This window comes from Spermophilus citellus, assembly GCF_964194105.1.
Source record: "Spermophilus citellus genome assembly, chromosome: 10".
NCBI classification, from domain to species: Eukaryota; Metazoa; Chordata; class Mammalia; order Rodentia; family Sciuridae; genus Spermophilus; species Spermophilus citellus.
Genome location: NC_138197.1, coordinates 46,645,185 through 46,757,928, shown reverse-complemented (window position 1 = coordinate 46,757,928; position 112,744 = coordinate 46,645,185). Strand labels below are relative to the sequence as shown.

General features: G+C 34.3%; 1 protein-coding gene across 1 annotated transcript; it reads right to left on the bottom strand.

Annotated features, from left to right (window-relative positions):
• Positions 1–32,037: 32,037 nt before the first annotated feature.
• LOC308658952 (solute carrier organic anion transporter family member 1B3-like) lies at positions 32,038–110,915 on the bottom strand (the record flags this gene model as incomplete). Its single annotated transcript, XM_081311907.1, has 14 exons — positions 32,038–32,248; positions 39,013–39,130; positions 41,146–41,210; positions 47,086–47,270; positions 49,401–49,566; positions 51,871–52,066; positions 53,334–53,498; positions 62,686–62,928; positions 74,391–74,489; positions 74,685–74,828; positions 75,938–76,050; positions 79,970–80,102; positions 83,009–83,150; positions 110,832–110,915. The coding sequence occupies 14 exons, from the start codon at positions 110,913–110,915 to the stop codon at positions 32,038–32,040; spliced, it is 2,064 nt and encodes a 687-aa protein (XP_081168033.1).
• Positions 110,916–112,744: the final 1,829 nt, after the last annotated feature.

The window sequence follows — 112,744 nt, the reverse complement described above, 5'->3', positions numbered from 1 at the left end:
ATATAGGGCTCTGGTTCAAAACAGTAAATGAACATATTTGTCTACTCCTCATTCTGCCTCAATTTTAAATGAAAGTCAAAATCCCTAATGGTAGAGAGATTGTAGGAAAGAAGGGTGGGAGAAGTGAGTGTCAATACACTGTGATCATTTGTGTTGAATATAAAGGAAATGAGAGTGTCCATAAGGAATAGAGTGGAAGAAGGTATAGGAATGTTAAATGTACTTAGAAGGAAACTGGAACTTAGGTAGAAGATTCTGAGTTGGTAACTGGACAGTGTGTTATTATAAGAAATATATAGGTGCCTGTTACTATAACAAATATCTAGGATAAACCAACTTAAAAGGTTGGAAAATTTGATTCACAGAATCAGGAGTTTCAGTCCATGGTCAACTGATGCTATTGTTATGGGCCTGTGGCAAGGGAACACCTCAGGAACCATGTTGAAAAGAAGCTACTTACCTTGTGTTATCTAGGAAACAAAGAGACAGGAAAGGTTTAGGGTCCTAATAGCTCCTCCAAGGGCACAACTCCAATGACCTAACTTCCTCCCACTAGGCCCCACTTCTTGAAGGTTCTACCACTTCATATTATCAAACTCAGAACCAAGTTTTTAACACATGGGTCTTTGGGGGACACTCCAGATCCAAACTACAGCAGAAAACAAGCCTCTTAATTGAAGGGTTTTCAACAGAATTTTGTAGACCAATATGACTTCTTAAATGAGTGTGTCCTTTAAAAAGAAAGAAACTGAGATGACAAAGACTAGGTAGAACAGGTTAAAAGTTATATTTTAAGCTTGTGATTTTTTTCAGACTTCACACACCTGATGTATTAAAAGTATCTGAGATTCAAGACAGAAATAGTGTTGAAATATGAGAGAGGATCTAAAATCTATGGATAAGAAGTGTATAATTTTGGAGTTTGTATGACTACAGAAGTGAAGTGTACTATTACAGGCTTATGACATAAATGGCTTTTTTTTTTGTATGTGGGAAAAATAGTCTGGAAGCTGAAATGAAGAGCAAGGACTTTTACCCTGTATCTAGATAGTTGTGAGAAAAAGTAAATAGTGCTTGCATGAGAAGTTTTTGAGGGGAGCAAATTTTTCTTAGATGTACACTGGTGAAGAGAATGTTCATTCAGGAGTTTGAGTATAAACAGGACTGTGAGATCCTGAGAACACAGTGTAACAAGTGAGTGAGTACTTAGAATTCTGGGGTTTCTTAGTTGAGTTACATGAACAGGAACAAAGAATAAAAATGAGATTAGTTCTGATGGATTCAAGGCAGATAGTGTTGATGACAATGTGAGGGTCAAAATTAGGAGGAGTGGCACCTAGGTCCCTTCATGACCCTTCATCATGGAGGCAAACTAAAGAAAAAGAAATTTATTGGGAACACCTTGATCCCTATTGAGAGGTTTGACATGATCAAAGAAAGCTGAGTCTTACTCTTCTCAGAGTTTACCCATTTGAATTTCTTCACTGGAGCATTATAGCTCAGAGAGACATGGATCTAGACCTAGTGCTTTGGGTTCACTCCTAACCCACATTGGGGGAGATAGTATTTCATGAGGGAGATAGCGCAGGGTCCTCCCTTGACACTCGTTTGACATTTCTCCCTTGATGGGAGCAAGCAGACCAGAGAGAGTGGGTGTTGGAGTGCTTGGGGATCTCTCACGACCTTTGTTGTGGCATCTCTGAGGCCTCAGAAGTTCTTGTCCTGAAAACTGGCATTATCCCATAAGAACAGAGATTATGTCACAGCAGACATATTTGTAGGAAAGCTACAAGAGAACAGGCCATGAGAAGTCTAGGGCTATAATTTTCTTATCTAATATTGTAGAGAAATCTAAAGTTAAATAGTATTAGAAGTAGTACTTTATCTATCTATCATCTTTCTATTATCTGTTGGTACTAAGGACTGAATTTAGGGCTGCTTTATCACTGGGCTATATCCCTAGCCCTTTTCATTTTTTAAAATTTTATTTTGGGGGAAGTGTCTCACTAAATTGCTGAGGCTAACCTTGAACTGGCAATCCTCCTGCTCAGCCTCCCATGTCTCTGAGATTATAGGTATGTTTGACCGTGCCTGACTAATGTATGATATATAATTCTAAATGTAACCAATATTTACAGGATCTTAAAAAATTAACTTTGAAAATCAAAAGTTGGGGAAAGAAATACAAAAGGAAGAAGAAGGGATAACCATTCCTCATAGTTATACCATAGATTTAAATGTTTCTTGACAAATTAAAATTTAATGGGTACACATATTAACATTATGAAGCTCACTAGCAGAGGAATTAAAAACAAGACTACTTAAAAGAGATGTCTCTGGGGCATTGGACTCATTATGAGGAGGGTCAAAGAATAAGGCATTTATCTTTCAATTTTAGTTTCCTATATGTTCTTTGAGGTTTTGAAATAATATTTCATAAAAAGTACACATAGTTAAACAATAATAATAAAATGAAACTGGGTTTCCAAATTATTAGATTTTGAGGATCTCCAATGAGTGTTTATGGAACAATTACTTTCTCATTTCTCTACATGGATATATAGAGGATGTGTGTTTTAATGGTGTATACCTGAGGAAGGTAGTAACCAAGTTATAGGCAATAAAGTTCAAGTACAATTCAAGTTGGTGTCATTTCATTAGTCAATAAATATACAATGAAAACAGTTACAAAAAAACGTACTAGGTAATTTCATACACTATGGATATGTGGTGATTTCCTGCTTTTGCATAAGCTACCAATGCAAGTGTTGATGGGAGATGATGGAGAGAAAGAAAAAACTCCAATTCTTATTGAGGGAATAACAGAACCAAATACAACAATGTTTTCTTTGCTAGTGACTGTAGTTGTAGTGAGTATAGTTTAAGCCAATGAGATATTGGCAGAGGTTTGCAAATTGTTCTGATCTAAAAAGACTAAGCTATCTGAGGAGACATTTTGCCCTTTTTCCTTCTTCCTTCCTGAACTGTGGATGTTAACCTTTTAGAAGCAGCAGGCGTTTTGCACACCGGAGGCAATAAGTACAGGTATGAAAGAACAACATGAAGGATGAGGTAGCAGGAAGACAGCTGGAGGCTGGATACCCAGTGCAGGGCTAAACACCTGCACCAAGGCAGTACTAACTATTACACCATTTTAGGTTTATAAAATTTGAAGGGAGAACTTACATAAGAAAAAAATTGAAAATTATGAATACATAATGGGGTTAAAAAGTAAATATTAACTTAGAATGATAAAAAATATAACAAATTCCATGTGATATGTTTCAGGACACAATCATGACCACCAAACCAAACCAAACCAAACAAAAAAACCTATAACACACGTAGGCTCTATTAGGAGCTTTGCTGTTGATATCAGCAGTGAGAAGACAGTATCTGCTATACCATTTCCAATCTACCTTATATTGTATGTCCTAGCCAGGAACCAAGAGGAAAAAGGATTAAAATTAGTGAGGATTAAAAAAAAGTAAAATATCAGTGGCATTACAGTTTGAGTATGTAAAAAAATCCAAAAGTTGCTACAGATAAACTATCACAATTAGTAAGTTAATTTTAACAAGTTAACTAGCTACAAAGGCATACAAAATCAAATGTATTTTTGTCATATATCAATACTTAGAAAATGATACTAGTAAATCATAGTTATGTAGCATAAAACGCACACAGGGGTTCCTCCTTCCAGCGTTCAGAGTGGAGGGCGACAAGGCTGGTGTCGCCGCCGGGTGAGTGGGGTGCTCTGGCTACTGCATCTACTTCGACCCCAAAAGGTGGAGCGACCCCAAATTCAAGAACAGGTGTCGGGAACCAAGAAAGAAGCAGAAGCTTGCCAAGGAGAGAGCTGGGCTTTCCAAGTTACCAGACCTTAAAGATGCTGAAGCTGTTCAGAAGTCCTTCCTTGAAGAAATACAACTCGGCAAAGAGCTGCTAGCCCAGGGTGACTATGAGAAAGGTGTGGACCATCTGACAAACGCAGCTGCTGTTCGTGGACAGCCACAGCAGTGGCTGCAAGTGTTACAGAAAATTTTATTTTGTTACATATGGATTTCTACTTTTCTCAGCACCATTTGTTGAATAGGCTATCCTTTCTCCAGTGAATGTTTTTGGTTCCTTTGTCTAGTATGAGATAACTATATTTATGTGGGTTTGTTTCTGTGTCTTCTATTCTTTACCATTGGTTTCTGTGTGTATTTTGGTGCCAGTACTCAGCTGTTTTTATTACTACAGCTCTGTAGTTTAAGTTCTGGTGTTGTGATGCCTCTTGCCTCGCTCTCCTTGCTAATTTATCACATCAATAGAATCAAATGATTATCTCAATAGATGGAGAAAAAGCATTGACAAAATACAGCACTCCTTCATAAAAAGTTTTTCCCTAGAAAATCTAGGGATAGTAGGAACATACTTCAACATTGTAAAAGCTATCTATGCTAAACCCCAGGCCAACATCATTCTAAATGGAGAAAAATTGGAAGCATTCCCTGTAAAAACTGCAACAGGACAAGGATGCCCTCTTTCACCACTTACTTCTATTCAACATCATCCTCGGAACTCTAGCCAAGGCAATTAGACAGGAGAAAGAAATTAAAATGATACAATAGGAAAAGAAGAACTCAAACTATGATTCCATATATAGAAGATCCAAAATATTGCACCAGAAAATTTCTAAAACTAGTAAATGAATTCAAAGTAGCAGGATATAAAATTAAAATACGTAAATCAAATGCATTCCTTTATATCAGTGATGAATCAACTGAAAGAGAAATTAGTAAAACTACCCCATTCACAATAGTCTCAAAAAAATACTTGGGCCTCAATCTCACAAAAGAGGTGAAAGACCTCTACTATGAAAACTACAGAATACTAATGAAAGAAATTGAAGAAGACTTTAGAAGATGGAAAATTTTTATATGTTCTTAGATAGGCAGAATTAATATTATCAAAATGGCCATACCACTGAAAGCATTATAAAGATTTAATGCAATTCCTATTAAAATACCAATGACATTCTTCATAGAATTAGAAAAAGCAATCATGAAATTCATTTGTAAAAAATAAGAGACCCAGAATAGTCAAAACTCTAATATTTTTTGAAATGTGGAAATTGATAAAATTATTTTATCCTTTATATTGAACATAAAGGGCCAAGAAAAACCAAGTCAATCTTGAAGAAGGACAAAGGTGATGAAGTCTATTATCAGAAGTTAGGAACTATAAGACAAAGTAATTAAGGCAGTATGGTATTGTCATCCAATCTCCCATTAATGGTGCCACCCAGTCTTCCATTGCTGGCACCATACTCCTTTTCTTACAGATGTCTCATTTAACCTATGTGAAACTAACTCTGTATTGGGATGCCCTCCCTCTAGGACATCCTCTCACCCTATTCAGATTCAAATATCTTACATCAGACCTCTGCCCTGAGACCACATTCCTCATGCCATAGGGATGTCTTCCTCACCCTGTTCAGTTCTGATGCTTATGCCAGGATGCTCCATTGTGGATGTCCTTTTTATACCCAGTAATGGTCAATCTTATGTATGAACTTAGCCAGGCCACAGTACCCATATTTGGGGTCAATCATCATTCTGGATATTTCTTTGAAGGTATTTATTTTTAGATGAGATTGTAGACTTTGAGTAAAATGCATTACCTTCTATCTTGAAAAAACTGCATTTCTCCAAAGAAATTTATCCAGCAGTTTGCCTCTGGATTTGAAGTACAGCACAAAGTATTACACTGTATCACACCTGAGCTTTTGGGGGGGCACTGATGGATACTACATGGCCAAACTTGTGGTACCAGCAAGGGGTGATGGGGAATTAGAAAAGAAAGACTCTCACACACAACTATGAAGATGAAATAGCTGGGACCAATTAGAGGGTGCTCTCTGATGTAGAAGCAAATCTAAAGGGTTATGCCAACAATCTTTATTTATATATGTGTCATTATCAGGTTACAGACTATACAAGCATTATTATTTATATTCAGGAAAGTCACAGAACTACAAACATCTCTGCAGCTTTTTCATAGTTGAAATGTGCAATGATAGGAGCTTTGTGTAGCACTCAAGGAAGCCCATTGTTTAAATTTACTCTTAAGCAGTCAGTCAGGCTCAAGAGTAGCAGAGCTGATGAAACATTGTTGTTGCCTAGCATGATAATTCCTCTATCCCTGGGAGCTATATGCCTGAGATTAAGGTCAAAGCTGATAAGACTCTTGCACAGAGCCTCCTCAGGCAGGGCATTACCAGCTAGGCATCCTGTGCCCTTGCACAGAAACATTCCCAGGCAGTAGGTTTGCCTCAGGTGTGAAGTCATCAGAGACGCCCAGTCTCAGTTACTGCTCTCCCATTTTCTGTCACAGCTCTTCACAAGACCCTCATATTTAAACTATAACATTCCAACCTTGCCCCCCCAAATTCATGCCCACCTCATAAAGCAATATACGTTTAGTCCATTTCCAAGAGTCCCATTCTCATAATAGTTCCAGCATTAGACAAAAGTCCAAGTCCAAAATCTCATCTGAGAGTAAAGTGAACTCATGAATGTTGTCCCTTGTAAAGATCAAAAGCAAGTCATTATTCAGTATATAATGGCATAGAGTAAATGTTTCATTTCACAGGAGAGAAATAGGGACATAGAAGATTTGGGACCAAAGAAAGATCAAAATCCAGCTGGTCACACAAAATCCAGTTGGATATCCTATAGCTCCATATCTAGCATCTGGGGCACATGGTATTGTGATATTCTTTCCAAAGAGATTGTGAAGCTTCACTTTCATGTCCTTGCTGGTTTTAGCCCACATGGCTTCTCTCATGGATTGTCTCTGCTCAGTTACCACAGTTTTCTATGGAAGATGTCCCATGTTACTGGATTTTTGTTAATTTCAGGAGGTCTCCACTGTAGCTTTGGCTTCCTTCTCACATCTTCATGCATCAACTTTTCAGGGACAGAGCATAGGGACTCTGACTCTGCTCCACTTTTCCTGGCCTCCCAGGTCTTCCTTTGAAATCTCAGTGAAATCTTCATGACCCCCAAACTCCAGCATTCTTCATTCCCGAAGAACCAACACCACATGGTTGATGCCAAGGTCTCTTGCCATCTTAAGGCAAGCCTCCTGGGATGACAACTGCAGCAGCCTCTAAGTACCTGGGTATCTGAGCATTATGGGAAAAAGCTTCTGAGGTCCCCCTTGTGTAAGCAGTGTGCCCCTCTTATCAAAGGAAATTTTTCCTTTATACCTTTGAGCCTGTAATGGGTATGGCCTTGCAACTTTGAGATGCCTTTAAGCCATCTTTCCTATCGTTTCTGAGTAAAGTACTTAGCATTATTTAGTAGCTATAATATCTTTAATAACAGCAACTTCCTCAGCCCCAGCTTTACTCACAGTTTTCTAGCCAAACTTCAAAATTTTCAGATATTTTTGGTTCTGATTATCACAGCAATCTTGGCTAAAAGCCACATGCAATACCCATGCCAGCCCAGAATACTGTGCTGTCTTGAAATTCCTTCTGCCTGATTTATTACTACATCACCTTTAAATTCAACCTCACAAAAAGGTTCAGGACATGGAAAAAATGTAGGCATCTCTTTTCCAGAATATAATACAAATGGCCTGTAGTTCAATTTCCAATAGAGTCCTTCTTCTTTGAAACTCCATGAGCCCAATCTTTACTGTCCACAGTCCCATCAGCATTCTGGTCTTCTGAACTCCCACAAGAATTATTCATTAAGCATACAACATTCTAAAGTTGATCCAGCTTTCATCTCTAAACTTTTCAAAATTTCTGTTCAGACAAACCAGCTCCAAAGACCTTTGAACCACATGGTCAGGTTAGTCACAGCAACAACCCCACTTCTCAGTAACAATTTCTGTTTTAGGTAGCTGTTTTTGGTCATGTGACAAGAATAACATAGAGGCAGAAATGTTTATTCCAGCTCAGTTTCAGAGGTTCAGTTCAATATGGGTTGACTCCATAGCTCTGGGCCCACAGTGAGGAAGAACATCATGGCAGAAAGGTATGGCAAAGGAAAGCAGCTTAAGACATGGTAACCAGGAAGTAGAAAGGTATTTTTAGGGGGATTTTCAAGATGATGGAATAGAGATGGTCACTTTCCTGGCTGCTTCATGGCATGAAATCTAGAAAGCAGACAGGCAGCTTCTCAGCAAGGTGGGTGAACAAGAAAGGGAGGGGGAGTTTACTGGTATTTAAAACTGGACATTCAAAGCATATCAGGGACTCAGGAGTTTGGATATAATAAAACAAGAAAGAAATCTCCAGCAGTACAGCTGCTGCTGTGGCTAGGCTGTAAACACCTCATTTTCCCTGAGGAAAATGAAGGGGTAAGAGAATTAAAGGAACCTGCATTTTTAGGAGGACAGAGGCATGTCTGAGTATGGATCATTTAGAGATCAGGGATATTGCTCAACTATAAAAGTTGTGCTGCACTATACCTTTGTGGGGAAAGAGGCTGCTATTACTCCCAGTGGTGTGCAGAAGACAAAAGAAAACCATTTTCCAGCTGTGGCACAGAGGCCAGCAGCTGTGGGAGCCAATTTCTGACAAACCCGACTTTGGCCTGAAACAGAGGTTCAGTATACACACACTGAAGAAAATAAAGTGTTTTTAAGTGACCAAGAGAAAATCAAACTCCCTGTGAGGTTTGTTCATATTTCTCTCACCCTTTTTTAAAGCACTGTAACCATAAAAAAAATCTCTTTGGCAATAAACCATGTAGTATATGAAATCTTTAAAGAGAGAGAGAGAGAGAGAGAGAGAGAGAGAGAGAGAGAGAGAGGAGAGAAAGAGAGAGAGAGAGAGAGAGAGAGAGAGAGAGAGAGAGAGAGAGAGAGAGAATCAAACATAGAGAGACATTTACATAGGGGACAACTGGTTATGAAAACCCAACCAGCTCTACCCCTTTCCCTCCAATCTGGCTGTTTGCAGGACCAGCTGGTAGAGATACATCTGACCAGGAATTGAGAAGAGCAGGGCAGGAGTGATTGAGTTTGGATACAAAACCCAAGATCAGAAAACATGGGGGCCACAGGTGACATAGGGGACTAAGAATTGTCTCCTCCACCACAGGAGCGGAACCCAGGTGAGATCCCTAGGGTACAGTCTTCTAGAGTGAACCAACAATTACTGGGCACTGGAGGTGCACTGATTTAAAGTCTCCAGACAAGTTGGCATTCAGCAAAGCGCATGGAGTCCACGTAAACCTAAACTCTGCCTCCAAGAATTCCACCTGTGAGATTACCTCTCTCACTTCAGCAATCTGAGGTTGAAGCATCATGCGCCTAAAACTGCTGAGAAGAGAAGCTGGGACTTTTTTGAACTCCAACCAAAAGAATTTTTAAACTTTTCATCAAGTTTTTTTTTCTTCATTTTTTTCTTCTTACTTTTCCCCCTTTTTTTCTCAATTTAATCATGATCTTAAAGATATATGGACATTTATACATATCCATATTTATTTTTTTCTCATTTCAAGCATTTTTGAAGCCAGTTATTTTTCATGGATCAGAGGACTACATTTGATTATTATATTTTATTTTTGTTTTATACTCTTTTATTTTTATTTTTTGTAATTTTTACTTTACATTTGTATTTTTCTCTTACTGTTTCCCCTGCTTCTCTTTCTCTCTTTTCTTCCACTAACAGCCAATATCTATTGTTCTTTCACTCATTTAAAAATTTTTTACTTCTATCTTCTTTCCTCCTCCCTCCTAATCATCACATCCTATGTCACTTCTATTTTCTCCCTTTCTACCATTTGAAATTGTAAATGCTTTTGCAAACTTCCTATTTTTATTGTAGGCAATAACTGATCATATCTTTTGCTTATTGTGACAATTAACATTGTAACTTTCATAGTAGGAACTATTTGGTTTAATGCTATATACTCTTTGCATTGGTTGTTGTTATTATTTGTCTCCCCCTAAACACTGAGGTATTAGAAACATTCAGGAATTATAAGTCCACAGGGTAGAAACTCTACTGCCTCAGATCCATACTGTTAGGTGGGTAGACACACAAACAATATAAAAAAGCAAGGGAACAAATTCCACTAGACAAATCAAGATGCTCCAATAACACAATCAATCAACACCACAGTAGAAGAAATATAAGAGAAGAAGTTTAGAATGCACATAGGTAAACTGATCTGTGAGGTAAAAGATGGCATAAAAAGTGAAATCAGAAAATACAGGAAGTAAAAGATCACTTCAATAAAGAGATAGAGATGATGGAAAAGAATAAGCAGGAATTCTTGAAATGAAGGAATCAATAAACCAAATTAAAAATTCAATTGAAAACATCACCAACCAATTAGATCACTTACAGGACAGAGTTTCAGGCAATGAAGACAAAATATATAATCTTGAAAACAAAGTTGATCATGGAAAAAAATGTTAAGAGACAATGAACAGAACTTCCAAGAAATATGAGATAACATGAAAAGACCAAATTTAAGACTTATTGGGATAGATAAAGGCTTAGAGATACAAACAAAGGAAATGCACAGTCTTTTCAATGAAATAATATCAGAAAGTTTCCAAAACTTACAGAACAAAATGGAAAATCAGATTCAGGAGGCTTACAGCATCCCAAATATACAAAATTACAACAGACCACACCAAGGCACATTATTATGAAAATGGCTGACATACAGAATAAGGATAGAATTTTAAAAGCCACTAGAGAAAAATTACATGTAACATTTAGAGGGAGACCAATCCAAATCTCAGCTGATCTCTCAACCCAGACGCTCAAAGCTAGGAAGGAAGTCTTAGAATAATATATATCAAACTCTGAAAAGCTTTTTCTCAGCAAAGGAAACAATTAATAATGTAAGGAAAGAGCCTACAGATTGGGAGAAAATCTTTACTAAATGCACTTATGATAAAGCATTAATTTCTAGGATATATAAAGAACTAAAAAAACCCCCCAAAAACCAAATAACCCAATCAATAAATGGGCTAAAGAACTGAACAGACACTTCACAGAAGAAGAAATACAGTTGATCAACAAATACACAAAAAGTGTTCAATGTCTCTAGCAATTAGAGACTAAGATTTTATTTCTATCCAGTTAGAATAACAATCATCAAGAATACAGGAAACAATAAAAATTGGCAAGTATGTAGGAAAAAAGATATATTCATATATTACTGATGGGACTGAAAATTGGTACAACCACTATGGAAAGCAGTATGGAGATTCCTCAAAAAACCTGGAATGGAATCACCATTTGACATAGATATCCCACTCCTCAGTTTATACCCAAAGGACTTAAAATCATCATACTACAGTAATGGAGCCATGTCAATGTTTATAGCAGATCAATTCATAATAGCTAAACTATGGAACCAACCTCGGTGTCCTTCAATAGATGAATGGACAAAGAAAATGTGGCATATATATTCAATGGAATATTACTCATATTTAAAGAAGAATGAAATTACGGCATTTGCCAGTAAGTGGATGGCATTGGAGAATATCATGCTAAGCAAAATAAGCCAATCTCCCCAAACCAAAGGCCAAATGTTTTGTCTAATATGTGGATGCTAATTCACAATAAATGGGGGGGGGTAGAGAAGAATAGACTTACCTTTGATTAGGTAGAGGGAAATGAAGGAAGGGGAGGAGAGAGGATGTGGGCATAGAAAGGATAGTAGAATTAAACAGACATTATTACTTTATGTATATAGGTGACTGTATGGCCAATGCAATTCTATAACATGTACACTCAGAAAAATGAGAAATTATATCCTATCTATGTATGCTATATCAAAGTGCATAAATGTATCATACTGTCATTCATTAAAAAAAATTTTAAAAAGAAAATAAATTCCAGCCAAGAATACTATACCCAGCAAAATTAAGCTTCAAATTGACAATGAAATAAAAACCTTACATAAGAAAAAAGTTAAAAGAATTAACAACTAGAAAGCCTGCACTATAAAACATACTCAAATAAGATATTTCATGAAGAAATGAAAAGTCAAAGTGAAAACAAGCAAAGTGAGGAATTACACTAAAATAACAATGAATCAATAGAGAGACAGATTCAAATTAAAAGCCAGAAATAAATCAAAATGACAGGGAGTAAAAATCATATCTTGGGCTAGGATTGTGGCTCAGCAGTAGAGCACTCGCCTAGCACAAGCGGGACCCATGTTCGATTCTCAGCACCACATAAAGATAAAGGCATTGTGTTGTGTCCATCTACAAAAAAAAAAAAAGATTCTCTCTCTCTCTCTCTCTCTCTCTCTCTCTCTCTCTCTCTTAAAAAAATCATATCTCAATAGTAACATCTAATATAAATTGCCTAAACTCATCAATTAAAGGACATAGACTGGCATATTGATTTTAAAAACAAGACCCAATAACATGCTATCTCTAAGAGACTCACCTCATAGGCAAACACATATACTGAAAGTATAAGGATAGGAAAAACATATCATTCACATGGATCTTGTCAACAAGTGAAGGTTTCTATCCTTATATCAGATAAAGTAGTCTTCAAGCCAAAGTTAATCAGAAGGGACAAAGATGGACATTTCATACTGCTTAAGGAAATTATACATCAACAAGACATAACAATCATAAATATTTATGCCCCAAACAATGGAGCATCTACATACATCAGAAAAAAACTTCTCAATTTCAAGAATCAAATAGACCACAACACAATAATACTGGGTGACTTTAACACACCTCTCTCACCACTGGACAAATTCTCCAAAAAAAAACCTAAATAAATAAGCTATAAAACTAAAAAAATATGATTAATAATTTAGAATCAACAGACATATAAAGAATATTTCAACCATCAACAAGTGAAAATACACTTTCTTCTCAGCAATACATGGACCCTTCTCTAAAATAGACCGTATCTTAGTCCACCAAGCAATTTGTAGCAAATACAAAAAAACAGAGATAATACCTTGCATTCTACAAGATCATAGTAGAATGAAATTAGAAATCAATGGTAAAATTAAAAAATAAAACTAACTTACTAACTGGAGACTTGTGCATGTGAGGCAAGCACTCTACCAACTGAGCTACATCCCCAGCCCTATACTAAATGTATTCTTATCACCCAAGTATATAAGCCTCTAAAGTATAACATCTAAAAGAACATTTTACCAGCTGGTATCCTCCAAACTAAAGTTCTCTGTAAAAAAAAATGTCTCTTACAAACTTGTGTAAAAATAACAATTTCATTAAAATTTTATTTATATCATTTACTATTTTATAATTAGATAAAAATTACCTGTTATAAGTCATAAGATGTTTTGTTACTCTTTCCACTGGGATGGGAACTTAAATTCATTTGAAAAAAGAGGATAAAGAGAGCCTGGTTTATTTAGAGATTAACAATATGGGATGTAAACAAATTTTGCAACTTTCCCACAAAAAGAGGTCAAAAGCTCTCTTAATGTGTTTGATTTATGTTTCAGATGTGGTGTTATATTGTGTTAACTGATTCATATAGACTCATAAATGATATATAAAACCTTTATAAAATAATATTTTAAAAAGAGAATAAATCAGTTTCAAAAATAAAACACCTAAGATTTTTCAAGAGGCCATATCACCTAAGTTAAGACTCTGTCTCTCATCTTATTCCATGTTAAGATACCTACTCAAGTTCATTTAAAATTAAGTTTAAAAACATAGACTTTTGCTACAAAAATTACTGTGATCTTAAAATAAAAAATATATAGCTAATTAAAAAGTTGAGATTACAAAAAAATTATGTTCCTTGGTTCATAACTATTGTACAAACACAATGTGTTTTTACTCTTGTTAATTTCATTTTGTATTTTGTAAACTTTCTAATCCCCAAGACCATGTTAGTATAAAGTAGGCTTACTTGTCCCTTTAGTGATAATTTTTAAAAGGGGAGTAGGAGGATAGAACACCACAAAGTTGTTTGAATCATGCTGTTTTTGTTTTAAATTTTTAAAATTGTGATGTTAAAGATCACACTGCTGCTGACCAACACACAACTCCCACCACAATAGGCCTGTCAGGCTTAGTCTAGTAGAAAGACTTATGAATAGGACAATAAAATGGACCAGATCAGGTAATAATATGTGGTAGAGACCATGCTTGTGTCTTTTCAGAGGGTGTGGCTCATCCTATCTTGGTGCCTGAACATGCTGTTCATCATCACCAGGGAAGATTTGAAGCTTCAGTTCAGGCAACTGGGGTTTGAGCTGGAGTTGTTGGTACTAGACCCTACTGGGAACAAGAAGCTGAGAAGAAAGAAGAGGAAGGTGAAGAAGACTGCAGACACAGAATGCTAATCTGCTAATGTGGGGACAACTGAAGAACCTGACACATGAGGCTCAACACATAATCAAATAGCAGGAAGACCCTAAGTCTCCAGCCACCATGTATGTGAATCCTGTATGACTTGATGAACATACTTAGTGATTTAAATGGATGTAATCTTTGGAACATGTTAAAACATTCAATATGGTACATTTTGGGAAATGTGTTTGCAACTAATTCTATTTTGTGTTATAACAACGGTATGCTATATCTTCCAGAAAGAAATCTGAGAACTTCAAATAATAGCCCATCACTTATATGTAAATAAAAAAATTAAAAAGGGGAGATGTTGGGAGTGGTGAATGCACAATCATCTTTGAACTGCTGAGAAACTGAGGTGATGCCTCTCTTGGGAATTTCTTGGTACAAAGGCACCTAGAAAACTACCCAGTTGTATAGTGATGCCCTATTCAAAAGGAAATTCTGTGCTTACCATGTAGTTTATCATTTAATGACCTAAGGTTTAAATACCTGTTGCCTGAGGGTGGAGAATTGTGGGTTCAAGCTCATGACTGTAATGGGATGTTCATACTTTTTTTTTATTTTTTATTAGGTCACATTTCTTTTTTTATTAGTTGTTCAAAATATTACAAAGTTCTTGACATATCATATTTCATACATTTGATTCAAGCGGATTAAGAACTCCCATTTTTACCCTATATACATAATGCAGATTCACATCGGTTACACATCCACTTTTTTACCTACTGCCATACTAGTGTATGTTGTATTCTGCTGCCTTTCCTAACCTCTACTATCCCCCCCTCCCCTCCCCTTCCTTCCCCTCTCATCCACTCCCTTCCCATCTTCTCTCCCTACCCCATCTACTGTAATTCATTTCTCTCTCTTGTTTTCCCCCCTTTCCCCTCACTTCCTCTTATATGTAATTTTGTGTAACAATGAGGGTCTCCTTCCTTTACCATGCAATTTCCCTTCTCTCTCCCTTTCCCTCCCCCCTCTCATCCCTGTTTAGTGGTGATCTTCTCATGTTCTTCCTCTCTATTCTGTTCTTAGTTGCTCTCCTTATATCAAAGAAGACATTTGCATTTATTTTTTAGGGATTGGCTAGCTTCATTTAGCATAATCTGCTCTGGTGCCATCCACTTCCCTGCAAATTCCATGATTTGTCATTTTTTAGTGCAGAGTAATACTCCATTGTGTATAAATGCCACATTTTTTTTTTATCCATTCATCTATTGAAGGGCATCTAGGTTGGTTCCACAGTCTAGCTATTGTGAATTGTGCTGCAATGAACATTGTTGTAGCTGTGTCCCTATAGCATGCTCTTTTAAGGTCTTTAGGGAATAGTCCAAGAAGGGGAATAGCTGGGTCAAATGGTGGTTCCATTCCCAGATTTCCAAGGAATCTCCATACTGCTTTCCAAATTGGCCGCACCAATTTGCAGTCCCACCAGCAATGTACAAGTGTACCCTTTTCCCCACATCCTCGCCAGCACTTGTTGTTGTTTGACTTCATAATGGCTGCCAATATCACTGGAGTGAGATGGTATCTTAGGGTGATTTTAATTTGCATTTCTCTGACTGCTAGAGATGGTGAGCATTTTTTCATGTACTTGATTATTGATTGTATGTCCTCCTCTGAGAAGTGTCTGTTCAGGTCCTTGGCCAAGGAGTTTGATATCAAATCAGAGACTCTGTGTCTGATAGAAGAAACAGTTGGCTCCGATCTACAGACTGTGGGGTCGGGCTCCAAATTTCTTAATAGGACACCCATAACACAAGAGTTAATAACAAGAATCAACACATGGGACTTACTTAAACTAAAAAGGTTTTTCTCAGCAAGAGAAACAATAAGAGAGGTAAATAGGGAGCCTACATCCTGGGAACAAATTTTTACTCCTCACACTTCAGATAGAGCCCTAATATCCAGAGTATACAAAGAACTCAAAAAAATTAAACAATAAGATAACAAATAACCCAATCAACAAATGGATGTTCATACTTTTGACTTCAGTTCTGTTTTAAAGTGACTTTCTCATAATGAATCCCTTTGATGCTAAAACCTATGTAATAAACATGCTGAGCTGACTTGTTATCATTATACTCCATCAGAGTGTGGTGCCTACCAGGTCTCAGCTTTTTCTCTTGCTGTGTGTCTGTTCATTATTTCAAATATCCTATTGCCTCTATCCATTTTCCTGAGGCCACAATAGAGAGAACTCTCTGATAGGTGTGTGCTGACTCTCCACAGGCAGTGGGTAGGAGTGGAGGTTCACTGGATTGGACAGGGGAAATGTGGGGAAGGGAAGGAGGATGGGAATGAGAAAAACAGTAGAATGGATCAGACATGTTTCCTATCTTTATATATGAATACACACCAGTGTAACTCCACATCATATACAACCACAAGAATTGGAAGTTATACTCCATGTATGTATGATGTATCAAAGTACATTCCATTGTCATGTACAAAATTTTTTTAAATGTAAATATGTAAAAAAGAGAGATTTACTGTAGGATTTGGGCATCTATTTTTAAAAAAGAAAACTGTTTTTAGATTTGTATACAATGCACTTACTTTTCTTTTAATTTTTCTCAATATTATAGTCCTATTATCTATAAGGATGATTCATAAGAAGATGGTTCAAATGGTGCTGTAGCTGCTATTCAACTGTTTTTTATAATGAACTTAGAGTTTGTTAAAAACAAATACTATTGAAATGTAGCCTCATGAGTGATAAAAGCAAAGAATGAAATACTTCTGCAGTTGGCTCTAATAGAAACTTAAGCAATATAATAAAAGATAATCAGGGTTCCTCTAGCAGTCAGATATTTGTAATTCCTGTTAAAGTCTATTTTCAAATAAAATAATTCATCTCATCAAAATGACATGTCAAGCTTAGGAAATTAAAAGACATATTTTACTGTCATCATTTTTGACAACTATATGACTGAAATAAAACTTAGGAGAGATACATTCTTTCTATTAGTAAAGATATTTCTTAAAATGGCTAATATGGGGGGATACATAGATATCTTTAATATGAGTGGAAAATCTTATTCTTTTCATAATTCTGTATGTTTTCTTAAAACTCAGACCTAGTGCAGTGTATAACTTCCACATGTTTACCACACTGGAAATATTATGGCAACTATTCAAAATATTGATTGTATTTTCTTCACATTTGTTCTTATTAGTGTTATTTGCTATTTTCTGTATCACATGTTCAGAGACCTCCTGTTAATAAATAAATTATATTTGAAGTATGAGTAATACTGCTTGGAGTAAATTACCAGATTCTTGTATGCATAGGCATCAGGAACAAATCTTTGAGTGAAAATTTAAAGTTACTAAAACCAGGTTATAATTTTTATAAAATTTCTGATCTTAAATAAAAAGCCAATTGAGAAGATAGAAGGAACTCAGTAGACACAAAATATGTGTCCCGTGTATGGCTTGTTTAAGGAAAGATGTAATTCACAAGAATAGATATACTAAGAATTGTCTATGGGACTCAAGTTATTAGACAATTTATTGACTATAGTCAGGTGAGAGAAATGAAGAGAAGTGCTTTCAAGTAATTCATATTGGTCTTGAAAATTCATAAAATTAATGGAAAATTAATTCTATTACATCAAAAAGTGAGACTTCTGGTTCTAGCCAGAAATGCAGAGAGCAGAAAAGAGTGTCTTACCTTTACCCTTACAGTAGGAGGAAAGCTGAATAAAATGCAAATTATACCCATCCTGAACTTGGCAGTAAACAGGTTATCTGGCAACAGCTAAATGGAAATTTGTAAAGAGACAGACACTTACAGGGAAAATATGATTTGGACATTTACTTACTTGGGACATACTGTGGCTTGGCTGTGGCTTGTCTCCTGAGAGGTCATGTGTTTGAAGTTTATCTTTAATGTGGTGCAAGGTAAATTAGGTCATTAGGAAAGCTGTTCTCAGAAGGGGTTAATGTAGTTTTTGTGGGACACTAGTTAATGTGATTTCTTCCACATGCTATCCTACGACTGTCAACTGCCACAGTTTTCACCAGGGATCAAATAGATGGAACCACCTGATTGTGGACTTTTAGCCTCAAAACTTTGAACTAACTAAACCTCCTTTCTTTTTATCTTGGAAAAAAATGTGTATTTAAAATTAGACAGCTGGACTCTGTTTGGATGATCCCAATTTTGTTGTCAACATTCAAAGGATCGTAATCAGGAGCCAGTTGAACATATAGCTTCTTATCTTCCTTCCTCAGGCCTGATCAGCTTGTTTGATCTGAGGTTTGTTGGCCTTGACATCCACAATGACTGAAGACACCATTGTGTTCTTGTCTTCAGTCTTCTTCATAACTGACCCAGTGGTCAGGTGGAACTTGATGATGGCAGAGAGGGCAGGCTTGTTTCTCTTTAAGTGTGCTTTTCCGACGATATTTGGGCTGCCTCCAGAGCCACAATGTCTTGAGCCACCAAAAGGTAAGTGAATTAGGGATCTCCTTCTTTATATGGCTGTGGATGCCCTTTAACAGTGCTTTCTTGGCCTTCAAAGCTTTTGCTTTGGCTTCAGCTTTGGGAGGAGAGGAGCTTCCTTCTTAGTTTTTGGTGCCATCTTTGTGAAAAGCCTCAGGTATTTTGCTGTTGCAACATGAAACAACAGGATGCCATATAAGTTAGTATAACAACTCTGCTGAAAAAAAAAATTGTAATGAGCTGCTAAAGACCAAGTATGGCTAGGCATGCAAAAGGGAAGCTCCTAAAGCTATAGACATAAGGGGATTTATACCTCTTGTAGTTGATTCCTCCCAGAACTCCACCAGCCACGATAGGGAAAATTAGAAAGAATCTAGAGAAAGCTGCATTGATGTCGCCTGGGAAAGAAACAGTAAATACTGCTCAAGATCTGTTCAAAACCGATCTCTCTTTTTATTCCTAATGAAAAAAAGTTTTAATCTCCTGTGGGGACGGGCAACACAACTATAGCTTGAAGGTACTGGTGAAGACTTCTGTAGCTAGGAAAGCAAGCCAGCAAGAAAAGCTCCACTTCTGGAGGAGGGCAGCCCCCCCCTGCCCCCACCACTAGGTTCACAGATCTCACCTAAACACATCCGTCCCCCACTTTCTCCCCAACCCCTGTGCTGATGAGCATCAGGTAAGATAAGAGTGGAATGTAACTGGAAGGAAACAAGAGACTGATTGCTTCTTGAAAATGGCAAAGGGGCAAACCAAAGCAACAGAGGGAACATACCTTAAATATAAAGATTCCCTTTCAGCTCTTGATACATCCAAGGCAAACATGACAACAACTCACTTCAAATACAGCCCCGAATTTGATGCGACCGCCAAGTGCAGGCACAGCAGGAGAGATGTGATCATTTCCACATATGAAAAGTTCACTGCAACATTAATCATGCTGTGCTGTATTTGCGAATTTCAACAAAAAATTCTGGGACTTAAAAAGACAATAAGACAGGGAGCTGGGATTGTGGCTGAGTGGTAGAGCGCTTGCCTAGCATGTGTGAGGCACTGAGTTTGATTCTTAGCACTGCATATAAATAAGTAAATAATAAAGATATTTTTAAAAAGACAATATAACAGTCTGAATAGACAAAGAAATCATCAGAACCAAACCTCAGCTACAATACACATGGTGGAATCATCAGACAAATAATTTTTTAACTGCATATGACTCAAAGGAACATTTTTGTAGAAAGTTTAGACATTTTCTGTGGGGAGCCACCATGGATGAACACGCTTTTAAGTCCTGATGCCCTGAGATCCTGAACAATTATTGCACTCCACAGTAACTTGGGCTTTACGCCAGCTCAGATAACAAGGTGTGGCTCCAGGTGTAGATGTCACCTACTGGGGTTGAGTTATACTTACCTATTCCTTTGTAATCTTAACCCTTCTGCCTTTTTTGGGTAGAATGTTTTAAGAAACAGTATCCCCCAAATAAAAGCCCACTTCTCAAAACATTCCCTCTCTCTCCTTAGCCTCTCGTGAACTTCTCTTGTCCCCCTTTTTGGGGCACCTAAAGCTAGGAGATGGTGAAGCCATCCTGAAGCTTATAAAAGGTATTCTTTGTCTATGTAGTATTTTGCATCACCCCAAATTCACATGATTGAGTTTAGTTCAGCTGTCCACACTGGTTGCGGGTGGCAATTTACAATCCTTATTGATAAGATCAGTTCTAAACAAATTAGAGAATAGATAGATTTTTTTCTGTTTATAATCTCACTTTTCTCTGAACATTTTTCTTGCTGTGTGAATATCCTCATTTTCTTCATTTCCATTTCTATCAAAATCCCGTTTCTTCAAAACAATGAGGGCTAGGGATATCAGCAGTACAGCCTATGCTTAAATGCCTGAGACTGTGTTCTAGCCCCAGCACCAAAAAACAAAAACAACAAAATTATTGCAATTTCACACTGTGAAGTGATTAATAATATTATCTCTTCCAATTTCACTGAAGTCCAAGTCTTAATTCACAGGGATAAACTTCTAGATGTAGGTTGGCACGAACTTAAAACTTTATAACAGAGACTGGTTAGGTATATGAAGTGTGTGGGGGGTAGTAGTCAAGAGTGCTCTATAGTTTTGCTGAAATCACATCATTTTTGTAATCATCTTCTCATCAGATTAGTTTTTGTTACCCGATGGTAAGCATAGTCTATTCAGGAAGGGTAGAAGGCACACAAGAGCAAAATGAGAGTGACCACTGACAAATTTCATATTAATGATTCTCAATAATATTATTTTGGTAAAATCTCCAGTAGTACATGTGTTGAAATTGAATGAGAGAGAGAGAGATCATCAGTGTCCCTCTGAATCAACATAAACATTTTTATTCTATTATAGTATTTATTGTACTATACATATTATCATGTTATAATCTTATTTCTCCACTTCATTTGTGAACACCAAAGGGCAAAGATTCTAGTCTCTAAATTTTTAAAAATTTAATTATTTACTGTGATTTGTTACACATGATAGTAAAATGTATTTCAGTTGAGAGTACACAGAGAGCACAATTTTTCATGTCTCTGTACACAAAGTAGAGTCACACCATTCATGTTTCATACATGTACTTAGGGTAATGATGTCTATCTCAATCCACCATCTTTCCTACCCCATGCTCCCTCCCTTCCCCTCCATCCCCTTTTTCCCTATTGAAAGTTCTTCCATTCCTCCCATGCTCTTCCTCATCCCCATTCTGTATCAGATCCACATATCAAAGAAAACATTCAGCATTTGGTTTTTAGGGATTGGCTTACTTCACTTAGCAGTTCATTCTATAACTCCATCCATTTAACATCATATGCCATGATTTTATTCTCTTTTACTGCAAAGTAATATTCCATTGTGTGTGTGTGTGTGTGTGTGTGTGTGTGTGTGTGTGTGTATATATATATATATATATATATATATATATATATATATATACATACAGTTTCTTTATCCATTCATGACTGAAGGGTATTTAGGTTGGTTTCAAAATCTAGCTATTGTGAATTGTGCTGCTATAAACATTGATGATTCCTGCAGTATGCTGTTTTTAAGTCCTATGGGTATAAACCAAGGAGTGGAATAGCTTGGTCAAATGGTGGTTTCATTCCAAGTTTTCCAAGAAATGCTTTCCAGATTGGCTGCAATGATTTGTAGCCCACCAGCAATGTATGAGTGTGCCTTTCTCCCCAGATCCTTGCCAACACTTATTGTTGTTTGTATTCTTAATAGCTGCCATTCAGACTGGAGTGAGATGAAATATTAAAGTAGTTTTGATTTGCAATTCTCTAATTTCTAGAGATGTTGAACATTTTTTCATGTATTTGTTGATTGATTATATATCATCTTTTGAGAAGTGTCGGTTCAGTTCTTTTGCCCATTTATTGACTGGGCTATTTTTTTTTTTTTTGGTGTTAAGATTTTTTAGTTTATTATATACCCTAGAGATTAGTGCTCTAGCTGATGTGCATGTGATAAAAATTTTCTCTCATTTTGTAGGCTTTCTATTACCCTCACTGATTGTTTCTTTTGCTGAGAAGAAGCTTCTTAGTTTGAATCCATTCCATTTATTGATTCTTGATTTTATTTCTTGCACTATCGGAGTCTTATTATGGGAGTCAGGGCCTAATCTGACATGATGAAGATTTGGGCCTACTTTTTCTTCTATTAGGAACAGGGTCTCTGGTCTAATTCCTAGGTTCTTGATCCACTTTGAGTTGAGTTTTGTGCATGGTGAGAGATAGGAGCTTAATTTCATTTTGTTGCATGTGGATTTCCAGTTTTCCCAGCACCATTTGTTGAAGAGGCTATCTTTTCTCCAATGTATGGTTTTGGTGCCTTTGTCTAATACGAGATAACTGTATTTATGCGGGTTTGTCTCTGTGTCCTCTATTCTGTACCATTGGTCTACCAGTCTATTTTGGTGCCAATGCCATGCCATTTTTGTTACTACTGCTCTGTAGTATAGTTTAAGGTCTAGTGTAGTGATAGCACCTGCTTCACTTTTCTTGCTAAGGATTGCTTTGGCTATTCTGGATCTCTTATTTTTCCAGATGAATTTCATGACCGCTTTTTTTTTTTATATTTCCACGTGGAATGCCATTTGGATTTTGATTGGGATTGCATTAAGTCTCTGTAGTGCTTTTGATAATATGGTCATTTTGACAAAATTAATTCTACCTATCCAAGAACAAGGGAGATCTTTTCATCTTCTAAGGTCTTCTTTAATTTCTTTTTTTAGCATTCCATCATTTTTATTGTAGAGGTCTTTTACCTCTTTCGTTGATTTCCAAGTATTTTATTTTAGGCCATTGTAAATAGGGTAGTTTTCCTAGTTTCTCTTTCAGAGGATTTGTCACTGATGTATAGATATGCCTTTAATTTATGACTATTAATTTTATATCCTGCTACTTTGTTGAATTCATTTACTAGTTCTAGAATTTTCTGGTGGGATGTTTTTGGATCCTCTAGGTACAGAATCATGTTGTCAGCAAATAGTGATAGTTTGAGTTTTCTTTTCCCATCCATGTCACTTTAATTCATTTTGTCTGACTAACTGCTCTGACTAGAGTTTCAAGAACTATGTTAAATAGAAGTGGTGAAATAGGGCATTCCTTTCTTGTTACAGTTTTTAGAGGGAATGGTTTCAATTTTTATCCATTTAGAATTATGTTGGCCTGGGGCTTAACATAGATAGCTTTTACAATGTTGTGATATGTTCCTGTTATCCCTAGTTTTTCTAGTCTTTTGAACATGAAGGGGTGCTGTATGTTGTCAAAAGCTTTTTCTGCATCTATTGAGATGATCATATGATTTTTATCTTTAAGTCTGTCTATATTATTAATTACATTAATTGATTTCCATATGTTGAGGCAACCTTGAATCACTGGGATGAATCCCACTTGATTGTGGTGCACTATCCTTTTGATATGTTTTTGTATTCAATTTGCAAGAATTTTATTGAGAATTTTTCCATCTATGTTCATTAGAGATATTGGTCTGATTTTTTTTCTTTGATGCATCTTTGTGTGGTTTTTGAATCAGGGTGATATTGGCCTCATAGCATAAGTTTGCAAGTATTTTCTCTTTTTCTATTTCATGAAATAATTTGAGGAGTATTGTTATTAGTTCTTCTTTGAAGGTCTGATAGAACTCAGCTATGTATCCATCTGGTTCTGAACTATTTTTTGGTTGGTAGTTTTCTGATGCCGTCTTCTATTCTATTGCTTGAAATTGATCTGTTTAACTTATATATATCATCCTGATTCAATTTGGGCAAATAATTCATTTTTTGCTGTTTTATTGGAGTATATGTTTTCAAAATAATTTCTAATTATCCTCTGTATTTCTGTAGTGTCCATCCTAATATTTCCTTTTTCATCATGGATGTTAGTAATTTGAGTTTTCTCTCTCTTTCTTTTCATTAGTGTGACTAAGGGTTTGTTAATTTCATTATTTTTTCAAAAAACCAACTTTTGTTTTGTCAATTTTCCAATTGTTTCTTTTGTTTCAATTTCATTGACTTCAGCTATGATTTTAATTATTTCCTGTCTCCTACTGCTTTTGGTGTTGATTTGTTCTTCTTTTTCTAAGGTTTTGAGATGGAAGGTTTGGTAATTTATTTGTTGACTGCTTCTGCTTTTAAGGAATAAACTCCATGCAATGAACTTGTTTGTTTTTAGTACTGCCTTCATAGTGTCCCAGAGATTTGATACATTGTATCTGTTTTCTCATTAACCTTTAAGAATTTTTAAAATCTCCTCTTTGATGTCTTTTAGAACTCATTGTTCATTCAGTAGCATATTATTTAATCTCCGGGTGTTGGAGTAATTTTGATTTTTTATTTCATCATTGATTTCTAATTTCATTCCATTATAATCTGATATACTACAGGGTAGCATCTCTACTTTTTATATTTGTGAAGTGTTGCTTTGTGGCATAGTATTTGATCTATTTTAGAGAAGGATCTATGTGCTCTTGAGAAGAGAGTGTATTCACTTATTGATGGGTGAAATATTTTATATATGTCTGTTAAGTATAAGTTATTGACTATATTATTGAATTTTATAGTTTCTTTGTTTAGCTTTTGTTTGGAAAATCTATCCAGTGGTGTGTTAAAGTCACCCATAATTATTGTGTTGTGGTCTATTTGACTCTTTAACTTTAGAAGAGTTTGATGAACATAGACACTCCATTGTTTGGGACATATAAATTTATTATTGTTATGTCTTGTTGATGAATGGTTTCCTTAAGCAGTATGAAATGTCCTTCTTTATCCTTTTTGATTAACTTTGGCTTGAAGCCTACTTTATTTGATATGAGGATGGAAACCCCTGCTTGTTTTCATGATTCATGTGAGTGGTTATGTTTTTTCCCCAACCCTTCACCTTCAATCTGTTGATGTCTTTTCCTATAAGATGAGTCTCTGGAAGACAGCAAATTGTTGGGTCTTTTTTTTTTTTTTTTCAAACCAATCTGCCAGTCTATGTCTTTTGATTGGTGAGTTTAGGCCATTAACATTTAGGGTTATTATTAAGACATGACTTGTATTCTTAGACATTTTTGTTTATTTTTGGTATTTAACTTAACTTGGTTTATACTTTGATTGGTTTTTCCTTTAGTGAAACACTCCCAGTGGCTGATTTTCATTGTTGTTTTTCATTTCCTCCTCATGGAATATTTTGCTGAGGATGCTCTGTAGTGCAGGCTTTCTAGTTGTAAATTCTTTTAACTTTTGTTTATCATGGAAGATTTTTATTTTGTCATCAAATTTAATGCTTAATTTTGCTGGATGTAAGTTTCTTAGTTGGCATCCATTTTCTTTCAGAGCTTGTAATATGGTATTCTAGGATCTTCTTGCTTTCAGGTTTGGGATAAAAAATCTGAAGATATTCTAATTGGCTACCCCAATATATAATCTGATTCCTTTCTATTGTGGCTTTTTAAATTCTCTCCTTATTCTGTATGCTAGGCACTTTCATTATAATGTGCCTTGGTGTGGATCTGTTGTGATTTTGTATATTTGGTGTCCTGTAAGCCTCTTGTATTTGATTTTCCAATTCATTCTTCATGTTTGAAAATTTTTCTGATATTACTTCATTGAATAGATTGTTCATTCCTTTGGTTTATAACTCTATGCCTTCCTCTATCCTAATGATTCTTAAATTTGGTCTTTTTATGTTATCTCATAATTCTTGAATGTTAGGCTCATGGTTTCTTACCATTTTCACTGTATGGTCAACATTCTTTTCAAGATCATATATTTTATCTTTATTGTCAGAGATCCTGTCTTCCAAGTGATCTAATCTGTTGGTTATGCTTTCTACTGACTTTTTAATTTGGTTTATTGTTTTTTTATTTCAAGGATTTCTGTTTGGTTTGTTTTCAGAACCCCAATATGCTAATTGAAGTAATCTTTTGCTTTCTGTATTTGCTTATGTAGCTCTTTATTGAAATGATCTTTTGCTGCTTGTATTTTTCTCTTACATCATCCTTTAATTCACAGAACATTTTAATCATATACATCCTGAACTCCTTCTCTGTAATTTCTTCTGTTGCGATGGCCATGGATTTTAATAATGTAGTATCTGGTTTATGTGGAGCAATTTCTTCCCCCCCCCTTTTTTTCATGTTGTTTGTGTTTCTTCGCTTCTAGCACTGCAGATCCCAGCCATTACTGTTTTTAACCTCTAGGCTTATAGTGTTCCTGCAGGGTTGCAATACTTCTCCTTTAAGGGCGAGAACAATATTAACAGATCTCAATACAAATGATACACAGCCTTAAACCAAATAGCTGCTATTAAGACATTTATGGTTGTTTTCATAAATTCAATTATTATCTATAATATAAACAGTGGGTTTGCAAAAAGTGTCCACAGTTTCTAATGGTGTACAAAGAACGGGGGGTGAGGTATAGGATGAGATGTTGAGGGGGTAGGAGGTGAGGATATAGAGTTATTAGATCTTAGGAAGAGTGAAAGAGGAATCTAAAGAAGTTGGTTAGTAGCAGCAGAAGAGATAGAAAGTGATTTTGGGGAGACAAGTAAGTGGGAAGACAATAGATAGAGTACAGAAAATGAACTTCAAAATTAAGAAAAATAAAAATGTAAAAATAGGAGATAAAAAATATACAACACAACTTTAATATACTATTCACACATCCCAGTACTCAATAGCCTGATTCATTAAAAGTACCTGATTTCACAGATGTTGGGGATGTGAGAATGGGAGACAAGAGAGAGATAAGAGGAAAATAAAATCTCAAAGCAAGATACAAGGGTTGTTTCTGTTGGAGATCAGCATCTTTCCTGCTTACCTTCTCATCCAATAGGTAGGGTTGTCTGTTGTTTGCTGGTATCTCCACTCAGGATGGTGAAGGTTATTAGGGTGGGAGGGTTGGTCTAGGGGGCAGACCTCCGGAGATGGGATATAGAACTTGCTGGTCCCCAGTGTGAGACTTCAACCCAAGAATCTTCTTTGGGGCCTGGTCATGTGATGTGGTGCCTGGTCTTATCTCCTTATATCACCTGTAGACCTCACAATTCCTAGTCTCTCATTTAGTCTCTAAACTGTATCTCACTCACCCCCTCCCTTTCTACTTTCCAATCAGGAAACTTTCTCTCCCAAGATCTTGTGGGCTGTGCTCTGGGGGTTGTTCACTGTGGTGGAGAGCTGTTTTGTATTGGTCAGATCAGGATCAGGTTTTGCAAGCTACAGACCAAACTGGCCGTGTAGCTGCAAGCACTGTGCCAAGTTGGTGGCTTCCTGGGAGACGGGGGAGTTGGGGACTATAGGTTCCTTGATACTGCTTCTAAGCCTCAGCCTGTGTTTCAAGCTGGGAGTTGCCCTAACTAAAGATGGCCACAAAAGTGTTCCAAGATGGAGACAGCTGCTTTCAGTGATGAGGTGTCTGGTTGGGTGGGACCGGGTGGTGGTGGTAGATGGCATGTTCAGAGATGCAGCTCTGTGGCATGCTGAGTTGTGGCTGGAGGCTGTCTCCAGACCCTGTGGGGTGTCCCCTGGTGCAGGCTACCACGTGTAGTGGACTATGGCAGTGGATTCAGTGTCCCAAGATGGAGGCAATGGGAGATACCCACATTGGTAGACGGGGGTCCACAAGGGAGTGGCAGCTGGAGGACCTGCATGTGGGCAGCAGCCAGGATTCCTGTGTGGGTGGGTGGCCAGGAGTCCTGTGCTAATGCCGAGACCTCCAATGGCAATAATGCAGCAGCTGTGATTCCTCTGCAGGAGCAGTTGTTGGGGGTCCTCTGATAACTCACAAAGAAATAGTATTTCCACTAGTTGAATCCCAGGTCACGGAAGCAACACAGAATGCAGCCTCCCTCTAGCCCGCCATCTTGGATCCTTCTCTAGATTTTTTTTTAACCTACTAAGCATGTGGATGACTGTCAAAAGACACTTCTTTTTCTAAAATTCATTTTTTTCTTTTAAAATAAAAATTTCAAAACATCTGAAACGATCACCCCTATTTCACAACATTAATGTTAACTATTTAAATTTTTGCATGTTGTCCTCAGTTCTTATTTGTAAATTCATATTTTATAAGGCTGGTATTTTTGGAGTTTGTTACTCATTCCATCATAAAAAATAATCAATAAAACACCAAACTAGATCCTGGGAATTAAACAGAGGGGTATGCTAATTAATTTTAGTTATTGACTTGACTGGATTAAGGGAGAGCTAACAAAGCATTATTTCTGGATAAGTCTATAAGGGTGTTTCCAGATTAGACTGGTATGTGAATTTGTGGACTGAGTGGGAAAGATCCACTCTTGATGTAGGTTGGCACCACTGGGGACCAGGAGAGAACAAAGAGGCAGAGGAAAGACAAATTTTCTCTTCCTCACTTCTTCTGAAACTGGGTTGTCCTTTTCCTCCTGTCCTGTGACATCAGAACTCCTGGTCTTTGGACTCTGGGGCTTGCATCAGAGGCCTCCTGGTGTTCTTAGGCCTTAGACCTTCAACTAAAAGTTTATGATGAGCTCCCCTGGTTCGGAGGCCTTTGAGTTTGTGCTAAACCATGTTACTGGCCTCCCTAGGTCTCCAGATTATAGATGGCTTTTCTATGACTTCTCAGTCTCCATCAATGCTTGAGCCAATTTCCTTAATCCAGTCCCTCTCACCATGCACACCCTCTAAGTAAAGAGACAGATAAATAGATATTGATTTATTTACCTAGAGCGAGAGCCTCTGTATATAGTGTCTCTGAAGAGCTATGATTAATACAGTGTCCCAAAATGAATTCAATTCCTGTTTTCCTGGAGCTTATGACTTGTGGGAGAAATTGATAGTTATCAAATATTCATAAATAAATAGAAAAATACCTTTTAACCAAATTATCATTTGATAAGGATTATATTGCTATAGATATAATCAGAAATTTTTAATAAGTGAATATATTAGAAACATTGAAGGAAGCATAATTCAAACACTGAGCAGGATTCAAGTGGAAACAAAGCATTTCAGGAGAGAGAAATATTTCAAAGGTCCATTGCATAAAAATGGATAGAAGTGTGAAGACATAGTGCAAATGAAAAAAAAAAATTCAATTTATATGTTCATCTTTCTTCATAGCAGGAAGGAAGGTATTCCATCATTTCTTTGATTAGTGCTTCTTTTCCAATTCTGATTTCTCTCAAGAATATCAGATTTCTTAAGTTGATGCTTTAATTTCTCTTCTAACTTCTTTCTTCATGTTCTGTGTCTATCTTTATCTTCTACAGTTTTAGAGAATTTCAAATATAACTTCATCATCAATTATTTGATTTTTTTGGTCATCATCCACTATATTCACTATATATTTAAATGACACACTTACCTTATTTTACTTCCTTGAAAACTTTCCTTATTTATCTCTCTACCAAATTTATGGTCTTTTCCCCACTAGGATTTATATTTCTATTTTAAAAATGTCATTGAATTAAGGATTAGCATTTATTCTGGATTCTTGGATTCTGTAGTAGATCAAATAAAATGAGATATTTTTAATGTTCATTTTCCTTTATTGCATATATCACATTTATTAAGCTGAAATGTACAATTTATAAAAATTTATAAATTAAAAAATTTATAAAATTATAATTTTTATTATTTAAATTTTAATGTTCATTATCCCATTTAAAGTGTAAAATAATAAAGGAATGTCCTCTTTTATTTTTAATTATTCTTGAATTTCATTTGGTCTGATAAATAGTTGACATTCAATAATTATTAAGTAAATATTCCAAGATGTTGCCCTTTATTTGCTATACTATATTTGAAAAAATCTCCATTTTTTTTCTTTTTACTAAGACTTATTATACTGTACCCACCAATATAAGACTTGTGATATTCCACCCACTAAAATGTGGGTGTTTTTTTTCACAAATTTCTACTTAATAAATCTTTTCTCAGTTTTGCAGTCTGCAGACAGGTAAATATATATAAATTTGAGACCAATTCTTAGATTCCAGCAAACACTCATGTCATCTGATATTTTACGGGAAGCCACCTGTGAACTGTGTGAGAACTAAAACCAGCATCAAAGCCATTGAGTGAGAAAGTCTAGTATCTGGGCACTCACAGCGGCATTCCTGCTGTCTGAGAGCACCTGGTACATGTGACATTCTGCCTAGCCCTGTAAGGTTCTACAGAGTACCACAGATGGGGTGATCTGCTGCAGCCAAATAGACACACAGCCTCTCAGAGAATGGTGTGGCCTGCCAAGAAGTTTGCTGCAAGTCCCCTGCCACACCCAGAAGGAAGCCTCCTCCCTCTGAAACCTCATCCCTGCCTTTGATGTATTCCCTTAAATAAAGGACCTGAGCCATTTCCTAGTTCATTCTGTTTCAGCTCCTATGTGGACTGGAAGAAACTATCAGACTCTCCACTTCCCCTTTTAAAACTGTTTCCTGGCTCTGACTCTTTATCTTCACTATTTCAGATTCTTATTTTTCTCAGGTGGGTTATCCCCTCTTGAGCAAGAAACTGCCCTGGCGGGGTGCCGGTTACTCCACAACAATATTTGTGTTGTATGATACATCTTCTCCTTTCCTGTGCTTTGTCTTCTGTTTATCAAGAACTCATTAAAAATTGAAGTTAAAAGGTTAAAAGGGAACGTCCAGACTGCATCAGATGTTATGAATAAGAATCTTTGGAACAAGTGTATAACTGTATTTTTTTTAATTCACAGATGTTTCTAAGGCAAACAAACAAAAAACTTTTAACCAATGACAATTTTTAAAAACTACAATCTGTCTCTAGCATTCATTCTACTACAGCCAATGTGACCAGAACATACAATATTCAAGGATTTGTTCTCATTCATTTTACTTCTTGGTCTGCTTGTAGAAAAGTGAAAGATAATTTTTTGTGTATCAAAAACAACTAAAAGAACAAACAAAAATCCATGTAAAAATGGCGATAGCTTATATGTTATCTGGAAGACTTCACTTCTGCCAGAAAAAAAAAGATAGGTGAATGAAGACATATCTGTTAAACAGACTTTACTTTCTCAAGTCAGTTTTTCTTACTCAATTTCTTTTGACTCAGTAGCAATTTCCATTCTGTCATATGTTTTCTGACAATTAGAGCTTGTGAATTTTTAATATCTCTATTTTCAGCAGTATTTTATTGGGGAATAGGAAGAAGATGCATCAGGATTGTTCATCAAACACAATTTCAAAATTTTAATTAATAAAGTCTGTGAAATATATGACTTAACATGAATAACAATTGTCATGATTGCATAAATCCTTCATCAGGCTAGACTTTAGCCTTGGGTGACATCATCCAAACTGTTGTTGTTTTTTTTTTTAAGATACCAGGCTTTTCTCCTTATTGAGGCTACTAATTTCTCTCTCTCTCTCTTTTTTTTACCTCTACACATTTTCTAGCCACTTGATTTATTGAGAGTTACAATTAACTGAGTGAATACATTTTGTTCTATTGTACACTTACTGAACCTTTTACTTTAAATCTATATGGATCATATATTCTAATCTTAACTACAAATGCTTACTTACATCCTAATTGTGAGTGCTTACATTCCTTTTTATTTGCAATTTGTTTCACTCAAATTCATATACTTATTCAATTTTACGTTATATGTAGAGTGCAGGAATTCTCAGTGAAAGAACCAGAAACTAAAAAATAGTATCTTACTGCATCAATAAAGCGTTTGGGAAATACGGCAGAAGTATCTTTTTCTTCCCTTAATTGTGTGTTTCCTTGACTACTCCAGAAGGCACAACACATCCATTGTTATTTAAAGGTTCTAAATTTGGTTCTTCAGTGATTTTTTCTCTGTCTTCTGATGCCTTGGTATATTTTCCTTCATATTTTTTCTTCATGGCATAAATTAATACAATATATAAAATAAGTGTTAGAGCATTTAACAGTATTATCAAGCCCAGGTAGACGTATCTATGAAAAGAGATAGAAAAGATTCGATTATCATTTTACATTTACAAAATAACATATTTCTCTCTAGAATGCAGGCTTTACTGGAAAAAATTTTCTTTGAAATTATGTATAAAATTACAAAGGCAACAATTGTAATGACTCTTTCATTGGGGTATTTTGGAAGGAAGAAAAACATCCAAATCTATATCCCCTAAAACCATTCTGTCCCACCTAGGAGATGGGGGAGGTACTAACAAATATGCTTGAAGTTCACAATTCAAAGATCCAGACCCATTAAAAGATTGGAACTTCTTCAGAGCACTGTGGAATGCACCCCTTCTCCTAAATAATTATTTACACAGTCTCTTTTACCTAATGAGTTATGTTTAGCTGTCAAGAAAAAAAAATCAGAAGTCTATACTAAAGGCAAAAACAATTTGAAGAACATGAGAAAGACTAAAAACTAGCCATAGATTGTCAGGGATGTTGGAATTGTCAGAATGGGAATTTGAGATACCTATGATTAACTTGCTATGGAGTCTAATAGATAAAGTAGCAGAATGCAGGAACAGATGGGTAATTCATGCAGAGTGATGGAAATTCTCCTAAGAACCAAAGGGGAAAAATGCTAGAGGTAAAAAATTCTGAAACAGAAATGAAAAATACCTTTGATGGAACAGCTGAGACAAGAAATTCTGAGTTTAAAGATACTTCAAAAGAAACTTCAAAACTAAAAAAGGAAAGAGAAAAAAGACAAAAAAAGCCCTAGAGTATCCAAGAACTTTCACCACATCTACCCAACATAGTCCTTGAAATTAGCCATAGCAATTAGAAGAAATAAATTAAAGAGAAAATAATAGAAAAAGAAGAACTCAAAATATCCATATTTGTCAGTGACATGATTCTATATTTAAAAGACCCAAAAAAATTCCACCAGAAAATTTCTAGAACTCATAAGTGAATTCAGTAAAGTAGCGGGATATAAAATTAACACCCATTAATCAATTGTGTTCCTATACATCAGTGGTGAATCAAATAAAAGAGAAATTAGGAAAACTATCCCATTCACTATAGCCTCAAAGAAAAGAAAATAATTGGGAATCAATTTAACAGATGATGAAAGACCTCTACAATGAAAACTATAGATCACTAAATAAAGAAATTGAAGAAGACCTTAGATAGGCAGAATTAATATTGTCAAAATAGCCATACTACCAAAAGTACTATACAGATTTAATGCAATTCTTATTAAGACTATGATAATGTTCTTAATAAAAATAGAAAAAGCAGTCATGAAATTCTTCTGGAAAAATAGGAGACCCAGAATAGCTAAAGCAATCCTTAGCAAGAAGAGTGAAGCAGTTGGCATCACTATACCTGAACTTAAAATACAGAGCAGTAATAACAAAAACAGCATGGTATTGGCAGCAAAATAGACTTGTAGACCAATGGTACAGAATAGACAGAGACACAGAGACAGACCCACATGACTACAGTTATCTCATACTAGACAAATGCATCACAAACATATAATGGAGAAAAGATAGCCTCTTCAATAAACAGTGCTTGGAAAAATGGAAATCCATATGTAGCAATATGAAATTAAACCCCTAGGCTTTAGACCAGAGTCCCTGTGCTACTAGAAGAAAAAGTAAGCCCAACTCTCCACCATGTAGGCTTAGGAACTGACTTCTCAACAAGAGTCCTAAAACACAAGAAGTAAAATCAAGAATCAATAAACAGGATGGTATGAACCAAAAAGCTTCTTCACAATAAAGGATACAATCAAAAATGTGAAGAGAGAGCCTATAGAATGTGAAAAAATCTTTGTCACCTCAGACAGAGCATTAATCTCTAGGATATATAAAGAACTCAAAAAACTTAATACCCCCCAAAAAACCCCCACAAATAACCTAATCATTTAATGGGTCAAGGAACTGAACAGACACTTCATGTAAGAAATACAATTAGCCAACAAATATTTGAAAAAAGTGTTCAACATATTTAGCAATTAGAGAAATGCAACTTCAAACTACATTGAGATTTCATCTCACTCCAGACAGAATGGCAGTTATCAAGAATGCAAGTAATAATAAATATTGGAAGGAAAATGTGAGAAACAAAGTTCACTGATATATTGCTATTGGGAATGCAAATTGGTGCAACCACTGTGGAAAGTAGTATGGAGATTCCTCATTAAACTTGGAATGTAATCATCATTTAACCCAGTTATCCCACTCCTTAGCATGTACTCAAAGGACTTAAAATTAGCATCCTCTAGTGACATAGCCATATCGATTTTATAGCAGCTCAACTCACAATAGCCAAGCTATTGAACCAACCTAGGTTCCCCTCAATAGATAAATAGATAAAGAAACTATGGTATATATACACAATGGAATATTACTGAGCTATAATAAACAATGATGTTTATGGCATTTGCCAGTAAATGGATGGAACTGGAGATTTTCATGATAAGTGAAATAAGCCAATCTCAAAAAACCTATGGCCAAATGTTCTCTCTGATATGCAGATGCTGACTCATAATAGGTGGGCTGGAGGGAGGGGAGGACATTTACTGGATTGGAGGTGAGGAATTGGGGAAAAGGAGGTGGGATGGGAGTGAGAAAGAAAGTAGAATGAATTGTACATAACATCCTATGTTCACATATGAATACATGACCAGTGTAACTCCACATCATGAACAACCCCAAGAATGGGAAGTTATACTCCACGTATATACAATATGTCAAAATACATTCTACTGTCATGTATAACTAAAAATAACAAATAAATTTTTTTAAAAAAAACCTTGGAACAACTATCTAAATATGTATAATGGGAATACTAGATGGAGAAGAGAAAGAAACAATAGTTTGAAACCATAATGACTTATGATTTTCCTAAATTATTGTCAGACACTAAACCACAGATCAACTAAGCTCAGAGAACACCAAGAAGGAAAAATTTAAATAAACTATAGCTAATTATAACATTTTTGAATTACAGAAAATCAAAGAAAAGATCCTGAAAGAAAACAGTGGGGGGGGGGGGACATCTTACCTATAGAGGAGTAAAGATCACTTTTGACTTTTATTCAGAAACCATATGAGAAAGGAGAAAATGGAGTGAAATATTCAAAGTATTGGGCAGAAAAATTCATCCATTTAAAATTCATCAAAATAAAATTTTAGAGATCCCTATCTCAAAAAAAAAACAACATAGAAATAAAGACATTCCAGACAAAAGTTTATGGAATGTGCTGCTAGTAGACCTGCCTTGCAAAAATATTAAATAAGTTCTTTTTTTAAAAAAAATCTTATTTAATATTTTAATAAATAGCTATTTATTCTAATTTGTTATACATTAACAGCAGAAAGCATTTTAATTCATAGTACACACATAGAGAACAATTTTTCATTTCTCTGGTTGTACACAAAGTAGAGTAACACCATTTGTGACTTCATACATGTACCTAGGGTAATGATGTCCATCTCAATCCACCATCTTTCCTATCCCCATGCATCCTCCCTTCCCTTATCTCCCCTTTGTCTCATCCAAAATTCTTCCCATGCTCCCCCCTCACCTATTATGGGTCAGCATCTACTTATCAAAGAAAACATTCAGCATTTGTTTTTTTGGAATTGGCTTACTTCACTTAGCATAATATTCTCCAACTCCATCTATTTACCAGCAAATGCCATGATTTTATTCTCTTTTAATGCTGAGTAATATTCTATTGTGTATATATACCACAGTTTTTTTTTTTATCCATTCATCTATTGAAGGGCATCTAGGTTGGTTCCACAATTAAATAAGTTTTTCTTTGAGAAGGAAAATGATATACAGGTAGTCCTTTACTATGATGGTTTGGATTACTATTTTTCAACTTTTCAATAATGTTAGAGCAATATGTATTCAGTAGAAATTGCATTTTGAAGTTTTATCTCCTCCTGAGCTAGTGATATGTGGTATGATACTATCTTATGATGCTGAACAGCAGCAGTAAGCTGTTGCTCCTGGTCAGCCACATAATTATCAGTTGACAACCAAAACTAGACAGTGTACTATGTTGCTAGTATTCTTTGGTTATTGCATTTTGTGTTTTCACATCCCCTCATGGCTACAAAAAACCACCTGTGTACATACATGAGATATTCAATATTTTATATAAAATGGGTTCGGTAATAAATAATTCTGCTCATCTGTAGGCTAATGTAAGTGTTCTCAGAACCTTTAAGGTAAACTGGGCTAAGCTATGATGTCTGGGAGTATTTTCAATTTACAATGAACTCCATTGTAAGTCAAGGCATTTCTAAAGGTCAGAAACTTGGGTATATATAAAGAAAGAAAGAGCATCAGAAAAAAAGACAGTAAAAGAAAAACTTTTTTCTTTTTCTTATTCTTAATTGATCTAATAGATAACAGCTTATTCAAAATAGTAGAAACAATGTATTTGATTTTATATGGAATATATCCATGCATACATATGCTCATGCATGCTTATATGTAAGCAAAATGAATTAAAACTTTCCACTGAGTCAGGAATAAGGAAAGTGAGTTCCCTCTCCACTGCTTTTCAATCTTATATGGGAAGGCCTAGTTAATATAAACAAACCAAACCAAACAAAAGCAGCAAATAAAATGTATACAGATTGAGAAGGAAGAAAAAAAAACTATTTGAGATGACATAGTTATTTATGTAGAAAGTCTTAAAGAATAGATATAAACTCTCCTGAAGTAATACATGATTATAGTAAGGTTATAGGATACATCATTAATATGCCAAATTTTTCTAAATATCATGTTAGAAATTTAAAACATGTTACCACTGATATAAGCAGTTCCAAAATGAAATACTAGTGCAAACCTAATAAAGTGTATACAAGATCTGTATGAAGAAAACTATAAAACCCTAATGAAAGAAATAGATGAACTAAATAAATGGGGAGATATCCCATGTTCTTGTACAAGAACGCTCAATATTGTCAAGATGCCTAATTCTCCCGATTTGTTCCATAGACTCAAAGCAAACCCATCAAACTCCCAGTGAAGTACTTTGTGGATGTCAACAAATTAATTTCTAAATTTGTAGAGGGGCAAAAACCCAGAATAGCCAAAACAATACTGAAGAACAAAGTTGGAGGGCTGACAATACCTGACCTCAAGACTTACCATAAAGCTACAGGAATCAAGACCGTGTGGTACTGGTGAAAGAATAGATAAATCAAAGGAATAGAGAGCTCAGAAAAGGACAACTGATCTTTAACAAAGGAGCAAAGGCATTAAAATAGAATGAAGACAGTCTTTTCAACAAATAGTACTGGACCAACTGAACATCCAAAAGAGAAATAATAAATGTAGGCACAAATAATGGTTTTAAGAACTCTTTATATATTTAGGTCATTTTATTGTGTCTTTGTTACAAGTTGGAATTTTTTAAAATTAATCTTTTTTTCTTTGAACTTGGCTAAAATAAGTTTTTTTATGCAGAGTTTTAAAAATATTTTATCTTTTTTTTCTCTTATGGTTTTTGGAGTTTTGGTCATACTTAGAACATACTCCTGCTTCATATATAATTTCAAGGTAAATTACGATGAGTTCTTCTAATACTTGTAGTTTATAATTAGACAATATGTAAATTTGCAGCTAATTTTATTTAGGGCTTAAGATATCATTGCAAGGGGCTGGGTTTTTGGCTCAGCGGTAGAGCACTTGTCTAGCACACATGTGGCACTGGGTTCCATCCTCATCACCACACAAAAAAATAAATAAACAAAATAAAGTTATGGTGTCCATTCAGCCATGCGACCAGCACGCTAGCTTCATACTAGAAGTTCTAAGCATGGAAGTTAACTAGTGAGATCAAAATAAACACACATAAACTCAAATTACCTTTTTCTTTGACCAGGTCTGAGACAGCTCTCCCTCTGGCTCCTGCCTTGAGCCACCGGGTGGAGCAGTGAGATTACACAAGAGACTATCAGGAGAGAGAGGGAGAGCACGCCAGAGGATGGCCTTTTATTGGGGAACAAGAAATTCAGGGGAAAATTCCATCCAAAGAAGGTCGAGGGGGACAGCATTCCAAGGTCAGGGTCAGTGATTGGTCTCAGGGTCAATGGTTAGTCACACCCCCACACAAATGGGCTCTCGCACCTAGAAAGGGTGGGGATTAGTTCTGACACAGTTTGGCCAGAACGCCTCACACCCAGTCAGGGAGGTGCCCAATCACGTGTGAGAACGGCTTCCCACAGTCCATGTACAACTAAAAATATGAAAAACATGAAAGATATAATTGCAAGTTTTTTTCCCACATTATCATTCCAGTTTTTCTTATAGCACTTACAAAATTTCTCTTCCAATGTATAGAAGACTATAAAGGCATTTTTCCTCTTTTTTCCCCCTAAGCATGAACGGAACCCCAGTTCTCCATTATATGTCTTCCTACAGAATCCAAATATAAAGAAATACATATTTTCCCAAAAAAAGTTTTTTTAAATAACAAAAAATATGCAAAAATCTTAGCTTTGGGACATGTTACTTTTTACTCTTGAATCTTAATTTCTTCATATTTAAGGGTAAAAATATAAAACATCAATTTCTTACAGCTCTTATGAACATTAAAAAGACAAACTAGGTTGGCTGATACAATACAGAAGACAATGTAAGGGCTTATTAAATTATGGTTCATTTAATTATTAATTTATTAATATACTGAAAATTACATACCTTAGAAACTAATATAGTCAAAGGAAAAGTCATAAAATATATTTATGACAACTTACCCAAATAATACAGAATTATATACCCTACAGCTCCCTTGTTCTCCACAGCTGTTGATGGACCACTTCAAACATGTTTTATCAATCAGGGCCCCAAAATATACTGGAGCTAAAATTCCTCCTGCAACATGATATGAGAAGCTATTAATTCAAGGAGTATATTTCAAATGTAGCTATGTGGTACTCTACATTGATTCATTTTGGAGTAAGTAAAAGTTAAAAAAAATTGTAGGGCTCTTCCATCGATTTGGTCTAAATATATGCAAGAATCAAGATTTCATTAGGAATAAGTCACACTATAAAGTAACATAATAGGCATCTTTTATCTGCCCTCACTCTCCCAACATACAATAAAAAAGAAGGAACATTATCCATCTGCAAACTGTTCTTATAATACCAATCAACTGATATCTGATAAAGGAGAGAAGGTTGTTAGTAAAACATGGAAGTTATGTTGGTTCATATGTAATTTTTCTTAGGCAAAAATTGCTGAAACAGTGGGAACAGAATTATAATTTTTTTGAGAATGGGTAAAGTACTCAGCTCAAATGCTTCAAAGGCAGGAGTTTTTCCTACTCTATTTTAATAAATAAATAAGGTGCTTACTCCAGGATTCCTAGTGAAGTGAAGGCCCAAAGAAGTAAAGATCCACTTCACAGAGTACCTGGTTCCTGGCATGTTAAACTTGTTTCTGGGTTTAGGTTCCATTTCCCCTTTCTTGGTGTCATAAAAACCCACAATCCAGTATTTCCTCTCCATTGATTGAATGCATTTTTAAATGCCTCATAAATTGATCTAGGCTATCTAAGTGAGGGCTTAGACAAGAACACATAAGCTGTTTATTGCAGAAGTATCCATCTGTTCTTGCTGCTATTTTAATAAAGTCTCAGACTGACTCAGTTCTAAGCATGAGTAATTTGATCAAAAATTTTTAGTAGAAATCTATGCCTCAGATAGTAGAACTAAGGTTTTTATGATTTTACTTTGTTCTTTTTTGCATGTTGATTATGATTTTCAGGTACTATTTGGTCATGTAATAAATACCAGTGATCGTACTTCACATTTTTACTGATTCCATTTGCTTTTAACCTATATCAATTTCTGAGAGTGAGAAATCTTCTAAGATAAGAACTGGTATCTGGCCAGGTGCAGTAGCACATGCCTGTAATCCCAGCATTTGGGAGGCTTAGACAGGAGAATCTCCAGTTCAAAGCCATCCTCAGCAACTATGAGGCACTAAGCAACTCAGTGAGACCCTGTCTCTAAATAAAATACAAAGTAGGGCTGGGGATGTGGCTCAGTAGTTCAGTGCTCCTGAGTTCAATCCCTGGTACCAAATGAAAAAAAAAAAAAAAGATCTGATATCTGTGGAAAAGTGGTACTGAGAAACTGAGAAAATCGGTGATAAATTTATAGATTTCAAACACTTGCAGCCACCCTTTGAAAATGAAGATGTTAAAATAGCAATAGGCATGTGGGTATATAATTAGCACACAGCAATAAGGAAGAGAGGATGATTTCCTAAAACTCTGAGGAATCACCTCATTTGAATATTTAGGAAGATTTTTAATCTTTCCAATAAAATTTAATTTAATCTTGCCAATAAAATTCATGATTTCCTGAACTTTTGTTATTTGGGACACTTTTAACCAAAGGTGCCCGATTTTAGAGTCTGAGTTCATTCCCTTTTGGATTTTTAACATCTGGTCAAAGTTGGCTGCCCAGCCTTGCAGACCTATACAATTAATGTGAATTTCTGTTGTTTCACACAAATTCAGCTTAGCCAAATTCCCAGAACTCTTAAGCTGCTTTAGGCATTACCTACATCATATTTAAAAGAAAGATCCTTCACTCTGCCTACCTGGAAGAAATATTTCTAGGCAGCAAAGCTTTAGGAACTGCTTGCCTTTGTTTCATACTGTGCGAAACAAATGTAACTCCTTGTTCTTAACAGATTGACTTTAACTAGAATCAGTAATCAATTTCTCGTTTAGATCATTTGGCTTTCCTCTATCTCTTAGTCTTTTTAATTTACCACAAAAATAGAAATGAGTCCTACTTTCTTATAGTTGCAAATTAATTACTTTCAGTTTTTGAATTTTTACACAAATCCTGAATTTAATATATTTCTCATACCTAGTGTCCGTATAGTCAGTGAATGGCAACCCATTGCGAGTGATTTCAATTCAGGTGGAACATTTCTGAAATGAGATAAAGGCAAAGAAACTTAAAAATCTTTAAAATACCAAATTGAGTTCAATATAAATGTTTCTCAGTGTAGTTTTTTTCACAATTGAATGAAAACCCTCAAGTGAATGGCCCATATTATATCATGTACTATTATATTTTCAATCTTTTAAGGCAAACACCTAGGTGATAATAATTGTTATTCCCTAATCATTTAATATTTTATGACTTGAAGACAGTTTGTCAAACAGTTTTACATTCAATCCTTCTGAAATTCCTGTGAGAAAGTGGTAGTAACAGTAACATTAGGATGCCCACAAAGACGATCTTTAACAGGGTCTATTCAGTCAACACAGCCCAGAGGAAAAGAGCAGATCCTTTTATCTAGGTTACCTGGGTACAAGTAGGAGACCTCTTTTGCTTCTTATTTATGTCATTAATATTAACAGAAAATTTTACTAATATATTTCACAAATTATGTAATGCAGCCAGAAGAGTAAAAAAAATTATCTGTATTCCAGTGTCTAGTGTATTTAACTATCATCTTAAAAGCAGAGGGAACATTTGTATCCTAAGTTAGAATTTCACTTGCTCTTGCATTTAGAAAGTTATTTCCACAATTCCATTGATCTGTGTTCAGTGAGATGTTATTACCATCATCCATGATAACATAATATACATTAAATAAGACAGCATTAAGTGGTGGGCTGAGTTGGGAGAAGTGAGGGTATTTCAAAAATCCCACTTTTAACTGAAATATTGAATTGAATAATAAAAAATTGTATTCTTTGCCTTGAATTATTTGTTCCAAGAGCTAAGTAGACATGATCATTTAACAAACATTAAGCACCTCCTAGGAGATGTCATGTTAGTAGTACTTGTTCAGGAGAATAGAGAGATAAATGACATTTCATGTCAACTAAGTAACCTGGAGAAATCATTTAACCTTTCTTTTGGATAATAGTGCTTATGTGTTGTGAGAATCTTGTAATACAATGAACTAGCCCTTTGAACCTCAAATTTTTTTTTTACATATACTGTCCTCTTAATCCATATGAGAGAGCTACTATTTGTTGAGCTTCTCAAAGTATTAGAGAAAACTGGGTGCAGTGGCATACACCTATAGTCGTATCTGCTCAGGAGGTTGGGGCAGGAGCATTGCTTGAGCCCAGGAGATGAAGACCAGCCTGGGCAATATAGTAAAACCTCATATTAAAGGGGAAAAAAGTATTTGAAAGAATTTATAACGTTAAACAGGGCAAATATTAAATTAAATATAGCATAACACAAAATACATATCAAACATATATACTAGGAAAAAATAACTTTTAATTACTTTTGGCCGTGATAAAAAGAGCAGCGATGCTTTGCTAGTTCTCCTGTGGGTATGGAAGCTATGCCTGTTATTCAAGGAGGTGTTTTCATGCATAAGGGAGAAGAAAAAGTCAGCAGGAAGGGGAAGTTAACTTGTCCATTGAAATGTCTCTCTCAAATATAAGATTTCTCAAGGGAGAAATTGCAGTTTATTCCTGCCTTAGGTGTCTGATAAATGCCTGAACTGCCTTTTCCCACTATAGCTGATTTTCAAAGGGTGTAGTTGGTTCACACATAGAAACACAAGAGGCAAAATGATAAGTTTTATCAACTTTGAATTTCACCCAGGTAGAGAATGAGCATGCAGAATCGGGATGACCTACACATAGGGATAATATTTTCCTAAAAGAGGACTTGAAAGCTCCAACAATTCAGTGAAAATAATAAATGTCTGTGATATATTGACATGCATATAACAATCAATCACACAGTCCTACATTCACATGCATGTACACCGACACCTAGCTAGATAGTGATGTTCCCTATCCCCATGCTCATATTCACATGCTCACATCATTATCATGTAAAGCATTTGTCACTGCAGTGTGACCTCATATCTGATGTTGAACATCTCAGTATTTTGATGGGCCTCTCTTAGGATGAATTCTCAAGAAAACACCCCAAGAAGCTAAATATGTTATTTTTATTTAAAGATTGAAGAATGTCTTCTACATACAACAAATATAATTTGAATTGATCCTCTGTTGTTCTACTAACAGGCAGTCATCAGGATTTATTGTTTCTGGAGATAATTATCAGTAAGACCTAAAAACTCTACCAATAGACAGCATAAGGAATGCTTATCTTCCTGTATGCAAAAGATTGAAGCAAAGCTCTGCTTATTCCTAAACAAATCCAAATCACTTATATATATGTTAAAAAAAAACACTACCCTCAGGCTGGGGTGGTGGCTCAGTGGTAGCGTGTTTACCTCATATGTGTGAGGTACTGGGTTTGAGTCTCAGCACTGCATATAAATAATGAATAAAATAAAGGTCCATCAACAACTAAAAAAAATTTTAAAAAACCCACTGTCCTCTTTTGGGCCATTTAGAATTAATATTTAGTTAGTCATAAGATTACATGACTCCTCACATCCCTGGGTTACTAGTAGAATCCCAAAATTTGGATCTTCTTTAGGTATCATGATTCTCACATTTTCACCCCTAATCCCATCCATTATCCTACTTCTTTTTCACCACTTAAGTCTTTCCATTTTGCCCACTGGAATTTGTAGTCTATCACTAGCAAAATGGTTAGACCTAACGTTCTTCACAGTCCCTCCACTTTCCTGTTCTAAAGAAAGCCTGCTGTCTCCCTGTGACTCTCTTTCCAAGAGATGGTTGTTTTTCTCCCACACTTTGTGTATGACTGGGCTTGAAATGTATGTGTCCTTCTCGTGCTTTTTACCCCTTTCAGATCCAACTATCTCCTCTGAAAGCCATCTAGCTCCCCTAATATGCTGTAGCATCAGATTCCCAAGCCTCCTTGTTGAAGGTATCAATTGACTTGCACACCACCACTCCCATCATTCCTTGACAATTTTAGTTTTAGGTTCTCTTTCATTTTTTTCTAAAACTCTCTGCCACTTTACTAGTTATTTTCATATCCACACACAGTCCTCCCAATAATCTTCCACTTTCTTGACCTCTTCTCTTCAAGTTCTTACCCTTCTCCTCCACCCTAGAGACAGACCAATCAGTACACACTTTTCTAATTCCCCATTCTGAGCATCCCTCTCCTCATAACTACCCCCAAATTTTAAATTCACTCCATGTAATATACTACCCCAAAACAATCTGAACCCCACAGGACTCTTCAGAATCTTGACTCCCCCAATGGTTTCACGGAAAATCTCCATTTTTACCTCTTCACTTCCTTCCTCACCATGATGTTTCCTTTGCATACACACTGGACATTTTTGTTCTTCTCATTTGTTGTTGTATAATCAAAAATATTTTCATTTACCCTCTGCCTTTCCTACTGCACTGTCTGGAGGAAATCCTTCAAAAAATACTGGCTTGGCTAATTTTAAATTCATAAGCACAAATCCCTGGTGGTGTCCCCATATAATCCTATTATATTTTACGTGTTTATTTTCTCAGATGTATTGTTTTTTCTCCCAGTCTTCAAGACTATTCACTCACATTTCCTGATCTTATTTCAAACTTTTTCTTCTTCATGCTCAGCTGATTACCTTGATTTTTATTTCAGAAAAAAGATTCTAGTATTTCAGAAAAAGGATTCTAGTATTTCAGAAAAAAGGATTCTAGAAAAGGATTCTAGTATTCTTACATAACTAAGACTACATATTTACTTGCCTTTACCAACATGGACTATCTTCCCTTCTATTACAGAGTAAAACGGTGTTCTTGTTCATATTTCCTTCTTCTTTCTTCTGTAAAAGTTCTCTTTCCTGTGTTATCAGCTTCCTTCTCCTCTATCTGGTAAATGTCATCAGCATATCTAGCTTTAAACATAAACAGAACTCTTGGTGTCACAGCCTTGCTGTCTACCACACCTTTTTTTCTGCTTTTTTTTTTTTTTAATAACACTGCTCTTAAAAGAGTTTTCTCTACTGGCTAGGTACATTTTCCTTTCTTGCATTTTCTCTTGATGCTTTTAAAAACAGCCTTTAACCCTCCTATTTTCATAAACTATTTTTGTTAAAGCTAACAGTTACCAGCACATCACGAAATACAAGGGTCACTTCCTAGTCCCTAATTCTATGATTTCTCAGCAGCCCTGGACACAGTAGCTCACACCCTCCTTCTTAATACTTTCTTCATCTGGCTTCTGGGTCATGGCCCTCTCTTAGTGTTTCTAATGCCCCATAAAACTTCCTTCTCAGTTTCCTTCACTGGTTTCTCTTCCTGTTCTTAATCTCTGAAGTTAGAATGCCTGGGTCTTGGTGTTAGGATCTTCTTTCTATCTGAGTTCAAATAGAAAGATCTCAGCACTGTCATAGTTTTAAATACCATCTGTATGTTCCTGCTTCCAAAAAGAATGTGCCTCTGATTCCAGTGTTTTATTTTTTTCTCTATGTCAGATTATATAAGCAATGCTATCACTAGATACCTCACAGGTTTCTCAGATTTATAGAGATAGAACAGGTCCTTGCTTCTCCACTTCCTCCAACCTGTTCCTCTCTTGTAAGGGTTCTGACAGTGGAAATGTACAAGACAGTGAATTTCCTCTGGTGCGAAAACTTTCAAGGAATAATAAGGCATTTCGTTTCCCACAATTGGAATATTCTGCAGTTTTTTCCCAGGAACTAGTAAGATAACTAAAAATGTGCAATGCCTAGGTGCTATATCAATGCCCTGCATGAGGAGGCTCTGTGCTACAGTCTTATCAGCCCCAACCTTGATCTCAGGCACTGAGCTCCTTGGAATAAAGAAACTCTCTTGTCAGACAACCACAATGCTTCACCAAGTTCTGCTGCACCTGAAGCTGTCCACATAATAGTAGCTTTAAATGATGGACTTTCTTGAGAGCTACACAAAGCTCCTAACATGTGCACATTGAAACTATAGTATGTAATTGAGGAATAAGCTGCATAATGTTGCTAACTCTGTAACCTGCCTAATGACACAATGAACAATAATGTACTACTAATGCCAGTGGCCTAATGTAACCTATTGATATAAATGAAGCCGGCAGCTTAGACAAGGAGACATTCTGCCCTTCTGCCTCTGAATTTTGCTTCTTTCTCCTTTGCAGTTTTTGATTTCTTTACACTTCCAAGTCTTTACTTTTTGCCCAATAGTACCATGGGCCTACCAGATATTGGACCAGAACCTTGAAGTCATCCTCAAATTCTCTATCCCATATGTTACATCCAACTTATCAGCCAATTCCATTTGCCTTGGCCAAAAAAAAAATAATAAGAAAGCAAAGGAAGGAACAAAGAAACAAAGAAGGAAAGAGAAAAAGATAAAAATGACTGAAATTCAAACTTTTCACTTTCCACTTCCTTTACCATCACCATCATCAATGAACCCCCACCTTGTGGACAGCTGGCATAGCCTTCTTATATAACTTATTGTTTCTTGCCTCCCTAAAATTATTCTTTCTACAGCAGCCACAGTCAATTAGGTTTGGCATGTTACTACCACATGCTTAAATCTATCTGGTGCCCAAATGTTTTCTTTCAATGAAATCAATAGATGATTCACACTGACAGGCCTACTAGGATACAAGGTAATATAAAATGAAGAATTCTTTTAGAATCTAGAAAGATTCTTTTACAATTGAAGTGGAAGTCAGTAATTCGGTCTTAATATTCTTAGCAAGAGGAGAAAATACGGAATCTAGATGTCAGAAGAATCAGAGACAAAATCATTATTAATTACAGCATCAAATTATCACAATAATCCTAAAGAATATGCATTATTAAATAATTAAGTAACAAGATATGAACTTGGGTCCCAGATACATTATGAAAAATATGTATATCATTAGGTGTCTTTATAGTGCAGTATATACAAAAGTGGTTCAAAAAGTCATACTCACTTCACAAGCAGCATGACAAATGAGGCAGATCCCAATGCAGTGCAAACAGAACTTATGACTTGTGTAGTTAAATAGAAGTAATATTTTTTTTTACAATTATCATCTCTTGGGCATTCACCCAAACGGGCTGAATAATTTGTGTTCTGGAAATTAGACCCTTCTATACAAGTACAGTTATGAAAGACCTAAAAAAAAACAGTTTTGAAACATTACAGAAAACATTTTTAAAATATGACAATGCTATAGATGCCTTTCATTATATTTAAAGAGATCTTATCCAGTCAAACTAAAATATTTACCATTTTTAAAAAATTCTAAAAATACAGTTGCAGAATACAGTCAAAATAGTTTCCTGGATTTTTTTCTAGATAAGAAAATGCAATTCACAGTTAAAACTTAATTCATTTCTAATTTTAAAGTTAGGAAATAATTGAAGAAATTAATGCTTGAAACTCTGTATATAAGTTCCTGTATATACTTTTCTCTGTATACAATTTCATCATTTATACACATTTTTCCAAATACTTCTCTTTCACCCAATTTTACTTTCTATGACTACTCATTCTCTTTGACAATATCTACAAAGTGTCCCTGATAAAAGTATAACGCTAGAGAATATAGAAATGTAATAGTTTTTGGAGGGGCCAAAAATTGAAACTAAAGTTACCCATAAGAATGAGAAAAGCCCAAGGGAAATGAAGCTAGGCAGGGGTGCTGAAATTCTGTTTTGATAAGCAAAATTGACATCCAAAAGTATAGTGACAGATAATAAAACAGAAGATATTATGGCCAGAAAGATTCAACACAATGGAATGTACTAACAGTTGGAGCACAGAAAGGGAATGCTTAGAAATATATTATTTTAGAAATTTGATCATGCAAGTCATTTTCATAGATAGGTTGCTTTAAAAAATTCTTTCTGATTCTAGGCTAAACTAAAGTTTAAAAGAAGTTAACCTTGAATCTACTGCTAAGTTCAATTACTGAAGGAAGAACTGAGGAATAATTTGAATCCATACTTGCATGATTCAACAAGCTTTACTTTCCTGGATTTTTACTTTGTTACTTGTTTTTCAACTAGGAATAAAATTGGAGGACTCCTCTACTGGGCAACTATAAACAAAACTTTGATATAAATATCCTTACTTCAGAAGAGATGGGACAAATAAAAAAATCTTCTAAAATAAAAAGTTAATTAAAAGTAGAGAGAGAGGTGTTGTTATTACTAAGAAATTAGGAGAGGAACTTGGTAGTAATTTTTAAAAGGGAAGATAATGTGACCATGGTAGGTAGATAGAACTCTCTTGAGTTTTCTAATATGCCTTCTCCAGGCTTTACCAAATGGACAAAATAAGACCATGGGTTCAATGGGTGCCCTCTCAGTGAAAGGCACTGCAGTCACAAATGTGAAATGTAGGATTTTAAGGATGATCTTTGAGCCATATTTGTCCAAGTTTCTTAAGTTGTGGCCCAGCTTCAGAGAATCTAGGGTGCTTAATTCTTCAAAGTTTTTCATGCCTTTCCATTGTGTAATTAGAATTGTAAGTAAGAGAATGGTGAAAAAAATTGAAAACCAGCCACAGATATGGCAGAAAGCAACAATCATAGTTGGTTATATTGCTTATGTTGGTGATAAGAAAAGGGCCCAGGAGATGATTCTTCATATTGGTAAGATGTGGAGTAGATTGGAGGTATGAGAAATTTCACAAATGATCTCCAACTATTGAGGAATTGCCCAGGGAGCTGGGCAGAACCCATAGCTCACATGGAAGGGAATGTTTTGAGCCTTTGGTTTTGGGGAAGATAAGAAATAGAAGAAGATAAGAAATGGGCAATCAATGAGCATGAAACCATGATTATTTCTTGGAAAGTCAAAAGGATAGTGAGTCCAGAATTAAACTCATCAAAATCTATATACAAAATTATATAGAGATTATTGTTCTAGTAAGGCAGGTAGTGCTGAAAAATGAGCTGCTCAGGACTTTCCCGTAACTTCTGAAAAGTAAAGTAATTCTAACTTAACAGAAATCATTGCTTCAGTAAAATGAGATGCTTCCTAGAGACCCTAAATGCATTCATATTCCAGAAAGGTCATATTCTGACAATCTCAAGGCAAAAACAGTAAGGTAATCTCAAATTAGAGTTCACGTAACAGATAAAGCTGATTGTGTTCCAAGCAGGATTGTATATGAAGTTTTGTTCACACAGGCATCAGAAAGACAGATAATAATAAAATCTTTTTCTTATATCTTTTGTTAAGTCTAATCTGTGATTTTGATTAAGAATAGTAGAGAAAGTTAAAAATTAATACTCACTATAGACTTTTTCTGGCCACTTGAAGATGTGCATCCTGCTAGACAAGGTGAAATGTAAGTTATTCCATTGTCCCCACAGATGGGTTCCCATTGATCTTCATCACAATTGCAGTCTGAGTTGCAATAAGAATGTGGTACATCTATATGAGATGCCACTGGATTAATTCTGGAAATACATGATAGACATATATCAGAAAGACAGAGAAAAGAAGAGGAGGAAGGAGGAGGAAGTAAAGAAGATGAGGAGGAGGGGAAGGGAAGTGGCAGAGAAGACAAAGGAGGAAAGAGAACAAGAAAAAAGAAATTAGAGAGTGAGGTTTTCTTTTCCTTTTTTTTTTTTAAGTTGGAGATAGTTAAAGGGACTATGCCAAAGCAGCAAAGTTGTTGTTGTTGTTGTTTTAATGCTCATTCACTTTTTCACCCTCCATCTCTATCAAGACATGATTTATGACCTAGAAAAAGTAAAACTTAAAAAAGAAACCAAAAAGAATATGTAGCAAAGAATACTTAGGCAAAAAATCTTGGTATTCTAATCAGGAAATTTCACATTAGATGAATCATTTCTTTTTCCTGAAACTTGATTTTTCTTCAGTAAGATAATGGCATTAAACTGAGATTCCTCCCGGCTCACTGTAAAAAGTCGCATGACTCCATACATGTTATTTAAGTAGGTTTAACTTTTTAAAGAAAATCTATATTTTAACTTTATAAGGGAAGAATTATTTATGGTCAAAGAAGAACCAGTAAGGATCAATTTTGAGAAGTAAAAAAAATAATAAAATCAGTTGTGAAAGACTAGAAAAGCTCCATATATTTTTAAAATGAAGTTATAACGTGCTTTATAATTTAATATATAATAAGGTATAAATTATAAAATGTAATTGTATAACATGACTAAAGTTTTAAAATACATATTTATATAATTGATTTTCTACTTACAGATTTTAGAAATTACTCTTTTGTTTTTATAAAAATCTTGATAATAATTGAGGACATTCATTTTAAAGGAGGCAATCAACAAAATTATGGAGAACACTGACATCTTTCAAATACTAACTTTACTGTGCAGTCCTGTCCTGCTCAGTGATGTTCTAGTCAACAATGGACTACACATACGAAGGTGGTACATGATTTTACCACCTAGTGATGCTACGAGTGTCTTGGACTGTGTTTACACAATGATAAAATAGACCAATGACACATTTCTAAAAACTTATATTTGACTATACTTAGACAACCCATGACTATACTTGCTCCATTAAACTGGCTTTAGGCTAAAGCCTGTCCTCACAACCAGGAAGCCCTGGGACCTAAATGTGTAATGTACAGTCAGTCTGAGGTTGTTGTGTGACTCCAAGCAAGGAACAGTTTCTCTAGGTCACAATAAAGGAAGAGATAAAAGCAGGTTTGATTGCATGATCCATAAGTCTCCTTTACTTTTGAAATTCAAAGCTCTAGGTGCACTGTATTTTGTTTTGCCATAATGGTAGGTATTGGTGGATGGGAACGATTGGCAGTCAAGATTAGGAGCAGGTAGAAATATAATTCAAGATTATATTGCCAAGCCTCCTAGAATGGTATGATGTTTAGGTAAGGAAACATGGAAAAATTTGATGAATTAAAATTGGCACTTCAGAGATCCAGACTTTGAAAACTCAGAACCAACAGTAAGTAGCACAAATGTGCATGGTTACTCAACTATGATCCAAGGATCTTTGTTGCTTGGATGTGAACCTTTTTAATCTTAAATTGTTAGTTATAGTCATGAGATGGTAAGTCTGCATAGGAATTTTTCTCCTGATTTGGAGTGGGCTGAAGTACTAAGAATACTTGACATAGTATGATAATAATAGCAAAGGTTCTCCAACATTTAATATGCAATTATATGCAGGATATCTAGTAATTCTACTTAGAATGTAAACACCACCAGAAGACACAGTTTTAGCTTACAGAAAGCAAGAGTTCAGTACAATGTAAAGAAGTGTTCTCTTTTTCAGTTTGTTGAACATCAAAATGTAATGTAGATAAAGGTTGTTAAGTCACTTTTGGAGAATGTCATTTGTATTACACTCAAAATCCATCCAAGTTGGTAGTGGTTAAGACTAACTATTTTGGAGCCAAAAATCCTCAAATTTGATCCAGTGAGAGTAAGTGAGATCAAGTTAAGACATTGCTAGTCATATAATCTGTATGTCTCCAAGCCTTACTTTCCACATCTATAAAAATGGAAATAAAAGTATCCATCCTGCACTGTAAGTATCCCATAAATCATAATTATTATTATAATTACAACCTATGTAGTTTTGCTTTAAGAAATATCTTAAGAAATATACATTTTAAGAATTTCTAAGTTGAAATTTCTCTCAACTAAAAAAAAAGTTTAACTAAAACTTCTTTCTTCTCTATTTTCCTCAGTCTTTTCATTGGATAGTTAACACATTATGCAGTTGATATAGTGATATATACAAACCCATCAGAGGTCAAGGTTAGGCCGGCAATTGATTTGTTTTCACAAAGTAGACCAAATTTTAACAGAAAAAACAAGAAAGATATGAAATAAGTAGAAAATGAAAATTTGGCAATTCCAATCAAGGTCAATTTGAGTTTTTTAATGATATATCCTCCTAAAAACATTCCTGTTGCCACAGCTGGTAAGGTTATGAGTCCTAGAAATAAAAGAAAAATTATAATTACATAAATACGCTATTAATATGTCTTTATATATGAAACACATTGTATATCAACCAAATTCATCTCATCCCATTACTTCTTAAGGGGAAGGGTGACAGGCAAAATGGAAAGAGAGGGCAAGTTTATCATTTGGAAGAGACAAAAATAATTGTTTCCTGCCAAAGATGAGGATTTGGTCTCCTCAGTATTAAAAATCAATGATTGATAATATTTGTGTGTCTGAACTGAGAATTTCTATGAGGGACTTCCCCCACCCCTAGAAAACAATAACAATATACCATTTTTCTGCTTGTGAAACTTTGATCCTATCATCTAAAATCCTTTACATCCCACAGAATGAAGAATTCTAGCCCTCAAAACCCACTCCAATATTTCCCAGTGATTTAGAATTAAATACTGAAATTAATATCTTATCTATTCATAAACCCATGAATAAATAGGTAGGTCTATTATATATAGTATTAAAAATGGTTGATCCCTCTTTTAACTTTTCCATTCCATTGTCCAGTACAAGTTATTTAAGATGAAGACTCCTTCAACAAAAAGTATAGTTTAGGTTACTGGGAGTCAAAACTTAACAGCATTTACAATGCTTTGGGGAATTCATTTTCAAATCATCATTTTCTTTGTTACTTATGATCCAGTTTTATACCACTTGATACATTTTAAATTCATCAAACAACTACTGAATATCTACAATGTTTTCACAATACTGGAGTTGTGTAAAGAATAATATTAGAAAACATTTCCTCAGCAAGTAGGTCTTATAGGTCATTGAAAATAGATAAACAGAAAATACTCTTTAAAATATGATATTTATTTTTGATTTGTGCATATTTTGGTGGTGCATTTAAATTGTCTCTCCTTTTGGAACCATCAATGTCCTGGTTTTTATAAGTAATTAAATCCTGATTTCAAAGTCCATAAATTACAGACTATATGATTGTGCTACAAAATGGTTTGTCTCAATATCTCATCACAAAATTACAATATCTAATTATTCAGGTACCATGTCTAAATGTTCCATTTATATACACCTTTTCCTTTAGGAGCTATATAACATGAGATGCAACTTTTAGTGCAATAAAGATATCAGATTAACGAATTTAATAAAGTTTGAGAGAGAATAAATAGAAATTATTTACTAAAATATAAAGTTACATTCACAATAAAATGTCACTTGAAATACACTGATTAGTAGTACTCAATCCATCAAGCAAATAGGTAAAAAATATGTCTTACCCAACAAAATATTAGCCTGAGATGCTGATTGACCATATTGTTGTTCTGCGTATTTGAATGTATAAGTAAAAAAACCAATAAAGCCACTTATCTGTAGCAATGTCAAAATCAAGTATATAACATAGAGGTGATTGGTAAGGAGGATTTTCAAAGACTGGAAAAGACCTTAAAATTATGAAAATAAAGAAAATATTACAATACAACTTAAATATATACTAATCCTTTATACTACATAAGATTGAACATTACTTAAACACATAATAAATAAGTAACAGTAGACTGGTATCATACTGTCATAAGTTATTTGTTTGTTTTTGGGTGGTCCTGAGATCAAAACCACAGCCTCATACATGCTACACAAGAACTCTGCTAGTGAGATTCATCTGTAGCCTTCAACAGTTTTTAAAAACATAATCCTTCAATATTTCCAGAACATACATTAATATTTATTTGTTTAGTTCATTTTACCCCCCTACCCAAAATTAAATCATACATGCATGCTTTTTTGTAATTTGCTTTGTTAACTTAATACTTGGTTATTCTGGGCACTTTACCAATATATTACATATTTATTTATTTGTTCATTTAACAAATATTTGGTTTTCAATTCAGTTAGGAACTAGCCAATACATTAAGTGTTCAAGTAAGAATATACATGCAATGTCTCTTATTTATCAGCATTTAATAATATAATTATTATATTAACAATATCATTAATTATTCAACAGAAATTTAATGATAGCATAATCCAAAACTTCACAAAAATAAGGTTCAAAAATATTAAATATCGAACATGGCGGCGGGCGCAGAGAGCAGGCATAGGGAGTCGTAAACAACCTAAATCTGTTTGCTCAGAATCACTAGGCAATGCTGAGCTGACGTGGATCTGGGGCGAACAGTCTGGGCCTCTCAGAACACACACTGAGCCTGGATCGGCTGAATTGAAGCTCCCGTTCGCCTGCTTCCCGCAGACAAACAGCTGTGACTCAGCACTAATCCATCCGGCTGAAACAACTGGTCAGCCCTTCTGATCCTACAGAGGTAAATGCCAACCAAGCCTTCATAGGTAGTGGCCACAGGTTTGAAACGGGGCTTGGGAGAGACAGTAAGGACCCACCCGTTGCATTGGTCGCCAGGCAAAGAGAAACGAACTGTCGCCATTTGCAAGAGACACCACCATGGCAGAGAACTGACGTCATCAGACTGCGGCGGAGGAGATAACTTCATTGAAACCTGCGGCTACAGCATCAAATAAATTTATAGGAGTAAACAGTAACTCATCAGTCAAACAGAACAAGAAGTAACATGAGCAGCTTCAAAAAGCAAGGAAGAAAAGGAGTACAAACAATGCAGGACACCCTAAATATTCAGGAGGACCTAGAGTCATCAGAAAAATGGTCATATAAAGAACTCAAGGAACACCTTAGACAGATGGAATGGAACCTTAAAGAAGATACAAGACAGCAAATTCAAGCAGCGAAAGAACACATTGAGAATGAATTATATAAACAGATAAAAGAAGAAGTTAAGCATCTTTATCAGGAGATAGAGATTATAAAAAATAATCAAACATAATTCTAGAAATGAAGGAAACAATAAACCAAATTAAAAACTCAATTGAGAGTATCACTAACAGAGTGGAGCAAGTAGAAGCCAGAACGTCAGATAATGAAGACAAAATATATCATCTTGAAAACAGTCTAGCCAACTCAGAAAGGCTGGTAAAAATTCACGAGAAAAACATCCAAGAGTTATGGGATAACATAAAAAAAACAAACTTATGAGTCATTGGGATAGAAGAAGGTACAGAGATTCAAACCAAAGGAATGAGTAACCTGCTGAATGAAATAATTACAGAAAACTTTCCAGAAATAAATAAGGAAACAGATATACAAATTGTAGATGCATACAGGACACCGAGCACACAAAATCACAGTAGAACAACGCCAAGACACATTGTTATGAAGATATCCAATATACAGAACAAAGAGAAAATATTAAAAGCTACAAGAGAAAGGAGACAGATTACATTCAGGGGTAAACCAATAAGGTTAACAATGGATTTTTCATCACAGACACTGAAAGCAAGAAGGTCATGGAACAATGTATTTCAAACACTGAAAGACAATGGATGCCAACCAAGAATTCTGTATCCAGCAAAATTAAGCTTCAGGTATGACAACGAAATAAAAATCTTTCATGATAAACAAAAGTTAAAAGAATTTGCAGCCAGAAAACCAGCATTGCAAAGCATTTTGAGCAAAACACTACACGAGGAAGAAATGGAAAACAATAACCAAAACCATCAGTGGGAAGTGCCTCGGTAAAGACAGAGGGCGAGGGGAAAGATAATCATGGAGAAACAAACTAAATTTTTTTAAAAAAGGATAAATAATCAAACATGGCTGGAAGTACAAACCATATATGAATAGTAACTCTGAATGTTAATGGCTTAAACTCTCCAATAAAGCGACATAGGCTGGTATCATGGATTAAAAAAACAAATCCAACAATATGCTGCCTCCAGGAGACACATCTGATTGGAAAAGACATACACAGGCTGAAGGTGAAAGGATGGGAAAAAATATACCACGCACATGGTCCTCATAAGCAAGCGGGGGTGGCCATCCTCATATCGAATAAAATCGACTTCAAGACTAAGTTAATCAAAAGGGATAAAGAAGGACATTATATACTGTTAAAAGGAACCATTAACCAACAAGACATAACAATTATCAATATTTATGCACCAAATAATGGTGCTGCGACATTCATAAAAGAAACTGTCCTCAAGTTCAAGAATCAAATAGACCACAACACAATAATTATGGGTGACTTCAACACACCTCTCTCACCATTGGACAGATCCTCCAAACAAAAGTTGAATAAAGAAACTATAGAACTCAATACCACAATCAATAACCTAGACTTAACTGACATATATAGAATATATCAACCATCATCAAATGGATATACTTTTTTCTCAGCAGCACATGGATCCTTCTCAAAAATAGACAATATATTATGCCATAGGGCAACCCTCAGTAAATATAAAGGGGTGGAGATAATACCATGCATTTTATATGATCATAATGGAATGAAACTGGAAATCAATGATAAAAGAAGGAAGGAAAAATCCTACATCAAATGGAAAATGAACAATATGTTACTGAATGATCAATGGGTTACAGAAGACATAAAGGAGGAAATCAAAAAATTCTTAGAGATAAATGAAAATACAGACACAACATATCGGAATCTATGGGACACAATGAAAGCAGTTTTAAGAGGAAAATTCATTGCCTGGTGGTCATTCCTCAAAAAAAGAAAAAAACCAACAAATAAATGAGCTCACACTTCATCTCAAAGCCCTAGAAAAGGAAGAGCAAAACAACAGAAAATGTAGCAGAAGGCAAGAAATAATTAAAATCAGAGCGGAAATCAATGAAATTGAAACAAAAGAAACTATTGAAAAAATTAACAAAACTAAAAGTTGGTTCTTCAAAAAAATAAATAAGATCGAAAGACCTTTAGCCATGCTAACGAAGAGGAGAGAGAACTCAAATTACTAACATACAGGATGAAAAAGGCAATATCACAACAGATGCTACAGAAATACAGAAGACAATTAGAAATTATTTTGAGAACCTATATTCCAATAAAATAGGAGATAGTGAAGACATCGATAAATTTCTTAAGTCATATGATTTACCCAGACTGAGTCAGGAGGATACACACAATTTGAACAGACCAATATCAATGGATGAAATTGAAGAAGCCATCAAAAGACTACCAACCAAGAAAAGCCCAGGACTGGATGGGTACGCAGCGGAGTTTTACAAGACCTTTAAAGAAGAATTAATACCAATACTTTTCAAGTTATATCAGGAAATAGAAAAAGAGGGAGCTCTTCCAAATTCATTCTATGAGGCCAACATCACCCTGATTCCGAAACCAGACAAAGACACCTCAAAGAAAGAAAACTACAGACCAATATCTCTAATGAACCTAGATGCAAAAATCCTCAATAAAATTCTGGCGAATCGAATACAAAAACACATCAAAAAAATTGTGCACCATGATCAAGTAAGATTCATCCCTGGGATGCAAGGATGGTTCAATATACGGAAATCAATAAATGTTATTCACCACATCAATAGACTTAAAGCTAAGAACCATATGATCATCTCGATAGACACAGAGAAAGCATTCGACAAAGTACAGCATCCCTTCATGTTCAAAACACTAGAAAAACTAGGGATAACAGAAACTTACCTTGACATTGTAAAAGCTATCTATGCTAAGCCTCAGGCTAGCATCATTCTGAATGGACAAAAGTTAAAGGCATTCCCTCTAAAATCCGGAACAAGACAGGGATGCCCTCTATCACCACTTCTATTCAATATAGTTCTCGAAACACTGGCCAGAGCAATTAGACGAAAGAAATTAAAGGCATAAAAATAGGAAAAGAAGAACTTAAATTATCACTATTTGCAGATGACATGATTCTATACCTAGAAGACCCTAAAGGGTCTACAAAGAAACTACTAGAACTAATAAATGAATTCAGCAAAGTGGCAGGATATAAAATCAACACGCATAAATCAAAGGCATTTCTGTATATCAGCGACAAAACTTCTGAAACGGAAATGAGGAAAAACACTCCATTCACAATATCCTCAAAAAAAATAAAATACTTGGGAATCAACCTAACAAAAGAGGTGAAAGATTTATACAATGAAAATTACAGAACCCTAAAGAGAGAAGTAGAAGAAGATCTTAGAAGATGGAAAAATATACCCTGTTCATGGATAGGCAGAACTAATATTATCAAAATGGCAATATTACCAAAAGTTCTCTATAGGTTTAATGCAATGCCAATCAAAATCCCAAAGGCATTTCTTGTCGAAATAGATAAAGCAATCATGAAATTCATATGGAAAAACAAAAGACCCAGAATAGCAAAAGCAATTCTAAGCAGGAAGTGTGAATCAGGCAGTATAGCCATACCAGATTTCAAACTATATTACAGAGCAATAGTGACAAAAACAGCATGGTACTGGTACCAAAACAGGCGGGTGGACCAATGGTATAGAATAGAGGACACAGAGACTAATCCACAAAGTTACAACTATCTTATATTTGATAAAGGGGCTAAAAGCATGCAATGGAGGAAGGATAGCATCTTCAACAAATGGTTCTGGGAAAACTGGAAATCCATATGCAACAAATTGAAACTGAATCCCTTTCTCTCGCCATGCACAAAAGTTAACTCAAAATGGATCAAGGAGCTTGATATCAAATCAGAGACTCTGCGTCTGATAGAAGAAAAAGTTGGCTCCGATCTACATATTGTGGGGTCGGGCTCCAAATTCCTTAATAGGACACCCATAGCACAAGAGTTAATAACAAGAATCAACAAATGGGACTTACTTAAACTAAAAAGTTTTTTCTTAGCAAGAGAAACAATAAGAGAGGTAAATAGGGAGCCTACATCCTGGGAACAAATTTTTACTCCTCACACTTCAGATAGAGCCCTAATATCCAGAGTATACAAAGAACTCAAAAAATTAGACAATAAGATAACAAATAACCCAATCAACAAATGGGCCAAGGACCTGAACAGACACTTCTCAGAGGAGGATATAAAATCAATCGACAAGTACATGAAAAAATGCTCATCATCTCTAGCAGTCAGAGAAATGCAAATCAAAACCACCCTAAGATACCATCTCACTCCAGTAAGATTGGCAGCCACTATGAAGTCAAACAACAACAAGTGCTGGCGAGGATGTGGAGAAAAGGGTACTCTTGTACATTGCTGGTGGGACTGCAAATTGGTGCAGCCAATTTGGAAAGCAGTTTGGAGATTCCTGGGAAAGCTGGGAATGGAACCACCATTTGACCCTGCTATTGCCCTTCTCAGACTATTCCCTGAAGACCTTAAAAGAGCATGCTACAGGGATACTGCCACATGGATGTTCACAGCAGCACAATTCACAATAGCTAGACTGTGGAACCAACCCAGATGCCCTTCAATAGATGAATGGATAAAAAAAATGTGGCATCTATACACAATGGAGTACTATGCAGCAATAAAAAATGACAAAATCATAGAATTTGCAGGGAAATAGATGGCACTAGAGCAGATTATGCTTAGTGAAGCTAGCCAATCCCTAAAAAAAAATACCAAATGTCTTCTTTGATATAATGAGAGCAACTATGAACAGAGCAGGGAGGAAGTGCAGGAAGAAAAGATTAACATTAAACAGAGACATGAGATGGGAGGGAAAGGGAGTGAAAAGGGAAATTGCATGGAAATGAAGGGAGACCCTCATTGCTATACAAAATTACATATAAGAGGTTGTGAGGGGAATGGGATAAGAAACATGGAGGGAAATGAATTACAGTAGATGGGGTAGAGAGAGAAGATGGGAGGGGAGGGGAGGGGGGATAGTAGGGGATAGGAAAGGTAGCAGAATACAACAATTACTAATAGGGCATTATGTAAAATTGTGGATGCGTAACCGACGTGATTCTACAATCTGCATTTGGGGTAAAATTGGGAGTTCATAACCCACTTCAATCTAATGTATGAAATATGATATGTCAAGAGCTTTGTAATGTTGTGAACAACCAATAAAAAAATAATAAAATTAAAAAAAAACAAAAAAATATTAAATATCAATTTAGTATGAGAATTCAAACATCTTGTTACCTGGTATACAGCTTTTCTATCATAAAATATTGACTCAGTAAATCTGGAAATATCTTAAATAGAACCTTAGTTCTACTTAAGAACATGAATCATATGTCTAAAGATACAAGGAGAACCAGGATATAATGATGTTGTGTCTCACGTGATATTATGACAGGAATCACAAAACTTCTGCGTACAATGAGGTGTGTAACAAAGTGATAACTTTTATCCATGGCAGAATTTATGTGATATACATCTGTGATTACCAGATCAACTAGCAATTAACAGTAGTTAAAGGGAGAAAGAACTACATAGGAAAGCAATAGGAAGTTTCCGAGTCAAGTAAGACCAAACCAGACATTGTTATTGAGAAATAGATGACATGGTCTTTAAAAGACCTTGCCCTTTATGTGTTTAAGATTTCCAATGGATATGATCATTGATATGAACTAAGATTTCCATCTAATGTCAACTAAAAAAAATAATTTTATATACTTATTATAAGAAGAAAAGAGAATCATGGCAAAGGGCACAAAGAGGGCATTTTTTTTTTAACCAGGAATGAATAGCATTTAAAATGATTAGGCCAAAATACTAAACTTCTCTCTTTAGCATTCCCCAGATCAGAAAGACCATCTCTGATTTGTGAGGCATTCTAAATGAGCTGTGACCTTTGATTAAAAGCAACACGAGGCTATAAATTCATCAAATCAATTGTATTTTGGAGGTGACTGAGAACATAGTTGACATCTTGACTGAACTTCCACACAATCATGATCCAATAAGTATCTTTAATAAATGGATCAATAAGTAATTCAAGTGGCATTAAGCTGATTGCCTCAGAAAGCAATTGTTTTCTTTGGGATTGTTCTCAATTTTTACACACTGTTTTCTTTGAACTGAAATCTTGCTTTATTTCCTTCAAACCAATCAACCTTAGTTCTAGTTAAGAACATGTAGAATAAATACAACAGTTTTCCTTCTGACCTTGTATTTTTAGTTTTTTTCTTCTATTCCTGCTAGGTACAAAATTAAGGTCCTCTTTAACTATTTGGGTCACTATCCTACAAACACAGTCGTAATTATAGCTGTAATTGTCCTATTTTAAAAATTTTTTATATATTTATTTATATTTAGTTGTAGTTGGACACAATACCTTTATTTTATTTATTTTATTTTTATGTGGTACTGAGGATTGAACCCAGGACCTCGAATGTGCTGGGTGAGCACTCTACCACTGAGCCACAACCCCAGCCTATTTAAATAATTGTCCTATTTCGGCAGCTTTATTATCCTCTCTGTTATTTTTTGAGGGAAAGCAGTCAAACCTAGTTTCTATAAGTTTAGACAATCTGTGGATGTTTATGCATTTGATCTGGTAGAGTTAGAAGCAGCCTGTGCAAATGAAAATTTTCTGGATATGCTATCAATGTGCCTGTTAAGTTTCAAAAACTTCTAACTCAGAGGTGTGCTGGGATAATAATGAATAATGAACTTTAGGAAGCAAGGCCTGATTTGTAGTATTTCTCAATTCCAAGGGATAAATTCTCCTGCTATGGCCAATTCAAGCTACCAATGTAGTTGAAAATTTAACAATGGTTCATGAGCCAACACAACCTGGCTCCAGCATACCATTGTTGTTAGGTCAGAGTGATGGAAAGAAAGAAATAACAAATGGATAAGTGGAAGAATTGATGGCAGAAAGAATTGGGGCTATCCTTGAGAATTTGTAATTCCATTTCAATGTCAATTTGAAAAGGTGTCCAAGGGTTTAGGCATTGCGTTGTTTGGATTTTAGTATTTCACCATTTCCTTCCAATCTGAAAATTGCTGTCAACACTTCATTGTTTTGACTATTTTTCTTTGATTGTTAGACCATTCTCTTGGTTATTACTTCTCTGTGGTTGTCTACAAGCCCCCAGAATTTATGTTTGAAAGGGAAGACTTGTTATCAAATAGTAGAGGATCCTAATCCATATTACTGACTCCAATGATTTCAATTATTACTGTTTCTATTTCATTTTTTTAACATCTTGATGAGCATTTTTAATACAATTACCAAGAAAAAAATTAGTCTAATCACCAGTCAGAAATCTTTTCTAAGTTCCTTCTCCTTACTCCATGTCTCCACCTGAGAATAGTTAAGTTTAACCAAACCAAAGTACTTAAGGCTGTTAATGCAATTGTATGAATAATTCCCATTATTAAGTAAATTATTGGAAATAATTATAATTTTTTTGGAAAATGAAGGCAATGTCCAATCACTAGGACATAGTCTAGTGCTTAGAATCATTTGCTAAATAAATGAATGAGTGCATTAATGAAATAGTATAAAAATTTTATCTTACTCATGGGCTACACTACATAATTTCAAATAAATATATTGTCTTTGGTTTATAAAGAACAGATATTTTAGCCTTTGGCTGTAATCTCCATGCTAATGGCCACAAATCTGATCCTATTCAGTTTTTCATATGTTCAGGAAGTATTTACTAATTTTAATAGGAGTTTAGAAAAATAACTTAGCTAGATTAGATGTATAAGAAAAATAACTCCATATGATTTAGATATGAATTATTACTTTGGAATATTCACTCTTACCTTTCATTGAAATTGATAATTCCAAATTGACAAGGAGTGTGAAATACTTACCATCTGTATTTATAGTAGTCTTTTTCTCACGGTTGGTCAAATTAGCTGTTTGAGTCCTTTCTTCATTTGTTTTGAGTACATGCAAAGATGCTGAAACTTTCCTTCCTTTCTTTGATTTATATGGATTTTTGTGTAGAAAAAAGAATGGTATGGAAGAAATAATGGATAGGAGTCCAGACATAAGGAAACTAAGCCACCAAGCACCAACCCAGCGAGAGTCCGTGGGAGTTATTCTGATGCTGCCTAAAATAAATAAAAGAACCCAGTAAAAAATAATTTTGAAAGATAATAATATCTAAGCAATAATAACAATGATCACTGTCCTCCATAGACAAAGAAAGTAAACTGTATTTAATCAATTCAAAGATGCTGTTTTCTTCTTTTCATATTTTTTGATCTCAGAAACTGGGATAAGTCTAATATTTAATGACATCTTACAATTGCTGTTATCCATGAATCAGTATGGGACTATTTTCACAGCCTGAGCTTGTGTAAACATGATGGCTTTTTTGGTGATATGACTGCAAAACTACCAACACTGCATATCTAAGTGTGCAAATGACTTAAAAAACATGGAAGGAATATGAATGCTCATTGCCACCTGAAAATATCTAGGGATACCACCTGCTGAGGTCAAGAAAGCACCAATAATGAAAGTTAAAGCAGTTTTCAATAAATTCTCATAGCCAATAGAAGAGCTTTTCTCCCCTGCCCAGAAACTTGTATTTATAACTTTTTTTTCATAGCACAGAGCATAAAATTGGTGAAAAAATACAGACAATGAAAATCTGAATTTAAAAGTAACCCAGAAAAGTTGTACTCTACATGTTAGAAATAATTCTACCTTTTTATTTCAATTATGTGTTTCTTTAAGGCATGCATAAAGATTATATGTTAAAAGTATATATCAAGTATAAATGAAGAACTTCAGTAAATATAAGATGAGCAGTCTAAGTATTAAGAAAGGATACATAAGATTATCAGCAAAATGACAAAATGGGAAGCCATAAATTCCCATACACTAACACACTGATTCAATAGCATTATACAGATCAATTCCATTTTTGAGAAATCCAAAAACTTGTTGAGAAGCACCTGTACCCCAAGTAAATAATATATCAGCCACAATGAAACCAGTAGGAAAATTGGAAACCCCATTTCTTTATCATTCCCAACTCAGTATGATCCCATAAGATCAGGAAGAATTAGCAGTTTGAACTAGTTTGTGGATACTTGCTGCAACTCTTCTGCTTGTCACAGAGTGAATGGGAACAGGAAGGGTTGGACTATACATCCATATTTCTACTTTTCCTGATCAAGGGATTGAAGGGATTGAGTCCAAAACCAAGCAGCAGCAGCCATTCTCATATTCAACAAAGCAGATTCGAAGCAAAAAAAATAATTAGAAAGGTCAAATAGGTCACTTTACACTGGTAAAGGGAAAAACACAAGAAGATAAAAGGATAGTAAATATTTATGCCTTAAACATTGGTGCATCTAATTAAATAAACACAAACAAACAAAAACACTTCTTGACATAGGACTCTGACCACAATAATACTAATAATTTCAAAACACTTTTCCTCCAATAGATAGGCCATCCAGACACAAAATTAGTAAAAATACTCAAGATCTAAACAATACCATAAATCAAATGGCTCTGACATCTATAGAATATTTCATCCAATAATAGCTAAATTCACTTTCTTCTCAGTTGTTCATGAAACGTCTCCGAAATATACAATATTTTAGGCCACAAAGCAAGTTTGAACAAATACAAAAAAAATGATAATGTTCCTTGCATTTTACCAGATCAAAATGGAATGAAGTTGGAAATAAACAGCAAGAAAAATTATGAAAATCACATAAACACATGAGACTGAAAAATATACTTTTGAATGAGGAATGGATCATAGAAGACATGAAAGAGAAATTTAAAAATTCCTGAAGTCAAACAAGAATAGTGACACAATGTACCCAAATCTGGGACACTGTGAAAGCAGTTCTAAGAGGCAAGCTTACAGCATTAAGTGCCTACATAAGAAACAAACAATACCTCTCAAATAAAAGTCTAATATCATGTCTCAATGACCTAGAAAAGCAGAAACAAATTATTTCTAAACAGTAAGAAGAAAGGAAATAATAAATATCAGAACAAAAATTAATGAAATGAAGAATAAAAATACCAAAAGATTGATGTAGTAAATATTGAAAAGATAAACAAGATTGATAAAACTTTAACCAAAATAACCAAAAGAAAATGAGAGAAGAGTCAAGTCAACACAATTAGAGATGAAAATAGAGATGCTGCCACAGACATTCCTGAAATCCAGAGGGTCACTGGGATTGAAAATTTATATTCCAATAAATTGGAAAATCTATAAGATATTGATAAAGTTCTAGATATATCTGACCTACCCCAATTGAACCAATAGAACATAGAAACCTAAACAGACCAATATCAAGCAATGAGCCTTCCAAAAAAGAAAAACCTTGGAAATACATGGATTCTCAGCTGAATTCTACCAGGCCTTTAAGGAAGAACTAATAGCAATTCTCCTCAAATTATTCCATGAAATAAAAAGAGAGGAAAATTCATTCTATGAAGCCAAGTATCACCCTGATACCAAAAACCAGATAATGATACCTCAAAGAAAGAAAGCTGTAGACGAATATCAATGATGAACATATACAGAAAGGCATGTAATAAAATATTAGCAATCTGCATTCAAAAACACAATAAGATTGTACACCATGACCAAATTGGTTTCATCCCTGGGATTTAAAGTTGGTTCAATATATACATGTCAATAAATGTAATTCATTATAGAAATATTATTAAGGACAAAAGCCACATAATAATTTTGTGATGAAGAAGAAACCTTCAACAAAATCCAGCACCCATTTATGTGAAAAACACTTGAAGAAACTAGGGTAGAAAGAACTGACCTCAACACCATTAAGGCTATATATGACAAAGCCAACATCATTGCAGAATGGGGAAAAACTGAAAGCATGTTCTCTAAAATCAGAAACAAGACAGGGAGGTCCACTATCACCACTCCTATTCAATATAGTATTTGGAACTCTAAGCAGAGCAATTAGGTAAGAGACGGCAAATAAAGGTATATGAATAGGAAAGGAAGAAGTCAAACTATGTGGGTTGATGATATGATCCTATAAAGAACCACCAGAAAGATTTTAGAGCTGATAAAGAAATTCAGCAAAGTTATAGTATGCAAGATTAACATTCAAAAATCAAGAACCTTCCTATACACTAATAATGCACCTGCTAAGAAAGAAATTGGGAAAAGAATTCCATTCACTGTAGCCTAAAACAAAACAAAACAAAAATGGGAAGAATCTGACCAAGAAGGTAAAAAATCTCTACAATGCATTTTATAGAACATCACAAAAGAAAATTGAAGGAGACTTTAGAAGACTGAAACATCTCCCATGTTTTTGAATAGGCAGAACTAATATCGTCAAAATGGCCATATTATCAAAAGCAATTTACAGATTCAATGCAATCCCTACTAAATTACCAGTGATATTCTTCATAGAAGTAGAAAAAAATTCATATGGAAGATTATCCAAAACAATTCTAAGCAATAATAGTAATGCTGGAAACATCATAATACCTGATCTGAAATTATACTACATGGCCATGGTAACAAAAATAAGATAGTATTGGCAATATAAACAAACGTAAAGCCAATAGAATGGAATGGAAGACACACGGGCAAATCTACATAGATAAACTTGTCTGATCTTTGACAAAGGTGCCAAAAGCATACATGGAAGAAAAGATAGCATTTTAAACAAAGGGTGCTGACAATACTAGATTTCCATATTTAGAAGACTTAAACTATATCCCTATCTCTCACCCTGCATAGCAATAAATTTAATGAGAATTAGACAAGAAACATGTCAAGGGCTAGAAGAAAACTTAGGGTCAACTCTCCAACAATGCACAGGCATCAATATCCTTAATAGACTCCTAAAGTTCAAGAAATAAACCCAAGAACTAATATGTGGGATGGCAACAAAATAAAAAGCTTCTGCATAACAAAGGAAACAAGAGCATGAGGAGAGACCCTGCAGAATGAGAAGAAATCTTTGCCAGCCAGTCTTTTGATAGGGGATTAACATCCAGAATATATAAAGAACTCAAAATCTTAACACCAAAAAAAAAAAAACCACAACAAATAACCCAATCAATAAATTGGCAAATTACCTGAATAGATACTTTTAAAAGAAGAAATATAAATAGCCAACAAATATATAAAAATTGTTCAGTATTCTTAGCAATCAGGGAAATAAAAATCAAAAGTACACTGAGATTTTATCTCACCCTCATGACAATAAATTCTAGTGAGGACATGAGGAAAATTGTACACTTATACACTGTTTTGCGGACTGCAAATAAGTAACACTTCTTTGGAAACCAGTATAGAGATTCTTCAAAAGATTAGGAATGGAACCACCATATGACCATAATACCAAGATTGGTTTTTATCCAAAAGAACTGAAATCAGCATACTATAGCAGTAGATGCAATCAGATGTTTACAGTAGTGCAATTCACAATGCCAAATTATGGATTCAGTCTAAGTGTCTGTCAACAGATGAATGGATAAAGAAAATGTGGTATATGTACACTATGAAGTTCTACTCAGCCATAAAGAAGAATGAAATTATGCTGTTTGCTGGTAAATGAATGGAACGGGAGAATACCATACCTAGAGAAATAAGCCAGATTCTGAAATTCAAGTATCAGATGTTCTCTCTCATGTGGAAGCTGGATAGAGGGGAAAAAAAGAATAAAAAAGACTCACAAAAATAGAAGGTAAACCAAGAGAAGAGAGGAAGGGGATTGAGTGGGAGAGAGGATATACAAATATACCACAATTAATCATATGTGTGTGTATATTCATATATATATATGTGTGTGTATATATATATATATATATATATATGCACTAATTAAAATAATAATACAAATTATACCAGCAGAATAGAGCAATGGGAGCAGGGATAGAGATGAGGGAATAAAAGGGGAGGTTCCAGGGAATGAGATTGATTAAATTATGTTATATAAATGTATCATATGACTTTAATGAGTCCCACTCTTATGTGTAATTATAATTCATCATTAAAAATGAAAAAAAGAGAAAAGCTAAAGGAATTCTTCAACTTGAAACAAAAGGACACTAAACACCAACATGATAGTAAAAAAATGTCTATCACTCATGTTCTTATGTATGTACATTTACATGTGTGTACACATATAAACATCTACACACAAAATATATATGTACATATGTAGACACATACAAAATACTACATTACTGAATTGGTAGTGGGTAAATTACTTTTAATTCCAGAATAAATGTTAGAAGACAAAGGCATTAAAATAATACACCTAAAATATGTTAATAGATAGTATAAATAGATTGTGACATCATTAAAATAAAGTATGTGGATGAGTAGTAAAATCATAATTTTTTGCTAGGAGCCACAACCAAATAATATGATGCATGGCACTTTTGGTTGTAAGGTGACGCCAGCTAGCCATTGAGATGATATGATTATGTTAAGATTTACATTCATATGGAAATTGGACTCCTGCTGTTCACCTTGGCCTGCTAAGGGACTCATGTTACGGGACTCCTGGAGAGTTCCCATTGGTTGGGGAAGGATAGTAGGAGGGAATTCCGGGGGAGGTGCTGGGCCCCGGTTCCTGTAGAAGTGACCACGTGGGTGGACCAGCTTGCTTGCCAGACGCGAACGGGGTATTGGCGGCATTTTCAAAAATAAAGTTTTGTTCCTGCTTGAGTGGCTCGTGATTCTGTGCCCAGCCAGACTGCGGTAGTTTTTATATGCATTTGAAGTTACTATAAGCTTAAAATAAACTTACAAGTATAAGATATTTTATATAAGTTTCATGATAGCCAAAAAAATGTTTATAGGAATTATAAAAAATAAAAAAAATGAACCAATGCATATAAACCCAAAAATCAACAAATCAGCAAGAAAAGTGAAGAAATGAGGGACAAAAATACCATAATGTAAGCAGAAAACAATTAACATAGTAATAATTGTAAATTCATCCTTATTAGTCATTACTTGAAATATGAATAGATTAAACTCACCAACCAAAAGACATAGGGTGGCTGAATGGATAAAATAAGACATAGCTACATGTTGGCTATCAGAAAGTCAGGTTTAAGGACCCATATAGGCTGACAATGAAGGGCTAGAAGGAGACATTCAGGGCACATGTTAGGGAATGGGGTAACTATGTAAAAGAAACCTGTTTTCTCTGATAGGTAGAAGCTAACCAGTAATAAAGTGGGGAGGTGAGGATAAGAATAAAAGTGCAGTAGAGAATGGGAGGGGAAGGTAGGGAGGGGGATAAGTAAAGGAAAGTCAGAGGAATGAATCTGACATAGTTTCCTATGTGCATATATTAAAACAATATAGTGAATCCCATACCATGTACATACGTAAGAATGGGATGTTCAGTGGAATAAGATACATTCCATGTTTATATGATTATATCAAAATGAATTCTGCTGTCATATATAACTCAAAAGAACTAATAAAAAGTGTGTTTTATATGAAAAAAAACTCATAAAGAAGTAAAATGAATATTTTATTAAACATATTTATTAATTAATATTTATTTATGACAATAATGTACTGACTAAATTAAAATAAATTAAATGTAAATCAAAATAATATCAAATAAACCTGTAAGTCAAAAATTGTCTCAAGATGTCAATTTACCAGGAAAATTAAACAATTATAAACATACATACACCCAACATTGGAGTACCAAAATATGTAAGGTAAACACTGACAGAACAAGGGAGAAACAGACAGGAATGCAGCAGGACACCTCAATACTACATTTTTCACTTACCAATAAAATAACCAGAGAGAATATCAGTATGGAAACAGAGGACTTTAACAACAGTATAGAACAACTGGAACTTGCAGGCAAGTAGAAAACACTCTATCCGAAAATAGCAGAATACAAATTCTTCTTAAGCCTAAATGAACATTCTCTAAAACAGACCACATATATGTCAGGCCATTAAACAAGAGTTAATGAATTTTTAAAGATTGAAATGATTCCCAAACCAATTATCTTTTCCTCCTGCAAAGGAATATAGTTAGATATTAATAGCATAAGGAAAACTGAAAAATTCACAAATATGCAGATATTAAACAATACACTTTGGAACAATCGGTTGCAGAAAAAAAAATCTAAAGAGAAATTAGAAAACACTTTGAGACATACAAAACTGAAAACACAATATACATGGGATGCAGCAAGAACAGTATCAAGAGAGAAATCTATAATGTCTACCTCATTAGAGTAAATTTTATTCTTGTAACCTGAGATAGACGTTGTTTTCTTTAATTTATGGTCACTAGCAGAATCTGGCATATTGCTGATTCTCAATAAAACTAATAAAAGTTAAGTTGTTATATTAATAATAAATAAACAGCCAATAAAAGTAAAAATAGACAAGTGGGACTCCATCAAACTGAAAAGCTTCTGTACAGCAAAGAAAATAGTGAAGAGTGAGAAAGCAACCTATAGGTAGAAGGAGATATTTGTAAGCTATATATCTGACAAGGAGTAATTTTCAAAATATACAAGGAAATCCTACAATTCAATAACAAAAGAATAACTTGATTTTTAAAATGGGCTACAGTGTTAAATTAATATTTCTTCAAAGAAAATGTACAAATGTTTGACAATATGTGAGATGCTAAATGTCATTTACTCTCAGGGAAATGCAAATCTAAAGCACAATGGGATATCACCTTACTCTCATTAAAACAGCTATTATAGAGACAACACCAAGAATATCAAACAAATGTGTCCTAAAGATGTGGAGATATCAGGAACTTTCTACCCTGTTGGTAGAAAGCAAATGGTGTAAGCACCATGAAAAACAGTATGAGGGTTCCTTGAAGAATTATTTAACTACCACATGCTCATCCCATTTCTGGATATGTATCCTAAAGAAAAGTAGGATCTCAAAGAGATATTTGGACTTACATGTTCATTGTGGTATTATTAACAATAGTCTGCATGTGCAAACTAACTAATGCCATCAATGGATGGATAAAAAAGCATAACACACACACACAAACACAATGGAATATTATTCAATCTTAAAAGAAAATCCTGCAATATATGAATAGCATAATTGAGCTTTGAGGGCATTATGCTAAGAATAAAATCAGTAATGGGACACATATTTCATGATGAAATTTACATGATGTATCTAAAAAAGTCAAATTCATAAAAGCAGAGAGTGGAATGGTGATTTCCAGGGGCTCTGGGAAGGGGAAATAAGGAGTTGCTAGTTAATGGGTACAAAATTTCAGTTATGCAAGATGAGATCTGGTGTATAACATTACACTCATAGTTAACAATACTATGTTGTACTTTTTAAAAAAAATCTATTAAGATCCCGTTAAGTGTTATGTGTCCTTATCACAATAAAATAAAAATAATTTTAAAAGTATATGTGTATATACATACTCCATAGAATTTTTTAAAAATATGGAATGCTTCACAAATTTTCATGTCATTCTTGTACAGGGGCCATGCTAATCTTCCCTATGTCATTTCAATTTTAATATATGTGCTGCCAAAGTGAGTACCACTCCCTAAGGAGTTCAAAGCACAATTTAATACCATATTCTTTGACCTACAAAAATGTCATTAACATGAGAAAATATTGTCTTGACGATTATCTTAAGTTGTAAAAATAAATTATTTTCAAGTATGCACGGATCTGGGTTTAAAATTTATTTGCATAATCATAATTTTTCATAATCAACCACCCAGATAGACTTCTGTAAATGATTGGTTCAGTGACTTTATCCATATAAGTAAGTACAGAAATATATGATAAATATTTTTTCTTACTCAACATCTGTCAAATATGTGATTTTGGTTAATTTTCTATTCTCTCATTGGCCTACTATAAAATAGAAAAAAAGTCATATCCTTCATATCCTAATTAGATCTGGCCTGCCAAACTGTTTTCTTTAATTTACATACCATATTAAAAATCAAAAAATTATAGATGGATTTGTCCAGAAACCAATCAAAATACCTTGTCAATGATAGAATCAAATTTCTACATTAAAAGAATAGTACAGATGGTTTGGGGTAGATGGTGAGGGCAATAAATCCCCACCAACTCTAACCAGTCTGCCCACCACATCCTAACTTCCTATACCAGAACCTGTATCTCTTTATTCATTTACCTTATCTGTTTGGCTCCTGTAGGTATTAGAGTTTGCTAAGTATACTTTGTAATAAGTTCACTTTACACTAATTACTGAAAAAAGATACAATAAGGTCTGAATATTCAGTTATATAAATTGAATAAGCATGAATCCTAAAATGTTTATGAATATTTATAAATATTAGGAGGATTTTAAAAAAACTGTCATCTTAAAGAACTTCACAACTTATTTCTGTACTCTTAGTGATAAAAACAATAATGAGCTTGGAAGTGAATAAGTAAAATTGAACAGAACGTGAGCCAACTCTAAGTCATGTATTTAAAATAGAAGACATGAAACATTTCATCAGCTACTTGCTTTAGTCTTGTATTAGCAAACACTTTAAAGTTTGTGCCTACTGTTAGCCTACTGTGATATCTAGTGCATTTTGGAAGTAAATCTTTTGATCTCCTTAGAATGATCTATTGAAGTCCTGATGAGATAGAAAATTGAATATGTTTGTTCACAGGCACTAATTATTTGTATGTTAAAACAACTACCATTCTGTCATTTTCTAAAAGAGATGACAGGGGGGTTGGGATGTATCTCAGTGTTATAGTATTTGCCTAGCTTGTGTGAGGTCCCGTGTTCAGCATCAAAAAAAAAAAATCACTAAAAGAGATGTCAAGTAAGTACAGAAATGTCTATGGCTTGTTGTCATAGAGCCTACAATACAGGCATGCTATTGATAATGAATAGGGTCACTTAACCTTACTTTGGGCCAACGGAAGGTGGTGACATTAGGACTTCTCTAAAGAAAAGCCACATTTTGGATGAAATTTTAAGAACCATGCAAATAGAAAAATGAGAAAACCTTTTCCAAGTACAGGGAAGGGTATTATTACCGGGCACTTTGCGATTCCTGCAATTAATGTGACATGGCTAGTATATGGGGTATATATTAGAGAAGGAATGGAGAGGTAAAAAGCAAAATGATTTTAAAAAAAGAAAGAAAGAAAGAAGAGAAAAAAAGAAGTCACAAACAGCCATTTATCTCATTCTAGGGAATTTGACTTCAATCCTTAAGTCCAATGTGAAATCACTGAAGGAACTTAAACAAGGGATGACATGGATCAGATTTGTTTAGAAAGATAATTCTGGAATCATTATGCCTAAGAACAGGTGAGACCAGAGGCAAAGAGTTCAGATGAAAGGTTATTCAGTAATTAGGTCAGTAATTGAATTAAGGTTAGGTTATTTATGAAGAGAGGGAACATAGGAAATAAAATGGGTGTAGAGGTAAGACAATAAGCCAGATTTGGACACATTGAGTTTTAGGCGTTTATAAGACATCTAAGAAGGAAAAAAAAAAATGAGCAAGTACTAAAAAAAGTGTAAATTTTAAAAAGTTGTAAAAAAAGTATCCATTAGAAGTCCATTGGATAGAAACTAATTGTGTTTCATAAATAATAAAAGTCAGATTACAATCGAAAAGTAGATGGGAGGTAATAAGTGAGACATTTATTCCAGGTGCTTGGCTCTAAAGGAAAATAGAAAAACGAAAATCAGCTAAAAGGTTGTTTGATGGATAAAAAATATTGTATGTGTAAAAAAAGATGGGAGAGACTTGAGTGTGCTTTCTTAAGGAAAAGAGAGAGTGGCGATGGTGGGTAGAAGGTGCAGATTGGACCAGGTAAAGTGGTTGATGGAATCAGATCTTGGAAGACATGGAAAGAGGATCTAAACCACAGGTGAATCTATTAATACCATCTGAAGATGGAGGCCTTTCCCACTGAGTTGGGGAAAACAGGATGAAGATACAAGATGAAGGTACAAGAGCTTGAAGTTCCCATACCTTCCACATTATTTCTCCTAATTATAAAGTAAAGCATGCTCTGAGAGTGAAGAGGAAGGTCACAGATGTCATTTATTCCTTCATTCGTTTATTCCACAAGCACTTATTGGATGTTGCCATATGCCAAGCCTTCTGCCAGGGCCAGGACGCGAGGCTGGACCAAAGTTCTCGGTAAGAGTCCTTTAAAATACTCCAGCTATAAGTCAAACCAGCAGTCTCTATGGCAGCTTCAGCAAAGCAACCTGTAAGTTCTGCACTTCAACATCCAAACCACCAACAACCAAAAAACGAAATTGACTCGACTGGGTGGCCAGTTCTGGGAGAGGAATATTTTAAGTTTGTTTTGGATCACATCATATAAAATAAGATTGTTTACATTTTTCTCATTTTATACTTAGTCGTAAAAGCTTGGTATACATAGGAGCTGAATTTTACTTTCATTATAATTACTAATGTGTTTTTTCCTACTTATTACCTTTGAAAAATAGTAAGCAAATAGTATTAAAAGAGTAAATTTAATAATTTGGCAGAATGGTATCATGTTTTTGAAAGAAATTATCGTGTTACCTTGTTGTGATTGTACTTACTTAGATCTACGTAGCCAATGTCCACATACATTTTTGCAAACACAGATCCCATTAAAAAGCCAATGATTGGACCAATCATTGATATTGCCTGCAACCCACCTGAAATACAATGAAACAATTTTATCAGATTCTAAGAATATATGGTTCCTGTTCAATATGTTTTTAAAAGTAACATTACACAACACATTTATCTAAACAATTTTTTTAGTTAAAAGAATTAATTTAGTGACACTATTATTTCAAGGATAAATCCAGGCAAAATAATTATTCAATTTCATGTTTTCTGTACATTACCTATGTAAACAGAAGAATGTCCTTCTTTAGCAAAATCATCAATATAAGAAATCCCCAGTGGCACGATAGGAGTTTCTCCTATTCCACGAAGCATGTTACCCATTAGAACATATATCCACATGTATGATGATTCCTTTTCACAACCTTGGCAGAGGAGAAGGTTTTATTTTAAATATTAACTTCAGCATTTCTATCAGAAACTGAACTATTTTAAACAATTAAATATTACTGTGGGGATTTGGTTTTTTTGCTTTTTTTCTAATTTTAAGTGATTTATATTCACTTTGTAAAGTTTGAAATACAAACAAACAAACAAAAAACCCAAACATAAATACACACACATAAAAAAGTAAAAATTAGCTGAGATCCCACTATACAGATAAAATCAATTCTGATGTTGTATACCTTCCATACTTCAGGATCATATAAAAATATGCATAATATGCATCATAGACTTAAGTATCCAATTCATATTATAATCTGTGTATACAATTAACACATATTATGGCACTTCTCCTATTTAGCTCGCTCTGTGTTGTCATTCATATCAGGATCTCAATGATAGCACAGCACTGTGTTAAATAACAGCTTCATAAGAAATTTAGTCAATGCTATATTTTTAAATTGTAAAATATTTCTTATTTTTATTCTGTTAAATATGGATGCCTTAGCTATAACTATAAATAAGACCTTGTGCCCATTCCTGACTATTTCCTTAAGTTTAATCAATAACAGTAGGATGAGTGTGAAGTATATTTTTGTTCTTTAATGCATAGTGAAAATTAACCTCCAGAGTTAACAATACTAAAAATCTAAAATCATTTTTCTTCCTCCTACTTCATTTATCTATTAATATTTTCCTATCTAATAGTTAAAAACTTTAGTGTTATTATTTGTAATTATAATTTGTGTAAATTACAATTTATAGTAGGTAAAAAATATTTAATTGACATAATAATTTACATATCCATAAAGAGCAGTTTCTATTTTTTTCACATACTTAGGCCAGTTCCTATTGTTTTATTTCAAATGTAGATGTTCTTTGCCAATTTTCTACTGGCATTATCCTCTTTTCTTATATATTTCTAAAAGGTCTTTATATTTAATACATATTAACATGATGATTTCTGTATGTAAAGGTCAAAACTTTTTCCTATTTTTTAATTAATTTTGCCAATAAGTATCACATTTTCATAGATATAAGTAATTTCATAAATTTTAGAATCGTTTTCACTGTCACTATTAGTTCTTACCTTCTTCCGTTATCTCAGGTTGTGTTCCAGTGAGTGATAAAGTTTGATTAACCAAACAGGTTAATGTTGAATTCTCTGATAGATTAATATGGGCATCAGTAGAATACTTGTAACTGTAAGAATATCAGGACATAAATATTTGTTCATCTACTGAATATTTTTACTTTTCCCAAAAACACAAAGAAATTTTACCCTGTTTGTGTCTGCCTTTTCTCCAAATTACCAGAATCCTCTACTTCAATTTTATGACCTGTATTTTAGTAGAGATTATGGGTGAATGTGAAGTGGGAGTGTCCACTCAGAAAAGTCATTCCTCCATGTCAGTCCGGGACTGATTGTATTCTGGTCAATACTGTATTCTGGTTTCACCTTTTTGTTTTTTTAAACTTCTAACTATAAACTTTCTGATAATTTACAATGACATTTTATAAACTTTAGAGCAGTGTTTTCTAAATCAATCAAAAAGCATGCCAGTTCATCTACATTTTCTATTAATAACCTGTTATTCTTTCACGCACACATAAACACACTCTCCCTCTCTTTCTAATTCCTATCTCTGCAAAACTTAAAAACAATTATAATGCACCTCAATTTGATAAGAGAAAACTTCTTAGAAACAACAGAGAGAGTTAGAATAGGGACAAATTCTGATCCTCCAAACATTGAGGTACCCTGTAGCTCTGTGGGCAGCCTAATGTATGTCAGGCACTGTGCTCAGCTGCAAAAACGTAGAAATGAACAACAGCTTTTGTACTTAAGGATTTTCACACTAAAATAGACAGATATGATAAATGATATAAGTTTCATACACAAGGTTCTGAGTTGTCATAAAGGAAAAAGGGATGATCAGAGTTGCATGAAGGTGGAAAATAGAGTGGATTGAAGAAGATCTCACCATGAAGATGACACGGAGAAGAATATTAATGAGGAATAGGAGCTTAATAGACAAAGTAGGAAAAGTGTTCAAAGGTATTGGAAGAGTATATGCAAAATTATGATATATTATGGACATTTAGTGAACTGCAGCTTTAGAATGGAATGTGGTCCTCAATGATGGGGAGCAGCAGAAGATCAGTCTGGGAAGATAACAACCAAATAAGTGAGCACCATGCGTGTGCAAATGACTATAAGTATTAACCCACAGGCAAGGGGCTTTTAATATTTTGACTGTCACTACCAATAAGAAATGCATTTTACATTATAACCACAATACACACACATGCACACACACACACACACACTCACAAATGTATGTACAGGTAAAATGTAAGTTTCTCAGAAAAGTATTTATCCCCATCTACATTGTACTTATTTTATTCTGGCCTATGGGGAAAATGTTAATTTCAATAATCTGAATTGCTTTATTGGTACAGAATCTGAAGTTTGAAAAACTGCTCTAGGAAATCGAATTTTAAATAGGAGTAAAATCATTAGATACACATTTTAAAGTATTGAATATGAGTTAGAAGAGATGAAATTGGAAGCAAAGTCCAGACCAGAGAATGAAGCTTCAGCTAGGTAAGGACAGTGGAGCAGTCCAACTTTGACAGACTGGAGATAAAAAAGGAAGATTTGGGTGATTGCCAAGTATCCATGTTTCAGTAAATAGACAGCCTAGGACAAGGTCCTTGGTTTTAAGTTCCTTTTGAGTAAAGGAATCGTTACAAAAGAATGAATGTGAAAAATCTGAACTGGTCTTGGAAAAATGATGAATTCAGTTCTGAATATATGGATGGAAAAGGCCTGTGGGACAGGAAGTTGGAAATATCCACAAGCATACAGATCTTGAGTACTAGAAAATGTCAGCATATATTGATGATAGTTTTATTTAAAGCATATATTCCATCAATCATGTAGAATGAAAAGTTAAAAAGACTAATGGTGGAGTTTAAGAGATACTGAAATTATGATGTTAGCCATGAAAGAAAATGACAGGCATGTTAAAAAAGATCCCTAATATCCAGAGTATAAAAAGAACTCAAAAAATTAAACAATAAGAAAACAAATAACCCAATCAACAAATGGGCCAAGGACCTGAACAGACACTTCTCAGAGGAGGATATACAATCAATCAACAAGTACATGAAAAAATGCTCTCCATCTCTAGCAGTCAGAGAAATGCAAATCAAAACCACCCTAAGATACCATCTCACTCCAGTAAGATTGGCAGCCATTATGAAGTCAAACAACAACAAGTGCTGGCGAGGATGTGGGGAAAAGGGTACACTTGTACATTGCTGGTGGGACTGCAAATTGGTGCAGCCAATTTGGAAAGCAGTATGGAGATTTCTTGGAAAGCTGGGAATGGGACCACCATTTGACCCAGCTATTCCCCTTCTTGGACTATTCCCTAAAGACCTTAAAAGAGCGTACTATAGGGATACTGCTACAATGATGTTCATAGCAGTATAATTCACAATAGCTAGACTGTGGAACCAACCTAGATGCCCTTCAATAGATTAATGGATAAAAAAATGTGACATTTATACACAATGGAGTACTACTCAGCACTAAAAAATGACAAAATCATGGCATTTGCAGGGAAATGGATGGCACTAGAGCAGATTATGCTAAGTGAAGCTAGCCAATCCCTAAAAAACAAATGCCAAATGTCATCTTTGATATAAGGATAGCAACTAAGAACAAAGCAGGGAGGAAGAGCATGAGAAGAAGATCACCATTAAACAGGGACAAGAGGGGGGAGGGAAAGGGAGAGAGAAGGGAGATTGCATGGTAAAGGAAGGAGACCCTCATTGTTATACAAAATTACATATAAGAGGAAGTGAGGGGAAAGGGGAAAAAAACAAGAGAGAGAAAGAATTACTGTAGATGGGGTAGAGAGAAAAGATGGGAGGGGAGGGGAGGGGAGGGGGGATAGTAGAGGATAGGAAAGGCAGCAGAATACAACAGACACTAGTATGGCAGTATGTAAAAAAGTGGATGTGTAACCGATGTGAATCTGCAATATGTATACGGGGTAAAAATGGGAGTTCATAACCCACTTGAATCAAATATATGAAATATGATATGTCAAGAGCTTTGTAATGTTTTGAACAACTAATAATAAAAAAAATTTAAAAAAAAGAGGGCACAGAAATGGGAAATAAATCCAGCAAGGGCAATATGTTAGAAAGAGGAAGGAGAAGAATCACAAGGAAGACAGGTTTTCTCGGAGGCAATGGAGAGAAAAAAAATGAGTTAATGTGGTGACCAAAAGGTGTGACTGCTGGGTTTGGCAATGAGGCAGTGATTCCTGTGACTGGCAGAAATGGCTTGCTCTTTCTCAATACCCCTTTCCCTGAGTAATTTAAGTTGAAACTTTTAGTTGGGAACATGGAAGAACTGTGCATCAAAGGTTCTGGCCATGGTGACATTGGCAGAAGGATTATGTTTCTAAAAATATTTCTTCTTAAGCTACTTCCTATGTGTGCTTTTCGCTGCTTCTCCTTGGTCTTCCTCTCTTCTGATATCCTGTTGCCTGGAACAACACTGACACAGTCTGGGGCCGTGAGGACAAGACCATGAAAGGCAAAGCAGTTTTCGTGCTTCCTTGGACTGGCTACATGAACTCTGAGGTGAGAAATAAGCTTTGATCTTATTTAAATCATTGCTATTTTAAGTTGTCTCTCATGAGCATCTGACTCCAACCTTTACTACACCATAATCTTAGGAAATTTGCTTCAGTGGAAGGGCCATGGGAAAGCCCACACAGTAACGGGTTGAGCGAAAAAGAGTATAACCCTAATCTGATGTATAAAGATGTGAACTATTCATGTTGCACTAAAAAGTCATTAAAAACATTTATTTCAAATGAAACTGGGCAACTTATTTAGTGCTATCCATATCTCAAAGACAATGAAAGCTATAATGAATGAAGCTGTTAATTGTTTCATAGAAAAAAATACCAATTACTATACATAATGAGCAATCTTCTCAAAAGGTGAGACTAGCTCTTTTTAAGAAAAAAAATTATATTCCACAACTATTTTACAAGTTAATGAAATTAACAGCACAGGGCTTTTAAATACTCACTATCCCATGAAGAAATGTGGTAAAGCTGTCATAATGCTTCCAACCCCCATAATGAAAGTACCAATTCCAATAACCTTCGGTCTGTGTACTTTGGATCCATAGTAACTCACAAATACAATCACAAGCAAATTTCCTAGGAAGAGAACAAAATTATGTTGATATGATTCATCACAATGAATATTGACCGAGTCCAATTTTGTATTGAATGGAAATGAAGGTCCCAGAATGGATGCAAATAGAGAATAAGATAAAATACCTTTTCCCCAAAGGTTCATTTAATGGAGAAGGCAAAACTTACCTACGTAAAACCAGTCAGTGGAAAGTTGTGGAGTTATATAAAATAAGTTTTAGAAAACAACTTATTATGCAATATTAATGAATTATATTAGTGAATCAGCATTTTATTGAAGAATTTAGAGTTAACTTGGATTGCACTGGAATGGAGAAAAATACTCCTGATCTGAGGGAAAGATATTCATTAATATATTTATTTATTCTTTCCTAAAAATAAAAAGGGGGACATGAAAATAGAAGAGCGATTCACTAGAGCAGAGGAAGGGGATTTAGGGGGAGAAAGAAGGGCCTAAAAGGGAAGAAAGGTGGAATGAGTCAGATCAAATTTTCCTATATACATACATGATTATACTACAATAAATTTAACCTTTATGCATATTCAAAATGCACTAATTTTAAAAACACTATAAACAGAAGAAATATCAGTAGATTAGAGGCAGAGAAACAGGGGGAGAAAGGAGAGGAAGGAAAGGGGAGTACTGGAGACTGAATTGGAGCAAATTATATTCCATGCTTTTCTAATTATGTCAAAATGAATCCTAATATTATGTGTATCTATAATGAACTAATAAAAATGTGTAAAATTTTTATATTATGTGCCTGCCATGGTGCTTGGTTCCAGAAATAATAGATAGATGATAGATAATCAATAATAATAATCAATAGGTAGATAATCAATCTTGGTGCCTTTCCTTAAGAAATTCACATACTAGTGACAAAAACTGGTAGATGAATGGAGGTACTGATAAGCCACAGGAAGAGACACTTTTTATTAATTAAGAGACTCAGGAAAATTTCCAGGAGAAGAAGTCACTTGAGATTTAATGTTTAACATCTATATTATTTAGTTTAAAAAGGAGGGAAAGAGTATTCCAAGTGGAGAGAATCACCATCGATCCTGGCCATCTGGCTGTATGTATAATAAGCAGAAAGCAACCAAGATTTACTGAGCATTTCATAGAAAAGAAAAGCTTGAAAGAAAAGCGCCAAAATGAACCAGTAGATAACATAACACATGAAGAAATAGTAAGGATAAAACTAAAAAGAGGAGAAACTTAAAAAGTTCAGTTAATAGATATAAGAGCATGTTTACCCATAAAATCAGAATGAGAGACTAAAAATAATAGAGAACAATAAAGTACTGTTGTAACTTTAAAAATAGACAAATGTACAAATTATAACTTTATATGATAAGTTGGAAGATATAAGCATATGGAACATACAGCAAATGAAATAGAAATTTAGAAAGAAAAATTTAAAGAGGAAAAACAATCTAGAAAACTTAATAGTTGTGTCATAGATGTTTCAAAAGAAAATAGAGGAGAAACAAATAATAAAGAGGAAGTAAATTTCTTGAACTAAAAGACTTCAGCCTTTACATGGAAAGTTCTTCCATTTCTCCAGTTGAGGTAATATAAAAAGAGACAGTCTTCAATACATGCTAGTAAAATTTCTGAGTTTTGAGGATGAAAAGGAGATGCGTATTAGTGCATACTGGTAATTATTTAGAACATATATATGTTATTGATTTTTATGAAACAGTAGATTGATGTTATTATATTATTCTTATAAAAACATTTTGATTGTTTAATTCCATACCCAAATTATCACAGTAAAATAAACACATTCCCAACAAGCAGGGGATCTAAAAATATGTTGTATGTCCAATTTTGTTTCTGGGAAAAAATAACCCCTTGAAGATATAGTCCACAGAAACTAAGGATGAAACTTGAAGTTACAAGATTTGAAGATCAAATGTAAGCAAACTTGTAATGCTGTTCAAATAAATGCTCATAGATATGTCTTCTGTTATAGTTACTTTTAAAATACTGTCATGTATGTTTTACATAAAGTTTAAAAATAGGCAAACTTGTAGGAAATATTTGCAATCTGTATGACAGACATAATTTGGGGGTCTCCAAATAATTAAAAAGTAAGAAGAAAAGGGAAAATTGAGCAGAAGTAATAAACTCCCAATTCACAAGATAAGAAAAAATGTTCATTAATTACAAAAAGCTTCATGATTATAGAAGACATTTACATTAAGACAATAAAGTAATATCTTCCATGTTTCTTAAAAAAAGACTTTTAATCTTAAAGAGTAAAAATCTAACATAGCTTTGTTCCAAATCTGTCCTTTTATCCACATAGTCTTTTTTTAACCTTATTTCACACTTGGGCAAATGGAGAGAGGGCAGATTAAGCTTCCCAGGGTGTGAATTTGAAACAATGAGTTTATGTAAGATCAGTCTTCCAACACTCTTAATAACTAGTATTTTGTTTTGTTTTGTTTTGTTTTGTTTTGTTGCATTACAACACTTATTACACATATAGAGCACAATTTTTCATACCTCTGTATATAAAGTATGTTCATGCCACTTTATGCCATTGTACATGTACTTTTTTGCATTACAATTCTTAATACATATATATACCTTATATACAGAGATATGAAAAATTGCGGTATGTATATATGGTGTATCAAGAACTGACATTTTGAACTGAGTGATTCTTTGTTGTTTGGGGCCATTCTGTACATTCTGGGTGTTTAACAGTATCCTTGAACTCTACCCCTAGGTACTAGTAGCACCCCCATCCCCAAGTTTCAACAGCCAAAAATGTGTCCAGATGTTGCCACGTCATCCTTGAGGAATCAGTTTGCACATAGTTAAGAACCAGGGTTGTAGATCATGTGTGAAGTGTTTTACTCTGTAAGTCTAGTTATTAAGATAGAAATACAATTACCAATTTCAAAGCCTCCATCAATTATACCAGCAATAGAAGAGGATATGTCAAATCTTCTTTCTATTTGAGTAATGGAAGTTTTCATAATGACTCCACCTAGTGCTTTACAAATGAAGCTTAATGACATAGCTCCCAAGAAAATCTAAGAAACAAACAAAAACAAAAAAAAAAGGAAGAGGGAAAACTGGTTAAGCAAAGAACTATATAATGTTTATATGAATATGGAATTAATATAGCTTCTCTTTTTTACTTGAAAACATTATTTTATTACAAAAAGCATACCTATCTTTTCCCTACAGCAATCAGTGCATCTCAGCCCTTTTAATGTTATCTCTACACAGATAAAGCACCATTTTCCAACTAGGTTACAATATCAGATTACACTGAAAGTTGTCTTTTTTCAACAAATGTCATTAATTGATTTATTAAACACTAAATGTGTTCTCAATTTGCCATGGTGGTAAGCCATTCTTTATTTCCAAGTCAATAGCACAAGCCAGCTGAGGGGAGTGGCAGAACATTCTCAAAGGTACCTTCCAGGAAGCCAGTTGGAACTTTGAGGCAGCAAGGAGAAATCTAATGAATAACAAAATTGACCTTACATCTAAGGTGTAGTGGCTATAGACTTTTTAAAGTTTCAGTTTCACTTGAACAAAATTGACTCATCCTTTCCCTTACAGCCCACATTGTTATCCATAAGCAAACTTCTTTTTGCTCTCTTGCTAAAATACGACTGCATTATGGAACACATGATTGCAACTCCCCAAACTCAAATGTTGAACCCTAATTCCCAGTGAGATGACACCTGGAGCTGGGGCCTTTGGGAGGTCTCATGATGAGGTTAGGGCCCTTGGGAGTGTTTGTGAGAGCACAGGAAGAAGATGATCACATCTAAATCAAGAAGAGGGCTCTAGTTAGATTCTAACCATGCTGGTACCTTGATCTCAGACCTCCTACATTCTTGAAATGTGGAGAATAAATTTTTGTTGTTTAAGATATCCAGTCTGTTGTATTCTACCAGCCTGAACGAGGACTAATGATCCCTTCTCATTTACCTCCTGTGCTTCCAGTGGTCTCCACCATAATGTCTAGCTTTGATGATTAAAATATTCTCCTGATACATCTTTATGCTTCTGTTCCAGTTCCACTAACAGTCTGTTCTCAAACCAGTGGCTAGAGAAATTCTTTAAAAATAAAAATTAGACCATACTGCCAATTCCCACTAGAATGCAAACCTTTTCCAGGTAGGAGGTTTTGCTCATTCGATGCTATATCCCAGTGCTTAGAACAATGTGTGGCACAAAGATAATCAAGAAATATTATCGGGCTTTTGTTGAACCAATACTGGGCCACATTTGAGAGTTAGAGACAAAAGGCCAAACAGACATTTGCATAACCTACAAGATGTATATATGTTCTTTCCTGCATCACAGTCTTCAAATTATACATGCTATCAATGAAGATGGAAAAATTGAGAAGAGCTGTCAAATAATACCACTTATTAGATACAACTAAAAAGTAGATAAAATATAGAAAATCGGAACACCAACATGGAAGGGTATCAAAACTAGTTTTGCTAAGTTGATGGTGGGAATAATAAAATTCATAAGACAAACACTAAGTTGATTCATGGTGTTAGACAAAAATCATGAAAATTTTCTTCCAGGACAGTCATTTCCTGACATCTTGTAGAAAAACAATCTTTATATCACAAAAGAATTATGAAAATTGTTCAGGGCCCAATCATTTAAAAAAATCATGTAATTAATACTGGGTGGGAGATGGTGGTAGAGAGAACACCTGGAAGGGAACAACATCAGCAACATGGTAGGACAGGAATCCAGGACCCTTCTCTCCCACAATACATAAATTTAACAACAAATGGACCAAATGCCCTGTAAGAACTCCAGAAACCAATTAGGAGTTTCATGTAATCCATGCTAGCCTAGATATAAACACATGGAAACCTAAAAGGAAAACGTCTGACTCTCTGCTCTCTCCCTTGCACTAGAGCCCTTATCACACAATACTGCACAGTGCTGTTGGGAGAAAACATTCAAATCCCCTACATCCAGTGTTTGGACTTCTAGTGGGGGCTTTCCAAGAACTGGTTTCTGTCTTGCCTTAGCACTCAAAAATGGGACACCAGATTGGGGCTCTCTCAGCAATGACAATTGATTAAGCATCAGTCTGTAGTACCACATAAAGACAGCAGATGGAGCACCATTGCCACAATTTGCTACATCACTAAAGAGGTCACAGTACCGCTGAAAGACACCAGGACCTTACCAGGGAATGGTTCTAAATAGTAACTAGTAAACTTTTTCAAATAAGAGACTATAAATACAAGCCTAGAGAGGTTAGAAAAGAATGCACACATAGAAAAAGCTTAAGAAAGCTTCAGTATTGAGCAAGGCTGAATAGAGAAAATTTCCCCTTATAGAAAATCAGATTACAATGTTTAGAAGAATTGGCTGATTCTTTGAACACTAAAATCCAAACAAACAAACAAACAAAGACATACAAAGAAACAGGGAACATGGACACATTTAAATGAACAAAGTATATCTCTAGGAACTGGCCCCCAAAAGTAAAAAGCTAGGAAATGCCAGAAAGGGATTTTAAAATTCCTGTGAAAAAATGATTAATAAAATAAAGAGAGCCCAGATAGACAACTAAATGAAATCAGAAATATGGTACATAAACAAAATGACAATATCAATGATACACAAATTACAAATGACCAAGTAGGTATTCTGAAAATAAAGAATGTAATAACTGAATCGAAAAATTTGCAAGAGAGGACTCAAAACACTGACTTGGTCAGGCAGAGGAAACAGTGAACTCAAGGACAGGTCTTTGAAAATTACTGAGAGAGAGGAGCAGAAGGAGGAGGAGGAAGATAGGAGGTGGAGGAAGAAAAAGAATGAAGAATCTAAGGGAATCATGGGACAAAAATCAAGCAGAGCAAACACACAGAGAAGGATAGGAGGAAAGGGTCGAGAACTTTTTTGAAGAAATAATGGCCTCTAATTTCCCACATCTGGGGAGAGAAGGAGACATAAAATTCAAGAAGCTCAAAAATACTTGAACTAGGATAAACCTAAAGATATCTACCCCGTGGCACATCTTAAACAAATTGTTGAAAGTCATAGGAAAAAGAGAAATAATCTTGAAAGTAATCAGTAGGAAAGCTTTTCATCAGGTAAAAGGGAGCTTCTATTACATCAGCAGTAGATTTCTAAACAAAACTATGGAGAACATGCTATGGTTTGGATGTGAAGTGTCACCAAAAAGTTCTTGTGTGAGTCAAGGCCAGAAGGTTAAGAGGAGAATCAATTGTTTATGATAGTCTTAATCCAATCAGTGAATTAATCCCCTGGTGGGGATTAACAGAGTTATAACTGAAGGTGGGTAGAGTGTGGCTGGAGGAGGTGGGCATTGGGGATGTGGTTCTGGGGTATGTATTTTGTGTCTGGTGAGTGGAGTCTCTCTCTCTGCTCTCTGATCATCATGTGAGCTGCTTTCCTCTGCTACACTCTTCTGCCATGATGTTCTACTTCACCTCAAACCCCAAGGAATAGAAGCAGCTATCTATGGACTAAGAGGTCTGAAATTGTTCTGGTTGAGTCTTTTAGTCACGGTAGCAAAAAAGCTGACTAAAACAGATGAGAAGGGAGTGAGATGATATATTCAAAGTACCAAAACAAACAAAAAAGAAACTGGCCAATCAAAAACACTATATTCAACAAATCCACCCTTCAAAAATGAAGAGAAGTCAAGATATTCTCAAATTAGCAATATCTATGGGAGCTCATCACAACATTTGACCTGCTGAAAGGAGAGTGAATCAGAAGAAGGTTTAACAGCAACACAAAACAACATGAAAATGTACATATTTCCTGGTAAAGATAAATACATAGGTAATATGGAATCTTGAATTATTATAATGTAGATAACCAAATCGTTTGTTAATCTGGTATAGAATATTTTAAAGAGCGCAGAAAAGGAGTCCAAGATGAAAAAAACAATGTTGGAGGTGTCACAATACCTGACTTGAAATTATAATACAAAAACTGCATGGTACTGGCATAAAAAACAAACACAAGACCATGTCAACATGTGAGTATATAGGGCCCTAATGCTGAGGAAATCATGACAAGAGTTAATAAATGGGAGGCACCAAGTTAAAAAGCTTCTGCATAGCAAAGGAAACAATTAGGTATGTGAATGGGAGAAAATATTGGCTAGCTACTCTTCCAACACAGGATTAATATATAGAAAATATTAAAAAAAAACTCAAAAAAATTAACACCAAAAAATCAAATAATCCAATTAATAAGTGGTCAAATGAATTAAACAGACACTTCTCAAAACAAGAAATACAAATGGCCAACAAATATATGAAAAAAATGTTCAACTTCATTAGCAATTAGGGAAATGCAAACCAAAACTATACTGAGATTTTATCTCACACCAGTCAAAATAGCAGTCATTAAGAATACAAACAATAAGGCAGGAGCAGTGGCACAAACCTATAATCCTAGCAGCTTGGGAGGCTGAGACAGGAAGATTACAGAATTCAAAGCCAGCCTCAGCAATTTAGGGAGGCCATAAGAAATTTAGTAAGAATATGTCTCAAAATAAAAAAGGGTTGGGGATATGGCTCAGTAGTTAGATGCCTCTGGGTTCAATCCCCAGTACCAAAACAATAACAATAAAATACAAATAATAATAAATGCTAGAGAGAATGTGGAGAAAAAAAGGAAAAACTTTATACTATTGGTGGGATTACAAATTAGTACAACCACTATGGAAATCAATATGATTTAAAATTAGGTATGGAACAACCATATGACCCAGCTGTACCACTCCTTCATATTTATTCTAAAGAATTAAAGTCATTGTACTATAGAGATACATGCATACTCATGTTTATAGCAGCACAATTCATAATAGCTGATCTATGGAACAGGTCTAGGTGTCCATCAATGGATGAATGGATAAAGAAAATGTGGTCTATATACACAATGGTGTTTATTCAACCATAAATAAAAGTGAAATTATGTCATTTGCATGAAAATGGATGGGAATAGAGGCCATTATATTAAGCACAATTAGTCAAACTCAGAATGTCAAGGGTCATATGTTGTCTCTCATATGTGGTATTTAAACCAAAAAAATGCAAGATGATTCAAAATATGAATTGAATCACTATAAAATCTTAACAAAATTTAGGACAAAAGACTCATGATTACCTAATAAATTTAGAAGAGTTGTTTTTGTAAACTTTACCACCTGTTAATGATAAAAGTACTGAATGAAGTAGGAAGTGGTGACAACCTCAACATAATAAAAGCCATATACGGAAAGCTCACAATTAACATCATATTCAAGGGGGAGACTGGTAGTATTTCCTCTAAGATCAGAAACATCAGTCTCACCACTAATATTCAACCTAGTTCTGGAAGCTCCAGCCAGAGCAATTAGACATTAAAAAAAATGAATGAAGAAACAAATAAAAGGCATCCGAATTGGAAACACTAAATATCAGCAATGTTGCAGGACACAAAATCAACATTCAAAAATCCGATGTTTCTATACACTACAATGCACAATCTAAAAAGAAAATTAGAAAACAATCCCACTTAGTACAGCATCAAAATATATACAATACTTATAATATTAAGGATAAACTTAGGGATGAAATTAACCAAGGAGGTGACAGATTTGTTCAATGAAAACTATAATATTGATGAAAGAAATTAAAGACACCATAAGTGAGAAAATATTCCCTGCTTAGATCAGAAGACCTAATATTAAAATGTCCATATTGTCCCAAACTATCTACAGGTAAATGCAATTCCTATCAAGATTCTCATATTTTTTTTACAGAAAAACCTGAAATTCATACAGAACCCAAAGGCAACCTGAATAGCCCAAATAATCTTGAAGCAGAAGTTAATGCCTTACATTTCCTGATTTCAAAATATACTACAAAGTAGTAATTACAAAGCATTTATAATTAAGATGGTGTTTCAGTGGCATAAAGATAGATCTATAGACTAAATTGGACAGAGAAGGGATCCCAGAAATAAACCCAATGATTTTCACTGAGGATGCCAAGACTACATAATGGAGAAAGAACAGTCTTTTCAACAAAAGGTGCTGGGAAAACTGAATTACCGTATGTAAAAGAATAAAGTTGCATCCTTACACTTTACACCATATAAAAACAAACTCAAATGGATTAAAGATGTAACTAAGAAGATCTAAAAAACTCTTGCAGTACTAGAAAAAAAACACAGGGAGAAATCTTAGGGGCATGAGATTTACCAATGATTTCTTAGATATAACACTAAAAACATAGGCAATAAATAGGAAATAGACAAATAGAACTACCTTAAGCTTAAAAACTCTGCACACAGAAGGAAAAACTTAACAGAGTGAATAAAATAACCTATGGAGTGGTAGAAAATAATCACAATTTATATATCTGATAAAGGGTTAATATCTAAACAATGTAAAGAACTTACATGATTCAACAACAAAAAAAAATAAGTATTTTTTTAAATGAGAAAAGGACTTCAATAGATATTTCTCCAAAGAAGATATACAAATAGCCAATAAGCTCAGCCTCAGGGAGATGCAAATCAAAACCACAATGAAATATTGTCTCATATCTTTCAGGATAACCACTAACCAAAGAAAAGAAAATAGTAAGTGTTGGTAGGAATTTGGAGAAGGTAGTGCTTGTTGGTATAATTGTAAAGTGGCATAGCCATTAGGGAAAAGACTATGAAGGCTCCTCAAAAAAATTGTCATATAATCCATCAATCCTTCTGGGTATATTCAAAAGTATCCAAAGCAGGATCGTGAAGAGATATGTCATGTTCATTGAAGTATTATTTACAATGGACAAGAGGTAGAAGCAAATCAAATGTCCATTCACAGATAGATGGATAAGAAAGATATATACATACAATTTAATAGTATGCAGCTTTAAAAAAAAGAAGGAAATCCCACCACATGCTATAACATGGACAAATCTTGAGGTCATTATATTAAACCAAATAAGCCAATCAAAACAAGAGAGATGGCCAGGTGCGGTGGCGCACCTGAGGCTGAGGCAGGATGATCCGGAGTTCAAAGCAAGTCTCAGCAAAAGTGAGGCGCTAAGCAAGTCTCAGCAAAAGTGAGGCGCTAAGCAACTCAGTGAGACCCTGTCTCTAAATAAAATACAAAATAGGGCTGGGGATGTGGCTCAGTGGTCGAGTGCCCCTGAGTTCCATCCCTGGTACCAAAAAAAAAAAAAAAAAAAAAAAAAAAAGAAAGAAAAGAAAAAGGACAGATAATATATAATTCTACTTACAAGAAGTATCTAAAATATTCAAAAACTTAGGGACATGGGGTTGTAGCTCAGTGGTAGAGTGCTTCCTAGCATGTGTGAGGCACTGGGTTTGATTCTCAGCACCACATATAAATAAATAAACAAAAAAAAGTCCCATCCCATCACATCTAAAAAATATTTTTTAAAACCTTAGAAACATAAAGTAGAAAAGCCCTTTCAAAGGGCCAGGGGTGGGCTGAGGATGTAGCTCAGTTGGTAGAGTACTTGCTTTGCATGTACAAGTCCCTGAGTTCAATATCCAGCCCCTCCCCCCCCCAAAAAAAAAAACGGGGAGGGGAGAAGAGGAATTGTGTTAAGTGGGCGGGTGTAGAGTTTCAGTGTTGGAAGCTGAAAATGTTCTAGAGATTTGTTGCACATCAATGTGAATGTACTTAACACTACTGAATTATAAACTATGTGAAACAGCAAATGTAATGTTGTTTGGTTCTTTTTTGGTACAGTTTAAAAATTTTTTTTTTTCAGAAAAAAGAAATATGTGTGGCTTCCTGATGAAAAAAATATACATATCTCACTGGGTTTGCATATGGATCCAGGGGGCAGCAGAATTGTGGTATATTATTGAAGTCTTGTAATTTGTCTCCACAACTGCTTTTCACCACGTTGCCATCTCCCAACCTATCAAGTCTTTTATAAACTTAAAACTTCTCAATGAATATTCCCTTCTCTATTCTTTTCTACTGTCTAGTAATTCAATTTTTTTCAACACAAAAGCTACCTTTGAATTGACATATTCCATCAGATTTCAACAATTTGTAAATAAAATGTCATATATTTTGTTAAAACTTTCATGATCTCTTCAGTTATAATTGTTATCAAAGGGTTTTGGGGGGGAGCGGTTACTGGGGATTGAATTCAGTGCTTAACCACTGAGCCATATCTGCAGGGCCCCCCCCCCTTTTTGCATTTTATTTAGAAAAAGGGTCTCACTAAGTTGCTTAGCACCTCGCTAAATTGCTGAGGCTAGTTTTGAACTCACAATTCTCCTGCCTCAGCCTCCTGAGCTGCTGGAATTACAGGCATATGCCTCGGCACCTGGTCATTATGAAAGGTTTTACAAAACCATAAAAAATCATCTTCTCAGTGTATATTGGTTGCTTTTTCTGTGACATCCAAACATTTTTTTAAAAATAATTTTTACATAAAGGATATAATATAAATTTGCCATTTTAACTATTTTAAGTATACAACTCATTGACGTTATTTATATTCACAATCACCACTATCTATTTCTAAGATTTTTTTATTACCTCAAATAGAAACTGTAACCATTAAGCAATAACTTTTCATTCTCCCTTCCTCTAGTTCCTGGTTATCTCTTAATTTATTTTCTGTCTCAGTTAATTTGCCTATTCATTTGTTGTTGAATACTTGGGTTTTTCCACCAATTATAAATACTGCACTGAATATTGTGTGCAAGTATATGTTTTAGTCCCTGTTTATAATTCTTCAGGGTATGTACCCAGGAGTGGAATTTTGGGGTCAAATGGCTATTTCTATGTTTAGCTCTTTGAAGAACGGCTAAATTCTTTCTCATAGCATCTGTGCCATTTTATATTTCCATCAGCAACGTATAAGGGTTCATTTTCCCACATCTTCACCGACATTTACTTTCCATTTAAAAGTTATTATAGTCATGCTAGCATGTGTGAAGTGCTACTTCATTGTGGTTTTGATTTAAATTTTCTTAATAACTAAAAGATATTGAGCATCTTTTCAGTGCTTATTAGGATTTTCATATCTCCTTTAAGAAATAGCTATACAAGCCCTTGCACATTTTTTTAATTGGGTTGTTTTTCTTATTGAGTTGTAAGTATTCTCAATATATTTTGGATTTTTTATACTGTATCAAAAATATGATTTGCAAATATTTTATTTTTCATCCCATTCTGTAGGTTCTTTTCACTTCCTTGAAAAAAAAAAATATATATATATATATATATATATATATATATATATTGCCCAAAAGTTTTAAAATTTGACCTAGTCCAATATTTTTAGTTTTTTTTCTTCTTTCTTTTTCTCATAAACTTTTGATATATCTAAGAATCCATTTCCAAGGTCATTAAGACTTACATCATATTTTCACCTAAGAGGTTTGTGGCTTCCATTCTTAAATTTAGATCTATGATCTAATCTGAGATAATTGTATATGCTATGAGGTATGAGTGTCTACCTTCATTCTTTTCCTATGAAAATCCTGCTAGCCCAATTTGTTGAAAAGACTACTCTTTGCCCAAAGAATAAACCTAGTGCTTTTGTCAAAAATCAAGTGGCCATAGATGTATGGGACTATTTCTAGACTCCTGGGTATATTACATTATTTGTATGTTTATCCTATTGCCAGCACCATAAAATTTTGATACTATAGTTTCCAAGTCAGCTTGAAATAGAGAAATATGAGTCTTTCAACTTTTTTCACTTTTTTCAATATGGTTTTGACTATTTGGATACTTTTAGAATTCCCCATGAATTTAAGGATTGGCTTTTCTCTTTCTGGGGGGGAAAAGCTATTGAAGTTTTGAAAGGGACTGTGGTCAATATGTGGAACAATTTGTATAATATCAATATTTTGATAATAACATCTTCCAATCCATAAACACTGTTCAGTCTCATTGCTTGATTTTGATTCATTTAGGTCTTCTTTAATTTTTTCAGCAATACTTTGTGGTTTGCAGTGTACTTTTTATTACCTCCTTGCTTAAATTCATTTTTAGATTTTTTTCTTAGCTATATCATTGTGAATGGGTTTACTTTATTATTTCTTGAATATTCCGTGGCTGGTGTGTAGAAACACTATTCATGTGATTTTTATACCATTAAGTACTGCTTAGTTCATTTATTATTACCTCTAATAGATTGTGTGTATGTGTGTGTGTGTGTGTGTGTGTGTGTGTGTGTGTGTGTTTTCTTTGGGATTTTTATCTATTTAGGAACATTTCACCAGCAAATAGAGATAGTTTTCTTTCTTTCTTTCAAATTTAGATGCTTTTTATTTTTCTTATTTAAAGGCTCTGGATAGAAGCTGTAATGCAATAGTGAATGGTCACTGTTGAAAGTGGGCATTATTGCCTTGTTCTGATGTTAAGAGGAAGGCTTTCAGTCTTTCAACGTTTAGTATGATATCAGTGGTAACTTTTTATAAATTCCTTTATTATGTTGAGAAAAATTCCTTATATTACTGGTTTTATGAGGGTTTTTTAATCATTAACAAGTGTTAGTATTAGCTGAGGTGATCTTGTGGATTTTGTCTTTGTTTGATTAATGAACAATATTTCATTGATTAATTTTCTATGTTTAACCATACTTTTATTTCCAGAACAAATCTCACTTTGTCATGATGTATATCGTTTTAGTATGTTGTTCAATTTGGTTTGATAGTAATTGGTTAAAGGTTGTTTTTAAAATTTAATTAATAGACTTTATTTTAAAAGCAATTTTATGTTTACAGAAAAATAGACCATAAAGTACAGAGTTCCCACAAGCTCCTTTTCTCCATACACATTTTCACTTATCATTTAGTCTTGTGTTGCTGTGGCACTTGTTTATGCTGATAAGTCAAGATTGATACGTTATGTTAACTCAAGCCGCTACTTTACAACACTCTGTATTGTACATTTTATAGATTTTGACAAATATATGATGCTCTGCTTACTGTATTATGTGGGATAGTTTTCGTTTCCTAAAAACATCAGTGTCTATTTGTTCCTCCTCTTCTTTGAGAAACTGCTAAACTTTTTGTTTTCAGAGATTTAATTTTTTTTCAGAATTTCATATACTTGGAATCATATAGTATGTAACCTTTTAAGAATGATGTTATTACTTAAAATTTCACTTAGCATGATGTTCTCTTTATCTACCCATTTACCAGCAAATGACATTTTCACTCCATGTCTTTTTTTATGGCTTGATTTCTTTATAGCCCCAAAAAATATTCCATTGTATAAATATATCACTGTTTGCTTGCCATTTGCCTATTGGAGGACATCTTGGTCATTTCTAAGTTTTGGCAGTTATGGATAGTGCTGCTATAGACATTTAGGTGCAGGCTTTTGTGTGCACATAGGTTGCCAATTGATGTTGAGCATTTTTTATATGAGTACTTGTCATCTGTCTATCATCTTCAAAGAAGTATCTTTGGATATTTTTCAAATTTTATGACTTGTTTGCTTATTTTATTTCTTTTAACTTTTAGGGTTCTTTGTACATCTGGGATAGCAATCCTTTATTATACATATAATCCCACTGTCTTCTCATCTCCATGGTTTCTGGTGCAGTAATGGTTATTACTCTTAATGAGAAATACTTACATATGATGAGCTGCTTCTCTTGCTAATTTTTAAGAGCGTCTCTTTTTCTTTGACATTTAATAGGTTGATCATAAGTGTCTCAGAGTGAATCTCTGAATTTATTTTACATGGAATTCATTGAGCTTCTAAGGTATTAAATTCATGTCTTTTATCAAATTGAAGAAGTTAGCCATTATTTCTTCAAATATTCTTTATTCCTTTGTTTTTTCTCTTCTACCTCTGAGATACTCATAATTATTGGTTCATTTAAAAGTAAAGAAGGTTCTTACCTTTTGTTCATTTTCTTTGTCCTTTTTTCCTTTCTTCTTCTTATACTTGATAACTTCAATTGTCCTATCTTCAAGTTTACTAATTCTGTGTTCTGCCTGTTCAAATCTGCTGTTAAATCCTTGTCTTGATCAGTTCAAGCTGATATAACAAATTCCCATAGACTACATAGTTTAAAGTACAAGCATTTACTAGTCTTGGTGCCCGTCAACAGATGAATGGATACAGAAATATATATATGCAATGGATCTCTACTCAGCCATAAAGAAGAGTGAAATATGTCATTTGCTGGTAAATGGGTAGATCAAGAGAACATCATGCTAAGTGAAATAAGTCAGTCTCAGAAAGTCAAGGGTTGAATGTTTTGTCTTAAATGTGAAAGCTGGAGAGAAAAAAAGGAATAAATAAATGGGATCTTCTAAAAATAGAAGGGAAATCAGTTAAGTACAAGACGGGAAGGAAAAGGGGGAGAACTGCAGAATAAATTGATAAAATTATGCTAGGTATATGTATGAATATGCCACACTACATTCAAAGTTTATATATAACTATAATGCATCAATTAAACAATAAATAAATCAATAACCAATAGAGTAGAGTGAGCAGACTGGCAGAGGAGAGAGAGGAAGAAATAGGTAGCCTAGATATTGAAAAGAAGTAAACTATGTTATATGCATTGATAAATAGAACAAAATAAACTCCACTATTAGGCATAACTACAGTGTACTAAAAAGTTTAAAAAAATTCAAAATTATTTTAACGTACATTTATTTCTAACAGTTCTAGAGGCTGATAAGTCTAAATTCACGGTGTCAGCATAGTTGGTTTTGAGTGAGGGCTCTGTCAGTTTGCAGACAATCAACTACTTCTTGTATTCTCACATGGGGGAAACTATTTAATGCTCTGGCCTTTTCTTGTAAGAGTACTAAACCCATCATAAGGATCCCAGTCTCTTGTCTTATTTACCTACTACTAAAAGCCCCTCTACAAATAACATCATATTTCTTGGGTTTCAACACATAAGTTTTTGGCAGGACACAAATGTTCAGTCCGTGGTACCTTCTTGTGAATTTTTTCAGCTCCTTCAAGCTTTCGCCAGACTTGCACTGAGTCTGCTGGTTAGCCTGAGATGAAAGCAGAGGGCCTTCTCAGGTCTCTTATGACAATGTAGCTTGTCCTGAACACACACATACCTTTAATTGCAACACTTACAATCCTTATACTTTCCTCTGCTGCTTCTCTTTCTCAGCTGCTTATCTACTAATATCATTTTAGATTTTAATCTCAGCTCATTTTTTTTTTACAGGAGAAAAATTTTTGATATGCTAACAATTTTACAGGACCCTGGGTTACTATTATTTCTTGTGTAACAGTAGAATCCTCAATTGGTTCTACAAAGAAAGAAGTAAGAGATATAAAACTCAATAGCCAGACTAGGACATCTCCAATGAGTGGGGATTCTATTTCTTTGTCAACAATCAAGTTTTTGATGTCTCATTTGTATGTTTTTCTTATAACTCTTTGAAAAATAATCATCATACTAAATTAGGATTATTTACTCTTGTTATTGGAGAATATCAATTAATAATTTTTTTTACTAAAGGGTTGTCAGTGATAATTTTTTTAAACTTTTTATTCCTGGAGATATTTTACTTGAAACAGAATTTTGTAAGTGTGTATTCTCTGGAAAATATAGTTGTATTGTCTTCTTGCCTCCAGGGCTGCAAATGAAAATTTCCATTTTTTTTTTGTAGATAACATAGGGTTAATTCATCAGCTGGTTTTTTCTTTCTTTTTCTTATTTTTTCCTTCCTTGTTCCTCTCTCTCTCTCTCTCTCTCTCTCTCTCTCTGACTGCATCTCCCTGTGTTGCCCAGATGGCTTTGACTTTCTGTACTCAAATGACCCTCCTAACTTGGCCTCCCAAGTAGCATATGCTACTGTGCCTAGCTCTATTTAAAATGATTTTGTTTTCGTTTTTTAATTTTCAACATTGAAATTTTGGTTGAAAATTTATAACAGAGTCTATGTACTACAATTCCTGGTGAATGCTTACTCTCTTAATAAAAAAATAATATTTTCAATCAATTTATTTGATTCACAGTTTCAAATTTATATACCTTTACATTAACATATAAATTTGATATGTGCATACTTTTTAAAGTATGCACTTTTTTCTTTTTATTTCTTCCTTTACTATCTCCATGTCAATTATATTATCTTTCCCCTACTTAATTTGGCAATACAGTATTCTCTCCACATTCTCAATATTTGTATAATCTCAATAAAGCATTTACATATTACTCATACAGATTCATATTCATCCTAATCATTTGTACTATATTGGAAGAGAATAAATATCACAGCTTGAATTTACAGATTATTGATTCAGTTTTTGAAATTTTTGTCATGCTCAACAGCCCATAAAATAGACCTTCTTTGTCAACAATCAAGTTTTTGATGTCTCATTTGTATGTTTTTCTTATAACTCTTTGAGAAATAATCATCATACTAACATTAAAACCCTGTTCTTTTTCTTTTTTTTTTTTTCTCTTGCCATGGGTGAATTCTTTATCTGATAAGTTCACTCACATAACATTATGACTGATGGTTTAGCCAAATAAAGTTTATGCTAGACACTAAGGTAGATACCTATAGAATCAATGATGAGCATACTAACAATATGATTTGTTGGTTGTCAAAAAACACAGAGAAGACTCTTACTTAAATGCTAACCAAAAGAGTGCTGAGTGGTGAAATCAAGAGAAGAGGAATTTCAGAAATCAACAGGATATCTTATTAAAGCTAGCATAAGCACAGTCAAAGGTAAGTCCCATTCTAGCTAAGAGAAGCTTTCAAAAAGTTCAGAGACAGCTTTTATACAATCCATGGCTTCAATCTTAAAAGACATTTAAGTTCAAGATAAGAGACTCAAAAAGTCAATATTCTCACAATAAAATCCTAAATTGGTTCTACAAAGAAAGAAGTAAGAGATATAAAACCCAATACCAGACTAGGACATCTCCAATGAGTGGGGATTCTATGAGGTCATGAAATGAGTTAATATAGGTAGATTAATCAATTCTGTGAATTGGGTATTACTACATTACTAGCCCTAATGTAGTAATGTTTTTTTAAAACATTTTTTTTTTAGTTGTAGGTGGACACAATACCTTCATTTTATTTTTATGTAGTACTGAGGATCAAACCCAATGCCTTCCACGTACAAGGCGTGCGCTCTACCATTGAGCTACAACCTCAGCCCCACTAGCTCTATTTTTAATACAAGACAGGTTCAAAGAAAAAAAAATGATATAATGACTTTCTCAAAATTTTACAAAACAGCTAAACAAGAAGAAAGAAAAACACTGGACGGTCAGTAGCAAGAGAACAGAGGAGTTTTTATTGAGAAGTTTCGAAACAGGGGTCCAAATGTTCACAGTCATCCAACAGATCTTAAAAGTGTCACTGGCAGAAAAAAGACAGCTGACAACTGGAATAAAAGGTAAAAGTCTGTATTTACCTGCAACCGTGGCAGGGCACTTGTTTACTGATCGTTAACAAGAATTCTGGACTTGAAGTCAGATGGCTGTTCCAAGTTTCCATTTGTCACAGGTACGGTTCTTATGAACTCGGTGAACTTACCTGGACCTCAACTGACTTGCTCAAATAATGTGTATTGAGTAATCACAATATGGCAGTTTTTCTGCCAAGTTTTGGAGGCAAGATGAGGTCAGAAGAACTAGGACAGTAAAACTAAAGAAGACATTGTAAATACTCTAACAGAACAAATCATCTTCTGAGAGGTATGAACAGCATACCAGATGAAGGATGACAGCACAGAATTCAGTGTTGTCCTTGCACAAGTTTATAATGCTATGAGGTACACAGAAAAAAGTGAGCAATTTGTACAGGTTAAGTATTTATAAATGTGATAATATTTGAGCTCCGTCTTTAGGGGTAATAGAATTTTATAAACTGAAGAAGAAATAAGACATTTAAAACAAAATAGAAAGCCTGTAAAAAAAAGGCCCTAAAAGAAAAAGGATACAAATAAAAGCAAGAAAGAAATAGTCAGACACTGGGGTGTTAATGTACATATTTAAATATGACAAAGAGATTTAATATTTCGGGTTTATTCTCACAGCCATGAGAAAGATAAACTTATGGCAAGGAAATCTCTAAGCAAGATGAGTTCAGAAAACATTAAGAAAAAAAAAAGATGAGTAGAATTGGAAAGAGAAATATTACAGATACATTTGGAGAAATTTAAGAAGAAAACCAAAATAATGTGGCAATAATGGGAAACGAGGATTCTGATTTTGTCTTTCAGGTTTCTAGTCTGGATAACTAGATGTAGTAATACTGATACTTGGGGTGAGAAATATAAGAAAAAGAGAAAAATTTTAGCCCTAAAGATCATGAAATCTTCTTTTCAAAGTCAAACTTGAGATGCTTAAAAATAAATAGATCCAGTTGATAAAACTAAGGCAGATGCAGAGTTCAAGGGAGATTCAAAAAGAGTTTTTATATTGGTCAAACAAACCTCTTATGGTTTGTTTCTTTTAGACCTTTACAGTGTTGATCACTTTTTCTGTCTGTGCATTTCTGTGCTCTCTTATTTGATTGATTTCCGCCAAATTATATGTATTCACTTGTGATGGTCCCTATCCTTTGGTGATACCTCAGCAGTTGTCTGTCATCAGCTTTAGTTGCTTCTGAATTATAAAGTGCTTTATTTAAAAGATGAATTTTTTCTGTCATAAATTGTTTTCTTAATATAATCATTTTACCAGAGTGTTTAAAAATATATTAAAGTTTTCATGTGGCTGCTTGACCAGATGCAGTTATATCAGACCCACATGGTGCACAGGATCCATATATCCAAATGTCCTCCCGTCCTCCCATGTGTTCTCTCTCTCTCTCTCTTTCTCTCTCTCTCCCCACTTGTTTGAAATAAAAAAACTTTTATTATTCATAGGTCCTGGACCAGACTTGGACATAATATTTTAATCATCCACCAGTACTCTGCTTGTGTCTTAAGAGGGGAGAGAAAAGCTCTCAGGCTCCAAAATCTTCATAAACCAATCTTCAACTTCACCTTCCTCCCTGGGGCCAAAAACTTTTGGATTTGATTTTCTCTCTACAGCTACTGTATTACTTTATTAAAATCCACAGCTATATTATTGGAGGCTGTCTTCAATAGAGGTGCATGATTCTGGTCAGCTTCGGACAGCCCAGAATTCAGTCACAGGGGCCTCCAGGGTGAAAACACAGTGACTCAGAAGTCCTGCCCAACAGATCAGCTAGGAAAAGGAGAGAGCCTTGGGATTAGACTTTGGAATTCTCTTTCAGAGGTAATCCCTTCAACATTCCTACAATATTAGAATAGGCTCTCCAGAGTATTGCCTCCCTCAGGATACTGAGGGAGCCCTGGCTAGAGGCAATTTGCCAAGTGCAGGGTGGTTTACTGGTGGCTGGTGCTCACCCTCAGGCTCATCTCCCTCTGCTTGCTGAGCTCTTGGTTCTCACACTGACAAGGTTCTGTCCTTCAGTCCTTTCCTGTCTCATTACCAGAAAGAGTAACCCCACCAGGGATAGGAGAACTCAGAGGAAAAGGCTGCAGGATCTTAGAGGAACAGACATCCCTTCAAAAGAGAGAAACAGACAAACAAAAAACTGGGATGTGTTTATCACACAAAGCAGATGTTTCAGAGGACTCTCACTAGAAGTTTCAAATATAACAAATATCAGCCAAATGAAATTAAGACACAATGTTTTTAAGAAGCAGGAAATATGAGATATAAAATATAATAGTTTAAAAATAATATATAAATGAAAAAGAGAAAGACTAAATTGGAAAATCAAACTGCGATGTTGACAAAAATATTTGGAGATTTATATGTATAAATATATACAAAATATTGCATTAATATTATAAAATATTATGTCCCAAATTGATCAGAACTGATTAAAAGTGGAAAAAATAAATTGAGGAGGAGAAATATTTAAATAAATAATAAATTCAAGATATGTAATGTTCAATAAAGATTAAAACAAAACTAACTTGAGAAGGCCATTGAGTACTCAACAAGAAAGAAAAGGAAGAACCCAAACTTGCATGTGGAAAAATGACAAACAGCATAGTAAAATTTAAAAATATCCAAGAAAAATTTTTGAAGTGTTTCAGGAGAAACAGAAGATCAATTTTTAATAGCAAGATTGAATGTAAAAAGAACAAAAAAAATATTTCTTTTAAAGTATTGAAGAGAATATTGAACCTAGAATTTCATATTTAGTAAAATAGCCACTCAGCTATAAGAATATATATTCTTAAGCATATAGGGTTTCAGAAAAATTGGTACATAAAATGTCACATTCAAAATGGTTTTGGAAAAATTACTTAAATAAAAGAATCTAATCCTAAAGATATTGCATAAAATTTGTAAAACAAAGTGGATAAAATACTTGCTAAATTTTGTTGTTATCCTTAAAAAAATAATAAAATAAGAGGGGAAATAGTCATGCTATCTATAATTAAAAATACAATTTCAGGTGATTTGGAGGTTCAGGAGGCATATCAATGGACATGAGGACATGTGTCTTAGTCTTCTTGAGCGGCTATAACAAAATATTGTGTATAACAAAACTAGGTACTTACAAACCATAGGATCTTATTCCTCATCATTCTGGGAGCTGAGGAAGCCAAGATCAGGGCACTAGAAGATGTAGTGACTAGTGAGGGCTCTCTTCTCACCATAACCTCATAAGGTGGAGGGGGCAAGGGGTCTCTCTGGGGCCTTTTTTGTAAGGGCATATAGACTTAGCCCTCAGACCTAATCACTGACTAAAGGCCCCATATTCTGTTATAATTGTTTTGGTGGTTATTATTCAACATACAAATTTCAGGGGAAATACAAACATTCAATCATAGCAAAATGCTATATTTTTTTTTCTTGTTATGGAAAATATAAACATATCAGTTTAAAAGTGCAAGAAAGCATTAAAAAGGAACATAGAAAGGGATGAACTGTCATAATAAACTCAGTAAAAACAACTACTTCTATATATCTATATATTTATATGGCTTAGATAGATATATGTATATAAAATGTAAACACATAAACTAGAGATTTTTCATTGGGGATTTCTAAAATTCAACTCTAAGCTCTTTATAAGAGAAAGTCCTAAATGATGAGAAAATGTTAATAATAAAAAGATAAGAAAATACAATCATTTGAAGAAAACTCCTATAGCTGTATAAATAATAACCCAAGTAAAATTTAAAAAAACATCATTAGGAAAAAAAAGAAGTTTTCTACATATTGATGTAAATATGCATCAAATTAGAAGATATGGTTAAAAATGTAAAGAAAAATTAATAGTACTACCATCATAAAGGAAATTTTAACATGACTTTGCCATTTGTGACAGGTCAGTCAAAATATTAGCAAGGATACAAGAAAAGTTAAATAGCATAACAAACAAAACTGATGTCTTAGACATATGTAGAGTTCTGTACCAAACATTTCAAGGAATATACAATTTCCTCAAGTGCATAAGGGAACCTTACAAAAATTAATGATGTATTGGGGCTTAAAGAAGTCTTGAAAATTTTCAAAAAGTAGATATCCTCTAGACAGTCTTTGCTACAATAAATTATGATAGAAATGAGTAGCAAAATTTTAAGAAAATCCTCATATATTTAGAAACAAGAAACTCATTTCTAAATAAGTTGCATGCTTATTATTATGTGATGTGTCCCCCCAAAAGCTAATGTGTGAGACAATGCAAGAAGATTTAGAGGAGAAATTAGGGGATTATGAGAGCATTAACCCAATCAGCGAATTAATACCTGACAGAATTAACTGAGTAGTAACTGAAGGTCAGTAGTGTGTGGCTGGAGCAGGTGGGTCATTGGAGGTGTGCTTTTGGGGTACTTATTTTGTATTTGGCGAGTGGAGTCTCTCTCTTTGCTTATTGATCATCATGTGATCTGTCATACTCTTCCACCATGATGTTCTGTCTCACCTGGAGCCCAAGGAATGGAGCTGGCTGTTTGTGGACTGAGACCTCTGAAACCATGAGCCCCCAAGTAAACTTTTCCTCCTTTACAATTGTTGTTGTCAGGTCTTTTAGTCACAGCAGTGAAAAAGCTGTTTAAAATAAAATCTGAAGTAAAAGTCTAGAACTGATATAATGTAAATGAATACTATTTAAAAGTCTGGGACTTCCACTTTCTGATTCTGCATGAAAGAAGCTGGGATGTGGCCCTTCTGTCCTAACAAGGAGGAAAAGTCTGAAAAAAGTTGAAATATCCACAACTCTTTTAGGGTCCCTAAGAAAGGTGAGGGTTTATGGCAAGTCATTTTCTCTCCCCACTAGCAGAGAGACAGACTGGTAAATATAGGGAGTTACAGTTTATCAAAGCAGAGAAACAGAAACAGAAATCATAAATGAAGCAGTGCCAGAGCAGGGAAACCTCAGGTGTGACTGATGATTTGCTGGGGACTTAGTGTGGACAAGTTGTGCATGAAGAACTTCAGAGGATCTAGTCAAGGACCCCATCCTTTTGTGAGCCTTCTCTGCAGGAGTTCCACCAGATTCTCAGAGCAAACACTGCAGAGAAATCTTCTCGTGCTTTTATCAGAATGAGCAGGGAAAGAACCACTTTGAAATAAACCAGAGTACTTGCTCTGTTCTTTATAGGCTAGACTTCAAGAGAAACTATTTAATCAAAGTCATGAGCTGGGATGAAGCATGAACCTGCAGCTCCAGCCAGTTCTTGCCTTCCTTGTGACAGAAGGAAAATGCACAACTTCATCCCATTCTAGACATCCTGGCCCACCTAAAGAGAGGTGGTTAAAAAAAACCTGATTAAGGGCTGGGGATGTGGCTCAAGCGGTAGCGCACTCGCCTGGCATGCGTGCAGCCCGGGTTCCATCCTCAGCACCACATACCAACAAAGATGTTGTGTCCCCCGAGAACTAAAAAATAAATATTAAAAATTCTCTCTCACTCTCTCTCTCTCTCCTCTCTCACTCTCTCTTTAAAAAAAAAAAAAAAAAAAAAAAAAAAAAAAAAAAAAAACCTGATTAACATTTGCAAAGTTCCCAATCCAGAGGCAAAGACTCACTAAAAGATTGCGACCTAATTACAGGAACAATAGAATGCTTGCCTCCCCCACACTTTACCACCAGATTATAAATGACCTATTTACAGCAGTTCCTTTTACTGTGTGGCCATCTAGGAAAATAAATAATTAATTAATTATAAAGTACATAAAAGGCAAAAATTAACAAATAAATAAATAAATAGATTGAAAAGTAAGAATGAGGACCAGATTCAGATATGGCAAGGATATTAGAACTATCAGAGGGGACTTAAAAAAAAAATGTGACTAATATGCTAAGGGTTCTAATGGTACAACAGAGAACATGTAAGAACAGATGAGCAATGTAAGCAGAGAAATTCTAAGAAAAAACTAAAAATACATTCTAAACATCAGAACATTAACAGAAATGAGAATGCCTTTGATGTGCTTCTTAGTAAACTGGACACGACTAATGAAAGAATTTTGAGTTTTCAGATACATGAACAAAAGTCTGTAAAACTAAAAAGGAAAAAGAACAAAGCCTAAAAAATCAGAATAGAATATTCAAGGAAAAAAAAGTCTAACATGCATGCAATGGGAACACTAGAAATAGATGAGGGGGAGGAAGGAACAGAAGAAATACTCGAAACAATGATGTCTGAGAATTTCCCCCAAATTAATGTGAAACAACAAATCGTAGATTCTGGAATCTCAGAGGATATCAAGATAAAGACAAAAATAAATAAATAAAAAATAAAGATTAAAACTGTACCTATGCATATCGTTTTCAATTATAGAAAATCAAAGTCAAGGAAAAAATTCCTGAGAGAAGCCAGAAGGGGAAAAAATGTATAGCAGACCAAATATAAGAATTATATATGAATTCCTCTCAGAAACTGAACTAGCAAGAAGAGTAAAATGAAATATGTAAAGTACGTGCACACACACACACACACGCACACAAATAAACCCACTAACCTAGAATTTTGTACCCTGTGAAATAATCTATCTAAGCTGAAAAGGAAATAGACTTTCTTAAACAAAAATGGAAGGAATCTATTGCAAGTAGATTTGCCTTGCAAGATGTTAAAAGCAGTGTTTTAGAGAGAGGAAAATAATTATAATTCAGAAACACAGATCTACACAAACCAAGGAGGAACACTGAATAAGGAATGAGTGAATATAAAATAAAAACAATTTTCTTTTTTTTTAATTATTCACAATAGCAATAGCAATAAAGTATTTGCTTATGTATCCTTATGAATATATATGTGTACAAATGTGTGAAATTAAATGACAACAATGATATAAGGAACGGGGAGGGAATTATGGATGTTTTGTTATTATGAGGTATAATCTATGAAGTAATATGGTATTGACAATGGACTTGAATTAAAGTTAGTTTTAATTGTATATTGCAAATTCTATGGCAACCACCATAAAAGTAAAGAAGAAATATAATGAATATGCTAAGAAAGGAGAGAAAAATCAAAATATATAAAATGCTCAATAAGAAGTGTTAAAGGCGGAAAAAGTAAAAGAAGACAAAATCAGGAATAAAGAACATGGGCAACAAATCAAACACAATAAAAAATATGGTAGTATTGATCTAACTGTATCAGTAATCGCTTTACTTTCAAGATATGTATATACCAATTAAAAGACTGAGATTGTCACAGTAGATCAACAAATAAGACCTGACTACATGTTATTTACAAGAGACCCACTATAAGTATAAAAATACATTCAAAATAAAAAGTAATGGAACAATTGTATGCTAACATTAATTAAAAGAAAGCAGGACTAACTAAATTAATTTCACACGGAGAAGAGTTTAAAGCAAGGAAAATTACCATGGATTTTTTTTAAAAAGTGTGTTACATAATGTACTCCCAAAAGAATATTAAATAATCCTTTATGTATTCATACCTATCAGAAAATCAAACTACATGAAGAAAAAGATGCTAGAAATACAAGGCGGAAACAGATGAATCCACTGTCATAGTTGAAAATTTTAACATTCCTTTATCAGAAATAGATCCATCAGACAGAAAGAACATAGTTGATCTCAACATAGTTTAACCAAATGGATATAATCAATGTCTATAGATCACTTCATCAACAACAACCAACAGAATACACATTCTTCTTCAGCACAAGGAACATTCATCAATATAGACCACATTCTGGGCCACAAAACATATCTTAAATTTAAAAAAAGTAGAAATTATCTAATGTCAACTCTTAGACCACAATGAAATTAAACAGGAAATTGATAACATAAAGACAACTGGAAAATTGCAAAATATGTGAGGATTAAACAACACACTTCTAAATAACATATACATCAGAGAAGAATTTTCAAGAGAAAATTTAAAGCATTTGAACTAAATAAAACAATTTATCAAAACTTTCGGGATATAATGAAAACAATACTTAGAATATATAGCATTGGATGCACACATTAGAAAAGAAAAGAATCTGAAGTCAATATTTAAGATCCTACCTTAGGAAACGTGGAAAAGAAGAATAAGCTAAATCCAAAATAAACAGATGAAAATAATAAAAATTAAAAGAAAAGTCAATGAAATTGAAAATCGGGCATCAACATAACCAAAAGCCAATTCTTCAGAAATATCAATAAAATTTATAAGTTTCTAATCAGGTTCATTAAGAAGATAAAAAGAGAGAGAAAGAAGACAATTTACTAATATCAGAAATAAAGGAAAGAAATGACTACAGACCCCAGGGATGTTAAAAGGATAATAAAGGAATACAAAGAACAACAATATGTCCACAACTTAATAACCTAGATAAAATTGACCGATTTCTTTTAAAATTTTTTTTTGTAGTTTTAAATGGACAGAATGCCTTTATTTTATTTGTTTATTTTTATGTGGTGCTGAGGATGGAACCCAGTGCCTCACACTGCTAGGCAAGCGCTATGCTGCTGAGCTGTAACCCCAGCCCAACCAATTTCTCAAAAGACACAATCTACCCAAATTCATATAAGAAGAAATAGACAATCTGTATTGGCCTCTATGTATTTTATAAATTGAATCAATAATTAATAAAACTCCAAGAAAGAAACAACTAGGTGTGGGTGTTTTCACTGCTGATACCATTCAAATATTTAAGGAAGAAACTATACCAGTTCTAGAAGATAGAAACAGTGGGAACGCTTCCTCTATCATTCCATGAAGCCAGTGCAGTCCTCATACTACAACAGTGAACGACATTGCACAAAAAGGAAGACCAATATTGTCCCTGAAAACAGATGCCAAAATACTCAACAAATTCAGCAAATTGAATACAGCAATGTGTAAAAATAATTAAGCACCATGATTGAATCAGATTTATCCCAGTTATGCAAGGCTGGTTTAATGAATCAACAGGCTAAAAAAGAAAAAAAAATGTGATCACATCAATGGATGTGGAAGCATTAGATATGAAACCCCCAAAATATTTGTAAAAATCATATCTGATGAACTTATTCCAACATATACAAAGATACCCTTGAAATTTAAATAAGAAAACAACCTGATTAAGAAATGGACCAAAGAACTCCACAGTTACTTCTTCAAAGAAGGTATATAGGTAACAAATAAATATGTTATATGCATATTCAGACATGACACTATTAAACCCACAATTCTGTACAATTAATATGCACTAATAAAAAAAATTTCCCCACAGACCACATGGACCTGATGTCTGCAGAAAATTCCATCCAACAGCTTCAGAACACACATTTTCCTCAACAGCACAGGGAATGCTCTCTTGTATGGATAACATATAGGACATGGAATAAGTCTCAACAAATTTTTTTAATTAAAATTATATTGAGTATTTTTCCTGACCACAGGGCAATAAAAATGTAAATAAAAAAAAAACAAGAAAACCTTAGGAAATTATGTAAACAAACGTAATTTGCTCCACTTCTAGTGTCACTAGAAAATACAAATTAAAATGACAATCAGATAACAATATAGAACTATCAGAGTAGTCAAAATGTAGAACGCTGAAAAAACAAAATGTTAGTGAGGATGTGAAACAACAGGAATTCTTATCCGTTGCTGGTGGGAATGAATGGTACACACTTTGGAAGAGAGATGGTTGGTTTCTTATAAAACTAATCATATTCTTACCATATAATCCAGGAATTACACTCCTTGGTTTTTACACAACAGAAGTGGAAATTTATTTTCACACAAAAACCTATCCATGGATATTTGTAGCAGTTTTATTCATAATTGCCAAAATACAAAAGTAACCAAGAAGTTCTTTAGTATGTGTACATATAAACTGTAGAATACCCAAGTGATAGAGTGCTATGGACTGCTTTAAAAAAAAAAAAAAAAAGAGCTATCAAACCATGAAAAAACATGAAGGAAACTTAAAAGCATGTCAATAAGTGAAAAAAGCCAATCTGATAAGGCTGATTTTAATTATATGCCTTTCTATAAAAGGCAAAACTGTGGAGACTGTTAAAGGGTTAGTGGTTGCCAAGTGTTGGGTAAGTGGCTGACTAAGCAGAGAACAGAGTATTTTAAGGTCAGTGAAACTACTCTGTATGGCACTATCATAATTAATACATGTCACTATTCAGCTGTCTCCACTCACAGAAGGCACAACACCAACAGTGAAGTTTGATAGAAATTGCAGACTTTAGCTGGAATAAGTGAGCTACATAGAAAACTGGTGCTCTAGCTCATACTTACCTTCAGGGTTGTTTATTCTGGAAGGATGTGGCACAAAGGGAGAAATTTTACCTTTGCTCTCTTATTTACGTTTTTGGGTGATAAATACATAGCTTTGTGCCATTAAAGAATTTTCATTCGAATATGGAGGCACAAAAATATTGAGTAGAAATGACAAATGTGAAGGTGAAGTATATACTGCCACATTTTCTATAACCTAATTGGTCCAATACAAAAATTGAAGAAAAGGGGTCACAAATGATAATCGAAGTATGTTGTTGTTATTTAAATATGTTCATTATCCATTCACACTTTTATACATTTATCCTGCTAAGTGTATGTGAAAATCAATAACGTATATTTGTGTGTGTGCATACACAAAAGCAAGTATAGGAATCCCGTGGTGGCTAAATACTGAGTAGTTTGATCTGAAGGTGAATTTTTAGAGGTGTGAAATAAGGAAGATAATTAAATAATCCACTTATGAATCCTTGCTTGCCATAATATTTGAAAGTATTAATATTATAAAAATCCACAGTTACTTTAGCAGTACAGAATAGAGCTGAGAGCTTGGAGTTTGGAATCCAACTGCCCCAGATCAGATCCTGCTCCACCCCTTACCAACTTTGAGGCTAGGGGAAGTTAATCGCCCTATGTATACCTAGATTTTTTTTTTTAATCTGTAAAAGGGAGATGATAAAATCTGACTGACATAATTGTAATAAGGAATAAATCCATTAACAGAAATGAAACACTAGATCAGTGTCTGGCACATGGTAAGCATTCAATAAATGTCAGCTACTATCATTTTGTGTCTTCTTTATTGGGCTGCAGGTAATATACTTGACACACACTGCTAACTGCCACCTCCCAGCCTCTTCTCTAAATATGCTGTAAGAAATCACTCTGAAAATCATATTGCAACCAATTTGCTGTCACTTTGCTAGATACATACAAGTGAAATCATTGTAACACAGTATGTTACCCCTAGAATGTACTTCAACTGCATTAACCTTTCCCTCGTGACTATCATTCTGCTTAAACTTTATTCAAACATTTCATCAGAGCAGACTTTAGCAGATATCTCTGAAAACAAACAGATTTCATGTTCTCTGGACAAAGATAAAAAGGAGTTGATATAACATTACTGCAATTGAATGTAATCTGTGTGATCATTATTCAGCTGGATAAATTATAATTTCAACTAAGTAAACAAAAATTTTAATATTGTTGAAAAGTGACTGTGACTGATTTCCTGACTTCCTTAAGATTTCCCTTTATGAGGTTTACAGGCTTTGTCTTGGTTTAAAGGGTTCTCAATTTACAAGGTAGGTGACTTCAGACAAATTTCTCAACTTAGTGCTAAGTTTGGTTTCCTTGTGTTGCACTGTGACCAAGGAGGATTTTCTCCTATTTATGAAAGTGTCAATATTATTTAATGCCCCACAATTTTGTGACAAATGCAAAAGGTGGAATTATCATTGTATCTGCTAACCTGCAAATGGAAAAATCAAGTGGTTTTCCTAAGTCATCAACTAGGTCTCTGGGCCAGGTTTTTGATTCCTATAGATTTCTTTTCCATCAGACTATACTACTTAAAGTTATCAGAATAACAAATGCTGTTCTCTAAGAAAGAAATATTTAAATAGATCAATATGGCAAAATGATTCACAAGAAATTAATCTTCTAGGTTTAAGATTATCTCTAAAAATATTTTTCATGTTAAGCATTATACAACATCTTTTATTTTAATCACATTTATAAGTGTCTTTTGGTCCATCAAGAACCAGAGAAGACTGCTGAAGTATTTCTATTTTTTCAATAATCATGAATACTTACAAATTAAAATATCACCAAAGAAAGACTTTAACCAGATTTAAAGACATTTAAATTGAGATACGTGTCATATTGTTAATTTTGATGTATACTTCAATTGAAAATTCTAATATGATATATAGTGTTCTTTCAAATATGTGGTTGTCTTTTCTATAAATAATAACTCCCCATTCACTTATTTTAATTTGGAAGCATGGCATTCATTCCACCTTGAATCCATCGCAGCGTCTCTTTTTTCTTTTCCCGGAAGATTTTTCCTCTGCTGTATTATTCAAATGCTGATTTTGGTCCATGATTAAACCACAGATATTATGTGAATGTTTTCAAATGTCGTTGATGTTTGATTTAAAATGATCACCTATCTGGGGAGAAAAAAACACAATTTATTTCATCCAAACAATATACAATTTAGAAGTAAGAAAAGCTGTAACATCAGCATCAACCAATCAGTCAATCAGTGATATTTATTCTGAGCCTGTTATGTCCAGCCACTCAGCTAGGAGTATACTGGATACAAACACAGGAAAGAAAAACACAATATTCCAGCCTTGGGAAGATTGTGATTAAGTTAGGGAGATATATTTGGGGGAAGAAACTCAAAAAAATTAAATTGGATAATATAGAATCAAATTCTAGATTATATGAACAAAACTATTAATTTTTGCTAGTATTGGGGATTAAACCCAGCACTTCATGCATGCTCGGCAGGCACTCTAACACTGAGCTATATCTCCAGCCCCAAAAACTTCTTAAATTACAGAAATTAAGACTTGAATGTTTTCTACATACATAGATTATAAAACTAACGAAAGCAAATATATGTTTAACTTATAGTTTTGCACAGTGACAAATGGTGCCTTGCATATAATAGGTATTGAAAATGAGGAGAAAGAATCATGTTAATGAATTATAACTAGAATAGCCTAATGTAGAGGAAGTAATTCTGGAACCAAATTCAGAAAGCAGGTAGAATTTGGTCTTGTTTAAAAGCATCAAGTACCTTTTGGAGACAATGGCCATATTCAATGTACCACTATTATCATCTTACTTTAAATTGTTCTTCTATTTTTCAAAGAAAACATATGCATGCAGTTGAAAATGTGAAATATTAAAAATACAAAGACTCTTCTTCTCACTTTTGCCTCTTATGCAGAAACATGAAATTCATTTTAATTAAATACAAATGGTATCATATTGTCAATACTGTCCTCTACCTTTTTACTCTGCAGTACATACTTTATTTTAAAGGGGACTAATTTTTCTTATAGCATTGCATTATCCATAATATATTTAACTCATGTTAACAAGCAATTACATCTAATTATTTCATATTAGAAAATGATTTTAATATATCATTTTGTTTTACTTATGTATGATCATATCTGTAGGATTAAACTCCTATGAGTGGAGTTTGGGGGTCAAAGTCTAAGAGAACTTTTAACTTTGAAAGTTATTAAGCCTCTATTTTAAAGAGTAGTAAAATGAATTAAATTTTGCCTTCAATTCACTCTTTTATGTAGAATAATTTGGTTTTCACTAAGGTTTACAAGATGTAACCTTATTCAAACACATTTATGCATCTGAAATATCTATATTGGCAAACACATAAAAGTACAAATATTAAATGATCTTCATAATATACTAATTACACAATGTTTAATAATTGTTATAATTACAGCTGATTTTATTTGTGGTAGTTATGTTCTTAGAGTTCCTGAGAACATTGAGTTGGTGAATACTGAAACATTGTTTCTAGAGTAAATACAGAGTTAGATTTCTGTGCACCTCTGAACACATTTTCATTCACTGATCAATACATACCCTTCTTTGTGTTTATTTCCCTTTAAAGTCACTTTATTTAATGTGTACTCTTGCTTCATTAACATTGAGTTAGTAACCACTAGTAATAGTTTAAGCCTGAAGGAAGATTATTACATGTTTTTTTTTTTTTTTTTCTGTCAGGCACTCTTGCACATAGGAATACTAGATAGCATTTTGGCACATTTTAAATAATAAAATGAGCAACATAAAGTACAAAATCTCAAAACATGAGTAATAAATAAATGGTGAAAAAGACACTTGTGTACCCTATATGCGCTGAAGCAAAAGGCAAAGCATCATT